This window comes from Ursus americanus, chromosome 36, assembly GCF_024610735.1.
Source record: "Ursus americanus isolate L20-20 chromosome 36, mUrsAme1.1.p, whole genome shotgun sequence".
In the NCBI taxonomy this organism is placed as follows: domain Eukaryota; kingdom Metazoa; phylum Chordata; class Mammalia; order Carnivora; family Ursidae; genus Ursus; species Ursus americanus.
The window spans coordinates 12,870,634-13,014,812 of record NC_142162.1 but is presented as its reverse complement, the minus strand read 5'-3'; the positions used below and the strand labels follow the sequence as shown (position 1 = coordinate 13,014,812).

Sequence of the window (144,179 nt, the reverse complement as noted above, 5' to 3'; positions counted from 1 at the left end):
AAGATGTTGGAGTCTTCATCCCAGTACTTGTTATGTGACCTTTTTGGAAATAGGATCTTTGCAGATGATCAAGTGAAGATGTGGTCGCTAGGGTAAGCCCTAATCCAAAATGCTTGTGTCTTTATAAAGGGGGACACTTAGACACACAGACACACGTGGAGGGATGATGATGTTTAGACTCAGGGCTAGGATAGTCACCTACAAGCAAAGGAACGCTGTATGTGTATCCACCTCTATATCCTACCTTGACTCTATTTCTTTGGCAGAACCCTGGCTGAGGCAAAATGATGATATGACGGCATTGAAGCCGGGGGGGGGGGGGACCAAAGGAGGTGACTTAAGTAAATCTGGAAAAAGCCATGAGGCTAAAGACAAGGGACATGCACAAAAACACTGTACTCCACTTGGCCAAGTTGTTTCTCACGGGGTATAGGCTAGCAGTTCTCAGACGGCTTTACCTGTAGACCAGGGTTGAACAAACAGGTAATGGATGGCCGATGCTGGGAGCCCGGTTTCTCATCGTCAGAGAGGGAAGTTACAGATAAGCAAGAAAGAAAAGCTGAAACAAACTCTGGGGTACTGGCTTAGAGTGGAAAGCCGTCAATATGAACTCATGTTTGGATAGATGGAGAGACAGACACAGAAACACTTGTTGAGGGGCGCCTGGGTAGCGCAGTCGTTAAAGCATCTGCCTTTGGCTCAGGGCGTGGTCCCGGCGTACCGGGATCGAGTCCCACATCGGGCTCCTCTGCTGTGAGCCTGCTTCTTCCTCTCCCACTCCCCCTGCTGTGTTCCCTCTCTCGCTGGCTGTCTCTCTCTGTCAAATAAATAAATAAAATCTTTAAAAAAAAAAAAAAAGAAACACTTGTTGAGATGTGTGTATACACGAGTTAGTGTACGCACGGATATGTCCCTCCTCTGATCACTGAGAGGACCCAGAAGCAATGACATGCTGGTAGCAGAGAGCACACCTAGCACCCAGGTCTTGGTTTCTACTATCTTTTTTCAATGAAAGAAACCAGGGCTCCTTGGGGAAATGACTAATTCTAGGGTTAGGGCAAGACATGTACAAGATGAGTTTGGCGTGTCTTGTAGCGCCAGAGAATAGGAAAGAGCTAAAGCAAAACACATGGGTGGAGGGTATGTCAAAGAGCCACAGGAGCCAACCTGAAAGAGTACACAGTGACCAACACGGGAGCAATTTAAACAACAAAATAATTAGCAGAGTATTGCCGCATAACCCCAACTATAACACAGAGATAAAAGAGTCCATATTGGTGTAAGTAAAGGATTGAATAAATAAATAAATGCGAGAGAAGAGACAACTTTCTTTACAGAAGAATTCCAAATAACATATGTAGACGAGGCTACTCCTCACTCTAGAATGTGGAGCTTAATCGCCTCCCCCTCCCCAGGGTGGGTCAGGCTTCTTGCTTCCAACAACAGAGTATAGAATGGGAAAAATGGTAACTTTATACAGTGGAGAAACCTGGCAAATACCCCCCTTCATCAAGTGAGGAAGGGTAGCATCCATGACAATGTCATGTTGATATCCTGTGCCCCCCGACATGACGTAATGAGAAGGACCTCTCTTCTTTGTGGTCTTCTTTCTAAAAACTCACACTCCAAGCCAATCACAAGAAACACATCAACCAAACCCAAATCGAGAGACATTTTACAAAATGCCTGCCTGGTAATTCTCGTAGATGTTAATGTCATAAAAACACAAGGAAAGACTGAGGAAACTGGGAAAGACTAGAGGAGACTAGGGAGACAGGACAGTTAGATGCAATGGGATGCCCTGGATTTGATCCTGGAACAGAAAGAGGACATCAGTGAGAACACTGGTGAACCCCAAATGAGCCTGGGGTTTCGTTAATAGTAATGTACTGATGATGGTTTCTCAGCTGTGCGGATGGACGGTGCTGAGAGGAGACATTAGCGACAGGGAGACTGGGTGACAGGTGTCGGGGAGTTCTCCGTGCTATCTTTGCAACGCTTCTGTAAATCAAACATTATTCCAAAATAAAACGTTTATTTTAGAAAGGCCATTTAGCGCCAACCCTTACCAACTGTGTGACCTCAGGTAACTCATTTAATCTTTCAGTGCCTCAATCTTGTCTCTTGTAGACTGGAGATTAACAACACAGCCTGCCCATAGGGTCGTTGTAAGGATTAAATGAGTTAATACAAACTGCCTAGAACAGCGCCCAGCACAAGGTAAGTCCTTGATAAATGTTGACTCTAATTATAATCCTTCTGTTTTCTTTTATAGACCATTTATTCTCCGTGACCCTATGCTCATTGTGTGATAATCTACCCTCGAAACCAGTTTTTGTTTGTTTGTTTGTTTTGATTTTTTAAAAAAAGTAGGCTCTTTGCCTGGCAGGGAACCCAACACGGGGCTCAAACTCATGACCCGAACCAATATCAAGAGTCCCATGCTCCACAGACTGAGCCGCCCAGGTGCCCCTAGACCAGAATCCTTTTAAGTGGGGTGTAACTGGGGTTATACAAGACTACCCATTGGAGAGTAAGAAGAAACAACAGAACTTCCATTTATATGCAGTATTTAGTTCATCCTTTTACGTTTCCTATTTTTTGTGTATGTGATATCACGTGTATCTTCATCCAGTCTATCAGAATATAATTTGTAGATACATATATGAGGGAGGGGGTACCCGCCACCTTTGTCACTGGTAGAGTGAGTGATCAGACAGGCCCGGGGAGCGAGCTGTGCTCCTGAGACCAAGCACGCTCTTGCGTTGAGGCCGTATGACCTTCTTTGGGCTCCAAGACACAGCCACTTAGGCTAATTTTGCATTAAGCCCTAATGCCTGAGCCATTTAAATCTGCATGAAAATGATATTTTAGTCCAGAAAGCTGAAAGTGTGGAGGCTGATTCAATATGTATTTACTACCTGGTGTTCTTTCAGCCTGGATTATTTCAATTTGTTCCATGACTGGACAAAAGCTCTCCACTTACTTTAAAGAATCTAAATTTTCCCCTGGCTTCTACCAGGCCTTATTCATGACTTTTCAAGAGTCTCTTCCAGTTATTTCAGGCACGGTAAGTTTATGAATCTAAAGCTTGTTTGGATCTGGGTAGTGATACTTGATAGAATGAGACTTTTTGAGGCGTGGAACAGCACAACTGACGTCATTGGAAGTTTTGTCTGCATTCACTTATTCCCAGTCATTGATTCACAGTTATTCCTTCAAACGTTGGTTTAGTTTAAAAAACAAACAAAGAAACAAAAATCCCCAGGTCTTAGAGACAGTCAGACTTAGATTTAAATCCTGCTGGATTTCAGGACCTGGGTTGATGCTGCCATGAACCAGTTGTGTGCCTTTGGACAATACGCTCCCTTTTCTTTTTGAACTCCTTCATGTCTACTTCCTCGTTGTAAGGACAGAATGTTTGCCTTACAGGGACATGTAAGGAATAACTATGTTTTTTGTGAAGCACTTGGCTCAGCCCCTGGAGCATGGTAGGCACTGAACACACAGATGGTTCTCCTATTGTTGTCATTTGATTGCTATTGTGCCAACTACAAGGGTAGACCTATGGTCCTTGCCTGTAAGGAACACACACACACACACACACACACCCCTAAACATATTATTGACAGATTGATACACCTGGTAAAAAAACAAAAGAGTGAAAGCGAGCTTACAACGCAAAGAACGCTCTCCTTATTGACGTGTCCCAAACCTAGTCCCATTCTCCTGTGACTTTTTCCATAATTCAAAACAATAAGCTTTGATCACCGTTTCCTAATTTGTCAGCTTTAGGACATTCTATTGACTGCTTGTTGAGAGAGTATAATGTGTGGGGCACCTGGGTGACTCAGCCGGCTAAGCGTCTGCCTTCAGCTCAGTTTCATGATCTCAGGGTCCTGGGATCGAGTCCCGCATCGGGCTCCTTGTTCAGCAGGGAGTTTGCTTCTCCCTCTCTCTCTCTCAAATAAATAAGTAAAATCTTGGGGAAAAAAAAAAAGTATGAGGCTGATTTAGGTCACATGACTCTGTACTTACCCTGCCTCTTCTTTTCCTGAGGCTTGATCGTTCTGTTATTTTCTAAAAACTCCTTATTGCTGATATTTTTAACTTTAAATACTATGCTTGAACCTCTATTTTCTGTTCTCTTCACCTTCAGTCAGTAATTTACTTCCCTGTATGAAAGACAAGGTCACTCTCTTTCACCTCTTATCTTCTGTAAGAAGCAGCCCAATTCTCTAAAATGCAGTTTGATGAATAACAAATCTGCCAAATTTACCAAATGTAGGATTTGGGCATTTCATGTTGATGCGATTGCTTTGGATTCCTCCTCAGTAATTTCATTTTTGTGGAGGATGCAAGCCAACCTGCCGAATTAATCTAGTGCCCCTTTGTCAGCCTCACCTTTGCTTTTATGTCAACATTCAGACGTTCTCCGTTCAGTCTGCAAATGTAATAAAGGCTTTCCCGCTTTCTCTATAGTTGATTGAAAGTTAGAACCCATAAGAAAATGCATACGTGTTATTACGGTCAGTTAATTATTGCCCACCACAGGCAGGGACAATACGCCGGGATCACGCTGTCCTCCCGGCACGTCCAGTGTCAGGACCTGTGGGCTACTTGAAAGGGAAGGAGGCACAATCATGTCAAGGTCAAATGGTTTTTTCTTTTCTTTCAATCTATCGGTTGCTTAAAATCAAGTCCCATTTTACTTGGCTTTGTATTTGGATGACTCCCTTGCAGAGACTCTGGTCTTCCTGACGGTTCGCGTCAAGACGATGTACTGAATCAGGTTTCATTTTGGAAATGCTTCCCCAGCGTCAACATTTCACATCAACATTTTAGAAAAGGGACAATTTGGGCTGAGAGCACCTGCAAGTCTCTGGAACTTGCACCCTAGCACCTGACTCTAAGCTGATCCTAAGTTCAGATATTCTCACAGATTGGGACATAGCCTCGTATTAGGAGCAAACAGCACCTGTGGATTTAGGGTCAACTTGAAAGGGAAGCACGTGAGTTTTCTCAGTGTGCACTTAACAGTCAGTTGAGGTCAGAGTTTCAACAGATTTCCCTTTGGGCCAAAGGAAGAGACTGAGGCTCCCAGTAGGAAATCCACTGTTGAAAGATTCATCCTTCTCTCGATTTCCTGCAGAGGTCTCCAGGGACCAAAAGAAGTCACCTGCCCACAGGGCACAGCTGGGGAGTAGCACTGTGGGCATTCAAACATCTACAGCACACCCCCACACGGAGACATAGTGTGTTCGGATGTGGCCATAGGGTCTGGGCAGTTGCGAGAAAGGGTAGTGCTAACATGGCAATGAGACCCTAGAGAGGTTTGAGGGAGATTCATGTCTCCCAAGGCCAGACCACATCTGGCCTGCAGCTTGTTTGTCAGGGATACAGAGCTGTCCTCGAGCGCCTCTCTTGCAGACGCTTTCTCTGTGAATGATTAGACCAGGCCTATCGATGTTTTCCTGAACCATATTGCGTCTCCAATCATTAACGTGGCCCTTTATCTCCTCTCTTGTCACCCAGCCTTCTCCCCTTTGAAACTAGTTGTGAAAGAGATAAAGTCCTAAGAATTAGAATTACATCTCAACCCTAGGTCTTTCCCAGAATGTGTTAGAGTTGATCTATTTAAAGGGTACCCACACTCCCACCCTCTCCAGGAGCTGGGCCTGCGCCCCACGGGTTCCCTGCACTAGGCCCACCTCCTACGTCTCGCCTGGTCACTTCCCTGCTCCAACCCTTTGGGGCTCCCAGCGGACTCCAGAACAAGGTCTGCTTTCTTGTTCTGGACAGCCTTCACCGGCATCCCCGGGATACCCTATCTGCCCTTCCAGAGGGAGACCCCTTACACCCCCCACAGCCAGTCAAAGGGAAAGCATCGAGGCTCCCTCCGCACGCTGTTTTCCTGCGCTGGGGCCTTGTTCTTGCTCTCACCTGGATACCCTGGCTCGCCGTCTCTGCATCTCTCAATTCTGCTCATTTTCAAGTCCCCAGCACGTCACCCAGCCTCCCTGGCCTCCCTGGTCTCCCAGCTATGGCTCTGACAATACTAAGGCTCATGGAGTCCTCTGAGAGCTTTACATGGGGGACCTTATATTTTGTTCTCTCAACCCGTGAGGCAGGGACTGGTCTCACGTGACAGAACTGAGGTGAACAGAGGTTAACTTGCCTAAGGAGCTTGAGCTATGGGCGCTGGAACCAGGATGGGAACCCAGGTGTGCCTGAACTCAGAGCCCTGGCTTTCCATTATTCCGGGATATTCCAAGATACTTAGTTATTTAAATTACTGGTGTTGGGGCACCTGGGTGGCTCAGTCGGTTAAGCATCTGCCTTCAGCTCAGGTCATGATCTCAGGGTCCTGGGATCAAGGCACACATCAGGCTCCCTGCTCAGCAAGGAGTCTGCTTCTCTCTCTGTGTGCTCTCCCTCTCTTTCTATCTCTCAAATAAATCAATAAAATCTTTAAAAAAATAAATTACTGGTGTCTCTCCCCCTGTAAGAGGCACTGATGTCCTGGTGAGTGGGAGAATGGCCAATTCACCTTTGTTTTCCCTGCCAATTTCAGTGTGGAGGAAAAGGCAGGATTCTTCTATGGGGAGGGGCAGTAGTGCTCATGACTGGGGCTCTCCTGTGGTCTGCCGGTGGTGGGATCTGTTCCCTCCCTTCCTCTCAGGTGCCCCCAGTGTTTCCTGTCCCTTGCCAGCCCATCCTGTTCACTCCTCCCTAGCCCTGCTTCCTGTCTGCCCAGCAGCCACAAAGGCAGAAGGTGGGTGCTCTGGGAGACTCTACAGCCCTCCTCCCACTTTCCTGCTTCCATCCAGGCTGGTTGGACCTCCTTCTCATCTCTGAGTCTTTCCCTTTCGAGGCTCTCCCCCGAGCTGCAATATGCATCTTGCCCTCTTGTGACACTATAACTTTGTCATACCCTGGCTGGACATAAAGCCCAGCCTTGGTGCCTAGACTGAGTACAGGCAGCTCCTCCGATCCTTGCTTCTCAGATACTTCCAGCACTCACAGTCAGTCCCGTGATCCGGCTCTGAATTACAGGCTGCCAGGAAATTGATCCATCCCTCCATTAACGCGTATTTATCAAGGTCTTATTATATGTGGGGTCCTGTGGAGGCTGCAGTGAACTAGGAGTAATTGTCCCTGTCTGCACGGGCCCTTACAGTCTGGCATAATGTACTATAATTGGTTTGTGGGTGTCATCTTGTCTCCTCACCTAGACTGTTAATTCCTTGCTGGCAGGAACCTTATTTTCTGGTCCTTTCGTGGCCTCTACACAGCTTAATGCAGTGCTGGGCGTGACATGGAAACAGTTGCAATGGATAATGTATAGTGAGTTATAAAACATCCACAGTTTAAGAAACATTTTTCATATACATGATCACGTTTTTTAATTGAATCCTTAAGAGTTTGACTAAAACTGAACAGTGTTGGGTCTGAGTCGTTTAGGAATCTTACAGTTCTTAGGCTCCATGTTCAGTAAATATTGCTCATCATTTATTAGACGAGGACAGGAGAAACTAGCTTTCCAGGGTTTCTGTTCAAAGTAAGGGAATTATAGGCACGGAACCTTCTACAACGTTAGAAACATTTATTTTTATAGAACATGCATTTATCTGAAAAGAGTAGTAAGGAGGGGCCTAGAATGAAAACGGCCCTGGCCCCACTCTTCCCTGCCCACTGTTCTCCTTTCCAGAGACGGTCAATTTTAATGTTCTATGTTTGTTTCTTCTGCACGTGAGAGAAATGTAATTAATTGTGGGCAGAGGGCAGACAGTAGCAGAGCGGCCCCAATTCCTCCTATCCTGTTAGGTTCGCCCCTTTGCAATGCGATTTTGCAGCCCCTTCCATTTCCCCACCCCTTGAGTCTGGGTTGGCCCTGGGACTTCCTTTGTCCAGTAGCATAAGGCAGAAGTGACATTTTGCAAAGCCTAAGGGTGAGCCTCAATGGGCCTTTCAGCTTCTGCTTTTGACCTTTTGGAATGCCAGCCTGAGACCATCATTTAAGGAGTTTGATCTAGCCTACAGAAGAGTGAGAAGTTATGTAGATGAGGACTGAAGTACCCCAGGGCACAGCTGGCATCCACAGCCAGATGTGCAAGGAGGGCCACCTCGTCCCGTCCAGCCCAGCCATGTCTCCAGGAGAATGTAGCCCATGGGGGAGCCTCAGCAAAATCAATGGCGGAACTGCAGCAAATCCACAGAATTATGAGAAATCACAAATCACTGCTGTTTTAAAATACTTAAGTGTCCTTAGGCGGTTTTGGCATTGCCCATCAATTCCATGATGGATGAGGATTTAGTTCATTATTTCATCCCCTTCTGCCACACACCGCCATTTTGTAATTTATCACCAGACTTGCTTTCTCTGTTCATCACCTTTGCAAAAGAGTTCAGCTCAAGTTACCTGTTCCATAAGTAATAATATCTATCGACTCCCCACATTTTTAGATGAAAACATTGCTCCCTCCCCTCCAGCCACCTGTATCAGCCCCTTTCACCTCCCAATTTCTTTAGGCTCTACCTTTTCTTTCCTTTTTAGATATCTTTTAATTGAAGTATAATTATACTTTAAAAAAGTGCAGAAATTGTAGTATAAAGTTTGATAGGTGAACATACCTCTGTAACTAGCACCTAGATCTAGAAATAAAACTTTATCGTATCCCAGAAGTCCCCTTGCGCCCCCTCCTCCTTCCTACTTTCTACCAAATTAGCTGAGATCTCGACTCCTAACATCCTAGAGAAGTTCAGCCTGCCTTTGAATTTTATATAACTATTCAGTCTGTCTTCTATTGTATCTGGCTTTTTTTGTTCAACAGTATGTTTGTGAGACTTCTCTCTGCTGTTGATGTACTAAAATTTCATTCCTTCTTGTTTCTGTAATGGTATTTTCTTGTATGAAAATATTGCACTTTATTTATCCAGTCTGATGTTGATGGGCACTTATGGTCTGTCTAATATTTGGATATACAGAACAGTAATGCAGTAAGCATAATTATGCATATTTTAAGTGAACTTATGCATGCATTTCTGTTGCATATATATCTGGAAGTTGGAGCACTAGCTTATAGTGCACATATATGTTCAGCTGTACCATATAGTGCCAAGCATTTGTCCAAAGTAGTTGTCCTAATTTGTGCTCCCCCCCACCAGAGTAGGAGAGTTACTCTTGACCCACGTCTTTGATAGCATTTTGTATCATCTGACTTTTTGTGATCGCTGTTCTGGTGGGTGGGTAGTGGTGTAATACTGTGGTTTCTTTTTCTTTCATTTCCCTGATCCCTGATTTTGAAATTTTTGATGCCATTATAATGGAGTTATTTACATTTTTTCATATTCTATTTGCTTATTCTGAGATATAAAAAGAGTAGTGTTTCATCTATGTTGACCATGTATCCAATGACCTTGCTAAAGTTACATAGTGTTATATGCAACTAATGAATCATGGAATTCTACATCAAAAACCAGGGATGTACTGTATGGTGCCTAACATAATATAATAAAAAATATTATTATTAAAAAATAAAGTTACATAATAATTCTAAAGTTACCTTTTGATGTTTTTAGGTTTTTATCTACATAACCATATCATCTGTGAATAAAGCAGTATTTCTTTCTTCCCAATCCCTGTGATTTCTTTTCTTGCCTTATTGCATTGGCTAGAACCAGTACAATGATGAATGAATGTGAAGATAGAAGGCATCCTTGTTTCATTTCAATGCTTTCAATATTGCATCTCAAAGTAAGATGTTTGCTATAGATTTCGTCTGGATACTCTTTGTCAGATTAAGGAGGTTTACCTCTCTTCCTAACTTGCTAAGAGTAAATTATCAAAAGCCTTTTCTATACCTGTTGAGATGACTGTATGTTCTGTCCCCCACCTTTTTTGTTGTTAGTGTGGTAAATTACACGAACTAATTCTCAAATATTAAACTACCCTTGAATTGTTAGAATAATCCCTTCATATAGCACTGGATTTGATTTGTTAGCATTTTGTTTAAAATTTATGCTTTTGTGTTCATGAAGGAGATTAGCTTGTGGGAATCCTGAGTGCCTAACTTTGGTTACTTTCATCCAGAGAGTCTGGACATTTTTTTTATGGTCCTGGTAGCACCCAAGACCTAGGGGTGCTACCAAGAATCCTTCAGCCTCCTTTAAGAGTCCTATATTAATGGATGAATCTCAGATTAAACTCACATACTTTTCCATGGGCCAAAGAATCAGTCTCCAGATTGCAGAGCTATTATCAACATATGCCTCTGGGGCAATCTTGCCTTTTGTATCATTATAGTCTTTTTGTTTTGTTTGAAATGGGTACATTTATATATTCAAGATGAATAATCAAGGAATAAAATCACCAAAGCTAGAAAATGTGTTGGCCTTTCCACAATTTTTCACATTTTGACTATGTTTGTGCTTCAGCCAAACATCAGATTAAAAAAAAAAGCCACGCTGCTGAACGTAGTGTCTCGTGGAAGGCTACTCAGCACGCGCACACACACACACCCTGCAATTTCTCTCTCTTTCCTCTATTTATTTATATAACTTGCAAGTATGTATTGCACTGCTCTCCAAAGCTTGTGTATTCTTTTTAATATAAATATTTAAAACAGCCATTCCAAACACAAGTAAACATTCTGGTTATACGAATCCAAGGAGTGAAGAGCAAGAACAAAAAAAGCCTTAAAAGTATTGAGGGGAAGCTTGGAATTATAATTAGAAAAAAAAACCCAAAAACGAGTGAACATGTGATATCCAAGAAATAAGGAGTCCAGGGGCGCCTGGGTGGCACAGTGGTTAAGCGTCTGCGTTCGGCTCAGGGCGTGATCCCGGCGTTCTGGGATCGAGCCCCACATCAGGCTCCTCTGCTATGAGCCTGCTTCTTCCTCTCCTACTCCCCCTGCTTGTGTTCTCTCTCTCGCTGGCTGTCTCTATCTCTGTCAAATAAATAAAATCTTAAAAAAAAAAAAAAGAAATAAGGAGTCCACATTGCATTTTATCAGAGACGGCACTGTGACAAAAATAAAGGGAGGAGAGTCGGACACATCCCAGTTATCATCTGTGCTAATTGGGAGTGGGAAGCATTCGTGGGGTTTGCAGCCGACAGTACAGGGCTCAGAGCAGCAGGACGGCACTCCGTGTCTGGCCACGCCGAGCTGCGCGTGCAGCTCCTTTATGAAAGAAGAAAACTGCGAAACAACAAAGGTAGGGTTTCTATTTTAAGCCAGAGCAAGAGAAAGAAAGGCAGACAATGAGCCGGAACCCTCCATCCTGGCTGTTGCAACATTTCAGCCTCGGAACGTTGTTCTTCCTTCTACCTCTTGTCCATGACTCGCAAGCGACCCTTCTTCACCACAGCAGGCAAACTGATCCGCCTTGTGCAGGATTATGATAAGATTTATTCTTTAGAAAACAAAAGCGGCAGTAGCATTTATGTATGTATTTACTTTTATTACCCTGTTGCAGTAAGTTTTTTATGTACAGTTTTGGAGTGTTTTCCCCAATCCTAGCTTCCCGGCGGTCCTGTTCCTTTTATCATGCAAAATTCCGTAGCTTGGTGGTTTCACAGGCACGTGTAGGGCAAGAAGGATGAGGTTATCTTACACCGGTCGCTGCTCACTTAATCATTTTTCTTTGCTTCTTTCTGTCCCTTTTTCTGTCCTTTCCCTCTACTCTTCTTCTTTTTTTTTTTTCTTTTGACTTTTTGGCTTTTAGAGACTTCCTTCACTTTCTTGTGATCTGAGCAATGCATTTGAAATCACATTTCTTGTCATTTATGTGGGACTTAGTTTCTAGCAGGAGGACCCTGCAGAATTTTCAACCCACTGTGCTCCCGGAGTGGGAGTCTATCCACTTTAGTCCTGCATATATGTGCTGAAATCTTACCTCCACCCACGGGCCCTTCTGATATTCTACAGTGTTCTTGACTTTGACCCTTTTTATTCCTTTCGTTTCATTTTCACGTCGTCTCTGGAGGAAGAGGAGATAAACGTGTGTGTGTGTGTTCGTGCATTATTCTGAACCACAAACCAGAACAGGTTTTTCAAACTTAAAATTTAAATATGCTGATTTATTCTTCAGTGGTTTTAACTGCATAGCAAAGAAGCGAGTGAAAACAAAATAGAAATGTCAAGATAAGCTCTAAGGCAAACAAAACTGCCATTTAGTTAATAAACTTTAAAATGATGAAAAAAATATTTAACCCTTTCAGAAAGTAATTTCCAAAGATTGTCAAAATGTTTTTGAAAAGTAGGTCTAGCTTCTTATATGGAGGGGGTCACTGTCTACATATTTATTTAAAATATTTTACTTATTTGAATAGATGATGTCCTAAGGGAACACTCTATGTTGGAATGATATTTATGTTTTTGGAATATTAATCACTCTATTCACTGAGGCAATGGGCTACTTACATGGCAATAGTTTTTAAAAATTTTTTTTAAAGATTTTATTCATTTGAGAGAAAGAGTGAGTGAGTAAGTGAGAGAGAAAGGGAGCGAGCACACAGGGAGCTGGATGTGGGGGGCTCAATCCCAGGACCCTGGGATCATGACCTACGTGGAAGGCAGACGCTTAACAACTGAGCCACCCAGGCGCCCCACATGGCAATAGTTTAAAAACCTTCTTAAAAATAAGTAGAAAAGTTGCTCCTTTCTAATATTCTTGTCCAACAAGTCCATGCTTTGAGCAATATCCTTTACAGTTGATAATAATACCTATGTATTCACTTGACAGGAACATTTAGAAAGGTGCTTTCAACATCTGCAGAAATGGGGTTCTCCACTAGCAGTATTTGTGTAATTCAATACTGCGGGGAAATGGTGGTGAGGGGAGTCACTAGGATACTGTTCCTTCTGCACTTGTCCCTCGGCAGCAGGCCATCATCATTGCTTTAGCCACCTGGCCCGCACGCCCCTTCTGTACAGTGGCACAAATTCCCTTCAGAGCAGCAGCTCTCTTCAGTCTGTGCGGGGAGAGGATACGTCAGCGCTGTGCTCTTCCTTTCAGATCTCAAGATTTGTGTGTCGGATTCAAGTCCAAATCCTTGTAGCAGATAAGAAGGCCTAAGGCTTATGCTTAGTTATTAAGCCTCTCTCCCTCTCTCTCTGTCTCTGTCTCCTGTCTGTCTCTCTCATAAACACACACACACACACACACACGCCTTTGAATTTGGACTGGCGTGTCACAAAGAAGAGATAAATGATTGGAGTCATGGACTCAATTGATGGTCTGCCAAGGCCTCTGAGTGGTGCCTGCCACTGACATCTTCGAAGATGTCTGTATCTGCTTCCTCTCCACTTGGTTTCCTCAGTCAGCTCGAGTTGTGGAAACTTCCTTCCCTGACAGTCTCTTCCTGCGGAGACCACCAAGTTATTTTCTGTTGTTTGCTAACAGACCACCCTAATGTGACTCCCCTTATGACACAATATGACTCAGGGTCCCAGGCCGTTGAGCAGCTTTACAGCAAGCGACGTCAGTGACATTGGTCGGACGTACTTACTCCGCCAGCTGGAACTGTAGTATCCAGTGGACAAGAAGACAGTCTTCATCCCCACCACTATTCAGAACCGTAGAAGTTATCTGACACAGCAGAACCGAACACTACTCCACCTTGATTTCTTTTGCGAACTTGGGAAGTGGAAAAAGATTCTGCATAAGAGACTTTTCACAAATAGATGGAATGGCATCTTACAGCCATTCATTCTTTGGCCAGTCTAAATGGAGCAGAGAAGTGACGCTTGTGTGGTATAACTGTTTCTAGTTTCCTATCTTTTCTGTTATCATTTTGAAATTTTAAAATAACTTCTGAGACATTTCCATATAAAGGAAATAATAAAATCCATGTACCAATGTATGACATAGGACTAGGTTCAGGAGCTTGTAACAGAAAAATGAAAAAGAGTGGCTTCGACATGTTTATTTTTCTACCACGACAAGAAGTTTGGAGGTAAGTCGAAGCTGATCAGGAATCTTAGAGATGCCTGCAAGAACCACCCTTCCCTCTTGCTTCTTCTCCACCGTCAGCTTCCAGCCTCATGATGTGAAGATGGCTGCTGCCACACCACCGTTTTTATTTCAGGCGGAAAAGAAGACAGAAGAGTGGCTTCTCCATACACAGAATGCTGTTGATTTTGTTTTACTTCATCAGGAAGTCCCTCCCTGGGACTTCTGCTACCTCTCTCTGGCCAGAACTATTGTCATATGGCCATTCCAGGCCACAGGGGGTTTTGGAAAAGGGGCATTGCCAACCTCATCAGAATTGGGGTTCAATTAATAAGAAAGAGAGAATGGATATTGGGCAAACAACCCACCAATGTCTGCCATCGCCTACTGCCAGGATTTAAGAGACGTCCATATTTTGCAAATTTGCTTCAGACCTTTTTCTTTCAAAGATATAAAATGTCACAAATAAAGCTCAAGTCCAACCTCCATCTCGTTTTCTTCCTTTCCACCCAGAGGGAACTATTATCCTTAAGTTGGTGTATGTAACTCCTACACAGATTTTTTATACTGTTACCACATATAGAGGTTTGGTTTCTGATAATGCTGGGCTAGATAATTCAGGCCCTCCTTGTGATAAATATACCTAAATTCTGTCTAAACTATGTATAGAGATTCTTTCTAGGCTAGATTTTAAAATCTAGTAAGAGTGTTACAGAACTGACAAAAAAAAAAAAAAAAACTATCAGGCCAGAATTTAAGGAAAAGAAGGAACCAAAGAGGCAAGTTGAGCACCACCTGCACTCAGCAGAGAGGCCACCTTTACTGTAGAGCCCTGGGGTTGGGTTAGGGACAGATAGACTCCTGGTTCGCCTTGCCCAGGGGGTGTGGTTTTCTGGGACCAGCTTGATATGGAATAGATTGCCAGTATCAGAACACACCCTGAGCAATTTCTTCTTTATTTTCTCACTACCCAAACTGAAGTCCAAGTTTGCCTTGATCAACAAAAGCCCTCAGGGCAAAAGCAGTTTCAATGCTCAGGTGTCCTACTTGCCCAAGTTGGCAAGAACAAACTAACTCTAGAAAAGCTATTAACGTTTACAATTTCTCAGGCATGTTTTTCCTAACCTTATGATTTCCTTCCATGTTCTTTGAATTTATTCTATTTTTTCTCACTTGTCTAATTTCTTAGTTCACTGACTTTTTTTTATTGATAAGCCTATTTGAAGTCATGAATTTCTTTTCTATAAATATTGCTTTATCTATATCTCCTAAATTTTGATATATAGTATTTTTATTTAGTGATTTATTTCTAAAATAGTTCTAATTTCTTTGACCTACAAATTATATGGAAGTATATATATTTTTATAAACATACATAAGAAATAGATGATACGTTCAGAAAAGTGTATAATCATGAAAGCGTAACTGTATAAAATGTTCCCGGCATAAACACCATACGAATCAGGAAGTAAACATTTCACAGTCTTTGTCCTTTAGTTGAATTGTTTAGTCCATTTACATTTAAAGTAATTTCTTCGAAGTTGCCAATTTTCTTTTAAGCATATGTAAGTAATCTTTTCAGATTGTTTTATTATCAAAAATTATAGTTCTAAGCACCATAATGATTATATTTGATAACACTTCCTCAAACAGGATTACATTTTTGTGAGTTTTAAAATTTTGGATTGTGAATTCGTATTCTTCATGCTTTATCTATCAGAATGCCATGCAAACTAGGCTGAGGAACTATTTCATCTGGATGCTTTTGTAACATCAATTTGAACCCTTAATAAGGCATAGGCCAGTGATTTTGATTTCTCCATTGTGGTAGTCTAGATCTAATCAGAAGACAGAAGTCACACCAAAATTTAAATTAAGATTTAGTTTACTATAAGGGGTTATTAAGCTATGATAAAAGTGTAACTAAAATATATATAAAGAGAATGCTAAAAGGAAGGAGGAATGTGGAATGGGGTCCTTCCCCAAGGCTGGGGTTCAGACCTTACCAACCTAGGTAAGCTCACAGGAAGGCAGAGAAGCTTACTCAACTGCCCAGACTTGTGGGTGCACACTTGCTTGGCAAGCAGGAAACAACTTTGGGGGTGCAGGTATGCCAAGGCTGTGATGTGGGTGCACACAGGGATTCGAGAGGCCATTGTGGGCATGATGTCTGGAGCACATGGTATCTGTATTAAGAGAGCCAGGAAAAGTGGTCAGCAGGCCTGGGCTGGGCCATTTTGGTCACCGAGGGTTTGTGCAATGCACTACTGGATGTCCCACGTATTCACAGTGCCCACCCAACATGCAGGGAGAGCTCGAAAAAGCCAAACCTAGCACACAGGAACCAGGAAGAGAAACCCCCTTCCTCCAGCAATGTCCCTCTAGCGCCCTCTACTGACAAAGAATAGTATCATACTTACTGCAAAGAGAAATGCTTAAGGCATCCAGTTATGACCATCGACCAGGTACTGAAAAGTGAATTTGTAACTGAGAGGCAATGAATTGATTAAAGCCCCATCAGAATTAACATTTTCCATACCCAGAACCTGAGTGGAGACATCTGTCCTTGATCTGTGTGCCAGTGGGCACATTATTGTTTGTCTACCTTTCTCTGAGCGTGCCTCGCTTTGAGAGTCCTGGCTTTATGGGTGTGTTGGGGGGGGTTCCTCCTCCCCACCCCCCACAGTCCACCTCTGGTGGACCCAAGGACTCCCTGATTCCACCTGGGCATTAAAACCGAAACTCCATGGGAAGCGGTATTAATGCCACCTCACCCAATTGAGTAGCTCCTTAGTCAGCTCCTGGCTTACTATTTTTCTTTAATGCTCCCTCTTTGTTACAATCGCTCAGGACTTCCCCTTTGTGGTTGTGGACTCAGTTATGCCTTGCAACCGAAGAGGCACTCCGTTGCCCCCAGCATCTCTAAGTGGTCTTAGAGGAAAGGTTTTCTGTCAGTATTACTTGGGCAGCTTACCAATGCCTGTTCTTGTTCTCTCTTCAGTTTCTGTTTTTTGCTTTTTGGATTTTTTTGCAACTTTCTAGACGAGGTAGCTTTCTTAAGAACCACGCTAGAAGGTTTTAAACATAAATAAAATAACCCTCACTACAAATTGCATGGTTTTGTTTGAGTATATCACAGACTGTGGTTGCTAATTCAGGCAATGAACTAGACGATCAGGCTTGGTGGGGTTGTTTCTACAGTGGTTGTCCCATGTGCCTTTCATGTGTGCATTTTGAAAAACACCCCAGAGATGAATTCATGGCAGCAAGGAGGGATTTTAATATTCACCTGAGGTCCCTGCATACTCTGGTGAGTGTGTAACCAATTTCCATTTCATTAGTTACGTAAGATGTCACTTACCTCATTCTTAATAACTGGAACCACATTTCTGATGTATTTCGTAGCATATTAACACAACATGTAGGTTGTGCTCTAAATTGGCCTTCTCCTAAGTCTAATTTTGGAGGTGGGTGTGTTATTTTACTGGAGAAATTAATGCTCTATAAAGTTAAGAAGTTCCTTCTCTGAACTCCTGGCACATTTTTGCATATACCTAGACTCAATCGCCCGTTGATTATATTACTATTTTCGTTTGCTTGTCTGATATTTCCTCCATATTAGGAGATCTTTGAAGGCGGGAATTTCTTATCTGCCCCAGGGCTTAGCACAACTCCAGAAAGGAGATGATAATTAAATATTTGTTGAATAAATACGTTTTCTCCTGGGTTCACGTAGTGAGAAATAACTCAGCATAACTTGTTTGGGGAACCACCACTGGACTTTGGAACAAAAGAGATATGATGGAATTGTAGCTGTGAAGGTGAGCAGAATCCAGATTTGTGAAATGTCTCATACCCTGTGTTTGGATTTCGGAATTTTCCTAAGGGCACGGGAACCATTCAGGAGTTTCTGTCTGAAGGGAGACATAATCAGACATGTGTTTAGGAACGATCACTGTTGGTTTTATGTAGATGATGTCATTATATAAATGGCTCTCATTAAATATTGGTGGAATGAGAATGGATGGAAGAATGGATTAGGGAGAGGCCCCACAGCAGCTTCGCACAAGCCAGCCTTCTTCTGGTTTTACTGTCTGAGACCAAATGCTTGCGGAGACGGTGTTCTGGGAAGAGCTGTGTCTCCTCATTTCCTATGTGGAAGCCCTAAATCTTTAGAATCTCAGAATGTGACTATATTTGGAGATAGGTTTTTTTCCAGGAGGTAATTAAGTCACAGCGAAAGCATTAGGGTGGTCCCTAATCCAATCTAACTCGTGTCCTTATAAGAAGAGGAGATTAGGACACAGAGAGAGAGAGAGGCCAGGGGCACACGTGCGTAGACCGGGTGAAGAGGCAGCCAGAAGGAGCCATCTGCCCATCCGCAAGCAAGGAGAGAGGCTTCCGAGGAAACCAACCCTCACAACACCTTGATCTTGAACCTCCAGCCTCCAGAGCTGCGAGCAAATAAATTGCCGTTGGTTAAGCGACCTGTGGAATTTTGTTACAGTGGCCCTAGCGGACTAACAGAGACGGCTTTGTGGGCTGGCCCAGTGGGGCCATCTCTACCTACTTCGGTATATATTAAGGTTGTTGAATGAGTGATGGTAAAGAGCTTTTCTCTTTCCACTGATAGGAAGACTCAAGAGAATTGGTAAAAGGCACGAGAAAGGATTTTACATTAGGCATAAAAACATTTCCCCATATGTAGGAGATGTAGTATTAAGATGTCTGCCTAAAGGCTTCTCAGATTGAAGGAAAGGATTGATCAGATTTCAGTAGACCCTGCCTGGAAGGAGGGGAATCCATTAAGTGGCACCATGAGATACTGCCCAGCTTTCTGGGTCGTCATTAATTACTTAAGTTATTTATTCAGCATTTATTAAACATGCAAATGTGCCAGACAATGTACTTTGCATGGAGGCAAATAACCAGACCCTGCCCTTTAGGTTAATTAGAGTAACCCAGTTAATTAAGTAACTAAGATTAATTAGACACAGACCTTACCCTCTGCAAGGTAACAGTCCACTGGAGAAGATAGACAGGAATACAGATAATTTAAAAATAACACAATCAGGGCTATACCAGGGATATCACCTGGGTGTTACGAGAACACTGTATACTTGGAGAATAGGGAAAGGCTTTGCACAGGTGATATTTAACAGGGTCTTGAAGGGTGTGTAGGAGCTCATCAGGCTGATAAAGTCACCAGGGGAGGAAAGGGCATCTTAGGTCATGGGGAAGGCTCAGAGGCATGAGGGACTGGTGCGCCTGGGGATCAGTGAGGACTACACTGGAACGGGGATTTGTGAAAGTGAGATCACAGGCATGGGGGATGAGACTGGAAAGGTGGGCTGCCCCCGGAGATTTAGTGGGTGGTGCAAGGTCATTGTAGCCACAGTGGACAGGACTGGCTCTTCATTGGATCATCTTTGCTAGCCTAGTGGCAGCTTCTAAAATGACCCCAACAAACATGGTTTGGCTTTCTGGTTGCATTCCCTGCTGCTTTGCCTCCCTGGTTTGTCTTTCCAATTTTTCTGTTAGTCCCAGAGAGCTACCCAATATCCTGCCAGTTGTCTCATTCAAGAGAGTGAGGTTTGGTCTCTGTCCTGGAAAAAAGAGCACAATTAGAGTAAAGATTACTGTAAACCTTTTTGTTAAAATAGCTCTCATATTTTTAAAATTCCAGCCTTACTGAGGTGCTGCCTTGGACAAAATTGTAAGGTATTTAAAGTTCACATCGTGGTGATTTGATGTATGCACACATTGTGAAAAGACACCCCATCTAGTTAATTAACACATCCATCACATTGCATATTTATTTTATTTTATCTTATATGATTTTACTTTATTTTTGGTGAGAACATTTAAGTTCTACTCTCTTAGCAAATTTTTTTAAAAAATATTTTATTTATTTATTTGACAGAGATAGAGACAGCCAGCGAGAGAGGGAACACAAGCAGGGAGAGTGGGAGAGGAAGAAGCAGGCTCATAGCGGAGGAGCCTGGTGTGGGGCTCGATCCCGTAACGCTGGGATCACGCCCTGAGCCGAAGGCAGACGCACAACCGCTGTGCCACCCAGGCACCCCTCTCTTAGCAAATTTTAATTATACAATGCAGTGTTGTCTTCTATCATTGTTATTTTTTACATTAGATCCTCTCCTATATTAATACCCGAGTGTTCAATAACAAATAGGATCTTTAAGTATCCTTGGGATATTAATCATTTCAGCTACATCATCAGGTCCATAACAACAATAAAAATGAAGAAATACTCTTGCAACTGAAGAGATTACAATCTTACAAATCCATAGAGATCCCATTCTAGTGTGTATCTACCTGTTAGCCTGGCCATCACCCATCACCCCATAGCGATTCACTTAAAGGTCTCGGACGCCAGGTACCTTCCCTCCCACACGTCCTGCCTATCAACTCGCCTCCCTCCCCAGCTTCCTGGCCTGGCGCTCCACTCCTCAGCAGCGATCCTCCCAGATGGTGCCCTCCATTAGCCCCTTTCTGATGGCATGCTATCCCTCACCTGGGTGTTCTGTACCACTTCTTTGTCTTTCTTGACCTCCCTCCCCATGCCGCTTAGAGCCCACAGCCCATTCCTGCAAATGCTTTCTTGCCAACGAAACTCAATGTCATTTGTCCTCGTCCCCTCTGCCCTACCCACACGATCAACCCTGTTGCTGGGCAAGGTCAATGGTGCTTCTCCCCTGACCTCGAGGCTCTGAGTACGGCTGAAAGGAAAGCAGTCACTCAGCCCAGCCACAGATCTTTGGTCCTGTTACATGAGCTCTCATCCTCACCCGTGTCTTCATCGCTCGCTGTTGATACAGACTTCTCCATTTCCTGGTCAGCTCTCTCCACGTCACCAGGGAAGGCTTCTCAAGCCTCATCTACACTCCTCAGTGGAAGACACCCTCACTCCCCTCCTCGCCTTTTATTCTCAGCAGAGGACTCCCCCTCGTACTTCAGCGGCCACTCATGTTTAGTGAGCCCCTACTCTCAAGCAGGCCCTCGTCTAGGCTCGGGATCCGCGATGACTCATAAGCTTTGTGTTCTAATGGAAGGAGATAGACAATAAACAAATAGACAAATAACCACAGGGAATGCCACTGGCTATGATAATGTAAAGGAAAATAAGGTAGCACACAGGGTGGGGGAAGAGTGACGGGATGCTATTTTATTTAGAGGGAGTTGAGAAGATAACACGGGCACAGGGATCAAGTTGTGTGTCTACCTGAGGAAGGAAAAGTCCGTAGAGCCTCCATGGTGAACACAAGCTAGGTAGGTGAGAAAAAGAGGGAGGAGGCCAGGGTGGCCTGGAGCAGAGGGAGGGAGAGGAGTAGGAGATGAGGTAGGCAGGTGGGAAGGAGGTGATGGCCTGGAGTCAGGGAACCACAGGGAAGATTTAGCTTTTCTTGGAGCGACAGGGGAGCCATTGGAGGGCTTTGGGCAAAGCAGTGACAAGATGTGTCTTAGGCTGCAGGGGATCACGCTGGCTGCTGGGAGGGGGAAGTGACTGTGGGATAGGAGTAGGAGCAGGAATGTCAGAGAGGCCAGAACTGTGCTTCCCCTCGGACGAGGGAGTATTTTTGGCGGTGCAAAGGAGAGTTGTGGAGGCTTTAGTGGAAGCACAGAGAGAGGGGTGGGAGCAGCGAGGGGATTTAAACAAGGCAAGAAGGGCACCTGTGGGTGCTGCGAAGCCTGTGGAAACCCAAGAGAAGAGACAGCTCTTGCTCGCTTTGCTACCCGCCATGGAATTCCCTCCCTACTTGGGAGAATCCTTCACCGTGTGGGGTTGTTGAAATGCAGAAGGGATTCCCTTTCATGGAAGTTCCTGGAAGCTAGAGAATGAGCTGGGGACCTAGGCTCAGCCAACTGGATGCCCACACCTGGAGCCTTCAGTTTTGATGGAGTGATTCATAGAAGACATCCCATCACCTGAGAAATGCTTGCGGATGGCAGGGGCAAGCTGAGAATCCTGCTGCTGGCTGTGGTACCAAAGGCAGTGTGTCAAGGAGAGTCGTCCCGTGGGGGGACAAGGGGTTCCTGGCTGGGCTTCTTCCTTCACATTTTGCCCTGTGCAGGCCTGGCTTTCCTGGCTTCCTGCGTCAGTTCGGTTGCTTGCCACCGAGAAACTTGCAGATGCGACGGCCGAAGATTGGTTTTTGGCCAAGAATTTTGCAGAGTACTACTTGCTAAAGAAAGTCTGTTCTAATTTGAGCCACCCTGACTCTAAACGTGGGTGAGAGGTGGTCACAGAAACTATTCAGTATGAAGTTGTATTTAGCGAGGAGGAAAGTGGGGTGAGAACAAAGACAGGAAGAAGCAAAGCTGAGATAAAACAAGTGAAAATGCTTTATGAGATCAATTTGAATATCTCCGTGTAGAATCAGCACATTTTTTGCAACTTTTTTGTTTTAAAATTATTTTAACAATTCTTTTGAAGAAAGCTGCTGATTAAATTTTAATTCTGTTCTTGAGAGTGCTTGGTTCGATGTTCTGATTATGTAGGGATTGTTTCCTGTGGAATAGGGAGAGCTGCACACTCTGTGTGTTTTTGCATTTCTTAAGCTCTTCAAAATTCAAGAAGCCTAATTTTGTTATCAGTTAGAAATTTCAATTCCAAATAATCAGCATGGGTGAAACAGTGGCCTGGGAGTCAGGAGTTTTAGCTGTGAAAACTCAGTTTCTCTCTGTTCAGGGAAGACCTGTGTGGGGGGGGGGGGGGGCGGGGGGATGATCTCAAAAGCTCCCTGCCGCCCTAAAAATTTGATTCCCACAAACTTATTAGGATATTTTAAACATGCAGAAAAGTGAAGAAAATTCAGTAATAGATATGAATATATGTGTCATGCAGCTTTAATAAATCTTAACATGTTGCAATATTTTAGGGTTTTTTTTAATTACCATGCAGTAAAAGTCAATAAAAAAAGGCTTTTTTTCATCTTCTTCTGGTATACAGTCCTATGAATTTTTTTCATTTAAAAAAACTGTAGTAAAATATTCATAACAAAAACTTGCCATCCTAACCATTTTGAAGCCTATGGTTCTGGGGCATTAAATACATTCCCATTGTTCTGCAACCATCACCACCATCCGTCCCCAGAACTTTCTTCGTCTTCCCAAACTGAAATTCCCTCCCCATTACACAGTGACTCCCGTTGTCTCCCCCCCGCCCCCCAGCCCCTGGAAACCATCATTCCACTATCTTTGTGAATTTCAGCCCTATGCATTTCGGGACATTGTCGGGTGACAGTACGGTCACCACAGTAAGGACACAGAATAGCCGCATCACCCCCCAAACCTCCCTTTATAACCACAGTGCCCCGTGGCCCCTGGAGACCCCTCATCTGTTCTCCACCACTCTTTTCTCCAGTGTCGTAAATGGATCATAAGAATGTGACCTCCTAACCCTGCTTTCTCATACGCAGTGCGACGCCTTTGGGGTCATCAGATTTGTGTCTGCTGCTCCCTGTGTGTCCCTCTGCAATTCCTCTCCAAAGGCAACCGCAGTCTTAAGTCAGTGTGTTTAATTCTTACGAATATTTTTATAGTTTTAGTGTATACGGATTTAGCCACAAAAATACATACTCCCTGTTTCCTATAATTTAAAATTAAAATAAATGATATCATAACGTATATGCCATGCTGCAAGTTGCTTTTATAACTCATGCGATGTTGGTGCCATGTTCATGCTGGGCAATTAAATTTCACCATTTTATCAGATTCTGTTCGAAGAATATATCACATATACCATGGATTCATCCATTTACCGATGAGTAGACATTTCTTTTTTAAATTTTTTTTTTTAAGATTTTATTTATTTATTCAACAGAGATAGAGACAGCCAGCGAGAGAGAGAACACAAGCAGGGGGAGTGGGAGAGGAAGAAGCAGGCTCATAGCGGAAGAGCCTGATGTGGGGCTCGATCCCGGATCGCCGGGATCACGCCCTGAGCCGAAGGCAGGCGCTTAACCGCTGTGCCACCCAGGCGCCCCCGATGAGTAGACATTTCTTTCCTGTCTGTCTGTCTGCCTCTTTACCCCACCCTGACCAGCCATCTGAGGCCTCCTGCCCAGGGCCTCCGGTCCCAAAGCAGGCCTCACAGATGGTTAGAAATGCCCACTCTGAGGTCATAATGGGGAAATCCCAAATCTCACCTCCAAGCTGGCTGCTTGCTCAGCTGAATGCCTGGACAGAGGTTGTGTCTGGATCCTTTGAACCCTACCTAAGCCCCAAGTTTCAATCTTCGATGTGGATTAGAAATTCCAAAGGAGGCTTTAAAAACAAAAGGAGAGAGAAGGAGAGAATTTTAAAATTAAATGAGAATTTCCAGGGCAAAGGTATTTTCTTTTTCAGTCCCCAGATGATTTTAAAATGTAGCCAGAGTAACAAACCCCTGATTTAAAAAGTGAAAATGGATAAACGCCTCCAGACAGACAGCTTTTTCTAGGCTTCTTTCACCAGCTGGGAGCGGGCCTCTTGTCCCCATGTCCAGCAGTGAGGTTCCTCTATCCTCCTCCCAACACCCCCCCCCATCTTTTTTAGTGTCCTGGAGCCTAGCTGGAGCCAAACTCGGTCACCTGTACCTGCTTCCAGAACCAGAGCCTGGGGACCCCGGCCTCAGTCCCCCTGATGGGGGGTTTCTCTTCTGTTTCTGGGGCACAGGGACATCGATCTGGATTCCGAGCCTCTCTGTGGCTTATACGTTTTGTTGACGTGTGTTTTATCACTTCTGTATCTTGTATATGTTGAGATGCTGCTTCAGAACATGAGCTTCTAGAAACGGTTTCTATCAGACTCTTGAAAGCACGCATCACCTGCTGATGGACTGCTATTGTGACTTCAAAGGAACATACGCTGCCGCCTTATAAATAGCTTCCTTTCGTGTTTTGCTGTTTTAAAGCAAAAAATTATTGCTTTTTCGCATTTCAAAAATAAATTATATTTGTAGGGTAAATGTTCAAATGCTGTGGAAATGTATGACTGAAAAGTAAAAGCTTCCCATTATCATTCCCCTGCAGATAGTTTTGAATACATTTTTCCATATTTTTATACATACACACACATACTAATTTTTAAAAAATAACAATAGGATTAAATGGGTGAACTGAAGGGCCATTGAGTCTTCCACTTACTTTCTGTACTTAGATACCTAAGTTATTATTAATGGACATAATGCATTGCAGTTCCTGTAGGGATGGCCATCTGCAATGTTTTGATCTTGGCCATCACAGACGCCGCCGAAATAAATGTTCTCACATGTCCATCACTGAGCATTTGTGCAAGGTCAAAATCTGCTTTCTTTCCTTGGGACCCACATTTCCCATTGAAGCCCTGAGTAAGTACGTTCCTGCCAGGAAGGAACACCGGCCCGGAGAGCGCGGTGCAGGACCGTGGCTGGAAGGCAGCGGAAGCCTGCCACTCCCTTGAGATACTCAGTCCTATTAGAATCAACTCCCTCAGCCTCGAAACTCTCAACGCTCTGCACACGGGAACGGACACGCTTTGCCCCACCTTCTCCTTAACCTGCCTGGGTACCAAACATCGGCCTCCGGAAGGTTAACCTGGAAAGGTTGAGGGCTGAGTTTTTCAAACTGCAGGGCTGGGACCTGTTAGTGGATTATGAAATCAAATGAAAGGATCACAAACGAGCAATTGAAACCAATCAAACAGAACAGTGGAGCAAGGGTCAGAGCAGGTCCCTGAAGTGTAAGAGCTGCAATTTTATATTATTTCAGGGGTGTGTGTATATAGGGGCGTGTATGTATGTGTGTGCCTGTGTGTGTGTGTGTGTGTTGGTATTGTCTTAACTCAGGTTCCTTGGAAGCAGAGCTCAAGAAGAGAAGGTGGGCATCCGTGATGTCTTTTCTGATGCTCTCAGAAAAGAAAGGGGGGAGGGAGCTGGACGGGCAGGGCAGGAGAGATTAGCAAGGGTGTGCTCACATGCCTAATAATCCCATGGTTTGAATTGTACCAGAGTTGGGGCTGCCTGAGACAAGCGGGGTGCCTCCTGAACCCCCATTTCAGCCAGTCATTGGCTGTGGGCCCCTCTGAGGAACAGAGGGGCATAATCTCTGGAAAGGCAGCCCCTGCTTGGCCGGGCCGAGTAATTCTCCAGGGAAGGAGGCAATGCTCTGGACGGCTGGGGAATGGGGGCACCAGCCTGCATGGGGTTACCTACATGTCCATTTCGTGAAGTTTTATAAAATGTATTTCTTGGTGCAAGTAATAGAAAGTAATAGAAAGTTTAGGAGAATTTTGTCCATCAACCCATGGGAAAGAAAATGAGGCCTCTATCACTCTTTTCCTCATTTCCTTAGACAAAGCCAAATCCCCACATGCAGTATTCGTTACAAATTCCCCGTCAGAGATAAAGGCACCACAGAAAGGCTACAAAATGTGGAGAATGTTCTGAATGTTTTAAGCGTAAGCCGTAGGGCCCCAGGAGCCACATAAGGAGGCTTAGAACTGTGTTCTCTGACTGGGGGCATACCCCCCTAGGGGTGGGGAGGGGTGAGCTGTCAGGGGGGGCCTAGAAAAAAGGAAATAAGCATGACACGTGATTGCAAAGCACTCATTTCCTCGGTTCAAGGTTTTACAACATTTTTTATGACCATGGATATAATGTGGAGCAAAATACAAAATTCACATGAGCTTTTAAGGTAAAGAATAAAATTACAGGGGCACCTGGGTGGCACAGCGGTTAAGCGTCTGCCTTCGGCTCAGGGCGTGATCCCGGCGTTATGGGATCGAGCCCCACATCAGGCTCCTCTGCTATGAGCCTGCTTCTTCCTCTCCCACTCCCCCTGCTTGTGTTCCCTCTCTCGCTGGCTGTCTCTCTGTCAAATAGATAAATAAATAAAATCTTTAAAAAAAGAAAAGAATAAAATTACAAAGAGCTGTCAGGTTAGAGATCACGGCTTTGGACTACGCTCTCGGACTCCCAGACATTCTTGCTGGTTTGCCTCTGCAGTTAGACACTCAAGGAGGAAACTGTGGAAAGCAGCAGTTATAATATCCTTCCCTTTTCAGGAGGGGTAGCTAATGCGGTCCCTCCGGATTCCGAGTAGTTTGCTGGGAGCGAGCATTCATCCACCCAACAGCCTTGCTTGCCAACCCTAAACTACCCAGAACCGTTCGGTTTGTCAACAGATGGTGAGCCAACCAGCCACTGGGGATGAAATGATGAACCAGACAGACCATCCTGGCCTTCTGGACCATTCTGGTCAGAGCATTCAGACAAAACCAAATAAATAATGCAGGAGTCATTAGAGCCGCTCGTCGAACCTCCGAGGCTTTCTGCCTTTGGGGCACACGCCCTGAGTGCAGGGGCAGGGCCCTTGTGGGGGGCTGGGGACGGTGACTGGTTCTGGCCAATGAGTCCTGAGCAGAAGTGATGTGTGTCCCTTCTGGGCTGAGCCGTTCATGGGATGCTCCCTGGGGCTCTCTGCCCTCTGACACGATGACCAGTGAAGTGTCCATATGGTGGCCGCCCCATTAGCTGCGCCCCTGAGCCGAGCCTCCCAGCTGCCTCCTAACATACGTGTGGGATGAGAAAGCAATAAACCTTTGCTGTTTTAGGCTCCCGAGATTTGGGGAGGGGGGGGTTATTACTTCACCTTAATCTAAACTATCCTGACTCGTACAAAACATAAAATAAAGCAATATTATAAATTATGATAACTGCTGTGAATGAAAGGAAGAAATTGCTAATCTAACATGATTGTGGCCTACAGGTCAGGGGGTGCTTCTGCGAAGCTATGGAATTTAAGCAGGCATCTATGAGATCAAGGTAATGCATGCTGCTGGAATTGTTTTGCTTTATTGCCGAGAGAAGCAAAGTCACCCTGGAGTCACAGAGCCAGAAGAGGCGGGAAAGTGGGGGTGCAGAGTTGCCCAAGGTCCCATGGCTCCTTGATGGCAGAGCTGGGGCTCTCGCTTTAGCCTGTGGGCTTGGCTCCACACCGTCTCTAGTTGGGCAGCTACGAAGGGAGGCAAGTGAGGGGCCCAGGGTAAAACGCTGAAGGGGGCCACGCTCTGGGGCTTCCCTGCCATTTGCACAATTCTGAGAACGCTGGCCTTGGAGAGGTGGTGCCCTAAGGGGCCCACTCTTCAGGAGACGCCCATTCTCAGGGTCTCTGCTCTCCCTAAATGTGACACCTAAGCTTCTCCTCCTCGGACCCAGCTCTGCTCTCCCACTCAGTAGGGAAGGCGTGCCAGCACTTAGCATGCAGGTACCTGTGGCTGTGTCCCTGGCGTTCTGGGGGTGTCTGCTGATGTAATCTGACACAGCACTGCGCCCCTGGGGATCACGTGCCAGAAAGCATAGCACGTGAGGACGGGAAAGCGCAGGGTTTTCAGGCTGCCAAAAACTGGCTTCTTCCAGGGTCCGTGGTGGATAACCAAGCAAGGAGACCAGGAGTGAGCTTTCTGGAGGTTAGGAAGGGCTGCAGGCTGGGCGGGCCATATTGCCCCTCAGTGCAGAAAAAGCCTTTCTTCCACTTTGAAATGGATAACTCCAAACACAGAAAAGGAATGAAGTGCATTGTCTGTGAGGTGTGAATGACTAATAGCACCTTCTTTTCCTGGAAGCAGGTTTGGGGATGGGGAAGACGAGGGAGAAGCTAACAGCTGATGGCTCCTCAGTGTGGGGCCCCCATTGCCCATTGGCATCACGAGCTTGGTTCCATGATCCCCTCTTTCCAGAGGAAGGAACCAGCTATCAGTCGAAGGTACTTGCCCATTTGAACACAAGTCTAACTCTTATCCATTTGAGGACAGGGGGTAACAGAAAGGGTAAAGTGTGGTGGCCGGAAGTGCTGATCTGGAAGAGAGGACAGATAACAGAAAAGAGACAAAGCCAACTACTTACAACGCTAGCTCTTAACCCAGACCACCTGATTTTGCGTAAAATTTCACAAATCCGCCACCTCCTGGATCATTGTTCTCAGGCGACTTCTGACTAGATTGTTGAGCAAGTGGGTGTGCATTCAACAAAAAATAAAGTTTATACAAACCTTCAGGGGCACAGAGAATCTCCATTTTGCCGCATCTAATTTTTTTGTTTTACCAAGGTGAAATTTACAAACCACGGAATTTGCTTGTAGTTAGAATATAGCTGATGATTGTTAGAAGATGTATACAATTTTGGAGCCATTATCACCTCCATCACCCCTAGATTTCTCATTGTGCCTACTTATGGTCACCCCCCATTTCTGGACCCCAGTGCCGGGCAGCCACTGTCTGTGTCCATAGTTTTGCCGTCGCTAGAGATTTCATACAAGGTGATCATACGACACGTGGCCTTTTGTGTTTGGTCCTCTCACACAACATAAAGTGTTTGAGAGTCAACCATATTATTGCTTGTATCCATATCCTTCTTCTATATTGCTGAGTTCTGTTCCATTGCATTTTGTTTTTCCATTCACTAACTGATGGACATTGGCTTGTTTCCAGCGTTGGGAGAGTGCTATGAACAGTCACATACACATCTCTGTGCTGACATATGTTTTCATTTCTTTGGCGTCCACGTAGGTGTGGAATTGCCGGGTTGTATGGTAGGTGTGCGGTAAGCTTTTTAAGAAACCACCAAACGTGTTTCCCAAAGCAGCTATGACCAGTTTGCATTCCTACGAGTATTGTCAGACTTCCTGGTTATAGCCATTTTCAGGGAGATATGTATGGTGATAGCTCGTTCACCAGTTATCGGCGATGTAAATTATCAGTTATATGAATTGTAGATATTTTCTTTCAGTCTTTGGCTTATATTTTAATTTTCTTGATAGTGTCTTTTAAAGAGCAGAAGTTTTTTGTTTTTTTTTTTAATTTTGAGGAAATCCAATCCCTAGCAACTGTTTTCTTTTATGGATCATGCTTTTGGTGTCAGATCCGAGAAATCTTTGTCTAATTCCAGGTCATCAAAGTTCTCTTCTTGGAGTTTTCTCATTTGCACTCTCATATCTAGTTCTATCGTGCATTTTGACTTAATTTTGTGCAGTCACAGCTTTTAGACACTTCTTTTGACAGACGAGAAGACAAAAGCAAAGGGGCTTGGCTCACGTTCTAAAGCGAACTCATGACGGAGCTAATATGGATCATCGGGGTCCCTTTCACCCAAGTGTTTGCTTTGACAGAGTTCATTAGAGTCCACTTCTTCCAGTTTTGAGACCGCATGATTTTTGCCTCTCACCTCTCTCGGTAAAGAGGCTTCTTCATGTCTGAGCCAGGGGTTTCTTATCCGCTCGGGCCCACTGCGTCTGTCCCTCAACTCAGTAAAAGCACAATTGTTTAGCATCATTATTTATACACTTGGAGCCAGCTGAGCCCATCCCACCCACATTTCTTCTAGCTGAATGGCTTTGGCTTCTTTTCCTCCCAGGGGCCGTTTCTGCCCCTCCCAGGCCTTGCATTGCATCGCCACACTAATGTCCTGTACGTGGCACTTGCCACTCGGTATTGAACATTACAGCTTGGAAAGCCAGGGCAGGCTGGCAACGTGGAGTTGGGTGGATTTCCCAGAGGGAAAGCAGCTGCCAACTTCCATTCCGACGTGTCGAGCAAGACAGCTGGAATTGTTAGGCCTTTCAATTTCCCGAGATCACTAGGGGAGAGGGAAGGCCAGGGCAGAAGGAGCTGTGAGGAAAGGTTGGGCCAAGGGAACTCAAGAATCATACGTGTCACTCAAACACAGAGTGGTTTAGCCTCTCGTAGTTGGGGTCCAACTACAAGATCTGTTCTTTTCACCTGGTTCTAGAAAGATCACATCAGCAATTATCTGCCTCTTGATAAAGCAAGTTTTTAAATTGTCATAGGGTGACAGCAGTGAGCTGGGAGCCACAGAGATGTCCATCTGTGCAAGAATGGGAAAGGGCTACCCGGGGGAGGCGTGCTACAGGCGTTCCGCGTCAGACGGACACGAAAGCCAGGCAGCGTGCACACAAAAGTGCAGAGAGACGTCCAATATATGGAGTTGAGGACAGAAGAGGAAAAAGAGTAAGATCTAGAACATAACATAAATAATGTTAGTCCAAACCACATACGCCCTTCAAAACGACAATCCACACTTTACAGGTATACAGGCTTGTATCAGGCCACATGGTCAGCACTTAAGAGCAGATGTCTGGTGTGGGGAGGGGAGTTGGAGGGGGGTCCGAGCTAGTGTCCTGAGGCTGCTGGAACCAATTCATACAAACTGGGTAGTGTGGAGCAACACCCCCGTATTCTCTCACTGTTCTGGAGACCAGATGTCCAAAATCAGTATCACCGTGCCGAAAGCAAGGTGCTGGCTCCTCTGGAGGCTCTAGGGGAGAATCCACTTAGCCTCTTCTGGCTTCTAGTGGCTGCTGGCACCCTTTGGCTTGTGGCCGCATCACGCCAGTCGCGAAGGCCAGCGTCTTCAAGCATCTCCGCTCCACCGTCACAGTACCTTCTCCTGTGTGTGTCTCATAGGGTTACGTGTGATTACATTTAGGGCCCAACCAGATGATCTGGGATATAATCTCCCCATTGTAAACTCCTTAATCGGGTCTGCGAAGACCACTCACCTCGTCCCCCTTTGCCATGTAAAGTGACGTTCACAGGTTTCAGGGATTCGGAGGTGGATATCTTCAGGGGAGCCATTTTTTCAGCCTCTGAGAGGGTCCTTTACTCTTTTTCTTTCACGCCTCTCACACAATTTCTAGAAAATCACGTTGACTCAACTTCCAGAGCATCTAGAATTAACCCACTTTCTGGGGTTTTAGTCAAGCCACCCACTTCGTGGTGCATCGTGGTGGCAGGCCTAGGAAAAGATACGGTAAACCGTTAGCCGACTTCTTTTTCCAGGTCATAAAATCACAGGCTGCATTAACTACATTTTACTCGGAGAGGCCATTTGCTCACTGTTAGCACTGTCTCTGCGATGCTCAGAATGTTTGCAGGCCATGTCTACAAAGGCAAAAGCAAGTGGAGATGGAAATTGCAGTGGTTCCCCCCCCCCCTTACTGCTGGGGATAGGTGCCAAGACCCCCAGTGGATCCCTGAAACTGCATATAGTACTGAACCCCATATATGTATGTTTTCCCCTATACATACCTACGATACGGTGTAACTTATAAATTAGGCACCGTAAGAAAGGAACAACAATAATAAAATTGAACAATTGTCAGAATATACTGCTATAAAAGTTATGTGAATGTGGTCTCTTTCTCTCAAAATATCTTATTGTGCTGTACATATCCTTCTTCCGGTGATGATGTGAGATGATAAAATGCCCGTGTGATGACGTGAAGTGAGGCGGATGACGTAGGCATTGTGACGTAGTGTTAGGCTGCTGCTGAGCTTCTGACAATATTTCAGAGGGAGGATCGTCTGCTTCCAGGCAAAGGTTGACCGAGGTTAACTAAACCCACGGAGAGTGAAACTAGAGGTAAGGGGGCTGGGGAGGGGGCACTGTGTTCCCTTGGTAATAAAACCTAACATTTACTGAGCCAAGCTCTGTGTGGTTAGTCATTATTTTATGTAATTCTCATACTATTTCTATGAGGGAGGTACTATAATAATCTCATTTTTATAGGCTTGGAAACTGTAGCAGAGAGAGTTAAAACAACAGAGAAAACATTCTTTTGGTGGGGGGGTGAGGAGCCGAGGGAGAGGGAGAGAGAATCTCAAGCAGGCTCCGTGCCCCGTGCCTGAGCTGAGCTCGATCTCACAACCCTGAGATCACAACCTGAGCTGAAACCAAGAGTTGGACGTGTCACCGACTGAGCCACCCAGGTGCCCCCAGAGAAAACATTCTAACCAAGGTCTTTCAAGACCCTAAGCAACTAGGCCTGAAGGTCCTGACTGGCAGTTGAAACTGATCACATCTTCTTTTTTTTTTTTTAATGATTTTTTATTATATTATGTTAGTCACCATACAGTACATCCCCGGTTTCCGATGTAAAGCTCAATGATTCATTAGTTGCATATAACACCCAGTGCACCATGCAATACGTGCCCTCCTTACTACCCATCACCAGCCTATCCCATTCCCCCACCCCCCTCCCCTCTGAAGCCCTCAGTTTGTTTCCCAGAGTCCATAGTCTCTCATGGTTCATTCCCCCTTGTTTACCCCCCTTTCTTTATCCCTTTCTTCCCCTACCGATCATCCTAGTTCTTATGTTCCATAGATGAGAGAAATCATATGATAATTGTCTTTCTCTGCTTGACTTATTTCACTAAGCATTATCTCCTCCAGTGCCGTCCATGTTGCAGCAAATGTTGAGAATTCGTTCTTTCTGATAGCTGAGTAATATTCCATCGTATATATGGACCACAACTTCTTAATCCAGTCATCTGTTGAAGGGCATCTCGGCTCCTTCCACGATTTAGCTATTGTGGACAATGCTGCTATGAACATTGGGGTGCATATGGCCCTTCTCTTCACTACGTCTGTATCTTTGGGGTAAACACCCAGTAGTGCAATGGCTGGGTCATAGGGTAGCTCAATTTTTAACTTTTTAAGGGACCTCCACACTGTTTTCCAGAGTGGCTATACCGACTTGCATTCCCACCAACAATGTAGGAGGGATCCCCTTTCTCCACATCCTCTCCAACAATTGTTGTTTCTTGCCTTGTCTATTTTTGCCATTCTAACTGGCGTAAGGTGGTATCTCAGTGTAGTTTTGATTTGAATTTCCCTGATGGCTAATGATTTTGAACATTTTTTCATGTGTCTGTTAGCCATTTGTATGTCATCATTGAAAAAGTGTCTGTTCATCTTTTCTGCCCATTTTTTGATTTGTTTATTTGTTTCTCGTGTATTGAGTTTGAGAAGTTCTTTGTAGATCTTGGATACCAGTCCTTTATCTGTAGTGTCATTTGCAAATATATTCTCCCATTCCGTGGGCTGCCTCTTAGTTTTTTTGACTGTTTCCTTGGCTGTGCAGAAACTTTTTATCTTGATGAAGTCCCATAAGTTCATTTTATCTTTTGTTTCTCTTGCCTTTGGAGATGTGTCATGAAAAAGGTTGCTGTGGCTGATGTCGTAGAGGGTGCTGCCTATGTTCTCCTCTAGAATTTTGATGGATTCCTGTCTCACATCGAGGTCTTCATCTATTTGGAGTTTATCTTTGTGTATGGTGTGAGAGATTGGTCAAGTTTCATTCTTTTGCATGTAGCTGTCCAATTTTCCCAGCACCATTTATTGAAAAGACTGTCTTTTTTCCACCGGATGTTTTTTCCTGCTTTATCAAAGATTAGTTGCCCAAAGAGCCGAGGGTCCATTTCTGGGTTCTCTATTCTGTTCCATTGGTCTATGTGTCTGTTTTTGTGCCAGTACCATGCTGTCTTTGTGATCACAGCTTTGTAGTACAGCTCAAAATCCGGCATTGTGATGCCCCCAGCTTTGTTTTTCCTTTTCAACAGTTCCTTGGAGATTTGGGGCCTTTTCTGTTTCCATACAAATTTAAGGACTATTTGTTCCAGTTCTTTGAAAAATGTCCTCGGTCTTTTGATCGGGATAGCATTGAAAGTGTAGATTGCTCTGGGTGGCATGGACATTTTAACTATGTTAATTCTTCCGATCCGTGAGCATGGAATATCTTTCCATCTCTTTATGTCTTCCTCAATGTCTTTCAAGAGTGATTTATAGTTTCTAGAATATAGGTCCTTTACGTCTCTGGTTATGTTAATTCCAAGGTAACATATGGTTTTTGGTGCTATGTGATAAACAACCTTCCAAATAACAAAACGCCAGGGCCTGATGGATTTCTCGGGGAATTCTACCAAACATTCAAAGAAGAAATAATACCTATTCTCCTAAAGCTATTTCAAAAAATAGAAACAGAAGGAAAGCTACCAAACTCATTCTATGAGGCCAATATTACCTTGATCCCCAACCCATCAAAAAGGAGAATTACAGACCGATTTCCCTAACGAATATGGATGCCAAAATCCTCAACAAGATCCTGGCTAATAGAATCCAACAGTACATTAAAAGGATTATCCATCATGACCAAGTGGGATTCATACCTGGGATGCAAGCGTGGTTCAATATTTGCAAATCGATCAGCGTGATACATCATATCAACAAGAAAAGACTCAGGAACCATATGATCCTCTCAATTGATGCTGAAAAAGCATTTGACAAAATACAGCATCCTTTCCTGATTAAAACCCTTCAGAGTGTAGGAATAGAGGGTACATTTCTCAATCTCATAAAAGCCATCTATGAAAAGTCTACAGCAAATATTATTCTCGATGGGGAAAAGCTGGAAGCCTTTCTCTTAAGATCAGGAACACGACAAGGATGCCCACTCTCGCCACTATTATTCAACATAGTACTAGAAGTCCTTGCAACAGGAATCAGACAACAAAAAGGGATAAAAGGTATCCAAATCGGCAAAGAGGAAGTCAAAATGTCTCTCTTCGCAGATGACATGATACTCTATATGGAAAACCCAAAAGAATCCACTCCCAAACCATTAGAAGTTATAGAGCAATTCAGTAATGTGGCGGGATACAAAATCAATGCTCACAAATCAGTTGCATTTCTATACACGAATAATGAGACTGAAGAAAGAGAAATTAGGGAATCCATCCCATTTACAATAGCACCAAACACCATACGTTACCTTGATCACATCTTCTAAGTAATTGTTGACGTTCTCCTCTCCATTGTCAAAAAGCTGGGAAGTTCAAGGGTTCCCACCTAAAAGTTGAAAAATGATTATGAGTTCAATAAATCTGGAATAAATGTAGAATATTCCTTCATATTCGTATCATACCCAAAGGCTTTCTCCTAAGAGAAGCTGCGAAAGAGTCGAGTCATTTAAAAAATGTTAGAAGCTGCTGCATAGATCTCCCTGACGCTCATTTGATTAAGAAAATATTATCTTTCCCCACAGTTAGGCTTTTATCAGAGATGGGAACGATAACTGAACTGCCAGGTCAGAGACTCGGAGAATTCATTATCAAGACAAATGGGAAGAAAGGGGAATTTGAAAGTCTCTTTCAGGACTTACTGGGGTTGGCAGGGCAATCATTCTTTTTTGGTGTCTTCACACATCCCGTTCTGTTCAGGAAATAAAGACAACTTTGCAGGCCTGATGCGTAGTAGGTCACCCAGTGGACGATTTTCACGGTACACACCGCGGTCATCTGCACTTGAGAGCACGTTGGTTTGAGCAAAGTGAAAGCCGAAGCTAGCGGGTTATCACTTCCATGCCAGGGTTACTGCTGCATTCCGGTTTGAGTGGAAGATAAGCTCACAGTTCTTTTATCTTCCACTATCGAGATTATGTCTGTTTTTGCTCCCAGGATCCCCCATTCTGGCGATAAGCCTCAGGGCTTACTCATTCTATCATAGTAATCTTGGTTACAATCTCTTTGTGGAAAGAAAACCAAAAATTCGGATCCTTCCATCTTGTCCTCTGCTTCCGCGGGCTGCTCTGGCACTGGCCTCGATCGCCTGGTTGGGGGAGGATGGGGAGCTCAGAGCTGGGGGCTGGGCCATGCCTCTCTATTGTTGATGTCACTGCCATGGTGATGTCATGTGTGGAGGTGAGCATGCTGTTGGGGGTGGGGGAACGTTCTGGGGTACTCCTTGCTCAGGCCTGTGTCCTCGATGCCTTCTCCCTCAGTTTCAGGTTTGCTCCCTAGGGCCTGGAAATTCTTCCTCCTCCGCTGCCAAGGCCTGCCCCTGGGCTGGCCTCCTGGGTTGACACTGGCCCTCTTCCCAGGGTATCGGTAGGTCAGCATAGTCCAAGGTATAGGATGTGTGCTGACATGAGGGCCATGGTAGAAAATAAAATGAGATGGGCAGGGCACAGGCAGACCATGGTGGATCTGGGGTGCTTGGCCAAGGGCTCCTGTGAGGGTTTGGACCTGGAAGGGAAATCCCACCTGAATCCTGCCTGTGTCTCAAAGATGTTGATTTTCCAGTCGCTTCCATGGGTCCCCAAGCCAGGAAAGCGGAGAGGTGAGCTGACGTGCCCATGATCCCTAACCCATCCTGGGGTGCCTTCCTTGGGGTCTCTTCCATTCAGCCACTTGTCGTCTCTGTTTGTGACCATGAGTGAGCTGCGGAGCGGGGACTTCTCCAGAGGGTGATGATGTCTGAGATGAGACTCGCTCTCATTTACGGAGTCGGCGGCTGGCTGCCGCTTCTCACCTGTCTTCTGTCCTTCCTTAGCCACCGTTCCAACCCAGCACATGGATCGTTAAAGAAGGAGTTTGCAAAGAGTGCTGCATAAGGACTTCCCTTCCTTTCAGGTTTCACGATGGCAGGGTGAGGAGCAAAGTGAGCGCCAGACGGGGAAGGGGGAGGGGGTCAGAACTCTGGCCCTGGAGCCGGAATCTGCCGCCCAAGGGGGGCCCCTGCCCTCACCGCAGCTCAGTTTGCTCCTCTGTGAAATAAAGGGGCTAATCAAGACCACCCCAGAGCTACGTGCAGCTCTACCATTGGATGGTTCTGGGTTCTGCAACCCTAACTTACTCCTTTTCTGTTATTTTCTGGAAACTCGACATCCTGGCTGCCTCTCCGTCTCCCCCCCATACACTGAGGGTACTGAATGGCGTTTTAGTCACCTTGGCGTTGAGAGATTTTAGAGCAAATTTTATCCCAGAGGATCTGCAGAGAAGCGCAAATCCAATGTAAGTTATAATTTTTAAGGTGGCTCTTCCCTCCTTCCCTCTTCCTTTGTCTCTGTCATTCACAAGGGTCTGTTTCCACCTGTCTCAAGCATATTTGCCTGCTTGAAGCTCCAAGGATTCAGAGACGCAGCCCGTCGGAGACTGCTGGATGCTTCTGGGGAGGGGCCGCTGCTCTGTTGGCTGCTTCAGGGGAGGGGGGGACGGGGAGGGGTCCCCGCCCAGGTCTTGACAACCTCTCTTCTCATTTCTTGAGTCTGAGATCTCTTGGGAGCTGGCTGTACCACAAACCAGCTGTGCCTCTGTTTCTTCATGTGTAAAATGGGGGATCATAACGGTATTTACCTCATAGGGTTGTTAGAAGCTTCCTATTTCAGAATCATCTGAAGTACTTGTCCAAAATCCAGATTCCTGGGTCCCTGCTCAAACCTACTGATTTAGCGTCTCTGGAGTTAGGGCCCAGAACCTGTCGTTTTAGCAGATCTCGCAAGCAAGCTCTGCATGTGACAGTGTGAGAACCTGTGCCTCTCATAGCTGAGGCTTCCCCGGCTCGCATGGTGTCCTGACCCGCATCCGCTCAAGTAAACACCACCGTGACTCCGAGGGGTAAACAGGGTGGCTTCCCTTCCTTTCCATACACAGGAAACTGCTGTCCAAAGTCACACAAGGGGTCCCCAGACCCCAACACCCAACATCCCTTTCCACGTTCTCTCCCGTTGCTGAGTCGTCTTGCAGGGAAGGATGCTAGCTAGCGTGCAGCCCGTCGCAGAATTTGGCTTGACTTCTTTTCATTTCTGTGTGTGTGCGGGGTGAGTTCCCTCGCTCCTATTTGGCAGATAGCCATCGTCTTCCTTTATAAATGCTTTTATCTGCGGCTGCTTTTATCTTATCAGACTCCCAGTATGTCTTCGTCTTTCTGCTCCTAAAGATAATTCCCTCTTTGCTATATGTCATAAGTGTCATCCTAGTCATGGCTCAAAATAACAAATAGGGTTGTTTCCGGCGAGGAAAGAAAGCTGGCAGGGCTCTGCTCCGAGAGAGTGAGGATTCTGAGCTTTCACCCGTCTGCTCCTGCCGTGCCCTTCAAAGCACTTGGCCGCACCCTTGGAGAGAGGCAGAGGACCTGTGTCCCCTGACATTTTAGGGGGGGATGATTTTGAGCACCTCAGTGAACTGAATAAATGAGATGAGTTGGGTGAAAGTGGGGTGCTCAATCTGAACGAGTTGGGGCCATATCTTGGGGACACAGATGTCCATGCTTACTGAGAGGTATGGAACATGCCAGGATCAGATTGGGGGGGTACGGTCACCCTATCTGCAAACTGAGTAGCTCAGAAAGAAAATGAATTGGCTCTTCTGAGAGGAGAAGCAATGACCCCCCACCCCGACTTCTGCCTTGACTAGCAAGAGACATCAGGTTTGCCCGCTGGAAACCAAGTGAGTGGAGTCCCGGGGGCTGGCATGGGAGGTGAGGGTCGTACAGGAGCCGTTCTGTGCCCATGACACTGCAAGACTGCCACCACAGGCAGTGAGAGTAGCAGGGCAGGGGTGTGGCGGGGACATAGGGGTGTGAAGCCAATGGACTTCAGTGCCTATCACTGCCTGGTACAAAATGTGTTGCTGTTTCTCTTCTCTTTTAATAAACCTTACTGTGGTACAAAGTGGCCAGCATCTGCTTGCATGCTGGGGCGGGGTTCCAGGCCCAGCTGCCCTCCAAAGTGGGGGGCTCCTGTGTGCCGGTTTGTGGCGCAGGGAAACCAGCACTTTATAGCATGGGCACCTCAGATATGAATTTCCCCAAAGGAGGATGGATGCCTGGAAGGTTTCTCCACCCCAGCACTATTGACCTTTTGGTCCAGATGGTTCTTTGTGGTGGGGGTATCCCTGCTCGTATCGGATGTCCAGCAGCTTCCCCGGCCTCCACCCACTGGTGTGGCAAACAAAATATCTCCAGGTGTTGTCGGATGTTCCCCGGGGGCCAAAACGACCCCGGGTTGAGAACCATTTTCACAGATGAGCAATACTAACGTATTTTTAGATGCTCTGGGATTCAGACTGGTTATGAAACCCACAAAATCTTTCTGCAAGGGTCTGTGGTCAAAGTTACCCTGATATTGCCAATTTAGCATGGGCCCCCTTCATACCTTGAGGCCTCAGTGCCTCGGATGGCCCCTGCCACCTAGAACCTTGACCCGTTCTCTCTCCCAGGCTTTACAGCCCCCTCCCAGGGCCTCCCTGGGCTGGCTCTAGCCTCTGGCTTCATTTCAAGTGTTGTCCCTCGTGTGGCCAGACACCCTGCCTCTGCTAGACTAGCTTCTAGAAAGGGTCTCTGCATGGATTACCCTTGGGCTCCCTTAGCAGCTGCTCCTTTGCCCTTTCTAGCTCCCCCAAGCCTGAGTCACCACCCAGCCTGCAGGCAGCCCTGTCAGACTCCTCCAGAGTGTGTCCCAGCGGGGAGCAAGCAGCTGGGACCAGCGTCCAGACCTCTGGGGCCACTGCGCACACCCTGGCGTTGACCTGTGTCGCCACTCCGTGGAGCTGAACCTTCCCTGGCCGTTAAATCATCTGGGACGCTTGTTAAAATCCAGATCCAGGCTTGTGTGCCGGAATGGCCTGGGGACTGGGAAGATGCTTCCTCACAGGTTCCCAGCTGACCTGGCACAGCTGAGGTCACGAGGGACTCAGGGCTGAGCTCTCCCCCGAGCAGCTCCGGCTCCGATTCTCTACCAGACTCTTCCCGCTCCCCCCCAACTGCACTTGTTGATCCAGTTTTTCATCTTTTGCTTCACTTTTCTTACCCTTACATTTATTTCTGAGTTGAGAAATCAAAAATCAACTCGCAGACATGGCTGTGAACGTTGGGGTTGGAGGCGTGGGTGGTGGCTCGAGGGTTCAGGGTTAGGATCCAGAACGCTGGTTCTCGTCCTGCTCCCACGTGGGTGGATCGCTCCCTTTCTATGGCCCTTGTTTCTGGATTGGTCCACTGGGGTTACCCAGAAAGCAGGTTTCAACATCTTTTTGAAGTGGTAGAATTCCATCTTGCCTTCAAATGAGAACTTATTTAGAATTCCTGTACAAAAAGTAGTGAGCGTTCTGTTTGAGGAGGGGACAGTCCTCCCTGTCCCACACTTTCAGGCTTCCCTGTGCCCTGTGGTGCCCTGAGGCTTCACAAGGGGCATCCAGGTCCCCGCAAGCACGTGCGAGGGCCACAGGGCCCGGTGCCCCCCTCGACATTTGTCACTGGCCTGCACGGTGCCCAGCCTCTGGGAGTGAGCAGCCGCAACTTCATTTTTCTTTCCCAACTTCACATAAATGATGTGGAAACACTCTCCCACCCTAGGTCAAAACTCCAGAAGGCCCATCGTTTCCCGCTCACTCTCACTTACATGGTCCCTGTACGTCACAAAACACGATCTCAGTTCAGTTATGTCCACTCTAAGCGATAAACCAAAACTCTGAACTTATTTTATGACAAATCTTTGCTCTTTCTCTGGCCCCCTCCCATTTCAGCTTGCTAGGCAAGTCGTGACCTCTCCAGGGTCAGAGAGGAGGGAGGAAGGAATGGTAAGCGAGGTGCTGACCAGGGCCGGACACTGACCTCACGCTTTCTGGGTCAGTAGGTATCAAACACTACTTCTCCAGTGGGATGGTTCCGGGGTGCCTCCAGGATCCCCATCACTGAGCTCTCCTGCAGGTCCCTTGGTCTGGGGGTGGGGGTGCATCTCCATTCCCGGCCGTTGCTGGTGATGCTTCCTCCTCAGGCGTCCTGAGTCCACTTCCTGCTTCTCGCTGGTGGGATTGCTCTCCTCCTCTCGCTAGTCCTGTTGGCCAGGACCCAGGACAGTCCCACTGCCCACTCTACCTACCCCCAAACTTTGCAAGTGAGAGGAACCCAGGGCAGCCATCTTGGCTCTCTGTTTGGTTCTTTTTTTCGGAGGCACAAGTTAGGTGGCAGCCCTCCATATCTACCTGCAGGGCGCACACATCAAAACACTTTTGGGGCCCATGGTGGCCACCATGAGACTTGAGGTACCGGGGTAGGTGGGGACACATGGCATGGTTGCATGTCTCAAGGAAATTTGTGTCGTATTGTGTTGTGTTATGTTGTGTTTATTTTATTTTATTTTTATTTTATTTTGGCTCTGTACCCAATGTGGGGCTTGAACTCAACACCCTGAGATCAAGAGTCACATGCTCTATGGATTGAGCCAGCCACTCACAGAAATTTCTTGACAATTCTCTTTCCTTCACACTTGACCACCCCCTTTCTTTTTTTTTTTAAATATTTTATTTATTTATTTGACAGAGATAGAGACAGCCAGCGAGAGAGGGAACACAAGCAGGGGGAGTGGGAGAGGAAGAAGCAGGCTCCCAGCGGAGGAGCCCGATGTGGGGCTCGATCTCGTTAATGCCAGGATCACGCCCTGAGCTGAAGGCAGACGCTTAACGACTGCGCTACCCAGGCGCCCCCACACTTGACCACCCCTTATCCTTGATCTGGCCTAAGAGTCCAGGAGTGCCTCAGTCGAGGTCTAATCAGGGAGGCAGAAACCTTAGGAGTGTTATGGAATAAGGAGTATATTCCAGCAAGGAGACCATGCAATTGTGGGAGGTGCTGGGGAAGTAAAGGTTAGAAAAGAAGAGGAAGGTTGGAGAAAGGTCCCGAAGCCGCACTAGCCCCGGTGACTGCTCAGAGCTCACGGGGACAAGCCGCTCTTCTGGCTGCTGGAGTAGGGCTGCGAAGGGGCAGGTACAGGTCTGTGCAAAGTCGTCTACTGATCACGGCTGTTCCCTTGGGGTTCACAGCAAAGCATCTGTGAGGGCCTGGGGCCACAGCTGGGAAGGAGAGTGGGATGCAGAGCAGGGAAAAGTGAAAGCAAACCAGAATCCCCGGCCCCTGCGCCTGCCTCCCACCTCCTTCAATCCACAGCAACCACCAGAGGGAAGGGCTGCTGCTTCACGTCCACCTCCCCAATCCCACACGACTTTCATTCCGTAAACTCCAATCTGGAACATTCTGGAAAGGTAGTTCTGGGAAACGAGATGATGCTAGACCAGTCCAGCGCAAGGAGTGAAGATGATGCTGGTGCTCTCTTCTTTTTTTAACTCTCTACTTTGTTTTTTCTGACATCTGGTATATCTTGGTGACTAGTAGAAACTTCCAGTCTTAACACCCTATTCCCCATTCTATGATTCCTCCCTTCCATGTGGCACGTTGAAGTGCATCTCTCAGAGAAGCAAAAACCACAAGCCCATGATGTGCCATTTGCAACTTGCTCTTGAGGGACCCAGCAAACAGCTGTCCTCTGGCCTCGGGCTACTCTTGAAAACGCAGTCACTGGTGGCTAAGGGTTGTGTGGGCGAGAAGCATATTTGTGACACACTCAAGCTGGTGACTGAGTCTTTAGTCATCGGTTTCAGATGCTGGAAAGCAAAAGTCATGGAAATAACTCTCGTTCGCAGGGGTTGTTGGTTGTATTCGCCATGTTACAAAATTTAAGACACACTTTAAAGATGCTGGCATGCGTCACTGGCCTCGCGTTAAGATGGGTAGCAGCTGTGAGCGGTGTTGCAGTCGATTAATTGTTGTGTTTGCCTGTTGTTTGGTGGAAAGCAGTGGAGGGGAAAAATGCTGGAAATTGCTTTTAAAAATGAGCCGGCTGGAGCAATGAGCTGACCGTCCCTGGTGCTTGGTCGGGAGTTTCTATGGGTGTGGTACACACACACACACACACACACACACACAGACACACACACACAGATACACACACACACACACACCACCAGAGGGCCGCTGATGCGGAGATTCATTTTAACTACCGCTCACCCGACAGTCTGGCAGTTTTTGACTCGGGGAGAGAGGGCTGGGCAAGACGGGGTGAGTCACCTCTCTGGAGAGCTGTCCGAAGAGAAGAGACAGAGGCTTCGAGAAGGAGAATGAGCTGCTGAGGAAGTCCCCAGGGCATAGAACTGTTCAGCCCAACGGGAGCAGGAACAGAGGAAACGACTTACCCTCTGCTGGGGATAGAAACGTCACTCTCTGGGCACTCGGTCCCCAGGAACGGTCACACACCAAATATACCTTCTGTCTGTTGTAAAGCCTGTGTCCTCCACACTCCCTCCGTCCTGCTAAGGAAGGTGATACTGCGTAAGAAAAATAACAACAATGTCCATAATCATAGCCACGCGCATCGAACACTTAACTGTGTGCCGAGCCTCCGCTAAGTACGTGGCTCGTGTGAGCTCCTGGACTGCTCCCAACGCCGTGCGCGCGGGGACCGTGCCTGTCCCATCACCAAGATGCAGAGGCGCGGCCCGGGGAGCTTGAGAGGCACGTGCAGGTGGCAGGGAAGGCGGCTTGGCTTAGGTCGCCAGTGAAAGCATTAACTTTGAGTTCAGCCCGTGAAACGCTCCATGTCTGGCTTTGGACAAGTCGCTTAACGTAAACGGGTCGTAGCTCTTCATCTATAAGGTGGGAATGATGAGGGTCCGCTAGCTCCGAGCTGTGGTGAGGGTCGAACATTACAGCGCTTCTGTGCCTGGTACACAAAACTGTATCGGTAAATGGTCTACTATAAGCATGACTTCCTAGGACCTCTTCAGTCTTTTTCGCTCCAGCTGCTCCCACCCAACCATCTTGCTCCCCGCATACCCATCCCGCTGCCATCTAAAGCCCGCGTGCGTGCACGTGTGCGCGCCTGTGTGCCTGCGTGAATACACGTGCACTCCCGGCCACCGGGGAAGAAGAAAGATGAAGAAGGGGGCAGCCACTCCGAACTCAGCCTAGCACTGGGACTTACGCAATTGGCTGTGGCATCCCTGGGGTGTCATCTGCCTGCCACTTTTTGTTTGCAGATTTATTTTGATCTGACACACCAGGGCAGATGGCTGCGGGGGAGGGGGTAGGTAAGAGTCAATATTTGGTGACATGTGAATAATGCACTTGTGGAATTAATCAGCCTTATCATTTTTGGCTAGTTGCCATGGTTATGGAAAGCCATGTGTCTTGTGTAAATCAGAGGAGAGGGATGGCAAGGTATCCCTGCTCTTTGTTTTTCTTGATCCAAGTCTCCTCACAGCGTCCCTGCCCTCCCGAAGTCTCCTCACAGCGTCCCTGCCCTCCCGGTCAAGGTCATGCTCTCAGGCACCTTAGGTACTCTGCGTGGTGAGAGGCCCATCCATGGCCCCGGCAGGTGGGCTGCGCTTACTGCCCTTCCGGGATCATGTGCATTTTGGGGCAATGGTTCAAAGACCAGAATCACCCATGTTTTATTTTGCCACGAAAGTGCATAAAAAAAAAAACCCACTACTAGTATTTATAAAAGGGTATTTTAATACCGAAAGGTAGGAAGAACATAATTTCAGGATACAGGATAGTTCTTCAAATAGAAGAAATTTAGTTTAATGAAAAACTCTCCATCATCTTAATTTCATTGTCGTCTAATGAAAACCCAGTATCAGATTGGCCATGTAAGTGTACTTTAGATATATGGAGGCAAGAAGACAGAACACTTGAAATAGAGCTTCGTTTGGGGTTCGAGCCAGTGTGATGACTGGAGACATGAGGCGGAGCAATAAGCTACTTAGTGCGTCAGTATTCCCAACTGCAAAATGGGTGTATCGGTTCCCCCCTCCTTCACTTCACGGGGTGATTCTGAGGATTAACTAGATAATTTAGGTGGAAGCCAACGGCAATCTCTCACCATATTTGAGAGGTCCTGGGCGGGGTGTGCAGTGACTGTGTGTCTTTCTTTGGCCTCTCCAGTGTCGGTTGCAAGAAAGTGCTCGATACAAGTCCACTGAATGAATAATATACAACAGGTCGAAGGAGTGACTGCAAGAGCAGGGAATCCCAACGAGACAGGAGGGGAGGGCACTCCCAAGACAAGGGGCTTAGCTGCTACTCCTTCCCCTTTCCAGGCTGGTCCCTGCATCTTCTACTCATTCATAAAGACTAGATTCAACACCCAACAAGAGTCTCAAATCTCCAGCAAACTCCAGCATGGCATCTAGTTGATGTTCTTTTCCTTGGAGAAGAGCTTTCACGTGGAGACTGTTCTTAGTATTTGTGACACGCTGGGTTAGGGTATTGACTGGGGAGCTGGACTGCCTGAGTTCGAACACTGCCTTCCCCACTTAGGAACTGTACGCCCTTTGGTCAATTACTTCACCTCTCCGTGCCTCAGGCTCGGCGTTTGTAAATGGCAATAATAGCAGAACCCTCCTCATAAGCTTTATAAGAGGATTAGATGAGTTAGTACAAGCCAAGTTCTTAGCATTATGGCTAGAACGGCACAGGTACCCAGGAAATGTGAGTCTGCTATTATTCGTGCTCAGCCAGACTCCCTCAAAGGACGGGAAGATAGATGATCTTTTGGGGGTCCAACTAGATCCCAGCAGCTTTGGTCGAAATTTGAGAGAGATGGCCTGGCTTCCGAGACTTTGAGATTTGATTAATTTGATTGACTATTTTAATGCATTTAAAGATAGACAGTGCCAATCAATCACAAGGGCATAGTCACCATGGAAACTAAGGAAAAGGAAAGACCCCAAGACAAAGGTAGGCAGCGTCCGTCAGAGCTCTGTCTTGATTGGCTAGGGTGCCCAGGAGGCGTTAATCCTCATCTTTTAAGGGTTCCCGACCTACTGGTAAGTCAGACCCTAAAATGGAAGTGATGGCCCAGGCAGCCTTAACTGTTGCCACCTTTCACCTGCCCAACCCCTCTCTGTCCCATCAGAGGCCACCCAACACCTTCCACAGCCAGGGGGCTTCCCTCCCAGATCTACCTCCAGGAAGGGAACGGCTTTATGGCCCCGTGACCATGCTCTGTTGCTTCTCCACGCAAGACCAAAGGTCAGACCATAGCCCACGGTCAGGATTAAGTGAGTAACTGGCACACCAGGAAGTCTCTTGGAAGACAGCTGTGAGCCCTTTTCTTCCTTCGAACCTCTGGAGGCAGAAGCCTTTCTCTGCCAGCTGACACAGAGGCAAGGGGCAGCTCCCAAGTCTGGGGAGGGCCAGCGTCCAATATGCTGCGTGCATTGTTGGCAAAGGACAAGCACTGAACACCCTGAGCAAGATCAGACCCACCTGGAACCCAAGTCCCCAGGTGGGTCTTCCTTCTAGCAACTAACTCTGCTGCTGGGCCGGCAGTTGCTGCCTGAGGCCCTAAGTGCTCCCATACACATTGATTTAGAAAGCGAATCGAGCCACATCAAGCTTCCATTCATCCTGGGACAAGAGTGACTAGGACCATGGCTTTGACCCCAGCTGTGTCACTGGATAAAAGATGACCGTAGTGACAGGAATGTGGGCTGGATTACCTTGGAGTGACTTTCAAAATGTCCTGGATCCTGCAGCCACGACCAGTTCTTAGCAGTGGAGAAGGAGCAGAAGGAGTCAGAGAACTTTCTTCTCCTCCCCACCCACTCCGGATCTCTCTTGCTCTAAGCTGTCACTTGTGCTGCCATTCCAGCGCAATGGAGTGGCCCAAGATGCCATCCTTCCCTGTCTCCGACAAGCACCCGTCCTCCAAAACTCAACTCGAATGACAGAGCTGACGGCGTTTAGAGGCCCTGGTTCAGTGGTTCTCAATACCTTCGCCACCAAAACTCCTTCCATCAGTTTACTCCATGGGCCCTGTGTGCTGAAAGATCTTTGGCTCCTGGATGAACAGCATTGACCAAGTCATGATGAAATAATGAACCGAAGGCGTATATAATTGTCAACCAAACTTGCGCTCAGTGAATAACCATGCTGAGTTCATCTAATTCCAGCCCAAAGCAAAGACTTTGGATGGTTTCACAGTTTGGGGCAGCCAGATCTCCAGTAAATGCAACTTGAGGTCGGCTTTCTGGCAGAAAACAGCCAGAGGAAATGCAATGACTATTTTCTAGGCTCCCTGGAGGTCTGAGGGCCCACGGGGAGCCATCAATCCAACCTCGAACTTAACTTTTCAAATAAATTCATTGATTTGTTGTGTTGGGACGAACGGACAGAGAGCTGACATGTGCTGCATTTCTAGTACGGGCAGGACCTTGGGCTCGGCCCAAGGTCACATACATGACCTCCCCGAGGATGCCCATCACCTTAAGGAGTAGCTAGTGCCATCCTGTCATCCCGTCGTCCAGATGAGGGAACCGAGGGCAGGGTAAGTCACTTTCTCAAGGGAATACAACTAGCCAGTGGCAAAATTAGGGCACCGACCCGGGGTTTTCTTTTCTCTCTTAAAAGCTTTATTCAGAGACAATTTATGCACAACGCACCCACTTCGTGTGCACAATCCAACAGTTTTTAGTAGATTTGCAGAGTTGTGTAACCATGAGCGCAATATATTTTAGAAAGTTTTCATCGCCCCATAAAGAAACCGTGTCCCAGCAGTCACTCCCCATTTCTCCCACCTCCTCCTCGCAGCCCGAGGCACACATCTACTTTCTGTCTCTGTGGATGGACGCGCCTGGTCTGGATGTGTCACGTCAACTGACCCAGGGTTTTAGACTCTAAAATCCACAGTCATCGAACTCTAGTCCAGGGATGAAGGCAGGTTCTAAATCCCTTTCCTAATTTTACAGACTGTTTCTCATTTAACTTTGAAAGTACACAGAAGGCACAAATGGTACATCCTTCTTGTTTGAAGCCTACAAAAATGCAAATATTATTCCATATCGGAATAAAGTATGGCATGCAATCATTTAGCTGTCATATAAATGAATTTCAACGGCCACACTTGTCATTCTGCCATAGCACTGCCAGGCAACCCTCCGGCGCTCTGAGAGACCAGACCTCTCCGTTCCTGCCCTCTGGAAGCCTTCCTGTCATTCGGTGTTGAGCTGGGTCACCATGGCTGCCTTCAGATGACCTGGTGTGTCTCCGTCTCTGGGGTGGGGGATGGGGGTCCTCACCCAGGGGCTGTGAGGCCCCCTTCTGCCTTAGAGACCTTTCTGTGTGTCCCAGCCCTCCTGTTCCTTTCTCCTTAACCTTCCCCCACCTGCAAATTGCTGTTGGCGACATGATTTATTCTCCTGTCGCAGACGGTGGGGATGTTTAACACCCATGTCTAATCGGTTTCCATATAGCAGTCCCCTCTTGTCAGCTGCTCGGTCCCTCGGGTTCAGGTTCCCTTTTCCCAGGTGATTAATTATTCCTGCTAGATGTGTCCTTTGCTATCTCTGGGGTCTGCTCTGAAAGTCTGTCTTGAGCGCACGTGTTTGGCTTGTCCCTTGGGCATCAGTGAAAACTGTTCCCATTCAGGTCATAACGGACTGGGACCAGCCTCCTTGAAAGTGGTATTGCACGAGGAGTCCCCACCTCTGTCTGTTCATTTCATTCATTCACTCACTCATTCATGTCTTCGTTGGCTTGTCGGGAGCACCAGCGGCTGACCAGGCTCTGGGGCCTGTGGGGCACAGCCCCTCCCCGGGCAGCACTCTCTCTAGCAGCCCTGCTTCTCATCCGAGGGACTTCGGTCTGAGCTGGGCTTCACGAAAGCTTTCAGATAATTATGGGGTCTCTCTGTAGAGTGTCAGATTTACTGAATATTTCAGGAGGGGATTTTTGTCTTAAGTCAAGGACAGATTCAGTATGGGGACAAAATAAAAATGAGCATGATGTTAGAAGATGAAATATGTGATTTGAAACGCATTTTTGGCCTTGTGGGGGACTCCTTTGACTCCACTCCCTTCCACCCCCCACCCCCACATATCAGACCCACACCTAGACCAGCTTCAGGTGGACATCCATGACCTCTTTGATGAGCATAAGGGCCTCTAGGGCTGGAGAGGTGAAGGAACCTTTTAATCCTGCTCCTCTTATTATGCAGTTTGGAAAATCTGTAGCAAGTCTGCAATACCGTTCTTTTTTTTTTTTTTTTAAGATTTTATTTATTTATTCGACAGAGATAGAGACAGCCAGCGAGAGAGGGAACACAAGCAGGGGGAGTGGGAGAGGAAGAAGCAGGCTCACAGCGGAGGAGCCTGATGTGGGGCTCGATCCCATAACGCCGGGATCACACCCTGAGCCGAAGGCAGACGCTTAACCACTGTGCCACCCAGGCGTCCCTGCAATACCGTTCTGAGCAGGGTCCTTTTCGCTGGGTCTCTCTGACAGGCGCCTGGCAGCAGTTTCCCACCCAGAGGCCCAGGTCACCCACGGAACCCTCGGAACCTCTGCTAAAAGCCAGAGAGGTAATCCTCTTCCCTGCGCCTGGAGCATAAAAGCTGTTTTATTACACAGTGCTGGGCCCTCTTTCCCAAATCAGAGAGCTGCAAGAAGATGTTAAGTCTCAGAGAAGCGGTTCTGCCACCGGTGTCCCTGGGATGATCCGCGGGTCGTGTGGCCCGCACAGGGTTATTGAATCAATCACGGCTCTTGCTCAACCGGTGTTTAAATATTTTGAAATTCGTATCTAACGTCAAATAGTCTTTATTTTTTATTATTATTTATGTATTTGAGAGAGAGCGAGAGAGAGCATGAGTGGGGAGGAGGGGCAGAGGGAGAGGGAGAAGCAGACTCCCCACTGAGCAGGGAGCCCAAAGCAGGACTCGATCCGAGGACCCTGAGATCATGACCTGAGCCGAAGGCAGACGCTTAACCGACTGAGCCACCCAGGCACCCCAAGTAGTGTTTATTTTTCACAATTCACCGTATTATATGATCTTAAATGCTTCCCTACTTCTCATGAATGTTTCTAGGCTCCCCCTCAGATGATCATGTCTAAATCCAGCCAGGGATGGGGTCACCTCTCCCGCCATTGTTGATGGACCAGCCAGCAGTCCCACAGTTCAGAACATGGACTCACTAGCTGGGAGACGTGGGCACGCGCCCTAACCTCACTCTGCCAATTTCCTCATCTGCAAACGTGGCGACTTCTAGATCATACGTCACGGGGCTTGTTATGAAGCGACCAAACTATGTCAGGCGCTGAGTGACATACCTGCATTAGGAAGTTTCAGTAAATAGTCCCTGTCAGTTCAAGAAGAGTATATTCAATATATATAAGGTGGAAAACTGGTCATCACCAAGAAATATCTTTATTATTTTGTCTTCATGTGCCCCAGTTTAGGGACCAAAGCCGTGACATAAGAATGAGTCCATTGATAAGGATAGAGTTATCGATCTCAAACAAATCAATTACTTTTAGCAAAGGCCAGAGAATCCTTAGTGATTTCCCTTTTTCCTTTAGGATTTTTAAGGTTCATTTCTGTTCCTTTTCTTATAGCATTCTGTTCTCTTCTCCTTCTCAGAATGTGTGTGTGAGTGCTACTTTGAGACATATAATATTTACTTAATTTCTTGTATTTTGAAAGACTTACAAATTATTAGTACTTCAAGGGACTGACCTCCATGGATCCCATTCTGCAGGAATACAATTGCAAGGGCCCATCAAGTCTAATCTCCTAAGTGACGTGAGGGCTCTGGAATCTCATATACCTAACAAGATTTTCTCCCTAACTCTAGAAGGTATGCTAAGCCTGTCATTTACATTTCCCCATTAGTAATTATAAATGCACACCATTATTTCTCTTCTGGTTCTAAGACCCACTTAGGTTCACAGTTGCGTGTCGTATACCTTCAGAGAAAGAAAAAAACTTCTGCCTGGAACAGTGAAATCCCTCTTTCCTCTAAGGGGAAATGTATGCATTGTTGAGGGCTCTTACTTTATTCCTTTGTCCTCTGGGCCCATCTTTCTTAATGGAATCCTCTGCCTTTGTTTCTAGCTAACCTCTGTCCTCCCCAAGGCGCTGGGGATTTAAAACCACACTCCCTCCTCTGCATTAAGGGGTCACTTAGGCATTACGATATGGATTTGAATACCTCTCTCATAAAAAGGCCATAAGAGAAATTTGATCAAGACTGTCTAGTTCCATGACTTTGGGACGCGCTGCTCTCCATTTAAGCTCACTTTTAGCTTGATTCGGATCTGGATCATTGATTCTGAGTTTCAGGTGTAGAGTTTCACCTTTCTTTCTTTCTTTCTTTCTTTCTTTCTTTCTTTCTTTCTTTCCTTTCTTCTTTCTTTCTTTCTTTTCTTTCTTCTTTCTTTTTTTTTTTTTTAAGATTTATTTATTTGAGACAGAAAGAGAGAACACAAGCGGGTTGGGGGGGTGGAGGAGGGAGAGGGGGAAGCAGACTCCCCGCTGAGCAGGGAGCAGATGTGAGGCTCCATCCCAGGACCCCGGGATCATGACCCGAGCTGAAGGCAAATGCTTAACCCGCTGAGCCACCCAGGCGCCCCTCACGTTTCTTTTTAAAGTGAATGGAATTCAATATGACTTTTCAGTGAATTATTTTCCTTAATCGTAGAACAGATGACATCACTTCTTTGTATCGTTTCCATACACCTCTGTCGGCTCAGCCTTACAACCAGGGTACAAACCATAGAATGTGGGAGGTGGAAGGAGATTGCAGACCATCTAGCCTCAATCCCTCACCTCACAGACAAGGAACCTGAGAAGTGAGGTGATTTGGTCAGAGTCACAAAATTACAACAGGTTATATTTCCTCGCAGGTTTCCCCTGCTATCCGGAAGTAGAGAGCTTTCCTATGAAATCTTTCATAAGCAGAAATGGCAAAAAGCAAAAACACAATTACCATTAATTTATGTGGAAAAGGGGAGAATTCCCAGGCCTTGAAAATTAAGCTCTTTTAGGCTTTTCTGATACATTAGGACACATTTTTCTAAGAGAAGCACAAAATAAATTGAGATAAAACACAGATGCTCACACATGCTGTTCAAAGCCGCCACCGCTTGACCCTGACACGCTAAGTGTAGTTCCCGAAGAAGGCGCTTGGTGGCGCCACTCTTGCTGCTCCACAGCGCGCCCCGCCTCTGGAACAGCTCACTGCGAAAACGAATGCGGAAGGCTGTTTTTGCTTTCCTCCCTTTTTGGTAGAAACAAAAACCCCTTTGGATTACGTTTGGCCGGCAAAACCTGGTATTAATGTTGATTTTTCTTAAAAGCAAAGTGGTGCAACATGAACTTTCAAAAAGCGGGGGATACCTGTCATTGGTTGATTAAAGCCACGCTTTGGAGCCACTTGGGTTACAAGTTGGCAGAAAACGTGGGGAGGAAGAGAAAGTTTGAGATATCAAAGTCAATGACAGAAAGCAAACTGATGGTGGATGAAGCTTTAATATCTCCACCTTTCCCTCCTCATCCTCTCCCCCAATTTTCTCAGACTTTTAGTTATATCAATAGTTAGTGTTTGCATCATTGTAACTGCAAATATTATGCACCACAGATTGCGTCTTCTTGTCCCATGCTCCATCTGCTCTCTACCCCACCACCCTCTCTATTGGTCCCCTGCTCTTCTGGACGCTCCTACATGAAGTCCTGTCTCCTCCTGCTTCACTGTGAAATGGACCTTCTGTAGTCCCACCACACAGTCATCAACCTGACATCTTCTTCTTCCTCTGTTTTTGTTTTTTAAGATTTTATTTATTTATTTATTTATTTATTTATTTATTTATTTAACAGAGAGAGAGAGAGAGAGAGAGACAGCATGCACAAGCAGGGGGAGCAGCAGGCAGAGGGAGAAGCAGACTCCCCGCTGAGCAAAGACCACAATGCAGGGCTGGATCGCAAGACCCTGGGATCATGACTTGAGCTGAAGGCAGACGCTTAACCCACTGAGCCACCCTGGCGCCCCAACCTGGCATCTTCTCTTAACGGCTTTTCTAGGTTGGATTTACTGTTTTCAGGATGCCGTGTCTTCCTCTTGCTTTCTTGGCTTACTTCTTGGTCTTGCTGGTGCGTATCCTCTGTCACTTTTTAAGAAAGAACATTCATTTTGCAGGGTCTGGTCCTCTTTTCATATTGACCCACAATTTGGAGGTAAAATCCAAGGTTGAACATTTTAAAAATTTAAAATTTGGAAGTTTTGCTCCATCGTTTCCTTGCTGTTCAGCATTGCTGCTAAGAAGACTGGGGCCGTTCTGATTCTCCTGCTGTTGTGCTTTGTTCCCCGGGAAGCTTTTAGGATCATCTTTTTGTTCTTGGTTTTCCAAATTTTCACACAGTGGGAAGCCGGTTTCATTGTTGGCCGATCACTGTGATGGTGAAGCGCCTGACACCAGGGTCAGTTGGCCCCGATTCAGAATCCGGCCCCCCCACTGGCCGGCTGTGGTGCTGATTGAGTTACCGATCCTCTCTGTGCTAGCATTTTTGTCTGCAAAATCATGAAGAGCCTGGTGGCAGTGCGTGAGGATGGAAATAACTAACGTAAACGCAGTATTCGGAACAGTCCTGGCACAGGGCGGCCGCTCAGCAGAAGTTTTTGCAGGATCGACGCAGTCATTGTCCGGACTCCACCTGCAGGGAAGAGTGCCGCATCCAATTGTGGGTCCCCCCCTCCGTTCGTGGGGCTGCCACTTACTGACGGCCTTGCGGGGGGATCCCTGGCATCAGCCAACGTTCTTCATGGCCTCAAAGTGAGGTGTGGATCCCTGTGGACTTCTGTCTCTGTCCACACCAAGCCCTCAGCGGCAGGTGCCCCCAGGCCTCCTGTCACCAACGGGCATGATTCAACAGGACTCTCCTCATGGCTCATGCCACCTGCCCTTAACCCCCTGCCCAAGGAATTCCTGGTTCCCACTGGAGCCCGGGACTCCGCGGGTCCACTCAGCGCCCGCGCGTGCTGCCAGCTCCCCAGTGGGGCCTGAGCCACGGCAGCAGCGGCCCCAGCATCTGGATGCGCCGCGGGCCCGCGCCCACCTGCCCGGCTGCAGGGCCATCTGGCTTCCTTCGCGGCCTCTGGAAGGCCCCGGTGGAGCCACCAAGAAGGGCCGCACGCGCGGCCAGTGGAGATGGGAGACGGTGATCACGTCTCCTACTTCCCCCTGCTTGGGCGGTTAAGCGGCTGAAAAGCAATCCGCTGTATTTGTTAAGCACCCGCGGCCAGCCTGGGCGAGCTCTCGTATTTGATCTCCCTCCTTTCCTGCCTTCCTTTCTCTCTTCCCGCATTCTTGCCCCTGTCTGCAATTGCACAACCGGCTGAAAAGGCACTGAGTAAACTTGGGTCTTTCGTGGGGAACCCAGATTAAGACACATTGAGCTCACGAGCTTGGGCTCCGCGTCTGAATCCTAGCATTGGGCCCTTAATTCACCTCTCTGTGCCTCCGTTTCTGTATCTGTAGGATGGGATGATACTAGTAGCTATCTCCTCGGGTTACTGGAAGGATTAAAGGAGGTAATACTTATAAAACACAGAGGAAGCACCTAATACAAGCTAGCTCTTATGATTCAGTTATGTGAATTTTGCAGTATCGTTTTTTGATAGTTTTTTTCTCGGTTCTCTGTTTTCTGGAGTCTCTCTCATGTGAATACCGGTCTTCCTGAATCGATTCTCTATGGCTTTTAGATTTTCTGTCGTATTACGCACGTTTTTGTCTTTTTGTTGTACTTTAGGAATAAAGTATATTTTATATTTTATGCCTTCTGTTGGGCTTTTATTTTGGAAACATGCTTAAAATTTCCAAGAGTATTTTGTTCAGCAGTTGTTTCACTTTAATTGTATTTTCTTCTTCGGGGGGGGGGGTGTTAAAAAACCAAGATTGAACCCGAGTACATTGGAAGATCTAATTGGCTTTCTTAAGCAATTCGCGGAGGCGGCAGCACCCCAGCCAGCCAGCCAGCAGAGAGATGCTCCCGGGAGCTGTACAGCAAGGGAGGACTTCGCAGCAAGGAGGGTGGGGCGAGAGGTTATTAGCCAAAGAAAAGAAAGGACTGTTTCAGGCCGAGTCACCTTTCCTTAGGGGAAAGGACCGGGGTCTCACTAGGTGGATGACCTCATCTTCCTTTGGGGGATGGAGAAGGCCCATGTGACAGATGACCTCATTGCTGCTGACCAGAAAATTCCTGACTGACCAGTTCAGACTGTGTTTCCGGGGGAGGCTGAAACTGTAATTAGGTTCAGTATTTAGCCCCAGTTGCTGCCAGGGCCTAGCATAAATGCTTGCGTTTGGGGGCTGCTTTTCTTTTTAACAGGACGCAGAGTAGGTAATGTTTTCTTGCATGTATTTAAGGATCTAATTAGAAGTTTCAGTGTGTTTTCCCCCTGGCTTGGACATTATTACCTGTACATATAGCTTATTTTTTTAAAAAAGATTTTATTTATTTGAGAGAGAAAGTTAGCGAGAGAGAGAGAGAAAGAGAGAGAAGGAGAGGGGTAGGGGCAGAGGGAGAGGGAGAAACAGACTCCCCGCTGAGCAGGGAGTCCCACATGGGGCTCTGGGCCTCCATCCAGGACCCTGAGATCATGACCCGAGCTGAAGGCAGACGCTTAACCAACTGAACCACCCAGGCGCCCCTCATATAGTTTTGTTTTTTTTTTTTCTTTTTTCCCTGTCTATTTTGGTCATTTTCAGGTAGGGAAGGGGGGCTTCCTGGGAAAGGTAGGAAATTTCCTCCAATGGTTGATGATCCTTGGTTGTCGGTTTATATTTGAGATTGTGGCATAAATAAACGGACTCGAAGTTCTGTGAGTTATGTTTGTGTATAAGGGGCAGGGGGGGGAGGCACGTGGAGGTCCTTCCTCTGAGGCCATTTCCTTTTTCTGGGGGAGAAGCTCCTCCCCTGGCTGGGGTTGGGGTGGGGCCTGCACTCAGCGTCCGTCCAGGGCAGAGGGTGATGCCTGGGTCCCAATCACTCCATCTGCAGGCTTTCAATCACTCATACTATTTTCAGCCCAGACGACTTGCTCCTGTCCTCAGCTAGACCTGCAGTTTCTAAGACTGACCCCTCTCCCTTTCAGTCTCGGCACAGATACCCTGGCCAGGGGCGCTCTGCCAGCTGCTGGTGCGGCCGGGGGCTGTAGGGTTTCTGCTCCTTGATGATAAAGCCCGTTTCCTCTCCTCTGGCATGCCTGGCCCTTCTGAATTTAGGCCCCCCGCTTACTTCTCCATCCTGCTCGCCACCTTCTAGAAATCAGCCACAGTCTCTTTCCATCATTCCCTCCTGCTCTTTCATTCTTCCCCACTCCCCATTACTTTCCTTCAAGTGGGTCTTTAATCAGAAGAACTTTGTCACCTCTTTTGAAAGGTCAGCCTCCCAGCATTTAAAAGGGAACATTATATGCCCCAACATGGCCAACAGAATAGTTTTCAATGCCTAATCATTCACTCCTGCAGAAACAAGGCGAGCTGGAAAATGTTGAAGCTTTTAGGAGGGGCTCTTGGGAGCTTCTGCGTGGAGTCCAGCATTTCTTCTGCACACTCCTGGGCTCTCGCATTGATGGAGGTTCTCCTCTTGGGCAAGCTGATGTTTGTCCGACTTTCTGCTCCTTTGTCTTAGTGACAACACTCCCCTCCGCATGTGGGAAACAAAGGCAGAAGAGAAATTATTAAATTTCCTTACTACCTACAGCCCATCGACGAGTCCTTGAAACACGGAGGGTGACATTTCTCTAGGGACTCAACTGCCTCAATGTTGACACTTTGCTAAGGGCAAAAGGCGACCCTAGCCTGGCCCCGCTGCCATCCTGGATCCTGCAAGTCTACTTTAACATGCAAAAATTCCTTTAGAAATTTCCTTTATCTCTACCCCCCAAGATACGTGTTGGCAATCATCCCCCAAGCATATGACCTTATACACACCCGAAGGGTCTCATGACTAAGGTTTCATTAGACAGTAATAAATGACCTTTTCCCAACAATAGCTAGCCCCCTCAAGGTCCTGGAAACCTTGCTTCCAAAATTCCTTAGAGACTTCCCCTACCCCTAACCCCCTCCCAACTTGAAAGTATGTAATGGGCCACTCCTCATGACCCCGGTGCAGCTCTTTCTGCCCATGGGTCCTATCCCTGTGCTTTAGTAAAATCACCTTTTTGCACCAAAGATGTCTCAAGAATTCTTTCTTGGCCATCGGCTTCGAACCCTAACCTCTCTCCTACCTCACTCCCATCTCACAGGTCTTTCCCTTTTGTTCCCAGGGTTGGGGTTACCAGATTCAGCCAATAAAAATCCAGTTAAATTTGACCTTCAGGTAAACAACAGATAGTACTTTTAGTATAAGTATGTCCTTTATGGTATTTGGGACATACTTATACCAAAACATTTTCATTGTTTATCTGATACTTAAAAGGAACTGGGCATCCTGTGTTTTATCTGGCAACTCTATCCAGGTGGCCTTTCTTTTATTCTCTGGAGATCAGGTAGGCCTCAGTCAGTGGTACAAAAGAGCTGTGTCTTCACACCATTTCTTTTCTTAAAGGGACCCACAGCTATTTACATAACATATGGCAGTCTCACACCCGTGCGATTGTAAATTAGAGCCTGCTTATTCATCGTCAAGTTAGGAACTCAACCATATTTCTCAGTTGTCTCAGTTCCCCAGCCTCAGATTTAATAAATAAATGTCGTTCTAACAGTGTTTGTGCCATTGTGTTGCCTTTGTTCGTTGTCTGTGCCCACTCGGGGCTGGGGCGGGATGGCCCTGTCATCCTGCTGTGACACTGCCTCCACGTCAGCCTCTCTGGGCTGGTCTTTGCAGGGTCTGAAGGTAATTCTTACCAAATCTCTGTGTTTAAGGACATTACCACATCCCGTTGGTTTCCTCATTAATAGACGCTGCCAGGTGCCAGGTGCCCGGAAAAGGATTTGTTAGTGCCAGGTGCCCAAGAATGCAAACCGGACAGAGAATTCTTGTCCTAAAGAAAAGCGAAGTTATGATTGAACCAGTTCCATGAAAGAGTGCAGGAAATGAATATAATGAACATAAACTGTGCAGGAAAGCAATTCACAAAATAACATTAACATTTTCATCAAATCCCCCTAGAGTCATCCTTGTCTAGGTCATTTCCTTGAAGATACTCTTCTTTTCCAGGTATAGACCTGTCTGTGTTCCTTCACTCCTGAGATCCAAGGGGGTCAGCTATTAATGGAGCTGAGCTAAATATAGCCTTTGCGGGAGCCTCCGGCTCCGCGCTGGTGTCCTCGGTCAGCTGGAGCGGATTTCCTTCCTGCTTCCCTTCCACCTGGCAGGGCAGCCTCCTCAGAGACTTCCTAAAGGCTCTATTTACATGACATGGTTGCCCCACCTGCTCGTCCTTGTCGCTTCACCACACACACATTTGGACACCTCTGAGTAACCCGTCCCTGTGTAAAATGTAAAGCATGTCCCTGACCTAGCAGCAAAGACTCATGCAAAAGGAGGGCTTTTATACATGGGATTTACAGGGTTCATCAAAGGGTGGGGGTACTTTGCCTTGTTTTCCCCAATGGAAAGAAATGAAGGTCTTCTAGCAGAGAGCCTGAAATGGAAAGTTATGTCTATTTTTTGGTTTTCTTGGGACGAAAGGGCTTTCCTGGGGCGGTTTAGGACACATCAGGACAGCTGGTCACTCTCCATCACCTTCCTCATCACCACCCTCCAAATGCCCTTCACCATTGGTTCTCACACTAAGTGAGAGGAGGAGACGCAGGGAGATAGGGCATAGCCTGAATCAGCACTTTGGAAGTTTTTGCCGAACAATCCAGAGATTTGGGGGGTTTTGCATGAAAGCAACATAAGAAGGAGCCAATAATTTTTTTGGAAAGTATGTGTGAGAAAAGGAACCTTAAGAGATTAAAGGGGAAAATGAAACTGTACTTCTCATTTGTAAAACCCCTCTAAAGAGCTATTTAAAATGTCAGTTAATAGTTTGTTTGCATTTCGCTATTTCAGCAAATGTTTCTACTAAATAAGAAATAGAAACATGTATGATTTTAAATTTCTAGGGCTTGAACCCAGAACCATAATCTGCGATTTTAGCAAATTCTCCAACTACCCTTGCAGATGCCACAACCCATGGCACTCTACCTACACCTGGTGGCGGTGTACGTAAATTCAGTCTTGACCACCCACCCTAACTTCCACTTTTTGTGTGTGCTGAGGGCCTTCCTTTTAGGAATTGAATCTTAAAAGCCAAATTATGAAGATACCGATTGGTTTGGAATGCAGGGTTAATGTGAAACAAAGACTAAGTTTTTATATTTGCTTTATACCTCATCCCGTGAAGTACTAAAAAACCCATGAAACCTTATAAAATAATTGATTACCTTCATCTCTTAGGGAATATAAGAATATTATAAGCAGACACCATGACGTGCGTAATTTGTGAAAATATCATTAAGTGTATAGATCTTAGATTATAATAATCAAATAAAATAAGAATTTATTCATCAGACATGGTTCATCATAACCTTTATCACACTGAGTTTGACAGTAATTAGTTCACGGTGGGGGGCTTAATTGCAATTGCTTTTATACAGGTAAATCTCTGCCCCCCTTGATGTTACGTTTTCTCTTTTCATTTTGTTAATTCTTCAGCTTGTGAAATAATTGCAAAAGTTCATCATCAACATACTTTGTGGGAGCAGAAGACTCAACCCTCACTTATGCATTTTGCTCGTTTGGGGGGAAGTCATTTCACCTCCCTAGGGCTGGGTTTCCGGGTCTGTAAGATTGAGATAATAATTACGTTTGTCATCAGCTTGGTGTAAGAGTCAAATACTCTGTGTGTGTGTGTGTGTGTGTGTGTGCGCGTGTGCTCTGTAGTCTCGGGAGCGTGATTATCAATTTTAAATTGAAGACAAAGTTTCCAGATATTACTTCCCAGCCCCCGGCTGCCAGGCCTGAGTTTCCCTGGAATTTCCCCAGAAATTCATCGTGCTGGCCCTCATCCCTGCCAGGCCCTCCCGTGACCCCCTCACCCTCTCTGCCCATGCCCCCAGCCTCTCCGTCCCCCACACCAGATGGAAGCCACCTGCACCAGAGAAGCCTAGACTGGTTGTGGGGTTCTGGGGGGTGGGGAGCCTCAGCGAGTGTGGGTGGGACCTGGGCTTGTTGCCGAGGAGGGAACAGCTAGAGCTAATTGGAAGTGGGAGGAGCAGGGGGAGTGGGGACAAGAAGAGGCGAGGTCCTCCTGCATCGCACCCTCCATCTAGGTCCTCTGAGCTGAGTGAAATAATGACAACTTCAGGTCTAGTTTTAGGAACAATCTGATTCCAGGGAGAGGAGAATCCTCTATCTCCCTGCCCCTCTTCCCCATCACAGAAAGGGAGGGGGCGCATAAACACTTCTCTTCTCTTCCACCCGCTCCTGTGACTGATGTCCCTTCAGTAAGAAGCAGGCAGCTGGCTTCACTGAATGAAAGGTGTGAGACGTGCTCTGGGAACCGGGGGAGGGGGTGGGTGGGAGTGGGGAGTGATTGAGTCGGGGTGGGGGATCCGGGGCTGCCCCAGGGAAAGCATGGGGGGCGGTCAGGTCTGCACCCACTCCTGTCGAAGTAGAGTTCAGCCTGTTGAAGAGGAGTATGAGAAAACACAGTCGGTCCTTTCCAAGAAAGGGGAAAGCCGTCTGCCCGTCCAGGCTCCTGCGGTTCCTTCTCCTGGTCGGGGTCCGGGCCCCTTCTCCACACCTCACCTACCCCACGTCCCTGCACAGACGCGCAGACAGCTGGCTTGCATGGCTGGGATCATGTGGCAAGCATTTCTGCAAAACCACTCTGATGACACACTTCATCTCACTAACCTGATTTTATTTTTGCCTTCATCTTGACTTCTTCCTAAAACGGAAAAAAAAAAAAAGAGAGAAAAAAACCACAACACCTGTCTCAAACCTGGGGTTTCCAGCATTTCGGTGGTTTTTAGAAGCAGTCCACCTCCCTGCGGTTCTCAGGCTCTCGGTGCCTCCCGCGGCCCTTCTCCGGGTCGTGCGACCACGTAGGGCTTCCCTCCGCGTCCCTGCCACTCCCGCCCGTGGTGACACAGTTTCTCACAAGCCTTCCCGTCGCGGGCAGGCTGCCGCCCAGGTCACAGAGGTTCTGTCACTGTACAGGAGTCGGAGCCGCTGCTGAACTCCTTCCAGAAAAAGAAAGACAAAAGAAGAGAAGAAGGCTTTCCATGCGCACACCCTGCTGCCGCCGAGGCCTTGCTGTCTGGGCAAGAGCGCACACTGCGTTTCTAACCTTCCAGAACAAAGGGGCCGTCTGCCCTGGCCTGTCTGCAGTCTGAGGCCGAAGCCCGCGGAGGACCCGCAGGCCCGCAGGTCCGGGTGTGCAGCTGGGTCCCCCCATGCGTGGGGGCGCAACGCCAACCCTGACCTTGCGGCTGCGCGGGGGGCCTGGGACGGGGGAGGCCGGTGGCACCGGAGTTGCCCAAGCTCCGGCCCGGGAGGCTGGGGGCAGCGCGGCCGGGGTACAGCGTGGCCCCAACGCGCTTCTCGCGGTTCATCCGCGTCAGGAGCCTTTCTGTGCTGGTGAACCGCCGGCGAGGCTGTCTACTAGCTCCTGTAACACCTTCCATGTGAAGCCCGAACGAAAATCTGCATGAGATTATTGCCAGAAAGCGTGTTGCCTCTATAGATAAAATTCTGGTGTGAAAAGGAAACTTAAAACCATATAATCCATCACATTTTCCTCCAAGTCCTGGGTGCCAGAAAGCTTAGAGTGGAAGCCATGGTCCAGGTGTCCTCACTTGCTCAACTCAGGTGCCTGAGACCTATTTTCCTTCCGCTATTTTTTGAATTAGATGATCTTTTTGTTTACCTTGCTGTCCATCGACATGTCTGTCCTTCCATCTTTTTTTTTTGACTGAAGTGCTCAAGAGCCTGGCAGAAGCAGACATGCAGGTGTAGACCCAACTTGAAACGATTTCCTCAGGATGCGGAAGAAATGGCCATTTCAAAGTCGTAGTAATCCCTTCACGTGGTTACAGTCAGACATTTTTCAAGCATTCTGTGGTGAAGCTAGGAGACCCAGACAGGGAGAATGGGACCTATTTCGGTCTTCATTTGTCCCACAGGAGAGTAGCCCTGGGTGACTGGGGTGGCATGGTGTTGAAGGCACAGCAGCAGGGGCACGTCTGGGGGACGAGGGTGCCGGCCACCGCATCTCAAGGGACTGGTTCCGTTTGGAAGACCTTGGTTGTCTTCCTGCTGCCATCGTTCCAGCCCATACGCTTGGGCTGGCTCTTCTGCTTCTGGCCAGTTCTGTGAGCTTTCTGGTGTCTTGTCTGCAGATTCCCCTGCTCTTCAAGTAAGTCCTATTGAGTCTCTGTTGCTTGCAGCCCAGAACTCTGATGCCTCTGTTCAGCAAATTAATTAGTTCAGTGACTCACTTAATTAGCACTCCCTGGGCAGAACACCCGTGTGAGGTGGGCGTTCGTTTCTTCGTCTTGTGGATGCAGAAATTGAAGCTCTTGGAATTTGTTTTGCAGATTAGTATTATAATTGAGGGTTTGGTGTTTGAAGTGGTGTTTTCCATTTCCTTATGATCTTCCTGCAGGCAGGAGTCAACATTTCACCTCAAATCCTGGAGAATTTTGAGGTCTCATCACTAGGAAAATACCCACGCTCAAGACCCCAGCAGTGACTTACCCAGTCAGAGTTATGCCCCTTGTCTAGGAAGAACCAGGGTGTGATGGCCAGAAGACCCTTCATCTGTAAGAACTACAAAGGCCCCAGTATGTGGAGGCTTTTGGTGGAATCTTTTTTGAACAGCACCGCTGGGTGACTCAATGGGGCAGGGGGGAGGGGGGGCAGGTGTGGGATGATTTTTCAAATCAATTCCACTGAAACAAAACTCTGCTTCCTCTGGTACTTAAGGCTAGGCTAAACCTTTGTCCCCCTTCTGGAAAAAGAAAGAAAGCAGAGAAAGACAATTATCATATGGTTTCACTCATTCATGGAACATAAGAAATAGGAAGATCGGTAGGAGAAGAAAGGGAAGAATGAAGGGGGGGTAAACAGGAGGGGGAATGAACATGAGAGACTATGGACTCTGGGAAACAAACTGAGGGCTTCAGAGGGGAGGGGCGTGGGGGAATGGGACAGGCTGGTGATGGGTATTAGGGTGGCACGTATTGCATGGTGCACTGGGTGTTATACGCAACTAATGAATCATCGAAATTTACATCAAAAACTAAGGATATACTGTATGGTGACTAACATAACATAATAAAAAATTATTATAAAAAAGTTACAAATTTATGAATTTTTGTATATTTGTAAAATTTTGGGATAAACTCAACTTTTTCATGAATATCACCTTTATGGCTTATTGCTGGATTTCATTTGCCAAAATAAAATATTTGGCTTTGTAAAAAAAAGAAAGAAAGAAAGAAAGAAAGAAAGAAAGAAAGAAAGAAAGAAAGAAAGAAGTATCTGTAGTTTATAAAAGAAGAAACCTCGGGGCGCCTGGGTGGCACAGCGGTTGGGCGTCTGCCTTCGGCTCAGGGCGTGATCCCGGCGTTAGGGGATCGAGCCCCACATCAGGCTCCTCTGCTATGAGCCTGCTTCTTCCTCTCCCACTCCCCCTGCTTGTGTTTCCTCTCTCTCTGGCTGTCTCTATCTCTGTCAAATAAATAAATAAAATCTTAAAAAAAAAAAAAAAGAAAGAAACCTCCACTTCCCACAGAGCTGGGGCAGGCAATGGGAGATTTGTGATTGTTTGATGAAATGGACTATGTCCACAACCAACTTAAGGTGGTTCTGTTCACTCAAAGGTCACTGTTGTGAAGGGCATAGACAATCGAAACCCTCCCAGCTCTCGAAGCCTTCTTGATAAGTAGTTCGCAAAGGAAGTAGGGTGGGGAGGTCAGATGGGGGAAACCGGCAAACTCCTTTCTGTGGGTAGCCCCTCGGGGGAGAAACCAGGGCTTTTTCTGGAATCCCCAATGTTGCTGGTGAGTAAAGGGCGGGGGTGGAGTGGGAAGGAGAAAGTGTTCTCCGGTTATAGTATGCATTTTAAACAACCCACCAATGAGCTATGGAGCACGGCAGAAACTCTTACTCAGACACCCCTTCTTTGCCTGCTGTCCCCGTGCCATGCTGTTTTCTAATTCAACATTCTTTTGGTACTACAAACATTGCCGGTTATCATCACCCCCACATTTTGGGGAGGTAGGTTTGTCCGCTGATGGTCATGTCATTTTTCAGTTCCCAGCGTGGAAAAGGTGGAGCCGGCCTATGATGCACAGAGACTCAAGCCCCATCAGGTCCCTCTCTTGATCGTTAGTGTTGGCTTTATGTTTTCCAAGCACAGATAAACTTTCTCCACTCAACAGGGGATCTGGCTAGCAGCAGCTTCAGGCTCCGATGCTCGACGCTCGGAGCTTTGCTACCAGAGAGGAAAAGGCTTCCCCTGCCCTAGTTCTAACTTTTACAGCCCCAGAAGTTACTCTTAGAGGTTGGATCAGGTCATATGTTCATCCCCGGGCTCATCCTTGCAGCTAAAATAGCCACATGTTAAAAGATAGCTACTCTGATTTGGGTCACATCATATAATGTAAAAAGAGATGCGGGGGAAGGTCATTTTCCCCCTCTAGCCTCAGTGCCCACAACCGTAAAGTGGGGAAATTGGTTCACTGGATCTCAAAGTCGGTTTCCAATTTTAAAATCTTCTATCATGGTGTCGGGTACTTTTTGGTTCTTGCTTCCCGATGTCTCGTTTCATAAATAGGCCTCTGAAAATACCTGGTGATACATGAAAAACAATGAGGAAGATCTTTATGAGTGGATCTGGGGTAACTTTGAGGATGTATTGTTGAGTGAAAGAAGCAAGGTACAAAGATGTATATAGTAGGATATCCTTTGTGCAGAAAGAAGGGAAAGTACGTGTGTGTGTTTTGCAAAAAGAAATACAGGAAGAACAAGACAGAAATTAAAACCTACAAGGGGGAGAGACGGGACTGAAGTGGAAGGAATAATATGGGAACATGTGAATGTCTCAGACACTGGAAAAAGTAAATTGAAGGGGACAGAAAGAAGCAAATCTAAATTGGAATACAATAAGAAACAAACGAATCTAGTTGTATATTGTATTGATAAAATAACCACACAGAGAAAAGAATTGATTCAAGTAAATTTTGATGTGAAGACCCTGGCTGACCATCCCTTAGTGGGATATATTCTAAGAACAAGAAGAATTCAGTGGTATCTAAAGCTTTAGTATGTTTATTGGGTATTAGGAATGTTAACATTATAATTTTGCAACTATATATAAATATTGTAGGAAAAAACAAAGAAGCAGATATAGTAATATTATGAGGAATCAAGACGTTAAAATAAATGAAAATAGAAAATAAAATAATTTTTTAAAAAACTTCTGGACTAAATTTGAATATATGAATTATTGAATATATATCTAATACGTGTATATCAGATACATACATTTTCTAGCTTTGCCCACTTGAAAAGGCTTATAAGTAATGACGCTTAATTGCAATGAGGGTGCTTACTGCCCAGCTCTTGACGTGAGTATTATTCTCCATTAAAGGGAAGCAGGACTCCTTGGAGAACGGTTGAATTCAGATCCAGGGAGGGCAATGTGAAGTGAATCAGAAATATTTAATATTGCGAGATAGCAAGGAGGAACTCAAAAACCAATGTGTTCTTATGAAAAGGATACAAGATCCATCTTAAAGGGGCCTCCCCCTGGCCAAGTTTGGAACCATTTGGACATCAAAAAGAATAAAGAGAGTAACTGATTACAAATTAAATATAAAGGAAATTCATGAGACCACAGTAATATGAAGGAGAGGAAGAAGAAAGGGGGGGGATTCCAGACAGAGACACATACGCAGAGTGGAAGAGAGAGAGAGAGGGAAAGAGATTGACAGAGGGAGAGACTGAGAGAGAAAGAGAGAGAGAGAGAGAAGAAAAAATAAAAGGGAAGTTCATCTTTACAGAAGAATGTTAGCTAAATATAGAAGGGGGGGTAAAATGAGGCGATCCCCACAAACCCAACATAACGCTGGATTAGGTAAGGATCTCGATGGTGCTAAAACAGTCAGGTGAGAGGTTTGTTCATATGACAGTGAAGTGTTATCCCAAGAAAATGCGCCTTTACGTTGGGGAGACCGTGCCGTCAGCACCTTAACCAAGGGATGAAACTTAACATCACGAGTACTGGGGAAGACCTGACATGAAGCGGCTTCTGGAGGGAATTAACATGGAGAACACGAAGCTGCCCAGAAGCATTCTCGCAGAGGTGTTGTCCTGCGTCGGACGAGTCACCAGACCTAACTTCCAGCGTACAGAAAATATAGGGATAAAGAACACGTGAGATTTTACGACAAGGAAACAGCTGTGTCCAGAATGTGTGACGTCTTCTTCAAAATAACTGGACTGTTTGGAAAGGGAATGTAAATAAATTTTTAAAAAAGAAAAAAAAAAAAAGAAAGAGAAGCACTGTTCAATATCTTAAAATGTTAAAGGCTAAAAACCTAATCGAGTGCAATAATTAGAAATATGAATACAAACTGAGGGCTTCAGAGGGGAGGGGGTGGGGGAATGGGATAGGCTGGTGATGGGTAGTAAGGAGGGCACGTATTGCATGGTGCACTGGGTGTTATATGCAACTAATGAATCATCGAACCTTGCATCAGAAACCAGGGATGTACTGTATGGTGACTCACATAATATAATAAAAAATTATTATAAAAAAAGAAATATGAATACAAGTTGGATATTAGAGTATATGGAATTATTGTCAATTTTCTTAGACGTGATTATGATATCGTGGTTATATGGATGGATAGATGATTGATCGATGGTAGGAGATAGATAGAAACAGACAATTAAAGCAAACGCAGCAAAATGTTCACAACTGATGAAACTAGATGAACAGTGTATGGATGTTAGTTCAGTTTTTTTTTTTTCTATAGACTTGACATTTTTCCCAACATGCTGGGGGGAAATGCCTGACTATCTGATATAAGACTGGGAAGAGTCCTTCGATTTTTATCTTCTCAATATTTCCTTTTGTGAATTGTAAAATTAAAACCCAAGAGGGCAAAGCAGCTTGCCGGAGGCCCCAGAGTCAGCAAGCAAAAGAGCTCGGCCCTCAGGGTCATTTCCACTCTCTTCGCTCACATTTTAATGTAAAATTCTTTTTAATCTCTTCTAGCATTGCACTGGTCTTCCCATATTAAAATGAGTGGGGGAGGGCAGGGCACTTTGTCTCTCTCCTTAGGGCCTTGGTTTCCCCTGCTCCCTAGACCTGTGGCTCCGGACCACAGGACGCCCAGGCACTCTCCTAGGTGGTCTCGCTCAGCCCCCAGTGCTTCACTGTCTCCTTGTTTCATTAACTTGGTGCCACTCCCACTGACCTGGCCGAGCACTGGTTCTTAATATACCTGGGCTGATTTTTAAACACCTTCTTCGCAGTACTGAAACAAATTCGAATAGAACCAAGTCAACATGAACACATTCCGCATGCTTAATTGGAAACCTCCGTTTTAAACAAAAGGTTATACTCAGGGCACTATCTTCCCACAATCTCCAGAAAGGTAGCTTGGAACACACCAACCTATAAATAAAACTACCAGGCTGAGTACATTTTGCAAGTCAGTGACACCATGAAAACGAAACTTCTCCCAATTAGCCTTTCTTCTCTCGGGGGAAGGGAGACAGTGGTGGAGATTCTTTCTGGAAATCGGGCACGGGGCCGAAGCCTGCTGGGGTGGAAGAGTGGGAACAGCTCAAGTATCTTTAATCAGTTTGGATCGAACCACTCTGCTAGTTGATACCTCCCCTTTTTTTCATTTTTATTTACCATTCCATTTTCTCTTTCCCATTCTGATGTGACTGTAGTTTATTTTGTTGTTTTTGACCGGAACAAAATGATTGTTATTCTTCGTGTGTACTGGAAGTTTGGTATACAAAATTCTAGATACACAACCCCTCTCCCCCACCTAGCTGTTGCTTACAATGAGTCTCTTTTCAATGAATATCTAATGAAGGTAGCTGTTAAATAAAAATGAATGTTATGTATAAAATTGTGAAATGTTATTTTCTACCTTGTAAAGAAAAAATATATCAGTGTGGAATGTATAATTTATAGTCAGGCTGGAAGACTGGCAACGCAAATGGCATCAGCCGTGGAGTGGGCAGAAAATCTGAAGTCACCAAGAAAAGCTGGAGGATATTCTAGAGATTGCAAAAGAATCCTCGGGGGTTCAGTGTGTTTGCTGAGTAAGGTCCTTGGAAAAACATTCCTGTGGGTTCATATTATTGGCACTCCAATGAGAGACATAATATCTTCTCCTGCATTTATTGGGCTGAGTTTCTCAATTCTAGTGTGTTGTGTGGCTGCTGCATATGGCGCTCTAAAATTAACTTTAAAATAATGAGCTGCCGGCCTGGATTTTATTTGGCCTGTACAATATTTTTGAAAATCAGAAATTTGCACATAAAAATCCAGATTTCCAATTTCTCCCAACATGTCGGAAGATCTACCAACAGTGGGCCTGAATTTTCCTCCCCGTAAAGGTTGTCTCCCACGGCCATGAGCTCTGTGGTTTGCCACGGTCCCTAGAAGTCCCTGTTGTTATGGACCCAGGCAACTTTATTTAAAGGGCTACTTCCTGGAAGCATCTGGCTTGGGGACCTACATCATCCATTTTCAATTCACTTGGATAAAATTATTTTGACAAAAATAGGTACTTATATCTATTAAGGCATCTCATGCATTCAAGGCATGAAATGCCTTGTGAGGCATTTTAATTATATTATTTCATTTGCTCCTCCCCAAAACCCTTTGAAATAAGTATAATTATTGTAGCCACTTAAAAAATATGATTCTGTCATCGAGCCTTACATCGGAAACCGGGGATGTACTGTATGGTGACTAACATAATATAATAAAAAATCATTTAAAAAAATATGACTCTGAATTCTGGAAAGGCTGTGTAACTTGCCCATGGTCACACAGTTAGTAAGGAGCCAAGTCAGGATTCAAACCCAAGACTATGCTATCAGTTAAGTTAGGCGAAAGAGAGCCTGAAGTTGCAATTATCTGCAGCTGATTTCCTTGGAGAGCAAGAAAGCAATATGGTAGCGTAAGAAGGACCATGCGTCAAAGACCCAGGAACCAGGACTGAGAGAATACAGGCTTGCTTTTCTGAGAATCTTACCACTTATTAGTTGGTAACCTTAGGAAGTCCCCTTTCCTCCACTGGCCTGTTTCACAGTCTATAAAATGAAGATGGAGAAGGTGAATAAAGATACTTTTATAAAAGCCCCTGATCTGTCTCGCTCTTTGGCACCTAATCTGAGAAAGGATTTGTTCCTTTTCTTTGGCTCCCTCTGCTGACACGGAGCAAGAGAGCACATTTGTTGCCCAAACCATTTCAGGTTTATTTCAATTATTAATCAAAGGTTTGCCCTTTCCAAGGTCATGGTGGGCACCTGGTTACCTGCTGGGAAAACTTAGACAAGTAATAATTATAAGTCACTTGCTGATTGGCACTCAGCAGAGCAAAAGAAGTGCAGGTCTAAGTAATTCAAATTTTTATTGTATACGTGGAAATCATCATCACCATCATGGAAATAACAAGAGCTAATATTTATTAAGCAGACAATAGGCTGCTCGTTATCTGAAGTACTTTATCTAGTTTCATTTCTACTTTATTCTTAAAGTAACCCAAAGTTACTGTTTATTATCCTCACTCTGCACTGGGAGGGAAGTTACAATCCAAACCCCTCCTTTTCCAGTTGAAGACATGGAGGCCCAGGGGCATTAAGTGAATTACGCAAAATTATACAGCAGCTGACTGCTGGTAGAGCTAACTCTAGAAGCTAGTCCAGAAATCATTAATTAATTAATTAATTTTGTGTCCAGCTTCTTCAATTTAAAATCTGGCTGAGGAGATAGAACTAATATCTCCTAATAATTAACAGGAGGAGGCGTGTAATTAGAAGAACAGATTTTGAGGTTGAAGGGGGCCTTGGAGTCTATCTAGTATGACTTCCTGCTTTGACAGAAGCTTCTCTCCATACCCCTGACAATTGGATACTTAGCAATTGAGTTGCAACCTGCCTCCAGTCCTAATCTTTTTTCCCTGGAGCTACACAGGATGTATTTAAGCCATCTTCTATACACAGTCCTCCCAAAATTTGTAAACAACCCTTGTGAACTTATAAAATGTCATGTCTGTGCTAAAATCCCCAAATGTATTTGTCTTTCACGTTACATATAAATTCATTATAAACCTCATTGTCCTCCTCCAGTGGGCTCCAAAGATGGCCTCCTGGTATTTATGTCCTTGTGTAGTCCCATCCTGAATTTTGGCTGCCCTTCGACCGACATTGGTGGGGCAGAAGTGACCGTGCCAGTCTTAAGAAAGACCGTGCTAAGCCTTAAGAAAACCTGACACCTAGCGTCTTTGTGCTCTTGGAAGCTAGCCAATGTGTAACAAGTCTGGCTGCCTTGCTGGGGAGGGTAAGATGCCGCACAGAGGACGGAGGCCTCAGCTCTGGGAGTGATGAGGCCATCTTGAATGTTCCTGCCCAAGGGCCTCCAGAGTACTTCAGCCCCAGCTGCCAACTGACCGCAGCTGCAGGAGAGTTTCCGAGCAGAATCAAGAGGAGAACCACACAGCTGAGACCGATCAACACACAGAATCATGAGAGATAAGGATAAAATTTACTAAGCTATTAAATTTGAGTGGTTTAACACCGATAACTGAAACAAACCACTCAAAAACTATTTCCAGAACCCAAATTGGTTGTCCAATGCCGAGGATGGAAGGAATAGCGTCTGTTCATCCTGACGTTATTAACGCTGTCCTGGACTTATTTTACATTTAACGATTGTGTCATCAGATTGAATGTGTAGCTCGCTATACAACTCCAGTGTTTGTCACAGGACGGCTGTTTGGCTACTTCTCTCCAGTGTCTTCCTAAAAGGTGTTAGGGACCCATATAAAAGATTTTTTTTTTAAGATTTTATTTATTTATTTGACAGAGAGCCAGACAGCAAGAGGGGGAACACAGCAGGGGGAGTGGGAGAGGAAGAAGCAGGCTCCCAGCGGAGGAGCCCGATGTGGGGCTCGATCCCGGAACGCCGGGATCATGCCCTGAGCCAAAGGCAGACGCTTAACGACTGCGCCACCCAGGAGCCCCCATATAAAAGATTTTATATCTTTTTCCTTGATAATTTTCATCTTCTCTGTCGTGACTCATCAGTCCCGTTCGAAGAGATTTATTTTATTTTATTTTTTTAAGATTTTATTTATTTGACAGAGATAGAGACAGCCAGCGAGAGAGGGAACACAAGCAGGGGGAGTGGGAGAGGAAGAAGCAGGCTCCTAGCGGAAGAGCCTGATGTGGGGCTCGATCCCAAAATCCCGGGATCATGCCCTGAGCCAAAGGCAGATGCTTAACGACTGCGCCACCCAGGCGCCCCCGAAGAGATTTTTAGAAAATCGCCCTGTTATCTAAGGTAATAATGATCTCTTGTGCCCTCTGCAATCACAACCATACAATACATATCTTATTCAGATCATTGTGATAAAACTATCGAGTGGGACCAGGCAAATTCAGAGTCCTTCAGCCGGGCACAGAAGACTTCCTGATGAGTAGGGGCTCTACTGATAGAGCGACACTTCTAGGAAGTGATCATTCCAGCTACGAGTGTGTTTCGTCTGCTGTTCACTAAGCTGCTTTTCTTCTCTTGTTCTTCATAATGACATCGCGGAGCATTTGCCTTCCCTGAACTTTGTGAGTATAACTTTCCAATAAAGTGGTGCCAATTTAGTGTCTGGCACGATTGGCTCTTAATCAACTCACGTAGGCTCCTAACAAACACCACTTTATTTTCTACACCGTCAGAAACAATTTGTTTTAGAATTTGAACGGCACAGGTTGGGTGTTAAACACACCTGCATTGAAAGCCTGGCTATTTTTAATTGTGAACTAAGCCAGATTGTTCAGCTTCTCTGAGCCTCAGTTTCAGCTGTAAAATGAGGATAATAATACTTTCTTTAGGGGTTTGATGTGATGATTAAAACGAGATATTGTACGGAAAACGTTTATCACCAAGCTCACCTTGTCATACCTCAATCCGTGTTTGGTTTCATTATTGTTCCTGTTTTATTATTGTAACAATAAGTTGTTACTCAAGCTGTAGTTTCTAAAATTGACCTCTTTTCTTTGCACGTCTCTGAAAATTTGAATAATATATGCCTATCCCTAGTTTTATGGCACCATGCTGAAGAATATAGCAAAAAATAAAAATAGTGCTTCTTTCTATCCGCCATCTGTTAACATTAACCATCTGCCCGAAGCTGTGGGCCTATCCCTTTTCTTCTTCCTGCTCGAAACACTGATTAAAGTGTGTCCCCCACCCCTGCGCCCAACTCATACCTTTTGAGTCCCTAGCATGTTTCACGTGGCTCAACTCATTTGGGGCTCCAACCTACGTCAGACAGAGACCTACGGGGGCCACTCTTGTTCCTGCCATATTTTGCATAGGTCTGTCATCCTGTTATAGGTCTGTCAACCCAGGAGTAGCTTGGGTCAGACCTAGAAGTTATTTAGGTCTGCCAGGATGGGATAGAAAGCCCGTCAACACTAAGAAGTCATGAGATGTAGGGTTAGGGAGCAGGGCTTGGAGAAGTAAGGGGAACTGGGGCACTGGAAAGGGAAATGAAATAGAATTATAGTAACAAGGATGTGGGTACCAAGTCATAGAACCGGGCACAAAGCTGACATAGTGAGATACTAGAAAGTACCACATCTAGGGTTCCATACATACCGCCCCTAAAACTGGTGGTATCAGATCTTAGGTCTGAGTTGAATCTGTAAGTAGTAATAGGTGGACCCCGGCGATGCTCGTGGTTACTGTGCTGCCCCGGCAGAGCCAAGTGATGTCCTAACCTAAGATGTCCTCCGAGAGAATTTCCAAGATTCCTGACACTTGCTTATCCCATCCCGTTCTTCCGGCTGGTTTTGAATGAAATCTTGGAGAGCCTTTCCTAACCAATTTCTGAGACTTGGAACATGGCCTTATTGTAAGACTAGATAGAAACCTATCAGATGCCTGCCTTTCAGGAGGATGATGACATTTGACTACAGCTGAGTGGGATCCAGGTCACCGGTGACTCTCTGAGTACTCAAAGTGTCAATTTTGTGTTAGAACAGATCTCATAAGAGTGGAGAGAGGCAGTGATGGGTTACACTTCACAGGGCAGTCATTTTCAATCCACTTTAACAAGCTAAGGGAATGGTACTGGCTATATCCCTTCGGCTGTCTATAGCCTCAAGGTGCCCTTAAACGTCACTCAGAAGGCATCTATGACTTTTACCATTTCTTAACCTTTTAAAGCAAAAAAAATACCCCCTCCCATTTTTTTAAGAGTTAGAGAAATAAACCCCACCACAAGCCCACCTCCAGACATAACATCTCTTAACATTTTGGAGTGTGAGCTAGCTTCTCTCTGCCCTCCTCTCCTCCCTCCATCCTTCCTTCTTGTCCTCCTCCTTCTCTTTCTCTCCTTAGACCTCAAGGTCAGAGAGTTGAGTTATTTATACTTCTCAGTCATGGCACACTATCAACAATTGCATGTCCTTGGCTTTGCTTCTGTTTTATTTTATTAGTTTCCCCCTTCATCCTGAATCTTTATTCCCAGTCCTCCCTCCTGACACTGGTAGTCATTCTAAGATGCTATCTTCTTGTATTTGTATGCGTCATTGAAGAAGATATTGTATTTATGTATTTTTTAATTTACATAAAAGGTACTTGCTATAGGTCTTGTTCTGTTTCTTTTTATGTTTTAACTAAGCACCATTTCTATGATCTCTTTAGAGTTCGAGATGTCCATCTGGCTCCCTGCTAACCGCTGCATGGTGGTTGGTAACGTGCATCCACCACATTCCATTTATCTATTTCCCGAGTCATGGACTTTTAGATTATTTCTAACATTCTGCTGTCAAAAACAACACAGTAAACATCCCCATGCGTATGTCCCTATGGATCTGATCACCAGAGGTATATGGACAGGAGTGAGCCTGCAGAGTCATAGGCATAGAAATATCTACTACAACTAAATGCTTCTAGGTTGTTCTATTTAAATGGTCATGACAGGGGTGCCTGGCTGGCTCAATCGGTAGAGCATGTAACTCTTGATCTTGGGGTTGTGAGTTCAAGCCTCATGTTGGGTGTAGAGCTTACTTTAAAAAAAAAAAACTAATCGAAATGATCATAACATTCTTTTTATTTGAGAAGCGACTTGCATACTGTAAAATTCTCTCTTTTAAGGTGTATAATTCAGTGGTGTTAGAGAGTTCACAGAGTTGTGCATCTAATTCCAGAACATTTTCAGCACCTCCAAAAGAAATCTGGTAACTATTAGCAGCCACTCTCCCCTTTATCTTCCTGTGGACCATGTTCATCTGCTTTGTTTCTTAAATTCCACATATGAGTGAAATCATATGATATTTGTCTTTCTCTGACTTATTTGGTTAATTTTCTCTATTGTTTTTCTATTTCTCATTTCATTAATTTTTACTCTAGTCCTTATTATTTCCTTCCTTTTGCTTGCTCTTAGTTTGTTTTTTTTTTTTTTTTTAATTCCAGTGGAGTTAATGTTGCTCTGAGGTTAGCTTGACCTTCTTTTTCAGTGTCTTAAGGTAGAAGATTAGGTTGTTGATTGGAGATCTTTCTCTTTTACACATTTATAGCTATAAATCTTCCTCTGTTCATTGTTTTCACTGCATCCCATAAATTTCCATATGTCGTGTTTTCATTTTCATTCATCTCAAAATATCTTCTAATTCCCTTCGTGATTTCTTCTTTGACCCATTGATTATGTAATAGTGTGTTGTTTAATTTACATGTGTTAGTGCATTTCCCAAATTTCCTAGTTACTGATTTTTAATTTCATTTCACTGTGGTCAGAGAACATATTTTGCGTGATTTCAATCCCTTCAAATTTATTGGCCTACCTATGGTCTGTCCTGGAGAATTTTTCATGTGCACTTTTTCATGTGCAATTTTTCATGTGCATTTCATGTGCAATAGATATTCTGCTGTTTTATGGGGTGAGTGCTCCTTAGATATCTGTTAGGTCTATTTGGTTTATGGTGTTGTTCAAGATTTTTATTTCCTCGTTGATCTTCTGTCTAGTTGTTCTTTCCATTATTGAAAGTGAGGTATTGGTATATTTAACTATAATTGTTGACTTGTCTATTTCTTTTTTTTTTTTTTAAGATTTTATTTATTTATTTGACAGATATAGAGACAGCCAGCGAGAGAGGGAACACAAGCAGGGGGAGTGGGAGAGGAAGAAGCAGGCTCATCGCGGAGGAGCCTGATGTGGGGCTTGATCCCAGAACGCCAGGATCACGCCCTGAGCCGAAGGCAGACGCTTAACCACTGTGCCACCCAGGCGCCCCATATTTATTTCTCTCTTTAATTCTGTAAGTTTTTGCTTCATGTATTTTGGAGTTCTATTTTTAAGTACATGTAGGCTTATACTTATGTCTTCTTGATAGATGGACTCTTTTATCATCTTTAAATGTTCTCCTTGTCTCTAGTAACACTTTTGCATTAAAACCCATTTTTCTGATTTTAGTTTATACACTTCTCTTTTAATTATTGTTCACATGGTGTATATCTTTTTCCATTGTTTTATTTTCAACATATCTTTGGCTTTCAATCTAAAGTGTGTCTTTTGTGGACAGTATATAATTGAATGATAGTTTTGAATTCATTCTTCCACTCTCCATCTTCCCACTTCAGTGTTTAATCTATTTACATTTAATGTAGTTACTGAAAAGGTAGAATTTACAACAGCTATTTTGTTATCTGTTTTCTATATGTCTGATGTCTTTTCTGTTCTTTTATTCCTCCATTCCTGCCTTCTTTTGCATTAAACATATTTTTTAGTTCACTGTTTTCTCTTGTTTCTTTAATATTTTTTTAGTTACTTTCTTAATGGTTACCTTGGAAATTACAATAAATTTATTAATTTGTAACAATCTAGTTCTGATGATTACCCATTTGATTTCAATATTGTAAAAAACTTAGCTCCAATATAGCTTCATTCTCTCCCCATTTTGTGCCATTGTTATACAAATTACATACGTATACATTATAAAGCCATCAACGGAGCCTAGTAATTATTGAATTACACAGTTCTGTTTTAAAATAGACTGTGGGAGGGGCAGCTGGGTGGCTCAGTCAGTTAAGTGGCCAACTCTGGATTTCAGCTCAGTTCATGATCTCAGGGTTGTGAGATCCAGCCCCACATCGGGCTCCCTGCTCAGCAAGGAGTCTGCTTGAGATTCTCTCCCTCTCCCTCTGTCCCTCTTCCTGCTTGTGTGCTCTTTCTCTCTCTAAGATAAATGGATAAATCTTTTTAAAAAATAAAATAAAATAGACCATGGGGAAAAAAAGTTACAAACAAAACACATGCATACTGCCTTTTACATTTACCTCCATAAAGTTACATTTACTAGTCTGTTTCTTCACGTGGATTTGGTTACTGTCTAATGTCCTCTAATTTCGCCCTGATAGATTTCCTTTAGCACTTCAAGTAGTGCAGATCTGTTAGTGGCAAACTCTCTCAGCTTTTGTTTATCTGGGTAAGTCTTAACTTTCCTTCACTTTAAAGGATAGTTTTTCTGGACATAGAATTCTTGGTTTATAGTTTTTTCTTTCATTACTTTGAATTTACTATCCCACTAACTTATGGCCTCTATAGTTTCTTTTTTTTTTTTTTAAGATTTTATTTATTTATTTAACAGAGAGAGAGACAGCCAGAGAGAGAGGGAACACAAGCAGGTGGAGTGGGAGAGGAAGAAGCAGGCTCATAGCGGAGGAGCCTGATGTGGGGCTCGATCCCCTAACGCCGGGATCACGCCCTGAGCCGAAGGCAGACGCTTAACCTCTGTGCCACCCAGGCACCCCGGCCTCTATAGTTTCTAATGAGAAATCAGCAGTTAATATTTTTAAGGAGTTCTTTTATTATTTTTATTTATACACAGTGAACTGCACAGATTTTTAAGTGTAAGGTTTGATAAGTTTTGACATATGTATACATCTATATAATCTCGACCCAATCAAAAACTGTAAAACTTCCACATATACAAGAAATTTCCTCCAGCCCTTTTATAACCAATACTGCTATCCCCCTCTGCAGCAGCTTCTACTCTGATTTTTTTTTTAAAAGATTTTATTTATTTATTCGACAGAGATAGAGACAGCCAGCGAGAGAGGGAACACAAGCAGGGGGAGTGGGAGAGGAAGAAGCAGGCTCCCAGCAGAGGAGCCTGATGTGGGGCTCGATCCCATAATGCTGGGATCACACCCTGAGCCGAAGGCAGACGCTTAACCACTGTGCCACCCAGGCGCCCCTCTACTCTGATTTCTTTTTCCTGTCCTTGAGCACTATAAAAATAGAATCATATATTATGTACTTTTTATGTTTGATTTTTTTTACACTGCATGTTTTAAGATTTATCCAAGGTGTGGCATGTATAATAACTTATTTTTATTGTTGACTAAGGTTTCATTGTAAAAATATACCACAAAGTATATATCCATTTTCCTGTTGATGGACATTTGGATTTTTTCCAGATAGGGCTATAATGAATAAAGATGCTATGAACATTCTTTTTTTTTACTTGAGAGAGAGAGTGAGTGAGAGAGAGAGAAGGAGAGGGAGAGAGTGTGCACATGAGTGGGGGGAGGGGCAGAGAGAGAAAGAAGCAGACTCCCTACTGAGCAAGGAGCCTGATGCGGGGCTCGATCCCAGCACCCTGAGATCATGACCTGAGCCGAAGGCAGACGTTTAAATGACTGAGCCCCCCCAGGCACCCCTGAACATTCTCATATAAGGTTTTTTGGTGGACATATTTCCTGTTTTACTTGGGTAAATACTTGAGAGTAAAATGCATGGTTACGGGATATATGTATGTTTAACTTTATAAAAAACACTTTTGTAAAGTAGTACCACTTTACACTTCCACTGATAATAGATGGGTTCAGCTACTGTTATTTGATGTTGTCCAGTCTATTTTGGAATTAGCCATTCTAGTGCCTGTAACATAATATATTGTTGTGATTTTAATTTGAACTTCACTGGGATTCTTATTGTCCATTCATATATATTCCTTAATAAAGTGTCCACGTAAGTCTTTAGCGCATTTTAAAAATTGAGCTATCTTTTTTATTGAGTTGAAAGAGTACTTTAGATATTCTGGGTACAAGTTCTTTGTTAGCTAATAGGCATTACAAATATTTTTTCCCTAGTCTGTGGTGTTTTTTTAAAGATTTTATTTATTTATTTGACAGCAAGAGAGAGAGAGAGCATGAGAGAGAGCACAAGTAGGGGGAGTGGCAGAGGGAGAGGGAGAAGGCTCTCAGCAGGGAGCCTGACACGGAGCTCAATCTCAGGACCCTGGGACCATGACCTGAACCAAAGGCAGACTTTTAACTGATTGAGCCACCCAGGCAACCCACACATTCATTTTCTTAATGGGTAGAGGTTTAAAATTTTGCAGAAGTACAATTAGTCTATTTTTTTATTGTTTTATATTCTTTTACAGGATCTTTTTCAATCCTAAAGTTGTAAATATATCCTTGCATGTTTTATTCTAGAAGCTTTGTAGTTTTAGCTTTTGTGTTTAAGTCTATGATCCATCTTGAATTAGTTTTGTATTATGTTACTATGAAGTAGAAGTCAAGGTTTCCTTTTTTCTAGTTTTCATTACTGGTTTTTGTTTGTTTGTTTTTTAAACCTGTGTCCTTTCTCTTTAGGATTGCATGGGCTCCTCTATTGAAAATCAACTTGCTGCAGAAATGTGGATCAAAGTCTGTATTCTCTATTTCGTGTCATTAATCTATTTGCCCCTCCCTATGGTAATAGCACATTGTCCATAGCTTTATAGAAAGTGTTGAAATTAGATAGTATAAGTCCTCCTGCTCTGTTCCTGTTTTCATTTCTTTTGGCTCTTCCAGTTTCTTTCCTTTGCGCACACATGTTAGACTATGAACTTCCCTTTTAGAACTGCTTTTGCTGCATCCCACAACTTTTGGTATAGTTCCATTTTCATGTGCCTCAAGATATTTTTTGATTTCTGTTTTGATTTCTGCTTTGACCCATTGGTTGTTAGTAGTATGTTGTTTAATCTCCACGAATGGTGAATTTTCCAGTTTTCTTCATGTAATTAATTTCTAGTTTCATATCATTGTGATCAGAAAGATGCCTGACATGACTTCAATCCTCTTAAATTTGTTAAGGCTTGTTTTGTGGCCTACTATGTGATCTATCCTGGAAAATTTTCCACGTGCCTTTGAGAAGAACGTATATTCTATTGCTTTTGGTTGGAATGGTTTGTGTCTATCTGTTAAGTCTCTCTGGTAATAACATGTTGTTTAAAGCCAGTGTTTAATTATTGATTTTCTGTCTGGATGATCTATCCCTTGGTGTAAGTGGGGGTATTACAATTCCCTCTCATTGTACTGGTGTCTATTTCTCCCTTAAATTCTGTTAATATTTGCTTTATATATTTAGGTGCTCCTATATTGGGTGCATAAATATTTACAAATATTATATCATTTTGTTGGGTTGACCTTTTTATTATTATGTAACACCCATCCTTGTCTATTATTAAAGTCTTTATTTTAATGTCTATTTTGTCTGACATAAATATGGCTACTCTAGCTTTCTCTTGGTTTCCACTTGCATGCAATGTCTTTTTCCATCCCTTCACTTTCCATCTGTGTGGGTTCTTACATCTAAAGTGAGTCACTTGTAGGCAGCATACAGATAGGTCTTGTTTTTTGTTTGTTTTTTAATCCATTCAGCCACTCTATATCTTTTGATTGGAGAATTTAATCCATTTATATTTAAAGTAATTATTGATAGGTATGTACTTGTTGCCATATTGTTAATTGTTCATTAGCATTTTTTTCATTCCTCTCTGTTCCTTTCTTCTTCTCTTCTTCCTTTGTGGTTTGACGGTTTTCTTTAGTGGTATACTTACATTCTTTTCTCTTTATCTTTTGTGTTTTTACTATAGGTTTTTGCTTTGTAGTGACAATGAGGCTTACATATAACAAATTATCTGGAACACTCTATTTTAAGTTGATAACAACTGACATTTGATTCCATTCTAAAGCTCCAGAAGATCTGTATAACCAAGAATTATTACATTATGGAGGGTAAGAGAAGAGCTCCTAACTAAATTCTGATTTCCTTATTCCATGTTTTCAAACTACAACATATTGTAATGACATTAATAAAAATGGCAGCTGCTATAGCAGCACCAGTTCATATTTATTGAATACATACCATGAGCATGGAATTGTTCTACAAGCTTCACATTGGTTATCTCTCTATTATTATACCTACTTAATAGATAAGTAAACTAAGGCTAAGTAACTTGACTACCGTACTAGTAACTAAAATTCTGAGGAGCCAGGATTTGAACCCAGGGAGTCTGATTCCATAATCCATTCTTTCGGTCATTCAACTAATATTTAGTGAGTAACTACCATGTTCCACGCATTAGGACAGTAGTGGTGAATAAAACAGCGGTGGTCACACTACTCAGACATGGGATTTGCATTCCACCTCTGCCACTCTTTCACTCTGGAACTTGGTGCAAATCATTTAGGCTTCTGAGCCTCAGTTTCCTCATCTCTAAATGGGGATGATAATCTACTTGTCCAGCTGTTCTGAGAGTCTTACAAAACACTAAATGTGAACATGCTTTGCAAACTGTAAGACACTACACAAGAATTATGTGTTAATAACATATTATAGCATCTCTGGAACTTATGGTGTCTAGGCCCTAGGACCTCCCTGCTTCTTTCTCAGGTCAGAAAGTCCATTTCCTGCTTAATGTTTGAGAAGGGGGGAGAAGGGCCAAGATGTGTACAATCCTCCTGGCTGTAGGTCTGGCCTCTGGAGTTTCCCTCGCAACCTTCTAGAACTCTCAAGGCTCTCCTTATTCCCCATCCCTACTCCTGGGCTCAGTCTGCCCTTCGACCTATTACCTTCAGACCCCAGGGGCAGAGAGTTGAGAAACACAAGGGAGAGGCTGCATTGTAACTGGGTTCTGGGACACCGGGCGGGTGGGGGGTGGGGAGCAGTCTAGAGGGAGGAGGTAAGAGGCAAGGCCTACTTATTCATTAAGCACGATGCCTAGAACCCAGGATACTTTTAGTAGTCCATGAAAATGTTTTAATGTTCTCTAACATCATATGAAAAAATATATATGTAATCTATAATCTAGCTTGCTACCAGTACAATCATAAAACATGATTTATTTTTAAAAAATCTGTAAGGGAAGGGGCCCACAAAGGCAAAAATGCCTGAAGTCCACAAATGACACATCTAGAGGGAGACAGAGTTAAACTGTGCTTGGGCACCATCTCTATCCACACACAGTTCCCTGGGTTCTCTCCGCTCATTCAGTTCTTTTATTTGTGTTCAGTTCATATGGAGGCCTTTCTTTCCTTAATATAGAGATAGTTTCTCTTAGATAAGAGCTAGTCCATTTCCAGCAACAAGTAAGAGGTTGGAGCTTGGTGGATCAGTCTATCTACCTACCTACCTACCTATCACCTATTTACCTACTTATTTTTATAGAGACTTAGAGAGTCAACCCAGTAACTAACCCAGAACTAACATTGCTTCTCTCCATTTGCTGTTATCAGTAAATATGTTATCTCAGAGAACTTAAATTCCCAGTTTGAGAACTGATATACATCTCTTTGTGAGTGATGTTTGGTGGGTTAAGTAGTTCTGTTTAACCTACCTAATTAATTTATTAAGAAGTCTCTGGAAAATTACTTGAGACTGAACTACCGTGACCTTTGGTAGGTTCTGTCCTTGAATCTCATCCTTTTACAAAAATGTTCATCAACAACTTGTCCCAAGTCCTCTATCAATGGCTTTCAAATTATGTTCTGAAGATCTCTTACACACATACACACATACAGTTTCTTCTCAGAGACCCCTCAGTACTGGGCTAGGGGGCAGATGGGGGGAGTATGACCATACACAGGCAGGACGAAGCTTCTATTCCTTACCCCACCCTCTTTCTATTTATAGTAGCTTTGGTTTACTAGTGGTTACCATATAAGATTTTATTTGAACATAGGTTCGAGTGGCTAAATAAAACTTGTAAACCATCTGTTTAACTGGAAATTGTAAATCTTTTTCCATGATGATATTTTTGAGTACTGATGTGTCTTTATATAAGATGTGTGTGTGTGTGTGTGTGTGTGTGTGTGTGTGTAAGGAATTTAAAAGAAACAATAATTTATATCTTAAGGATCAGATTTAAAATGTGGCATTTCTACTTTGCTTAGCCTGTTCAACAGCTGAGTATTAACTCTGGTTCCTACTGGTTAGAAAAGTCCTACAACATTTGACATCCTTTGAGATCTCAACAGATTGGGGAATCATGGAGAAATTTATTTTTGGCATTAAAATAAATGCTTCTACTAAGTTTTGTGATTGACAAGGAAGGGGGGATGTTAAAATTCCAGCTCCTATAGGATCAACATAAGAAATAGGTTATTTGGTTCTACTGGACTTTTTTTTTTTTTTTAAAGATTTTATCTGACAGAGAGACAGCCAGCGAGAGAGGGAACACAAGCAGGGGGAGTGGGAGAGGAAGAAGCAGGCTCATAGCGGAGGAGCCTGATGTGGGGCTTGATCCCAGAACGCCGGGATCACGCCCTGAGCCAAAGGCAGACGCTTAACCGCTGTGCCACCCAGGCGCCCCCTACTTGACTTCTGATACAGATCATTCAACCACAAAGACATTCTCTGACATAAGAACCCACCACAGGCAAACCCATTTGTGAACTGGGGGAGAGGGAGAATTTAAATGTGAGCACCTAGAACAAAAGGACTTATTTTTCCATTTGAAAAAGCCATCCTGGGGTTGATTTCCTAAGTGTGCATTTCCTCTTCACGGTCCTGGTCATTAATCACCAGTTAGTGTTTAATGAGCACCTGCATGGATCATAGATCCCACAAGCAACCTGAAAACTCAAAATTTCGGTTGCCTCTTCCTCTAATAATTATAATCCACCCCCAGGGATTGGTCCTCACTTGTTTGGCATTTTTGTTTTTGCAGAACTTGAATCAGTGCACAGGGCTTCAATGTCTTTTCTTATTCCTCCCCTGGCCTTTTCTCAAATCCAGAATCTCTCAACCCCTGCACGACTGCCATTTTGGGCTGAGTAATTCTCTCTTTAGGGAGGCAGCCAGCTGTACTGTCCCTTGTAGGAATTTTAGCAGCATCTTGACTTCTACCCACTAGATACTAGTAACTCTCCCGCCCCAGTTGTGACAACCAAAAATCTCCAGACATTGCCAAATATCCCCTCGCAGGGGTGGTGGGAGGGGGTAAAGCTGCCCCCTATTGCGAACCACGGCTCTCAAATTTATGAGGATCCCAAGCCTGAGAATCCTACCAGAAATCACCTGGCCACCACCAGACATGGTTCTCAAAGAAATCTTAGACACATGTAATTTAACCAAGTCGGTGCTCTCGACCCCCGTTGTACATTTGAATCACTGCAATATTTACAAATGATTAGCTGGGTATTAGTATTTTTTAAAAGCTCACCAGGAGATTTCAATTTGTAGACAGAAGAAACGTGTGCTTAACAGTCATAATACTTGTAAAAACTTAAAAAACAAAGCCACCAATTTTATTTCAAATAGGCAATATCCAGGTAGTTTCAGAGCAAGAAAAAAAATTCCATGTTGGTCGATTATAGAACAGGGACCACTGGAGACATTTCACATTTACTTTTTGTTCTGTTATCATAGCAAAGCAATTGGGAACGTGGATACGTCTGGGAATGCCGGGCTTTTTAACAGTTTGACTGAAGGTGCCTCATTTGACGTAGAGCAATTTCTCTGGTGCCTGTAACTCACAGAGACTTGTCACCGAAGTGCCATCAATTAGGGAACTTCACAGGGAAGAGGCTGACGAAGGGGAAATTCCCCAAATGTATTGTTTGTGATTGGCACGGAAGGAGGGGCGAGACTTGGGAAGGGAGGCCTTCTGATAATGTTTTTCGACACATGAAAAATATGACGAAATTACTACCTCTTTCCTTTGTTAGTGTTTCAGTAACAACAGGAATAGAACCACACGATGAAGGTCTTTATATTTTAGGATCCCAGGAACATTATATCCGGAAGGTGTACACATCTTGGCAGCTGCCAATCCCACATCTTCTGGCCAGCCAGGGAGGGCTGGCCGAGATTCGTGACTAGTTACTGATCTTCTGAAAGGTGTAGGATGCGTTAGGTGACGTTCAACTTTCCACGTGACCTTAGGCAACTCACTTAACTTCCCTGCGACTTTGTTTCCTTATTTGACAAAATGGGCAACATGGCATTTATCTCAGACGGTCACTCTGAGGATTAAATTAGACAATAAATGTGAAAGTGTTTTTATGAATTGTAAAGCCCAATAAGGTACCACTATCTTTCCAGGGACCTCCTGTCCCGAAGATTCCACTAGATCAGGATCCCGTGGCCTCCAGTTTTGGCTTCTAGGGCATGTGTAGAATAATGGGCTTGTCAAATGTCTGTCCTCAAGTGGACAATTAGGAAAATACATTTGAGTTAAAAATACAAGGTGATGTAATTTCCATGACTGAGGTTACAGCTGTATTTTAGGTTATTATATACCAAAGCCAAGAAAATTAATTGGTGCCCTCTAAAATGCAGAGAGCAAGAGATTAATCTGATAAATGGTTTCCATTAAAAAATTCCATTTGGTTTCCCAAATTTATCTTGTCTCCTGAGGTTTCTGAATGCCACAGCGTCCTTCCCCTGTGCTTTCCAGCTGTATTCTGCTGTTTCCTATATCCCTAGGCTTGAAGAATATCTGTATTTATGCAAATATAGTAGCACAACATAACTACAGAGTTAACCTATTAGCTCCCTAACTCATGGACATATTAATTGAAATCAGAATTAATTGAAATGTTTTGTCTTTCAATTTAGTTTCGGTTGATACTCAAAACATGATCTTGGTGGAAAAATAAGGCTTTCGTAATGCTGTTTCATACAGGTGGTGCAGCTGAGACCATCCAAATAAGTCCATGGTCAAGGTTCTACGTTATCAGTGCTCGCCTAGTAATAAGCATTCCCATGAAAGGATGAAGCAAACAGAGCAGGAGATAAGGCTATTTCAGGGGACAATCAGTGCTATCTTGGGGGAAACCGATGAAGCAGAGGTCAGCATTTGCAAACTTTCCCTTGAATGCTTTTACAATTAGGTGCCTCACATGGCTAGCAGAGAAAATTGGGTGGATTCCATCTGAGTCTTATGAGAACGCAGACACCCGGATGCCGTCTTTTCTGAAGAGAACGCTAGTGCAGCCAATTGTAAACCCCGAACCGAGCACACTATTACATTCTCACACTAAGTTCGTATTTGTCTAGTTTGTCCTCGGATTGTTCTGTCTCGAAGTCTGGCTCAGGATCTGGGTGGTGGATTTCAATGACAAGAACGTAGATGAGGCCTCCAATGGCAGCGCCAACCATAGGGCCCACTACAGGAATCCACCAGAAGTTATTTCCCGCTCTGAAATCAAACAAGAAGTTAGTGATGCGCTACTCAGATCTTCCCCCTGGTATTACTAGCTATTCAGTAACAAGCCAGCCTTTCTCATGCTCATGGTTCCCTTTTAACTGAGCAAGAGCTAAGTATAAGGACTTTCACTGTAGCTTTGTAAGCATCATCTTAGATTTTTCATATACCTGATTTCAGATGATCTAGTCCATTGTCCTATTAGTACCCGTGGAAGAATACGTCCCATTTATTTTCTTTTCAGGAAATAGAGTCCCTGAACCCACTGTCAAAATGGAAGGCATCTAGGGACAGTGCTGGTCGATTGAGGAACTGCCCTTCCCTCATCCTGAAATGATGAGTCCTGGGGATTAGGAATGGAAGGATGTGGAGAGGTCCTTGGATAGCATTGGTCTAGGAGGGCAATCACAAAATAAACAGTCAGGAAGTGTTTGTCAGTGAATGAACTAAAAAAATGAAAGGGGGATATAAGAATTACCTACTAAATAAATTTAATTTCATGCTTATTTTTTGAGGTCAGAGCTTAAAGCTACTCTCTGATAAGGCTTTCCTGCCGTGATTCTCTGTCTTCTGCAGAAGGCCTCAATGACAGCACATTACACTAGGAGCACAGATCCAGGAGAAAGCAGGTCCCTTCGTAAACGGTCACCATCTTTTTCGGAGACAGGAAATCCATTGAAATAACTCCATGCGAAGGAACACAATGCTCAGAAGCAAGCAAAATTACGCAATAATACTATAGCATTATTTAAGGATTTATCCGTTTCAGATAAAACTCTTCAAAGCGAGGGAATGATAAACACCAACACTGAGGATATGGGAGGAGGCAGGGGAAACAGCAGGAGCACACGCACGTACTTGAGGACTTCACAGTTGGGGAAAGGCTCATGGCTGTTCTTTTTATCATTATGCTTAATAACCACATACATGTTCCAGGTGGCCTGCTGTTTGTATCACATTTGGATCAGAAAGGATAATAAAGGAACTAAGCCCTGCGCTTGACCTTCATTCTTCCCTCTGCATGGTGATCCCTCCTACCTGGCCATCCCCAGAAGCCTTAGCCCGGGAATGCAGGCCCGGGGCAGAGCACTGAGGGTGAGCACAGCAGCCACCAGATGTCACCCTTACTGCGCAGGAGCTAGGACGCTGCACTTCGCTGCGCTCTCAGTGCCCCCAAATCCAGGAGGGGCGAGCCCCCATATCCAGGAGGGCTTTCCTATGAGAGGCACATGGGCTTTAAAGAGCTAGGAGCCTTCTCTTTGGTAAACACAAGAAGCAAGTATAAGCCACCTTATTTGTCTCTCGTTTCCCTTCTTTCGTCATGATTTAACCGCGAATCTCACTGTCCTTTAACAGATTCCAGTCCCAGGTCTCTGCCAGGACATATGTTCTCCTTTCACCCGTCGGACTCTTCCTTCTGTCGGGGCTGAACGTGTTGTGCCAGGGTCACAGGTAGGAAAATGGATGCCCTCGCACGTGGCTTCCTGCCTGGACTGATCTTACGTGTCCACAGTGTCATCTGCACATCGTAATTTGGGGGATGCCAGGACAGTGCCTGGGTTACTTGCTTAAGGGATTCATTCCTTTGGGTAAAGCATTTAGAATATTAACAATACGCCTGAGATCCTTCATCCATGAAGTCATTAACATCTTAATGTGAATTCGTGGAGACCGCTTAGATGGAACACATCGTAATATTTAAGGGAAGAGCCAGAGTCAGCCAGGGTCCGTTGACTTGCCCTTGTCAGACCCTCTGGTGCCCCCCTCCCCCGGTCATCCTCACTGCCTGCCAGACAGGGGCAAGTGGGGGCCCGAGAATTAGGCAGTCTTGGTTTTACCTGATACCAAGCTAGGATATCTACTGAGATGCTTACCAGGGATGAGGAACCCTGAAAGGGTAGGATGATCTAGGAACACTCTGGAGATCTGTTATCCCTCCAAGGTTTTCTTGGGAATTTTTGAAGATTACCAGCCAGCCAGCTCTTTCCTAACTGGCTTCTGCTCCTCTACTCTCTCTTTTATAGTCCATTTTATGTAGTGATGTCAGACTAAGCTAGCTAAATTGGGGTTCTAAACATGTCAAACTTCTGCTCTAAATCCTTTGCTGCTTCCCATAATCTACGGAAGAGGGGGCAACCCAAGCCCAAATTTTTCGTTCTGGGAGACTAGATCCTCTATGATCTGACACGAGTTGTCCTTTCCCTTTTCCCAGCCTTTTCCCAGGCTTCTCCCCTGCACCCTTCCAGCTAGACACGATTGCTTGTTACTCTCTGCCTGAAATCTCCTCTCTGTCTGCCATTTAAGCATGTCCAAATACTATAAAATATTTCCACCCCCATAATTCCTAAATTTGGAGTGGCAAACCTCTCAAGTGCTGGAGTTAACAAGTCAAATCTCTTTAAGGGCACTTGACAGCTTCAGCTTGGGTAAGCGCCTGTGCTGAGCCCTCTGACACAGAACACAAGGGAAGCAGGAGGGCAGCAGCTGGGTTCCATCACCTCCAGCCCAGGGCCTTGAGCAAGAGATCAGGGAGCTGCAGTGGTGAATATACGAATGCCTGAAGGGAAAAGACCCTGTCACAGAGGAACATGGAGCTTGTCTGGCAGTAGGGGAATTCTAGCATTTTGCCACAGACGTGATCTCCTACCATATACTTAACAAAGCCAAGAGAGGATAGGCAAGACCTCTATCTATCTTAGAACCACCATCACTCCTAGAGCTTTGGGTGAGTCACAACACAGGGCCCAAAGGGAGGCCTTCGAGGCCCCTTTGTTCCAGGCGTTTGTGTGAAGCTAACAGAGGTCACCTGATGGTGGGGGCAGCGGTCTCCTAGAGGGAGGCTCAGGGAGGTGGGATTAACGAAACTCAGGTTAATTCTGGGCTCTGGGAAGCTTTCTGACACAGGTTTTGCATTCTCCATTGGAAGGATACAAAAGAACCTTCCTAGTTGTTGACATTTTGTTCAACTTTTTCATGTTCTAGTGGTAATTATTCTGGAACAAGAGCTCCTCACCCGTGGTACTCTTCACATTTTTGGCCAAATAATTCTTCGCTGTGGGGATCTGTCCTGGCTACTGTAGGACGCTTGGCAGTATCCCTGGCCTCTACCCACTTGATGCCAGTAACAACTTTCACCTTCACCCTCCCAAGTTGTGACAACCAAAAATTTCTCCAGTCATTGCCAAATGTCTTCGGGTGGAAAAAGTCACCTTTAGTTGAGAAACACTGCTCCAGAAAACTCACTGCATTATTAGTTTCCTAAAGATAGGGGATGTTGCTTGATTTTCTTTGCATTCCTCATCTCCTAGGACATGTCTGGCACGAAGCATTTGCCCATGCTTTCATTCAGACTCTGCTTAAGTTCTCCTGAGACTCTGTATATGCCAGGCCCTGGTCTCTTCACTGTGGCTGCTGCACCGGTGACGAGGCTGCCGGGTCCCTGTCCTCAGGATGCTTACGTTCTAGCAGCTCTCAGCCCTGTCTGTGGTGGTGATCTGACTGGTGTCAGTTGTTTTAAAGTTACTTTTTCACACTGGTGAAGGCAACCCAAACTTTTACTTAAATAAGTCATCACATGTGTATGATTATATGTACAGGTCAGCATTTAGGGATATTCTAGTCTTTTCTCACAGCAAATATCAGACTAGAATTTCCTCACACGTGTCTTTCCTACTTCTCTTTCTCCATGTTAGAGTCCTGTTTCTTGATGAACCAAAGTGAGTTCCTTTCCCACAGAGAGATGTGCTAAAGTGGGTGGGGCCAGACCACTGTGATTGCATGGGGCAAAAGTGGGAAGGAATAAATGGGCACAGTGTGTCCTGGAAGGTTGGTACCAACAGTTGACGTATTTCCTCAGCACATTCTGAGGTAGAAAGTATGGTGTCTTGCCATTTCCTGTGCACGGGCTCTCCTTCACGTCTGTTCTGCCAGGAATTTCCTATTCATACCTCAAGACCCAACTCAGCCCTCACTTCTTCCGTGATGCCTTTCCCAACTTCTGAGGCGTGGCTAGTCACTCTCTTATCTACGTTCGCCCAGCACTTTGTTTTGGGGATTGCCAGAGCACTTATATTGCTCAAGGCTAGTGTTTTAGCTGATTTTGAAATCTCCTTATGTAGCACAGTGACCAGCACAGACAGTGTTCAGTAAAGATCTGCTGAATGAGTGAAGCATAGCATGGTTCACTAGCAAGGGCCCTGTAATAGTATCAGAAGATGGAAATTCTAGGCCCAACTTTATCAAAAAGTGAATCTGCAGACAAGTTATACAACCAAAATACTCACATAAAACCATCTACCAACTGAGGATTTATTATTATTATATAGGGCAGGCCTATCTCTTTTGAATTTACCTGGAGCCTCTCTCTGTCTCTCTCCCTCTCTCTTTCTCTTTATGTGTCCATGTGTGTCTCCCCCCACTCTCCTCCCTGCCCCCACACCCCATATCACAAATCACCAGTGAAACAATCCACACCGATGACCAGAACACGCACTTAATCTCCACGTTCCCAACTGAACTCTCCCGGACCTCCCTGGTCCAAGCACAGCCCTTCCCAGCAAGACGTAGCATGAATCTCTCTTCCCCCGACACCGCCGTTACTTACGTGAAGACCTCAAACCCCCATCCTGCCAAAGCTGTGAAAAGTCTGGGACTCAGGTCTCGTGCTGGGTTCATGGCACAGCCACTGTTCAGTCCCAAGGAAGAAGCAATGACAATAATCAGGAGGCCGATGGCAATGGGCTCTAAGCCTCTGGGGACTCCCAAGTTTCTGGAGTCAAAAATGGCAAAGACAACCATGAGGAGGAACATGGTGGCCACTACCTGCAGAGGGAGAAAATGCACAAGGGATTTAACTTGTACTCTGCTTCCTTGCCCGCCTCAGAATTCACCCCCTCTTGTTAAAAACAAACCTGGTAATAACTAACACGCACTCTTCTCATCAGAGCGACCCTAGATGCGGGGCTAGCATCACTTACACATTAGTGACACGCCAAGGGCACCTGCCCGGTCATGGCAGGCAGGTGTGAGCCCAGACAGTTCGGCTCCGGAGACTGTTACCCTTTGCTACAACTGTCCTGCGAAGCTGCTGTCCCGCTAAACAGAAAGGCAAGCTGCCAGCTGGCAAAACGGTTGAAGACGCTCAAACTGGCGAGAAAAACAACGTGAGGCATCAGTGGATAAACGGGTGAAGGAAATGAGCAAAAGATTCATAAGAGAAAAATAGAATGAAGAAACAAGTAAGTGGGAAGAACTATGCAAACAGTACTAAACGTTAGGGACATGATACCAGTCCTCTCGGGCTCTTCTAGCAGAACGAGACGTGCCACTTTCAAAAGAAATGAAGACACCGCCCTTTTCCATGCAAGCCAAGGTTTGAGAGAGAGAAAGTCAGCATTCTTTCTCTCTTACTTCGAATGGGAAGGACGTAAATTGACGTAAGAAATCTCTAAAGAGATAGCCCAGCCCCAATTGCTAGAAAAGTCTTCCTTTTATTGAATGCAACTTTATCTCACCATAATTTTATGGACTACATATTTTATAATTAGTATATAACTATTAGTGTATACATATTACATAAATAATACGTAAGAATATTAATAAATATTTATTGAGCACCTATTACATACTAACTTCCACCAAATCTCCGGGGAGCCTGTACAGACTGAGTCTAACTTGTTTTGCACTTGACATTCCCTCAACTCTTTGAAAGCTACTAGTCCATCCCATCCCCTCCATCCCCCCAGCTCTGGCACACACACCCGCTCTTGAGCAAACATCCCCATTCTCCACTCACTGCTGTGTGACATCATTAGCTTTTTGCTCCTCTCTCTTGGTAGTGGGCCGTCTTGAACTGTGACATTTGGAAATGAGTCTAATCCTCCCGGTATGGAGTAGAGTCTAAGACCCTAACCTACTTCATTTGAATACTATCCTTCTATTTTTTCAGCTTATGAGAATATTCCTGCTTCTGGCAGCTGGATCTCTCTGCATCTTTTCCACCAGAACTCTTCTCATCATCCCAGCTCATTTAGTCTCTCTGCTCCAAATGACTGATGTGACTCCTACAGTCCAGTCTCCCAGCTCATTGTCTTCACTCTTGCGTTGTTGCCTTTGTCTTTAGGGGGTCAGTTTTGTTCTACACTAGATCCAAAATTCCTGGGCAGGGACTGCTGACAATGCATTCTCCTCATATTATTCACTTCATCCTTACAAAGGAATCTGATAAGTGCTAACATTATGCCCACTCTACAAATGAAAACCTGACACCCCCAGAGGTCAGTAATTTAGCTAAAGTTGCTCAGGGAGTTGGTTGGGACAGAACTGTTATTTTAATTCAGGCACTCAGACTCCCAATCTCGGATCTTTACAATCACGTTTACTTGGCAGTCCCTCGAGCTCCAGACACAGGGCTGAGTAGACAGAGAGTGCTCAAGAAAGATGTGTTGCCTGTTTGGTTTATTGACCAAAGTGGAAAGGAAAAAGACTGAGGACATGAGGGCATGGTTTTTTTCATCTATCCATTAAATGGAGGTGGGCAGAGTTGGCAATCTGGAAGGCCCATTTTATACACATGCCCACTCTACCCTGTCCCATCGTGATCACAAGAGAATAACTGAGAGTTGCTGGAGATGTCCTCCCTCCATCCTTCCTTCCTTCCAGGCTGACCAGCAGCCTTTCTGGGATACAGTAAGGGAGGAGGAGGCTATCAGGTTGACAATGTTAATCCTGCCACAAATTGACCAGAAGAACTGTGCTATTGGCTGCAAGACCGATGTCTGGGTGTAGCTTGTTTAGATGTCAATGAGGCAGAGACACTTCTAGCTACCTTGAGAGGTTAGGTGAACCCATGCATATGAGGAGACACAGAGGATCAGTGATGCTCTGGGCTCAATTGCCACACTTCACAGTCCTTGAATTGACATAGAAATGTCTTTTCTCGTGGCTTCCATGTTCAGAGCACAGAAGAGACAGTGATCATAAAGCAAACCCTATTTGCCCCTTTAGGGGTTAAAATGTCCAGTCGTCCACTCTTTGCTGGACTTCAACCAATGCAAAACAAGTGTATGCGTATTTTTTTAAAGATTTATTTATTTTTAGAGAGAGAGAGAGAGTAGGGGGAGGGACAGAAGGGGTGGGAGAGAGAGAGAGAATCTCAAGCAGACTCCCTGCCCAGTGGGGAACCCGCTGTGGGGCTCAATCTTATGACCCTGAGATCATGACCTGAGCTGAAATCAAGAGTCGGATGCTCACCCGACTGAGCCACCCAGGTGCCCTCAAGTGTATCTACTAAAGAGAAAGCAGAAAACTTTTTTAGTGGTATCAACTTTGGTAAAGGGAAAAACTTGCCAAAAAAGCTCGGGTTATGCCTAGTGACCTCGGACTTTGGAAACACAGCCTTTCCTTTCTGATGAACTAGAATGCTCCTGTGCATTCCCCTTATTAGATCATATCTTTTCACCAAAGTTCGATCTTTGTTAAATGGACACTTACTTGGTCTGCAAATGCATTCGTCAGAGACAGATATGGAGCTGGGTATGTTGCAAAAATGTGTGCTGTTGCATTTTCTCCCACGATGAGCAATTTTCCACCAGCAAAGGCCATAAGCCCATCTATGGAAGACAGAAATCTGGCACATTAGTGTTCTCTGGGCAAAGCTGAGGGAGGCCTATGCCCGGTCTTGTGCTAAACAACCACAATCCAACACTCAGCTTCAGCTTGGCAGATCCATACCTCACTCCATAGCATGGCAGTTTTAGAAATGCCCAGAGAGATTCTAGGATGTCAGGTCAAAGACAGAAAGCCCTCACTGCCTCCCTGGTTCACTCCACACTTGAGCCAAATCCTTAGCTGGTGGGTCCGGGGAACTAATATTCTTTGGGGGGAATTTTTAAGGTCAACTAAATGTCAAGATGGAGCTTCGGTCTACTGTAGGCAGAATTCGTAATTCCCAGGGGGTTCTCAGTAACCCCTAATACCAGTCCAGAAATTGATGGTGTTGTGTACAGCGAAGATGCCTGTTGAGCAAGGGAGACCGCAGTCCTCGACACAGTCAGTGCCGACCCCAGGTCTCTCCTGCCACAGCAGCTGGCTCTCCGAGTTTCTGATCTGATCTCAACTTCTCCATCAGTCCTCTTAAGCTCTATTTCTCAGAAAGACACTCTGTGGGGAGATGTCTCCTTCCACAATGTGTTTCTCTAAGGCACGGTTCATAATTTCTAGCTCCTAGGGGCTTCAATTTGAGAGTCCTAATGTCCTGAGACTTACCTTCGGTTAGACAGAAGGAACTACTTCGACAGTTAATTTCATGCAATCTCAAGATTTTTTAGTTTGAAGGGTCTCATAGGCAAGTGTCTCATTTTCCAGAGGAGGAAACAGAGTCAGGTGACTTACGTAAGTCCCACAGCTGCTTACTGACACAGCACAGAGTTAGAGTCTGGGTCTTCAATCACCAGTACTGTTTCTCCCCCAGGACTGTTGCAGAACAGAGGTCCTGGTTGTTGGACTGAACGGGGAAGAGCTTCCCCACCTAGCCTATTCTCAACCACGCTCCTTCCTTCAAAGACTGTTCCAGATTCCTTCTCTGAATGCTTAATCATCATAACCTTTGTTATCAGTCAACACCCTCTCTCCCCGCCAAGTCAGAGAAAGCTTGTGGAGAAGCTCACACCGAGTAGTACTGATTGGACCTCGAGATAGACTTCTAGTTCCACCCTCCATTTACATGGTGACCATTTTCTTAAAAAAGCTTCATGAATTTGTCCTAATGATATGGTTGGCCCCGTTATCCAGAACTTCGAATTCTTAGAACTGCCGGCCAGTTGTGGAGCACTTCCTGTTCTTGCTTTATCCCATCTCTTCCTAGCAAGTAACTCCGACTTTCCAATTTTGGCCCGCTCTCCCTCACCTCTGGGCTCGGGGGCCCTACTCACCATAGTAAACGCCAAAGAGGGTTGCAGCTCCCACAAAGGCTCCCAAGAACTGGGCTCCCACATAAAAAGGGAATTTGAACCATTTCATTCGTCCGAAGAGACACATTGCAAAAGACACGGCTGGGTTGATGTGGCCACCTGCAAGAAAGAGAAGATGATGAGGGATGTTAGCAGCAGGCCAGGGAGAATTAGTACACAGAAAACCTCACCTAGAGACCTCAGGCAGAGCTCAGTCTTCTAGGTAGAGAACTGTGTGAAGAGACAGAGGCTTAGGGGTGTGTGTGTGTGTGTGTGTGTGTGTGTGCTTGAACGGGGAGGAACGGGAAACCAATAACTCCCATGCATCATTAGACACTGTCTAGGAAGGTTAGCTTTCTGGAAAGGAAGTCAGATGTGGGAAGAGGCTCGTACTCAAGAGGTTCATTTTCTATCTCTGTCATTCTGGGATGTTCATTTGAAGAGTATACTTTGTGTGGAGCGGGAATCAGAGTCACTGTCAATGTGCCCACGTGGAAATCTGGACCTTTGGGATGGGGACATAGTTGTGAACAGAAGGTAATGATGATGATGATAATGATGATGATGAAGATGAAGGAGGAGGAGGAGGAGGAGAGAAGAAGAAGAAATTTCACCATTTGACTCTCTCCAGAACCTATAGGCCGGCTTGTTTCTGGAAGGCCTCCCCCCGTGAAGAAAGCAATGTTCTTCCTGAGTCTCTAAGCCAAATTGGCCTCCACGGAGTGGTTCTCACTGCTGGCTAAGCCACAAGGGTCCTTTCTTCTCCTGCCCCTGCTCATATCAGGGGCTGATATGAGCAAGAAAATGCCAATAGGTCAAAGCATGGGTGATTTCCTGAAGCCTTACAAACACCTCAACTGGTTTGTTTTACATTTATTTATTTATTTATTTATTTATTTATTTATTTATTTATTTATTTATTTACTAAATCTAAGAGAGCCACAGTTCTGGAGACCAGCAGGAGCACCACTTACTAAGCAACTACTGGGAACAGGGGTTAGGAGAGAGGAGCACACAGGCAGTGGAAAGTTCCCGAAGCCAGCCCCGTTTCTCTTTTCCCAAAGGCTATTAGGCTGTTTGGAGAGGAGCCGCCACCCAGCCGGTGCAGAGGGATCCATTGTGAAAGGACAAGGGCCTATAAGAAATCAGCTCCAATCAAAACACCTCCCCTCAGAAGAGCCCGCCAGTGCGAGAGCTATGTGTTTGGCAAACTCCTCTTCCAAAATAAAACGTCCTGCAGGTAGCTTTCTGCTTTTCAGCCCCTCCGAAGCACTCTGAGGCGGTGCTCATTCTTCATCTCGGACTTCACACAAGGCAAGGCACGCAGTAGGTGTTCAAAACATGACAGTTGAGTCAGTAAATCGTCAGAGGCCCTTATTCGGGTAGCTCAGACTGCGGAGGCCCGCTGAGAGGGACAGTTGTTTGGGAAGCAGAGAGGGTGTGTCTGGGAAGTTGCCTTGCAAAGCAACAGGAAGATTTCTCCTTGCAAGGATGAGGGCTCGGCCTGGCTCGCTGCCGGCAAAGCAGAGAAGTGTGGCGGAAAGAACACGAGTGCTGGACTCGGGGAGTGCCACCCTCAAGTCTGGACTCCGTCCGGGTTGTTGTGACGATCCGATGATTCATAAGAGAACCCAGGGTGGAGCTGGAGCCCACCAGGCCCGAGATGAAAGTCAGCAGAATGAACGCTTTCACGGGGCAGCTCTAGGCAAGTCGCCTCCTTTCCCACACTCACAGACCATTCTGTGCTGGAGACAACCTTAATATTTTATTTGTCATGATGCAGAGCTCTTTTAAGAATTTATATGGCTTATAAAATGTTACATCAAAAACAGCCACGGTACAAGGAGGCAGCATAAACACTTAATGTTGGACGTTGCATCATGAATGGGGGTGTCGTGAGTTCTGATCAGCCACATTTGAGGGGCAGACCGCTGGCATGTTCACAGGGAAGAAGGGTGTGCCAACTTCCTTCCAGGAAGGTAATGCTTTATGTTGCAAAATCAGTGTCAGTTGACTTCACCAGTTTGTGACCGCAAAACGGGACCTTGTTTGTGTTTCGGCCCCCTGTACGCTGGTTACTTTGGGGATCCTCAAAGAGGGCCTCTTATGTGCTCGAAAACCAGCCTGTTAGCTGCAGCTGCAGGAGAAAGTCACCTCCCCACACAGTCTTCCTGTCCCATTCCTGTGGCTGCTGAAACCAATACTGATGTCTGCGTGGGTGTCAGCGGTGGGCTGGTGTATGGTGTCTGCATGTGCCCAAAGCCAGCAGTCCTCCAGGAGTCTGAACAGCGCTAGGTTCCAGAGATGGCAAGATAAGCTTCCCTTCCAGCCCAATGCTGCCTTGTGTCAGCCAGGCTCAGAAACTGCTCTACTTGTATTTTGGGGTCTCACAGACTCTCGTGAACAATTTGCTCGGCTCTTAACCCTCATCTGGAAAGAACCTTGAGTAGAAATACTCCCAACAGGCTCTAGCCCTCACCCCCTGAGCACAGGGGCTTACCCCCAGTCCAGGGCCCAGAAGGGAAGACTTCATGTCATCTCCACCCTCTCTTGCCCTTCCTGCTGGTCTCTGCCCTTTTTTCCCTATGTGGACTGCCCAAATCCCCGAGTGTATCAATAGATGCGAACAGACGTGGGCCACATTGGTGATGAAAGCTATTAGCTACACTGGTAGGGTCTGTGACAAATTTCTTCTAAATAACTGTGCGATGATGTTCAATTCAGGGTGTTACGCAGGTGAAAGATTCCAAAAGCATGTCTCTACCTAAAAAAATAAGCCCACATTTATATCCCCCAGTTTGTGGCCACCAGCCGGGGTGAACGTAGCGGGAGCACATAAGGGGCAGCAGCGGGGTGTCCTGCAAGCTGTGATCTGTGTCTGCTGCCGAGGCCTGCACTATAGTTAGGCCGGTCCCCTGCCTGCTCTGGTGTTTAGCAGGCACGACAGTGCGGGATCACAGCAAACACTTGACGATACTGTGAACATAAACACTGTCATGCCAAACAAATCACACGCAGAGGCATCTCTAACCGGGGCCGCCACAGAACCTGTCTCTGTGCTACGGAAAGGGTGGCAGCTGGCGGATGAGTGTTCAGGTGCCCGCGCTACGGGGCTCCCAGGGGGTCTGGGCAGCCATTCTTCAGTATTCCAACGGCAGCATCTGGCACCAGGCCAGCTGGCTTCATTGCAGGATCCTCCGCCAGGACCGTTCTGCCCAAAGGCCCTGCCTGTCATGTCACAGCCTTCCCATAACGGACCACTGCCAACACTGCGTAATGGTGGGGACAGGAGCTTTGCTGTCATGAAGACCTGGGTCAAGTCTTTGCTCTGCCTCTTTACCAGCTGTGGGACTCTCGCCATTTTCCTAATACTTCGGAGCTGCAGGTTTCTTGGTGGAATGGAGACAGGAGCACCTGCCACAGAGTGCTGTGGAGAAAGGGGGCAGAGCGTGCAGAGTGGCCCGCACAGGGCACCGCGCAGGCTTCCCCTTCTTCCCTCAGCCTCAGCACCCTTGCCTTAGCGTTCTGACCGGGCTGCTGAAAGATTCTGAGCGCCTTTGAGAACTGCATCGTTTCTACGGACCTCTCCCGAGTTCCCAGACTGCATTCATTTTGCTTCTCAGAACTTTGTGAACAGTTTCTCATCAGCCCACCCCTCAGGGCGGAATTCGACCAAGAGCACTGTTCAGTGAGAACCCGCACTTCCACGAAAGCACCAGCCGTTTTGCAAGTGGCCTAGGCTTCTCTGATTGCTGTGCGTAAAGGTCCAGGGACTTGCCTCTGTTGGAATGATCTTCCCTGGGCTTCGCACAGGGTCTCTAGGAATGGCTCCCAAGCACGGGGTAGAAACAGGCAAAAGATCATACTGACGGATGAAGAACAGAAAGCAGTGGCTCGATTTAGGAATCAGCCGGTTCAGGGGTGCGTGGGTGGCTCAGTTGGTTAAGTGTCTGCCTCCAGCTCAGGTCATGATCTCAGGGTCCTGGGATCGAGCCCCGAGTCGGGCTCCCTGCTCAGCAAGGAGTCTGCTCTCCCTCTCCCTCTGCCCTTCACTCCTCTCATGCTCTCTGTCGTGCACACAAATAAATAAATAAATAAACAAAATCTTAAAAAAAAAAAAGGAATCATCCAGTTCTGAGTCCTAATCCCCATCTCTTGTCTCTTGCTAAATGTCTTTTGCACATTTTGATTTTAACATCTATAAAAACAGAATTCAATACATATTCTTACAGGGTTGTTGGGATCCAAATGAACTGGGGTATGTAAAGCCCCAACGCTGTGCTAGCACATTGGAATGGCTGCATGAACGGCAGCTATTATTTCTATTACTTACCCGAGACACCTCCAGTCACATAAATGGCCATTACAACTGCCATGGCAAATCCAACATTGATGGTGACAATTCCTCCAAAGAGTCCTCGACTGAGGATAGCTTGGGCGACAGAGCCACATCCAAGGACCTGGAATGAGAGGAAGCTCAAGTAAGTGGAAAAATCCACTGCCAATGACAATGGAAAGTCGCATGAGCAAGAAATATGTTTCAAGCAAGCGCGTGGATTGGGCTGCCTCTGACTTCACGCAAATCAAATTATAACGATCCAGCTAGGCACAGACAGCAAAACGGTGATCCCAAAGCTGTATTGGGATTACAGATGAGTTTTGCTGGGCCGGCAGCGTTAACATTCTTCCCCCACCTGTCAATTGGGTAATTTCACACACTGATCCAGGATTCTGGCTCTTAGTTTAAATCAAACTTTTTATTTTGAGGCAGTGGTAGATTCCCCTGTGGTTGTAAGAAATAACACAGAAAGATCCCATGTACTTTTTACTTTCTGGTTCCTTTTAATCACTCATAAAATCTAGCAGCCTCAGGGAAGTAATTTCCTGGGGCAGAGTAGCGGTGGGCCACTCCCTTTAAACAGAGCCTGCATGCTCAGTCACTTCACTGCCCTCAACGTGGGTCTCCTTCCCAGTCCCTGGAGGGGAGCTGGCAAGCCCTGCTCCAGAAGTTTCCAGCACAAGCCGTCTCAGGCTCACAATCAGATGCACATCAGACGAGTGGAAGGACCACGGGTACCACGTACAAGGGCATGGGAAAGAGCGCTTGATGTGCAAGAAAACAAAGGCAAACTGGAAGGGGGAGAGACTTGGCAATCAAGCCCTCTTCAATCCCGTGTCTTTTTTCTCTGCGGGGAGCAGAGATGGCCAAACTCCCTGCGGCTCGTATTCCCTCCAGCACCGAGCACGGAGCCGTGCTCATAGGAAGCACTCTGCAAACAGCTGTACGGTGAAGAGCAAGTAAGACCGTGAGTCTCCCACAGTCCTGCGCTGTAGAGGATACTGTGGAGAATGGGATCAGTATTCAGAAATGTTTTGTACGTCCACTCAGCAGAGTGGTCTGACGCTATATCATAGAATGACGGAGGTCTGTGTGTCCAGAGGGAAAGATCCCCCATAGGTATTATTAATTTTTAAGAAAAGATGCAGAGCAGTGTTAAGGCACACTGCCAGTTGTATTCAAAACACATTAGATGTATTTCTTTCTATATGCATGAGCCGTCTTTATGAACACAAAAGAGCAAGAGATGGGATTGGGGTGTGGGGGGGTGCTAGATGGCCAGGGCAGATACTGGAAGAAAACTTTTCATTGCATATCTTTTTTTCTTTTTTTACCATGTGCTTTAGTCTGTTTGTACCTCTATAAAATACCACAGACTGGGTGGCTTGTTCACAACGGACATTTATTTCTCATAGTTCTGGAGGCTGGTGGTCCAAGATCAGGATGGCAGCGCGGTCAGGTGAGGTCCCTCTTCCAGGTTGTACACTTCTCTGTCGCATCCTCACAGAGCAGAACGGGCAAGCGAGCTCTCTTGGAAGTCTTTTATAAGGGCACTAATCCCATTCATGAGGGCTCTACCCTCACGTCCCAGTCACCTCGCAAAGGCCCCACCTCTAATACCATCACTGTGGGCATTAGGTTTTCAGCAAATGAATTTTGGGGGAGGGGGGACACAAACATTCTGACTTTAGCGCCATGTAGTTCCTAATGTTTAGAAAATGGATCCTATATACTCACTGAACAACCAATCCAAACCATTTAATCATGGTCCATGAAGGAAACATTTGTTGAGGGAGTATTATTGGGAAAGACAGAATGGTCACGTGCAATTCTGTAACAAGTAAGTAACAAGAAAGTAACAAGACAATGAATGGCCATCGGCCATCCTCATGCTGTGGTTTAAAGAGCGAGTGTGGTCCTGGAGGAGAAAGTTCTGGACTGTAGGATCATTAAGTCATAGTTCTTTTTATGTTGAATTGGCCAAATTTTTTCTAGAATACACAGCCCAGCTTGGGTTTCATGACAAAACAGCAACCGACATCAGGAAGGGCTTAGCATCAAGAAATGAATATTATTTAAGGGCATACGAAGAAAAGTTTCAGAAGCAAATATGTGTAAGGAAAAAGAGATTAAGAATGTGGATGCTTCTTATCAGGAAAATAATAACCAGCCATTGTGTGTCTCTTCACAAAAGGATGAGAAGGGAAGTCTGAGCCTGAAGTATGAGAGGTCGCATGTGAACAATTTCCTGACAGCGATGAATTAATTTTAAATAGCTCCCCCCCAGGGTGCCTTTGTGAGGTCTTTCATAGAAATATAATTTACAAACAATAATTTAATACATATAGAATGATTTTAGTTTATTCCTCCCTGAAGGCAGAGAAATTATCTTGATCCTTCAACAGCTTCTGTAATCCCCAAATTCTAAGACATATTGCCTCATCTCCATTCCACCTGCTACACAGTAGGGTTAAGTAGGTGGGCTTGACATCTTGAGGGGAGCCTTTGGGCTACATATCACACATGCACAGGCTGGGCTCCAGACCCTGCAGTGCATCCTAAAGAAGGTCGTAGTAGTAACATGTTCCCTTTCCCTTATTCAAAAACATCGCCTGGGTCCATTTCATAGCCTATCAATTCCACTTAGACGTGACCTAATTTTTTTCTAGAATCCCTATCTATTATAATAACTCTCTGAATTCAAACCACCACCACAATTGCTTTCTTTTTAATTTAAAGCCAATTAACTGCCCTGTATGCTTCTAAGCTAACTGCCCTATAACTTCTAAGCTAACTGGCATTTTGACAGCATCATCTGAAAAGAGGAATGAAATGTTACTGACAGCTGACATGACCTGATGATTTAGACAACTGAGGGTAAGAGGAGACACATCTAGACACGGCCAGTCCTGACATATTACTGCTTTCTGTAGAAGCGCCTTCCCTCTTTTGAGGTCTGATGCGTGTGTGTCTGTGCTAGTCTAGAGCGGGCAGAAAAGCTTTAAATGGCCTGGGCGGGTTCAGGGAGGCCTCTGCCCTGTCAAATTTCACCATGATTAATACTCCCCTCTTCCACCCTAGATCCTGAAATTGGTTTTTTGTTCTTTCCTCAGGAGGATAATCGATGCTGTGTGCTGCAGGAAAGGAAGGAGGAGAAATGAACAGTGTGGGGACTTCAGTGACCTTCGTCACAAATCACCACCCAGAAGAGTTCAGCCCAGATTTACATCATTGGTTTTTATTTTAATTTTTTTAAAGATTTTAATTAATTTATTTATTTGAGAGAGAGCCCGCGAGCATGAGCACACACGAACAGGGGGAGGGGCAGAGGAAGAGGGAGAAGCAGGCTCTCCGCTGAGCAGGGAGCCCTAGGCAAGGGGCTGGATCCCAGGACCCTGGGATCAGGACCTGAGCTGAAGGCAGACACTTAACTGACTGAGCCACTCAGATGCCCCTACATCATTGGTTTTTAATTTTAAAATATATTTATTACAGCTTGAAAGGCAATGAAGAAGTCAGGTAACTACCTTCTAGTATCATCCCTTGCCTGCCTCCTCCCACCTGCATCCACAGCACCAGGGAAGCCGACCTTGGATATCCTAAAGTACTGCGGCCAGATTGCTGGGGAATTGGTCACCTACTCTGGTTTCCTTTTTCTGTGTGCCCAGTATAATTTTTTCCCTTCCAAAATGGGAGAATTGTCCTTCATGGTATTAGTGAGAGAATTTCCAACATAATTCCCTGTCCTCACCTTTAAACAAACCACCCTACCATCCCCCTTCTTAGATACAGAAAGAGCTTATTATCATATCCAGCTTTCCTCAATTTTCTGGTCCCTCTACCTGGAAAGCTGTTTTGGACCCATCACCCATTCATACTCTGGCCACACCTAACCTGTGTTCTCTGAAATTCACTTATACTGTCCGCATTATACAATTAGTGCTTAGTTGTTTTCCAAGTGCCAGTTCTTGGTCTCCTTATCTAGAAAACAATCTCTAAGATTCCTTTCCATACCAATGGCAAACAATACGCTGGCCTGTTTTGTTTCATTCTGTTTCCTTAGGTGTTGTGTTTCCCAAGTCCACCACCCCCCTTCCTGTGCCGGTCACCAACACACCTTCAAGTTCTCTTCCACCTTCTCGTCAGGATCTGGCGTCTGCTCAAGCTAGCTTCCTTCTCCAGGAGAGTTAGAAAACTCACAGAACCATGTAGAGGAGGGAAGGTGTTACAAATCACGGATCTAGTCCTCCTTGTGCCCTTCACTGTGCCCCCAAAGCTCCTCATTTATCTCTCATTCATATTCGCCCAATAGCTTCACCAAGCTTTCTCTTCTCTCATCAGCCCAACCCACCAACCCCCTTTCTGCAAATAACACCACCTTCTCCTTGACCCAGCACCTGTAAGTTGCCCTGAAGATTGGTGGCAATTTAGAATATCATATAAACATTGTGTCCCAGTTACCTAGCACTACGTAACTACCCCCCAAACTTAGTGGCTTAAATGATAACATTTATTTTGCTTGCGAATCTGGAATTTGGACAAGGCTGGGCAGGGCATCTCATCTCTGCTCCATTTGGGGTCAAGTGTGATGGTTCAAAGTTGGAGGATTAGAATGATCGGAAGGCTAACACATTCACGTATTAGCGGTTGATATTGGCTGTCAGCTGATGCCTTGGCTGGAGTGTTGGCCAAAGAACCTACAAATGGCCTCTCCATGTGGCCGTTTACAACACAGTAGCTGAGTTCCAACGGTGAGCACCATGGAGCCTCCAGAGCCTGCGGTCTCAAACCCTGCATGATGTTCTCTCCTCAGCCTCAACACTACACTGGTTCTGAACCCAATGGCACACACACTGGACTTCACATAGACATTTTCCCTAGGACATCCTAAATAGGTGTTCATCTGGTCTGTGTTGGATCCCCGTGAGACATAGGGAGCTCATTACCACATCAGGCATCTAGTTCTATATGTTTTTTATTGTTCCAGTGGCTAGGGAGTCTTTCCTTAAAGGAAGCTGGAATCCTCTCTCCTGTAATTTCTGTCCATTAGCTCTATGCCCATTCTCGGGACCATAAAGCATAAGCCTCTTCCACATGCCAGGCCTTCCAGTAAATGGAGGGAGCGTAAGATCCTCTCTGAGTTCTCTTTCCTGGATGCCTGTCTCTTCATCTTTGATTCCTGGTGAGTCTCACCCAGTCGAGCTCTGGGTTGTCAGCATCCCTCTTGAAACACAGAGCCCAGAAATGGACACAATTCTCCCATATTTGTACAGGGTGTTACAACCGGGTAATTCACCCTTTACCTCCTGCTAGTTGCTTCTACTGCCACCTAGTGGGGCTCTCAGGCACAGGAGGTACTTTAACTGTTTACGTATCTGTGCCCGGTTTTCCCAATTTTATAAGGTACTCGAGATCCTGTATGAAACATCTTTGCCTCTGTAATAGCATCTACTATATTGGCGGTAACTAAATAACCGGATCCTGGGTGCCATTTCCAGGTATGACAGTCGGTGTCTGTGTAAATGACCCTTCTCAGTGTCAGTTTGATCATTAAAGCACAGTAATGATACCGGCCAGGCTCGTTTCGTAGGATAGTTTAGTGAAGGTTCAAATGGGATAACAATAACGAAAGCACTGTTTAAACAATAAAGGGCAATGGCCAGTGCAGGATATTGTTGCTTTTAGTATAAACTCAAAAGGAAAACCCCAATTTAGGGTGAATAAGTTAAGATGAAGGGACTCATGAACTTAACCGCTGACTCACTGACTGGCAATAAAAACAGGGAGAAAACCACATCTGTGACAGATATTAGAAATAGTTGCTGTTTCATTCCTAGTCATGGGATCAAAATTTGCAGAGGAGGGGAAATGGGAAGCTGGCAAGGGCTTCATGTTGTTTTGCCTATTTGTGATTGCTCTTCAAAGATGAGTCCCTTCATAGTTGACGAGATGTTAGCGCTTTTGGTGGGAAAGCCACACTAGAAAAGAGGAGCAGGTAACTACGGCTGCTCTTCTCAGGTGCCATGTGTGGCAGGAACTGGAAAAGGAACTTTGGTGGAAAAGCAGAAGGACCTTTGAAAGGCAGAATTCCTACGAAAGACTGACCGGCGACTAGTCATTCTCAATCATCCAGGGCAAACAAGCTGGAGTCATTTGGTATTTCCTCCTCTCCTCTTCCTTTGCCATCCATATCCAATCATTCTCGAATCTTCGGAGGCTTTTTCTGCAGCCCCCAACCAGCGTCTCCACCCCCAGTATCTCCCCACTCAGAGACCATGCCAGATGGAGCACGACTTAACCCACCGCTCCCCTGACCACTACTCAGGAAATGGCAGCACGAACCCTCCCCCTGGTACTCAGGGCTCTCAGGGTCTTGCCTCGTGACCCCATCCACTTCATGCCCAGTATTCTTCAGCATAAATCTGCATCAGCCAGGTTGGCATCCCTGTCGCTTTGAGGCCTTTGAGCTCATGACACTCATTCCCACCCAGCACGCCCTCATGCTCTACCTTCTAGCAGAATGTCCCTTGTCTGTCCCTTTCTGCAGCCAAACTCAATGTACTCCTGACACTGAGCTAAAATCCTACCCTTTCTGTGGGGCTTTCTTTTGACAACTTAAGCCCTCAGGGGCCTCTTCTGCTTCTTCTACTATGTCTTTGCAGTGGCATTTCATTACATCCCACCTTGCCTCGGGTCACGCCCACCAAGACTGTAGTGTCCGCCGCAGCAGGCCATGCCTCTTTATATTCCATCTCCAACAACAGCTGATGGAATATATGAAAATATCTAAACATAAGCGGGGGGGGGGAACCCTGTGTAAATGTCTTTTCAATAGAAACAGGGGATAGGATGTGAGAAGTGGGAGGTGTAATTTCTAAGAAATCTCAGCTGGGTTGCTGGGAAGTTCCCAGTTGAGCCATGACCCCTATGACAAGCTGATTACTGGACACAATAAAAAACCTAAAGGAAAGGAGAGGTAAAGAGATACAAGTGATTATCACAAACAAATGCTGGGATGGGGAGAATCATAAACCTACAGACTTTATTTCATTTGACCATTCTCAAATCTCTGGGTATCTGTTACCTCCTTTGGAGTGCAAGCTGAGATGTTCCCAACATGGTACACAGTGCATAATAGACACTGAACAAATATCTGTTCGGTCAGTATGTAAAACCTGAGCCCTTTCGGGAAAGCAGTAGTTAATAAAGGCCAGGGATTCTTTAGAAAATGTTTGCAAATGCATGCAACGTGAGGCCAGGGATCACGAGGGGACCTTGTGATTATTGCGAGGGGTCTGCGATTCTCTGCGCACATCAAACATTGTCCAAAGAAGGAAAAGATAACATGTCTTGTAGCTACCTTTTATAGTTCCGTGTTTTCAGAGCCCATACTGAAAGAACAGCTGAAAGGGTTGCTCGGCAAATATTGTCATGGACTTCGGAGCTAAGGCTGCGTGAAATGTTTGGTGTCTGTACTCATCTGTTTAGGGCAGTGTGGGTAAAGAAATACAAACACCACGTACGTTCTCTGTGCTCAGTCCCGGGCAAAGTGCCTTACCTGTATCACTTCGTCCCTACCAATGTCTGCTCAGCCTCGGAGAAGAGGACAGGATTACTAGCTCCACTTTACGGATGAGCAAATGGAGGCTGAGAGAGGCCAAACAAGTTCTCCAGCGTTACACAATAAAAACAAAGGAGACAAAACCTGGATTTGATCCCCGGTCTGTCTTATGCGGAGGGCTGTGCTTTTAACCATTACACACTGGATGGAGTGAGAGGTCCCCCAAGGCAACCAACACCCCCAAGAATTCATGGCAATATTCAGGGAGACCAGTGAGGTCCCACAGGATGTGGGGTCGGGGCCCCAGCTTTCCCATCTGCAAGCTGCAAGTGAAGGGCTGTCCAGGAGTGTTGAAGGACTTGGAGACCCAAACAGCTGTCTGTTACCCATCTACCCGGTATAAAAAGCCACATTGTCAGTCTGAGGAGAAATGACTGAGGATGAAGCTCATTTGCGAATCTTGTAATTCTCGTTTTTGTGCCAGGACAGGTGGCTTTCCTGGTGACAACACGTGGTCACTCTGGTTCAGAAAAATACCCAACACTTGTGCTTTTTCACCAAAGCTTCCAATGACCTAGGGAAACATCCTCTTCAGCCCCATTTGCCTCCTTTCTCAGAGGTCAGTGAGACAGGCTGGCGATTAAGCGCAGCTTTTCGGTTTACACAAAACCGAGTTCACTGAGTAATATTTGCTTCCTTTCTAGCTTCCGCTGCGTAGACAGCTTTCACTAGATGACTGAGCGCTCACCAGGAGAATACTAGACCAGAAAGCCCATCAAACCTTTTCCTCTTGTTCTTTTTGGCTTGCTCCTTTTCTCATCGTGTCTCCCAGCTTTGTGGTCAGCAACAGCAGGCACACTCATGCCCCCAGTGTTGACCAAACCTGCCCGGCACTGGAAGTGAGTGGGCTGACATAATGGTGGGTCAGGCCTTTCTGCACAGACGATCCACACCCACGAGCCGCACAGATTTCCTGTGGCACTAGCCAGCGTAGCCAGAGTCTGGGGACTTCATAGCACCCACATCTGTTCTCAACACCAAGACCCAGGAAGCCAAGCAATCCCCCACTCCCACTTGCCCCTTTAACCAGAGCCAAAGAAGTAACCCAAGTAGCCATTGCTAATAAAATGTCCCCATAGCGTCCAAGCTCACCTGGCTAGTGTTTACTTATTACCATTCCCTTGAAAACTTTTCTAGGAAGTGAGTGTCCTTTAATCTGGTGGTGCCAGTCTGGGGCATGGCTGCTCTGAGTCACGTGGGCAGCTACAATGGGACCCAAGAATGTGAGTCATGTATGGCTGTTGACCTTGTGCATTGCTGCTGGTCTTCTTGGAAATCGGTAAGCAATATACTTTAGATGAAAAATATCCTTCAGTAGAAAATTTGTCATTTGATGTAAATGTTCGCAAGACAGAAGTCAGCATTAAAAGAGTGTATCGGGGGCAACATTTGTATTTTAAATAAGCTGATTTGTTTTAAAATAATTTTGTGTTTAAATAAACTGATTTGTTTACACACACACACACACACACACACACACACACACAAATTACAAATACTCTCTTTTAGTCCCCATAATAACTTGACGGGGAGGAATACCTCGCTGTTTTCATCCAAAGAAACCTTGAGACAAAGAAATTAAGTAATTTGCCCGAGGACACACAGCTAGTGAAAAGATCTTTTGGAACCTAAAATTAACATTTGTGTCCAAAGGTTGTGTTTTTCCACTTAAACTAAACTGCCCTCAACTGTGCCTGAGCCAAAGAAGTAGTTTTTACAGATTTGTACTTTATAAGTCTGTCTTTCAAAAAGTGAAATTGGAGGAAACGAAGATCCTCAAATCTACAAGTAGCCCTAATTGGAATTTGGCCGTCACTCAGCCATTCCTTCTTCCCTTCATTTATTCCTCCGTATATAGGTACATTCGAAAATTCTCGGTGCCATGCGTGATGCCTGGTGGTAGCAGAGATGCAAAAATAATCATATACAGGTCCTCTGAGAACTCAGAGACTGGTAGGAAAGGTAAGATAGCTGAGAACTGGTAAGAAAAGTATAGATGAAGGGTGGTACTGTTATTTAATATTGAAGGCTTGTTATTAAAAAAAAATGCCTTAAGCATTTACGCCTAGGGAAAGTGTACATGAAGACGTGGTTTTGTAATTTTGCCTTACTAACTAGGTGATGGTTATTTTGACATTTAAGTCTCCAAATTCTTGAGTCATTTGATTACTATCCCAAATTACTGAAGCATCTGACATAATACTATTAAATCTGAGACATATAAATATATGCACATGACAGATTGTCCTCATGAGAAACTTGATTTAAATTATATGAGATCAAGATTTCTCTTCTGATACTGCCTGAAACAAAAATGGTTTTCACATGGTGCACCTGGGTGGCTTGGTCAGTTAAGCACTTGCCTTTGGCTCAGGTCGTGATCCCAGGGTCCTGGGATGGAGCTCTGTGTTGGGCTCAGTGGGGAGTCTGCCTCTCCCTCTGCCCCTCTCCTTGCTCCTGCTCCCTCTCTCTCTCTCCAATAAATAAATAAAATCTTTTAAAAAATGTTTTTCACACTATTGCCCCAATCAGTTTTGCCAGATGTTAGGACGGAAAAAGAAAAGGACAACAATCTTGCATGTAGGAATTAGATTTTCCATAGCCAGGCCTCTTAAAACAGATGATATTGAACAGAAGGCTCAGACCCTCACAATCTCTCCATTTGCCCTTTTCTGGTGAGCATAGTTTGTCTTTGTAGAACATGGTTAAGGACACCTTTACAGCAGAGTCACAAACTGGTGGTCCATGGCTGGAGACAGCCTATGAGTGGGATTGACTCAGAGATATGTTTGTTTGGCCTACATGGTGCTTTTTTTTTTTTTAATTTTAGAAATTGTTGCCAGTATTTAAAAAGGAAAAATTGCATAGAACTTTTAACTTCTGACCATTTTTGAAAAACTTGAAAATCTGATAAAAACCCACCCCGTTCCTACTCGGCCACAGTGGAGACAGCCTGGGTGGCAGACATGTCCTAAGACGGGACATACACTCCTCAATCCCACCACATCCACTTCTCTCATACATGTGACCTGCCTCATCTCAGTAAGCTGTGGGGCTGCTCACTCCCGTCTGAAGGCCTGGGAGGAGAAACCCATTTAGCTTCTGGTGCCAGTGACTTGTTGGCCCCACAGATGGCGTGGTGATAACATCTCTGGGATGAGGTAGCCAGCCTCTCAGTTTCCGGAGGGGGACTCTGTGGCAACCTTCAAATAAAGGACTGACTACGGGCATGACTTTGGCTAAGGTGGCAGTGATAGGGAGACCAAAAACCCAGTCCCCACTTTTGAGATGGGAGTCACTTTGGGGCTTTCAGGGGTTCCCCCCTCCTATAAACATTTTGCTTTTTGTGACTGGAGAGGAAGGAGAACAAATGCCAGTCTGCCAGTACATTCTCTGCAAACCTTGGCCCTCCAGCCCGTGCTGTAGGTATATGTTACCAGAAGTCCTACATCTCACCTATCATACGTCTACTCAGTTTATGTGATTACATCCACTGGAACACATAATGATAATAGTAACAACAACAACTCCATGTTTATTGAGTGCTTTTTATGAGCTAAGCACTTTCCATACATTAGCCCATTGGTCCTCAGCCCTGGGAGTCAGCCCTGGGAGTCAGGTCTTCTTACTTCCTCCATTTCACAAATAAGGGAATGAGGTTTTTAGAGGGGTTAAGAAAACTTCTCACACTCACATGGGCAGTCAACGATGGGGCCCAGGTCTGACTACACATAATTCTGACCACTGGACAGGTGAATAAACAAACATTTATAGCATGTATACCACACTGTCATGCCTATTACCTGCCAACATCTAATCTGCATTTCAAAAGTGGAAGACTGGAAAGAGACAACCAAGAAACAGACTCTTAACTCTACAGAACAAAAGGATGGTTACCAGAGGGGAGGTGGGTGGGGGGATGGGTAACAAAGGTGATGGGTATGAAGGAGGGCACGTGTTGTGATGAGCCCCGGGTGATGTATGGAAGTGCTGAATCACTGTATTGTGCACCTGAAACTTACGTTGCACTGCGTGTTAACTAACTGGAATTAAAATAAAGACTTAAAAAGTAAAAGGCTGGACAATTTGACAAAATTCATATTGCTAATTAGTGGCAGAATCTGAACCTGGAGCCAGATTTTTGGATTCTTACTTCTGTGTTCCTCTTCTGACAACTGCTACTGTTTCTGTGGGTCTGCTTGTTCCCTTTCTTAGGGCAGAATGCATATTTATGTATGGCTTTCCAGTCAGTTAGTTTTCCAATTGGAAAATAAAATTTTCTCAGTCATAACCAAATAGTCACAAAAAAAACCCCAAGACTGAAACCTGGACATTCTGGTTAAAAATAAAGTATTTGGTGGCACACAGCCTGAGAGAATATCAGGATAAGATCAATCACCACTCAAGAACCAGCTGTACTTGAAAAGAGATGATATTAGAGCAGGCTCATAAAAACAGAGGAATCTGAGATTTGAGAACCAGGTGAATGGGCAGATGGCCAACCTCAGAGATCTCTGAGTAGAAAAGAGTACCAAGAACAAAATTGGGCCTCAGAAATATAAGGTAATTAAACACCATTATTTCTCACAAGCTAAAAAGGAAAATGCTCTCTTTTTCTGACCTATATCATAGGCATTCACATCCCTCAACTCATCCAAATTAATGCTAGCTTGGTAAGAACTTGGTCATGATCCCAGGGCCAGAATAAGGAACTAATTAAGCATTTATTTATTAAGGTGTGAGTGTTCATGTTAGGATAACCATGGTCTGATTATGCTGAATGTGGATGGAGGGCCGCTCAAGACAGCTCTCCCTTTATTCAGAGTGGTCTAACAATGTTAAGCACACCTTGCGTCACTTTCAGTCCGGAAGATCCCTGAAGACAGAGGAATTCTGGGGCTGATTAGTTTCTTAGATTCATTCCAGGCCCAACAATTCCCAAAGTATGTTCCACAGATCACCTGTTCCATGAGATGCTCCTCCAAAAAAGGGATTTGTGCAGCGGCTGGTCTAATCTGCTCTGTGTCATTCCAATTTTTCTCCAAAAAGACACACAGATGGACAACAGACACATGAAAACATGCTCAGCATCACTCATCATCAGGGAAATAAAAATCAACACTGCAATGAGATATCACCTTACACCTTTCAGAATGGCTACAATCAAAAACACAAGAAAAAACAAGTATTGGTGGGGATGTGGAGAAATAGGAACACTTGTGCGCTTTTGGTGGGAATGCAAGCTAGTGCAGCCACTGTGGAAAACAATGTGGATATTCCTCAAAAAATTAAAGATAGAATTACCATATAATCCAGTAATCGCTCTACCAGGTATTTACTCGAAGAATATGAAAACACTAATTCAAGAGGATATATGCATCCTTATGTTTATTGCAACATCACTTACAACAGCCAAATTACGGAAGCAGCCCAGTGTCGAATGACAGATGAATGGATAAAGAAGATGTGGTGTACAATGGAATATTATTCATCCATAAAAAGGAATGAATCTTGCCATTTGCAGCAACATGGATGGATCTAGAGAGTATAATGCTAAGCAAAATAAGTCAGAGAAAGACAAATACCATATGATTTCACTCATGTGTAGAATTTAAGAAACAAAACAAAGGGACAAAGGAAAAATAGAGACAAACCAAGAAACAGACTCTTAGCTCTAGAGAACAGACTGGTGGTTACCTGTGGGGAGGTGGGTGGGGGGATGGGTGAAACAGGTGAAGGGGATTAAGAGCACACTCATCTCGATGAGCACTGAGCATTGTAGAGAATTGTTCAATCACTATATTGTACAGCTGAAATCAATATAACACGGTATGTTAACTTGACTGGAATTAAAATTTAAGAAAGGGATTTGTGGTCAAGTGAGTCTGGGGACATATATATATTTTATTCCCCTCTTAGAGTTAATAGTGAACATTACAACTCTGCTAAGTCCTATAGTTGAAAAAACGGCTTAACTTGGTTAACCCAGTGTTTTCCAAACATATCTGGGAAGGTCAGTGTATTTTCTTTCACAAATTTTTATTTGCATCTCCCGGAACTAGTGTTCTTTAGAACACATTTTGAGCAACTCCCTAAAACACTTGGAAGGGAGAAATTCTGCTGAGCGAGCTCTTTTAGGGGGAGTAGGGGAGTGAAGAAAATGCACATAAATATGTAAGATGTTTTCAGTTACAAAAGATGTACCATAAAATATAAGGAATTTGTTCCTTTTCTAGCCCAGATTTTATATTTTATTCTTTACAGGAACTACTATCAATACTTTCTGGTAGATTCTGTCAAAAATTGTGTATGTGTGTTTATACAAGTAGGAGTATTTTATATATACCATTTTCTGCCTGCTTTTTTAATAGCTTAATTAATCTTCTCATATCAGCATATAAAAATTGGCCTCATTGTCTTTAGTGGTTATGTAGGTATCCATAAGGACAACGTAAGGATGTACCTTATTTCTTTAACCACTTACCTGGTGATAGAGGCATAGGTTTTTCGGGAGGTTTCCTCCTAAGAAAATCTAAACTTCAAAAGAGAGGCTAATGCATGTGGGCTGATTCTAGGCTGAGAAGGACTAGGCCCTCGGGTCTTTTTTGGTCTTGGGTGACCAAACCAGGACTGTGTGTCTTAGCATGATCAGTCCATCTATCAAGAGGGGGGCACATTTTGTTGGCATATTTTCTTTAAAGCATTTGCTTTGCTTTGTGGGTTCAGTGGGCTTAGCAATCAGACATGAAATAAGGTGTCCACTAGATGTACAGAGTAGCCTTCATTGTTGGGCTGTTTAGCATTTTGATAAGTTGTCTCACTTTTACGAGGATTCTCTTCCTCCTGGTCCCTCACTTTATGTGGTATCTTCATCACAAGGCTGATGAGTAAAGAGGAGCCAACTTCTGCTCTCATTTCTATGTTCTCCTTTCTTGTCAAGTAATGGGAACATGTTGCAATGGGCTTTGTCACTAAAGGAAAACCAACCAAACCCATTCTGGAAAGTAGAAAACATAAGTACTTCCTCTTTGAAAGTTAATGAAAGCGGCAAGTTTTCTGAGTCAAAATTCAAGCTCAGGGATCGAAAGCAAAGTTCTGTTTGGCAGAATTGTTTGGCTTTAGATATCTGTAGCCTTTAGATCAGTGACCCAGAATGGACTTTTCTCCCCAAGTCCTTTGGAACTCTGAAATTTTCCGGGCTAGTCTGGCCCTTCATGTTCACTGCTGATAAGGGGAAGTCTGTAGGAAAGTCCTCCTTCACCTGGTCCTGACTCAGGCTCTAAGGACTTGAGAACCAGCTTCATTTGGAGAAAACATGGGATTTCCTAATCATTCATGGTCACACATCCCATGTGCGGTAAAGGGAGTGGAGAGCCATTCTTTTGGGAGAGTGCTCTTCCCAAGGGCGTGCACATTCATCAGTCTTCCTTTTCCAGTTCTCCACTTCACAATAATCATTTCTGACTGGTGATATACCTGGGCAACCTAGCAGAAGCAAATGCAAACCTGCTGTAGAAGAATGACTCCGCGGCCCAGGCCATATAGAATTCCCACAGAGAAAAACAAACTTTCCTGAAGAGTTTACAATACAAATTTACAAAACGCTAAAGGAAATGATCCTTTGTCAATGAGAGTTAGTAGGTAAAATAAACAGGATTATTGGCTCCCCTAAAACTTGAGATGACAGAATAATCATAAAATACCATAAATATATTACTTTGGTGAGTTAAAGAGACACAAGAAGTGAACACATAAGAAAAGAAAAGCAATTTTTAAAAAGAACCAAAGAGAACTTCTAGAAATGAAAACATATGAATGAAACTAAAACCTTAATGAGTGTGTTAAACAAAAGATTAGATACAACTGAGTGAAGAATTAGTGAACTGGAAGACAGGTTTGAGACAACTACATAAAATTTATCATGGAGAGATTAAGAGATACAGATATGAGAGAATGGTTAGAGACATAAAGAAAAAAAGAAAGAGTCAAGCATATATGCACACATAATACGACTTCTAAAAGGAGAAAACAGAAAGACTGGGCGAAAGGCAAAGTAATAAAGTTGAGAATTTTCCAGAATTGGTAAAAATTGTGAATCTTTAAATTCTGATAAACAATGCATCCTGAGCACTACGAATAAAATAAAATAACACTAGTCGTATTGCAGTGAAATTTCAGGGGAAAAGAAAGAGAAACTCTTGTTGTTGTTTTTATAATTTTTAAAATTTCAGTATAGTTGACATGCAATGTTACATTAGTTTCAGGTGTATGACATAGTGATTCAACTTCTCTATAGGTTATGCTATGCTCACCACAAGTGTGGCTACCATGTGTCACCATACAATGCTATTACAATACCATTGACTAGATTCCCTCTGCTGTGCCTTTTATTCCCATGACTTATTCATTCCATAACTGGAAGCCAGTACCTCCCTCTCCCCTTCACCCATTGTGTCCATCCCTTCCCCTTCCCTCTGGCAACCATCAGTTTGTCCTCTGTGTTCACAGGTCTGACTCTGCTTTTTATTTATTCATTCATTTGTTATGCTTTTTTAGATTCTACATTTGTGTGAAATTATATGGTATTTGTCTTTCTCAGTCGGACTTATTTCACTTAGCATAATAACTTCTTGGTCTGTCCATGTTGTTAAAAAAGGCAAGATCTCATCCTATTTTTATGGCTGAGAATTTCTGTATGTGTGTGTGTGTGCTACATAAAGAGAGAAACTCTTAATAGTAATCAGAGAAATTCAGATTAAGAACAAAAATTAGATGAACAACAGACTTGTCAACAGCAACAAGAGACATTGGGATGACACCTGCAAAATGCCAAGCAAAACCAATCATCAACCTAAAATTTATCAGCTAAACATTGAAACTTGAGAGTGAAATAAAGACAAACTCAGGCAAAGACTGAGAAAGTTTATCTCTCACACACACTTCCTGAAAAATTTCCCCAAAGAAAGCTTTTTTACTGCACAAAGAAGGAAACTGCACCTAAAAGAGATGCATGTATGTAGGAATAATTAGCAAATAAACTGATAAATGATAGTGAGTTTAAGTAAGTGATCACTATTAAAAACACCAATAATAAAAATGAGGGTAGAATTTAAATATCAGGCGATAATGACATGTAAGATGGAGTGGTTGATTACAATCAGGATTTTAAAAAGTTTTCCTGTTGATCAGAAGGAAAGAGAAGTTGACTCACTTTAAACTTTGTTAACTCAAGAATACAATTTTTTAAATGTAAATGTAAGTACTTAGAAAGAACAAGCACAGGAGAAAAGGGAGAAATAAAGAAAGCTGATCAACTCGATGAAACAATATAAGAAAGGTAAAAGCAGAAACTACTGAGTGAAAAACAAAGAAACCACATTAAAAATTAGAAAGAGAACATCACCACAGATACAGTAGAGATATTAAAAGCCTTTGCAAATAGTATGAAAAATTATTTCCGAATTATTGCTTTCATTGTTTTGATTTTGAAAATATTAGCGATTTTGAAAAACTACATTTGAAAACACAAGTAAAGTACAGTTTCCTAGGAAAAAATGTAAATTGCTAAAATGTAATTAAGAATAGAGAATCTATAGTCAAGAGTCTCTGATGATTTGTCTCCCTCTCTGATTTCTTCCCATTCAGTTTTCCCTCCCTTTGCCTATGATCCTCTGCACTGTTTCTTATATTCCACATACAAGTGAAACCATATGATAATTGTCTTTCTCTGATTGACTTATTTCGCTCAGCATAATACCCTCGAGTTCTATCCACCTCGATGTAAATGGTGAGATTTCATCCTTTTTGATGGCTGAGTTATATTCCATTGTGTGTGAGTGTGTGTGAGTGTGTGTGTGTGTGTGTGTGTGTATCACATCTTCTTTATCCATTCATCTGTCAATGGACATCTCGGCTCTTTCCACAGTTTGGCTATTGTGGACATTGCTGCTACAAACATTGCGGTGCAGGTGTCCCTTAGGATCAGTACATTTGTATCTTTGGGCTAACTGGGTGTTGGGCATTAAGAAGGGCATGTGATGTGATGAGCACTGGGTGTTACACGCAACTGATGAATTACTGAACTCTACATCTGATAGTAATGATGTACTATATGTCGGCTAATTGAATTTAAATTAAGAAAAAGAATAGAGAATCTAAATTAGACATAAAGTGTAGGGAAATCTTCTTGCACACACCTCTCTCTCTCTCTCTCCCTCTCCCCTTCCTCTCCGCCTCTTTTTTCCAGCGCATATGCTAAGTAACCTTCAAGTAACAGGTAATCTTTACTTTATGCAAAGTGTTTCAGAAAAAATAAAAAGAGGGAAAGAACTTCATTTCATGACGTTAATATAATCTCAGTGATAAAACTGGACAAAGGACAACATAATAAAAAGAAATTATAGTCCAAATCCTTAATAAAACATTGCAAACTAAATGCTGCATGATTAGTGCTGCATTCATCTCAGGAATGTAAGGATGATTTAATGCTAAAAATATTTGTCAATGTAACTTTCTTCATGAACAGATAAAAGAGAAACCCAATGCTTAACTCAATAAATAGAGAAGAGATATTTTAAAAAAATTCAACAATCATCCCTAATGAAAGTTTTAGTAAATTAGGAGTAGACGAGAACTTCCTTACTCAAATCAAGAATGTCTACCGAAAGCATACAGGAGCTATCGTACTTAATGATAAAACATGAGAAGCAGATTTTTTAAAGTTGGGAATAAAACTAGAATGCTACAATTATAGCTTCTAAGTAACCTTGCACTAGAGAGGTTTTAACCATGGTAATAAGAAGAAATTAAAAATTTAAGGTCAAGAAAGAAAGAAAAGAAAGTTCTCATATTCTCAGAAAAAAACACATTGTCTATACCAGTCCAATAGAACATTTTACAGTGAGGAGCAAGTTCCATATCCACGCTGTCCAGTGTGGCCAGAAGTCATACATGTGGATCTTAAGCACTCAAACTGGGACTAGTAAGAATGAAAAAAATTTATTTTATTTAAGTTTAATTTTAATTTAAGTAGCCATATATGGCTAGTGGCTATCATATTTGCCAGTGCTGATCTATAGAGAATATCCAAGGTAACCTATAAATTTACTTACATTAGTAAGAGTGTTACCTAGTTTGCTGAATACAAGATCAACACACACAAGTCCGTGCTGCTCCTAAACCTAGTAATCGCCAATTAGAAAATATAATTTGTTTTAGAAAATAGAATTTTAAAATGTACCGTTCACAAGAGTGATAACCACAAGGTACCTAGAAATATGTTAAACAAAAGATATATATGACTAATATCAAGTAAATTAGGAAACTTAAAAATAAGTTTAAAAAGCAACCTATGAAGAAAGAGCTACACCATGTTCATGGATAGAAGATTCAATATCTTAAAGGTGCCAGTTCTATCCGGAGTACTATATAAATTTAATGCAATTCCAGTCAAAATGTCTACAGGGTACTTATGGAACTTGATAAACTCATCCTAAAATTCATGTGGAAGAATAGAGGGCTAAAAATAGCCAAGACAATATCGGAAAAATCAGGAAGAAAAATACCAGATAACAAAACTAATTTAGAAAGTAATCATAACAAAAACATATGGCATTGGTGCTGGTTTGGACAGAGAAATCAACAGAACTAAATCAAGCCTAGGCCTACAACCGCATTTATATATGAACTGCTATATGATGTCTATCTAATTGGTCTATGATGGCATCACAAGCATCAGAAGTAGAACACACTGTCAAAAACGCTACTGGAACAATGGGCTATCCTACCAGATAAAGAGCATCATACGCCAAAATAAATTCTAATGATTTAAAGACCGAAATATCAAAAGTAAGGCATTAAACTATATAATAAGAAAACACAAAATATCTCTAATGTCTAGATTAAAAAAAATACCAATATCCTATTACAACCAATACGAAAAAATTAAAGCGCAGAGGATATGGGCAGGCAATTAACAGAAGAGGAAATCTAAAGCTTCAGTAAATGTGAAAAGATGGTCAAGTGCATGAGGAATTCATGAAAATTACTAGTGAAATTCTATTTCTTATATGTCAAACGGGCAAAAATCTAGAAGTTGGATAATATCAAGGGTCAGGGAGTATACGCAATATGGAAACTCACAGGTTGCTGATGGTACTGCAAATTTAAAACCGCTTCAGAGAGCAATTTTGCAATATACATAAAGTTGAAGAGGCACACGCCCTCAGGGCACCCACTTCGGAGTGTATACTCAGAAGAAACTCTGAAACACACAGACGAAGAGACATGTACAAAGATGCTCATTGCCACAGTGCTGGTCATCGTGACGAACATAGCGACAAACCACCTAACAGTTCACGAGGGGGGGTGGAGACATAAAGCCGCTGCATTACAAAACTCAAATGAATTACCCACATCTCCGTGGTTCTCGGGAAGTGTATTTGGGGGGAAATCTCAAATTGTAGAAGTTACACAGACTAGGAGGCCACGTATGTATATTTGTAAAGCACACAGAACAGTAACATATATTGTTTCAGCCAAGGGTACATGAGAGTAATTCCAGCACGGAGAAAGAAAAGCAAGGATTTGACTCTAATCCCAGCTCCGCCGCACACTCACCTGTGGGCAAGGTGCTTGGTCAAACTAAGCCTTCATTTCCTCATCCGTGAAATAAGAACAATTCCCTTACCTCGTGAGATGTTTCTCGAATTAAAGAGTGTCTGGGTATAGTGTATGCTCGATAAATGTTAGCTCCTCTTGTCTTCTGTCTTCATCACACCACCAGATTTGGAGCGAAAGGACCTCCTGCTTCGGGCCCTCTCGCACCCCCACGCCCGCCCGCTGAAGGCACAGGGCAAGAGCCCACACAGATCCCTCCATGTTTATTTAGCTCTTTCCCATGTTCATATTTAGAAGCTGGCACTTTCTTAAAGTAACAGACTCCCCCCCCCCCAGTACAGAAGTGCAAATCCGTGAGAAGCTGAGAACCAAACATAAATCACAAGTACATAATCGAATCAGGTGGGACTGACTGTGCAAGTTCTCGCTGATGTCCTACTGTGGTGGAAAAAGCATTTGACAGAATTCTGTGAGAGTGTGGGTCTCTGCTTCCTCATCTGAAAGACACAGGGGTGGGACAACACAGGCCCCTTCATTCCAAAGCTGGTGCATGAGAGCCCAAGGACAGAGATTCTCCCACCGCTCCGGCAGACATGCCCTGTGTGGCTAGAATCTGCCAGGCACCACTGACAGCAGAGGCTTCTGTCCTATCATCTGTGGGCAGACTGACAGCTCTAGCTCAATGGGACCCTCATCTTGGACATCCGGGCTTAGAGTGGGGCAGGTGTTTGCAAAGCAGTAAGCCAGACCAAGCAGGGAGGAATCAGAGAAAGGGCAAGTGACTTTTGAGTCAGAAAGCAAGAGAGAGGAGTTACGGTGTCTCTTTATGACCACTTGCCTGTCCATCCTTTGCTCTGAGCCACAGGGTGGTCTCAAGGAGAACCCAGGAAATAGAAGCACTGGAAGAAACGCAGTGCAATGCATGGTCAATGTGTTCATTAGGGACATGAAGATATGACTGAACCACGTCAGAACCCTCGTGTTACAAGAGGTTTGGGTGTGTTCGTAGGTACTGAAGTGGTCCATAAACTCTACGCTAATAGATCTTCTATACTTTCCCTGCCATGATCATATCTGGTCTACATAATTATCTTCTGACACCTTTACTGTCTAATGCATTTTACGTTATAAAATTAGTAAGGTTCTCTTGGGCTTTCCTAGGAAAGGAGTTAATTCTCATCAAATAACGGTACATTAGGAATAACTGAAGTCAAATATCAAGCCCAGCTCTTGCATTCATAGGCTGGGTGACCTTGGGTGAACCTCTTAATTATGTTACACCTGTTTCTCCATCTGGCGAAATGGAGTTGATCTCTCTCTCTCTTTCTTTCCCTCTCTCTCTCTCCCCGCCCCTCTCTTCCAGGAAAGATATAAATGTAAAAATAAACAAGAACCTATATGAGATTGGCAACAACGTGGATGGATCTAGAAAGTATAATGCTAAGCAAAATAAGTCAGAGAAAGACAAACACTACATGATTTCACTCATATGTGGAATTTAAGAAACAAAACAAACAAAGAAAAAAGAGACAAACCAAAAAAACAGACTCCTAACTCTGGAGAACAGACTGGTGGTTACCAGAGGGTTGGAGGGTAGAGGGATGGGTGAAATAGGTGAAGGGGATTAAGAGCACACCTGTCATGATGAGCACTGAGTAATGTATAGAATAGCTGAATCGTTATACAGTACACTTGAAACTAATATAACACTGTACGTTAATGATACTGGAATTTTAAAAAAAGAATCCATCTGAGAAAGCATTCTATGCTTCTTGGGGGGAAAGCACAGTGGAAACCAAGGGCAAGTGTACGCTTAAGGCAGGGCACCTGGGCTCCACACTGATTCAAAGGACACACGATTGCATCAGCCCATACCTCAGCTTCCCCATCAATAAGAAGGGTCACCAGCATCTATCTCAGAGCTGTCCTGCTAGTACCTGGGAATTCTAAATATGGAACAGTCCAGAGTGTCTTGAATTATGCCCTGCAAAGCACTTGTTTTAAGAACTAGCTTATTTTAAAATTTTTCCTATTTTACTCTAAACGTTAATCATATATTCTTTTGTTTCAAAAACTCTCCAGTCTGGAATAGACCCACTCCAAGATCTGAGCACACTTTGTAACAATAATTTTAAAGCCCCAGAATTTCTATAGTCAGCATATCTGAGATCTCTTCAAGACAGAATGTCAAACTCAGTGACTCTGGCAAGGTGGGAGGTTTGTTCATGAAGTCTTGGAGGAAGGCAAGAGCAGACATGGGGTCTGACATTTCTCATGTACCATCCATCCCACTTCCTCCCTCCCTCCCTCCTGCACTGCCCATTCCCTTACGCCGTCCATAGCCTGTGTCCCAGGTCTCTGCTCATTCTACTTCCCTTCAGGGCACGGCTCAAGCCTATAGCAAGTATTTACATGTTTTCATTCTTAGAGATGCCAAAAGGTAGATCTCTAATGTGGAAGCTTGACAGAGTGAGACAAGAATTTAGAGTCTTTCTCAACACACAAGTAGATGATTACCCACTCATAAATCCAGCCCTGGAAGGGTGCCCTTGTATCAAAGGATCACTCCTCTATATCACTCCGCTGTAGAACAGGGAGGGGTGAACATAGCTACTACGAGAAATGACCGGAGATTCTGGGAAGTACAGCCCCTGAAAGACATTTTAATTGAACACACCTTTATGGGGTCCCGGTTATGTACATGCAGGGTTCTGTGGCAGATGTTGGGGAAGGAGGCTGCGAGATGTCCAGAAGGAGACAAAGCAGCTGTTTTCAAACACTACAAAGACTCTCAAGTGGAAGAGGGGAAGGGGCAAGGACTGGGAAAGGGAGTCGGCATTTAATGAGTGTTTCGTACGTCAGGAACTTTCTATGCAGTTGGGTATGTAATGTGTAGCTTGAAATCCCCAGCCATGAGCCACGAGCAGGGGGCTGAGCAGTCCCCTGTGCTCTACCTTCCCCCCATAACTGTCGGCTCGCGCTGAGCCATCTTTTCTGCTTCAGAGAGCTTTGGGGTACAACTCATGGTCTGGTCTCATCAGGTGCCCATGAGCTAAACTCACATGCCCACAGGCAAAGGAGAGCTCACTCACGGTTCCAAGTTATGGAGATGTTAAAGTAGAGGGAGTCTGATTTACTGTCTATCAAGGACAATGGGTAAGGAATTCCAGCACCAGATGGGAAGTGTAGGCTCTAGAATGAGAAAGAATCCCAGTTCAGTGCTTTCCTGGTTTGGGCCAGTTACTTCATGTCTATGAGCCCTCATTTCTCCCGCTGTTTATGAGTGTTAATAAAGCCTTCCCAGTGCAGCTATTGTAGGATTAAACAGATGTATATAAAGAAGTTAACATACGGTAGGTACTTAATACATGCTTTCTCCCTACCTTCACAGCTCATGGCTTCAAGACCTCTTCTACACATTAGGGAAGATGCATTACAAAACCTCTCCCGGGCACTAGCAAAGGCGAAAGGCCTACTTATCCCAGGACTACAAGCCCGAATTAGAGCTAGTTCATCGGCTTATAACGTAATCATTGCTGTTTTAGTTGTAGTTTACAGAGAATTTTTCAAGGACTTTAATGCTGATGATAAGTGGGCCTCATCAGTCATTTACACCATGGCGTAAATGAGTTTAAGATGCTTCTCCTAAGAGCAGGTTTGGAGAGGAGGAGGGAAAATGGCACCAGACTCCCAACATCTGGGGAAAAACCAGATTTGAAGGACTGACGAATCCTGTATATCCTCTTTTTTTTTTTTTTCCATCTTCCCTTTTGCCCATGGCTTATCAACATGCAAAGCTTTTTACTATACAAAGGAACACAGAACGCATGCTTTCTAACTAAGCAGAAACAATTACTTTGGCTAATAGTTGAGCAAAACCATGAAGATCAATTGGTTAAAAAAATACTGTGCTTGTGCAAATATATCCTGTTTATATACCCCCCAAACCTCAATAAAAAGATTATAATCACAATCATGAATTTCATCAGAGGTTCCTTTAAAAGTAAATGTACAACGTAGATGGAAATGAAACATTAAGGCAATTATTGGCTTTCACCAGAAGATATAAAGTTTTATTTTCAACATATAATATGAAGATATTTCTTTAGCTCCCACCTTGAATACTAGAGGAAGGCATGCTATTAGCTGTATGAGTAGAATGGTGAACGGCTGGAAACAACTGTTATTTACTCAACACAGAGGGCATGGAATTATGAAACAGCTTCTCGGAGATCATGACCTGAGCTGAAGGCAGATGCTTAACCATCTGAGCCACCCAGGCACCCAGAAACAACTTCTCATTAAGAAACAAAGGAGGTTTTAGCTTTTTCAATTGCAAAATGGATGTTTAGTTCACTTCCTCCTCTGTGTTTTCTGCAGGGCACTAAGCATTGTAACTGAATTTGCTTTACTTCACCATAGAGCTGAATTGAGTCTGTGGTGACATCCACTCTCCTCACTGGGACCAAATTGTCAAGTAGCATGACCCCAGAGTTCTTGTCTCGCTGAGGGTGATTTTCCAGTAAGCACTGAGTAAGATCAGAAGAATTATGGGCTTTTATTTTCTCTCTTTTCCTTCAAACTACCCACCCCATCCATATTCCTAGCTCAAGTGAGTGAGGACAGTCAAGAAGGAGTTGTCCATATGCCTTGAAAGTACTTCAGTGAATCCAGCAGAAAGAGGCTCTCAGAGACCAGAAAACTTATGACTCTCTCTTAATTTACACTAGTTCAAATTTTTGAGTTCACATTTGTTTCTTGATCTTGGCTTATTCCCCTAAATTATTATGTATTTATACAAAGCAAAGAACTGTTTTTGGGATATAGCTGATATATAACATTATAATAGCTTCAGGTATACAACATAATGATTCAATATTTGCATCTATTGCAAAATGGTCACCACAGTAAGTCTAGTTAACATTTATCACCGCATAGTTACACATTTATTTCTCCTGATAACAAACTTTAAAGATCTATTCTCTTAGGAACTTTCAAATGTGCAATAGACTGTTACTAACTGTAGTCACCATGCTGTGCATTACCAGAGAATTTTTAAAGTACAAAATTTATGGGCAACTCTCTATAACTTTGAGAAGATGAGATTATTAATACCTGAAGTAGGGAATCTTTGAGCAGGTTTATTTATTTTTTTTAAAGCAAGTTAAAGTCAGTAGTCGTTGCATGTGAGAATAATTGAACATTTCATTTTCTGCTCACACATGTGAGCAGATTCCAGCTGGCTCCAGCTAAAAACTCAGCATCCGAAGAATACTATAACATGCAATAGGATGAAAGCCTAGAGCCCATGCCACTTAAGTAAACTGTCCAGTCTTTCATTAATAGCTGCGCAATTCCCTGGGCAAGATCCTTAAATGGTTCTTAGAATCAATCCTTCCTTTATATATAGAAGGTTCTTGTAACTGTCTCATTAAAGACCTTTAGAGATGATCTTAAGGAAAATAGAGGGGGGAAATCACACAAAACCAAAGCTGGATGATTGCAGAATACATATTTCGACCTAGGGAAATTTTCAACTTACTAAAAGTCAAGTGATCTGACAACATAATCCTTGCCAAGCATTTGTACTACTGAGTTGTTTCTTGCCACTCATATTTATTGACTGCCAGTCCTTGTTTCAGGGGACTGAGTTACCCCAATGTTTGTGGGAAACAAACAAGGTATACATCATTTAATCAGTGAGCAAAATTTCTAACGGCTGACTTTAATCAAAGCCAGCTCAGGGTCTGACTAAATCTCTGAAATGAAGAAAGTAGTTTACTCCCCTTCTCCCACCCCCATCAACTCTTGTGAATAAATGAAATGAGTAAATGGAAACCCGTGGCCAGTAAATTAGCCAAACAGCCTGGAAGTAACATGCTCTTTCCTGGAAGAGATGAATCTAGTGTCAAACTTAAAGAAAACAAAACAAAAGTATCCGCCACCAGCTATGTAGAAAGAGAGCCATAACTGGGTCAGAATTCAGGAAATACTTACAATCATTACGAAGGTGCCCAAGAACTCAGAGATTGTCTCTTTAGCTAAACTGCTCTTCAAGACCAGTCTCTGCTTGAAGCTTTTCCCCTTTCGCCCCTTCCCAGGCTGCATCGTGGGTTTCTCCAAGGACCACTCTCTTCACCAGTACCTGCTGCTTCTGGTCCCTCCTTCACTCGCACGTGAAAATGGAAGTTTTGGCAACTGCTCACAGATTCCTGGAGATGTCTGGTGAGATTCTCTGACTGTACAAACGCTGTCCCAATTAGAGCCCGTGACTTAATCCTCTTCTGGTGAAATTGTCATCCCCTGTTCACTGTTGTTTATCGGACTTGGCCAGTTAGAATCTGAAATCCCCCAAACGATCCTTTTTGTGCCTGATAGATTAATCATTACCTTTATTCTCAAGGTATTTTTTTTTCTCTGTTGGTTTTTGTTTTGTTTTGTTTTGTTTTTTTTTCAAGAGATGAGAAAAGAGATGTTGTGCTGGTTGTATTGCCAAACCACAGCAATGGGCTCTGGTCCAGAAGAGATTTGCATGTTACACAATTGCAGGCTTCTGATTTTTTTCTTCCCCTATTCAGAAGTGGGTGGTTGGGGTGTAGTTTGGGTTTATCAAATCAGGTATACATACATCCCGTGTAAACATTCTCTTCTGAAGGAACTTTTCATGCACATTGGAGAATATGGAGAAAATACAGATGTGTTGTTCTGCAAAATTAATCACTCTTGTTTTCTTCCAATATCATTTTGGTGGTTTAATGACACCTCCCTAAGGGTGGTAAAAACAACTGCGTCCATTCTAGAGATGGAGAAATTAACATACAAATAGACCACTGCAAGTTTCACATTGCAAGACTTTAGGACAGGATGGATCGCCTCTTTGGTTGCTAGAGCTGGGCTTCGTCTACTGAGGACAGACTGGGATCCACAGAATGATGGAGAAAGCAGCTTGTTGACTTTCTCCTGAAGAAGGATTCCAGTTTGAAAACCAAGTTTCTCCCCCTCATTTACCATGAAATATTTAAGCAAAATACACAGAAAATAAACAATAGTGGCTTGAAAGTCTATACTGTTTGAAGATCGCTGAGCCAGAAAGAGACATTCCAGTCAAACAAGAAAGGGATTAAGCACACTGAAACAAGCCTTCCATGTTATACCATTTAAGTTTGATGAGTTAACATCCTTGCAGGTAACAGGCTGTTTAAGACCAGGATTCTGTCATGTCAAGTACTCAAGCCTTGCTTCTCAAAACTAGTTTGTCTGAAAAAATAGAATCCAGCAGTTGTTTCTGATACCAAAGCAGTTCCATGGAATTAGTACCCACGCTCTGTGCTTCCTCCCAGTCCTCCCACAGATAAGCCAGTTCTGTTTCAGGCCTTCCCCTCCCTTTGCAGGAAGGCTACAGTCATTTCCAGCTGAGGAAGCAGGCAGGCAGGCAGGGAGGAGAGATCTGGAGAAAACAGCTGTTGAGAACCTAAGTACAGAAGAAGATACCTAATCTATAGGTGAAATACAGAGATTAGGCCTAAAGCAATTAGAACTTGCCAGAGGGCACACCATCGCAGAGCCAGGACAGGAATGCAGCATTTTGGCTTTAACTCTTGGTTAAGTTATCATGGATACCATTGTCTAGAAGGATTACTTATGACTACACTATTCCCAAGTCCTAGTGGATGGACCAGAGAAACAGGACTTTATTGCTGTGACTACAACTAACACCACACAAGGGTGTTCTTTGGTCTCTTCATTCACTCATCTTACAAATATTTATGGCATACTCATTATGTGCCAAGCACTGCACTTAGCAAAGCACACACAGTTCTTGCCCTTTACAGAGCTTAGAGCCTAGTGAGGGAGATAAGCATAGTGAAATAATCATACACACAGAAATATGAAATCGCAACTGAGATGTATGCTATAAGGATGGAAGACATATTTCTATGAGCAAATAAAAGAGGGGGATTTCACCTCAACAGAAAGATCTCTGATGGCTTCTCCAGGGAAATCACGTCCGAGATGAGATCAGTAGAAAGTGTAGGGTTTAACTGCATGAAGTGGGGAAGGAAGTGCATGTACAATGGCCTTGGGGAGTAGAGGTGGGAACAGTATGATGCCTGTCCAAGAACAAAAGAAACCTACTACCTGACTCCCAGAGACAGTGAAGGAACACAGTGCAAAATGAACCCTGAGCCATGGGTGGGAGTCAGACCACACATACTGAGCCTATAAATCACATTCAGGGCTAAAAGCAATGATAAATTGCACAGGTGGTTTAAGCAAGAACACGAAACTACCAAATTTGAATTAAAAAAAAATCATCCCTGCTGTGAGGTGGAAAGGGGATTGGAGGGGGCCTAAAGAGGGCATATGTAGACCCACTGGGGGATATTACAGAATTCCAGGACTGGGTGGCTTTGACAATGGAGAGAAATGGAAGGATTCAAGAGTTCTTTATATCTTAAAATTAGAAGAACTTGGAAACTTGACTATGGAAGGTGAGAAGAGGGACTCAGCAAGTTGATTGCTGGGGAAGGAGGTGCTAAGTACTGGGAGAGAAAACCCCGAAGAGGACCAGGACTGCTGTGGCAGATCTGATGTATTCATGTGCAGATTAAGCCTCGGGGCTCTCTGGTGCTTCAGAGAGAAGATGGTGAGTAGGAAGGGATCTGGTTCTGAAGTCAGAGGAGAGGTCTGTGTGCTCACAGACATGATAATTGAAGCCAATAATAAAAGTGAGCTTGCCCAGGGGGAGAATTTGAAGAAAGCAGAGGTTGAGTTTGCAGTATCGGGCATTCCATGCTCATGTGGAGAATGAAATCTTTGTCATCTCTTTTATTTTGCTTTCAGATGACAGTCACACTCTCATCTTCATCACCATGAACAACTTCTCATCAAACGTAACTCACACTCTCCTTTGCACCCTTACACTAAAGTTCCTATTGGAAAAATGAAGTTTCATTCATTTATTCATTCATTCATCCATCCATTCATTCCTTCATTCAGAAAAAGCTTTTACTGAGTATATACCATGTGTCAGACATGGGGGATTCAAAAATTAGGAAAACAGATGTCTAGTGCTAAGGCATTATATTGTCTAAGAGACAAAGACCTCCAAATAAATACATCATATAGGAAAATAGAAGCATATGCAAAGCACTGAGCTGAAATTCCAGCTATCATCATATAGACATCTGAGAGGTCGCTGTACATTGTCAACATATCCATTCATCCTGTCACCAAGAGTTCTAGAACCATGCTCCTCTACATGCAGTGAAATGCTGACTCTCCAGCGCCAGCCTACCCAGCTCTTATAGTTCTCCGCGACTCTGTCACTCCCTGACCCCAATGTTCTCTTCTTCTCTATCTGGTTGTTCCTTGAGTAACCATCTTTGCCTCCATTCATGGGATTCAACAAGTCTGGTGTTCATAAGGAGAACTATCTCACACTCTGACCTCACTTCCTCAACCTCTTCTACTTGGCCAACTCTATCTCCACCCAAGTTCAGAAGCCCCTTTGATTCCATTGTTGGAATGTGTCACCATCTCCGCTTTGAGAACCTTTCACAACAAGGCACATCTCACTGACTAAAACTTCCACTTCTCACATTTCACCCACTCTCTTTCACAAATGTGCTGCACATCCTCATAAATTTCAGTCCCTCAGTTCCTTCCTCCCTACTCGGCTCTTAACCTCATGATCACCCAAGTTAACAAGGCACTTACTAGTATCTCAGGTTCCACTGACACACTGACTTCCTTCTACATCCACATTGCCAACGCCCAACTCTGAGTATACCTAGCCACCTATTTCTCTCAAATATTCTCTTCCCAGGACGTTAAATGATGCTGGAGAAAATCATATTAATATATTGATTGATCCTATTCAAGATCATTGTGATCTAGCATCAGCAGGGGGCGCGTATTCTTAGTTAACCTTTTATGTCAGAGGTTCCAGATTCTAGTGTACATTAGGGTCACCCGCCTTCAGAGATGATGATTTAGTAAGGCTGGGATGGAGTTCAGGGATCTCATAAGCACTACCTGATGATGAGATACCATGCCTCATTTCATCTTATGCAGCGGCAATACACTTTCTTTACCCCTCCAGAGAGCTGTCCCAAACCACCCGCTCAGCTGATGCACTTTTCTCTGAATCCATTGGGGAAAAACACAGGTTCATTAGCTATAATACCTTTTATGCCTCTCCTTCTCAAAAAATTGCCCTAATTTTATCTGTGTTGTTCTTTTCTTTCCTTCTTTCTAAACCTACCCCTGATGCTGCTGTACTATTCTAGCCCCTCTAAGACCTCAGCTAATGAATAATGTCCTCACACTTTCAATCTCTTTCCTCCATTGATTTCTTTCCCAGGGCCTACAAACAACTTCAGGTCTTACCTATCCTGAAAAACATTCCTTCAGATTTGTTCCACCTCAAATTCCTTGTTTTAGTCAGTTTGGGCCACTACAACAAGACTGAAATTAGGGTGCCAGTATGGTTGGGTTTGGGTGAGGGCACACTTCCTGGTTTGTAGATAGCCATCTTCTTGCTGTATCCTCACATGGCTGAGAGAGACCTCCTATCTCTTCATCCCCCATTAAGGACACCAATCCCATGATGGGGGCTGCACTCTCAGGAATTCATTCAAAATCAATTTTCTCCCAAGGGCCCCGCCTCTGAATACTAGCACATTGGGGATTAGGGCCTTAATGTATGAATTTTGGGGGAAATATAAACAAGCAGTTCATAGCAACCATTTCACTGGTTTTCTCCACATTCTTCCTTTTCTATTTGGGGAAAAAATAACCAGTTCCCCTTGAGCATAAAATCATATTACATTGAAAAAAAAAACTAATTCAGAAGTATTTAAATTAAAACATAAAAACCTCCCATAATCCCGGCCCTCAGACATAACCACTGTTAACAGGTTAGAATATATATCTCCAGAATTCTTTTTCAGTAGATCTATATAAATGTTTCTTTTCCCTCCTGATATTAGGTTAGTAGGTTTTTTTCCATTTAAAATATTCTGTTCATCTTTCTATGCCAATGTATAACTCCCAATAAGAGGCTTGAACTCAAGACCCTGAGATCAAGACTTGCGCTGAGATCAAGATTCAGATGCTTAACCAACTGAGCCACTCAGGCTCCCCTGTATAACTCATCTTTTTAATGACTACATAACATTCTATTGTACAAATACGCCATAATTGAACTAGCTCCTTTTGATGGACAGTTGTTTCTAATTTTCCACCATTAAATGAACATTCTTATGTATATACTTACTTACCTCTTAGCACAACTTCCTTGAAATTGAATTATTTACTGACCACAGAATAGGCATATATCAAGTGCTTTAAAAGTACCTATTGCTCCCATTCTTTTCAAAATTGGTTAATGTAAATCCTTTCAATCTTTTCCCAATATAACAGCTAAAAATTAATATTGTTTTAATATGCATTTCTTAGGTTAATGGTAAGGTCAAACATCTTTCATGTGTTAGCTATTTGTATTTATTCTTTTATGAATTTCATATTTTTTGTCCTCTACCCAATTTTTAATGTAATGTTTAATTTTTTATCAATTTTTGTCACTCTTACAATATAGGATGTAAATCTTTTATCTGTTATATGTGGCAAATCATTTTCCAGTTAATCATTTATCTTTAACTTATGATGATATTTGGTTGCCACATAGAAGTTTAGAAAATTTATGTACTCAAGTCTATAAACCTTTTTCTAGATGGTTTCCAACTTTGTTATTTATTCTAAAAACGACCTGATATACACCAAAATTACAAAAATATTAAACTTTGTCCTATATTTTTTCTAGTATTTTTTCTAGTATTTTCTAGTATTCTAGTATGATTTTACTTTTCACACTTAAATTTTGCAGTTTTCTAGAGTATGATGTATAGCATAAGGTAGGACTCTAATATATTTCCCAACTATTTTGACAAGTTTTCCAACACTATTTGATTTGAAATTTCATCTATCCTATATAAAAAAAATCCCCAACATAAATTGTGATTTTTAATTACTTTAGTCCTGCTATACTTTTTGATGTCTTTCTGCTTTTTGATGAGGTACCCCCCTCATTATTATTTTCAAATATTTATTAGCTAGGTGAACTTTAGAATCATTTTTTAAGTCCCAAGTCTTCCCAACTATAATTAATGAGAAAGCATTAACTTTATAAATAAAGTTATAATATGAATTTTCCCATTCAGAAATATAATTCCCATCTCACCATGTATTCAAGTCTTTTTTATGTTCTCAAACAAAATTACATTGTACCCATTCTCCATTTGGGTCTTGCGAATTCTTAAATTTATTTGATATTTAGTTGTATTTATTTTTGGAGTTCGGATGGAATCCCTTATTTTATTCTCTTTTCTAACTGACCGCTGCAAACAAAACTCTATTTCTATGTATATATTAACTGTCCATCCTAATGAACTTTCTTATGGTTTCACATAGGTTTCTCGTTGATATTGTAGTGAAAATTGTTAGTTGCCTACTTGGCATCTATTAAATCCTCTTTTTAATACTACCAGATTTTCATTTGGATATCTACCCTTTATTCTAGTAATTATAGGCTTTGGGTGAAAGATCGATTATACCCAGGTTTAAGGATAAACACTGATTAGTCTAAGACTATCAGAATCATTTTCCCACCCTCAAAAATATGTTTGGTTCAGGTTTAATAATGTGATTGAAGTTGGGCCAATAAATTCGAGAAGAAACTTTCTAGGGTTTTGGAAAGGAATTCCTCAATTCTTTTGAAAGCTATAAGAATCCAGGTCTCTATCATCTCTTGGACGTGTACAGGGAAGCTTATAGCCTCAATTATTACATATAGCCATCCTATAACCTTGGAGGGAAATAGGCTTCTAATTAAGCTAATAGAATATACTATGAACTATAAATAACCATCATTTACTCTTTTCCTTTTTAATATTCCTATTTATTTTAATATTCCTATTTGTTCCTATTATTTTTTTCTTGCCTTGGGCAAGAAATCATTACATGGGCAGAAATCATTACAAAATACAAAAACATTGAATCATAATAATGAAAATAGGCATCTTTGTACTGTTTCCGAATTTGAAGACCATGTTTTTATTATGTCATTCATTAAGTTTCATGTTTCCTATTTATCATACTAAGACTTAAAAAATTTACTAAGAAATGTTATTAAAAAACAGGAATGGATATTGGGTTTTATCAAATGTCTTTTGAATATTTAATGAGGATATTGCATTTAAAAAATTACTCTGTTAACCATATGTCATTAATTAATTATACTGTATTTTAAATGTTCTACTGTTAAAATACCTTGCATTCCTGAAAAGACCCTACTTGGTCATGATACACATACACATATACTGCTGGATATAATTTTCTAATAAGTTTTTTTACTTTTTTGGCTTGGATATTCACCATTAAAATTATAAATAGGTGATCTGTATTTTATTTATCAGACTTCGATATCATACTAATACTACCCATGAACAAATGAGCTGGAAAGATTTCCATATTTCTCTATTTTATGGAACTATTTAAATAATCCAAGAAATATCTGTTCCTTAAAAAATTATAGTCTCCATTTATATACAAATCTGAGCCAAGCTCGTTTTGGGATAGTAGATCTTTGAGAATGTTTTAACATCTATCACAGTCACTGTTGTTTATATGTCTTAAGTGAATTTCGGTTAGCTACACTTTCCTATAAATTCTTTTTTTAATGCAGATTCTCAAAATAATTAATGCAGATACATCATACAATTTTAAAACATCTTTTTTCATTTCATGCATTATTTACTTATACTTTCCTCTCTTTTCTCCCTGATCTCAGTTGCTAGAAGTGTATCACTTTTATTGTTATATTTGAAGAAGCATGCCTTGAATTTATTTGTCAATTATGGTTTTGTTTTATTTAAGGTCAACTAGTTTCTCATTTTTCTTCATATATTTCTTCTGATTTATATTAATTTCTTTTACTGTTCTTATTTCTTTAAGTTTACTGATTAATTAATTAATTTTCATTTTTATACAAAATTGTTTAATATATTTTTAGGGACCAAACTTAGATACTAGATCTATGAAGAAATGCAAAAGGATGATAAACAAAAAGCTCAAGATAGGGGTTAGTTATCAGGTCGTGGGAGAAGGGAGAGATTTGAGGAACCAAACAGGAGACTGTCAGATAATGGTCCTACTGCTCATCAGAAATTGGGAAATGGGTTCATAGATGTTCACTGTATCATGAATTTTTATACTTTATATTTGTTTTATTAATAAAGAGAAAAAAATAAAACAACATTGAAAATAACAGAAAAAAAAAATGAACTCCCTGCTTCCCTCTCCTCACTGATTCACCATATACACCCTCGAGAGAGAAATCTTTTCAAAACTTGATTTAATTACAACATTCCCTCCCCTAAAACTCATTGACTCCCCATTCTCTGAAGGGTCAAGTCCAAACTCCCTTGACTGACATTCAAGGTCTTCCACAAATATCACTCTTCCTCATATGCCCAAATATACATATCGATATCCCCCAACAAGATGCACTCCATTTTATCTAGAAGGGCCCGTACAGTTCTCACTAAATGCCTTGCTCATTTCTGCCTATAAGTCCTTGCTTGTGCTCTACCTTTCATCTGGAATGCCCTTCCTCTGCCTCTCTTCCTGTCCAAACCCTATTCACTTCTTCTTTTGAAGGCCAAGCCCACTTTCTAACTCATTTATGAACTCTCACAATTCCACTGAACAGTGAAATATCCCATAATCAAATGCTTAAATTCCCACAGTCAAATGCCTATACCACTCATGGTGTAAATTACTCACTTCACTCTTAATCATATACAGTTTCTTAACCCTTCTTGTGTGTGTGTTTGTGTGTGTGTGTGTGTGTGTGTGTGTGTATGCATGTGTGTGGTTTTTTCCTCCCCATTTGGTGATAAACTCTTCAAAAGTAAGAGCTGTTTTATATTTCTTGATATGACCTAAAAGGCTTAGCACAGTAAACATTTGTCATACAAATAAATAAGCTTTCTCCATTTTTTTCATGGCATGGGATGCTTTGAAAATGACTCAAATCAAACTTAGAAACAGTTTTCAAAATTAATTCTAACGTTAATGTATTGGAATGTGTCTAGCTTATAATTATGTGCTGTGATATTCAAATTTGCCAGTGGTCTTTCCTTTCAGAAATGTTTTCACTTATGTGACATTCCAATGTAGGCATTTTTAATCAGGCACCATGGTACAGGGACATTTTTACATGACCCAAGAAACAAACTTATAAATATTCAGCTTAAACAAAATTGACTAGTAATGTGCACAACAGACTTCCCCATCCTAATCTGCCCCCTGTGTTCTGAGACTCACCCTATCTACACGACCCCTGGTCAGTGGGCTTAAGTCACTCACTTCAGAGTTCGGTAAGGAGTGGTGTGTCTTAGAGGTTGATGGGAGGTGGATGAGGCTTTGGGAAAGAATTAGAGCAGAGAGCCCGTCAGAGACCACACGTGGTCCTGTCAAATATTCTGCTTTGGAAACATCTTCTTATTTTAAGGTACTTCAATTTCATGAATTAAGAAAGCCTGTAAATCTGTCTTTACCAAACACACAAATCCTCTCACAATAAAATGGTCATCATAGAAGTACAATTTAATAAATATTTATGGAGAATAAAGTATGGGCAGAATGATGGACCTTTTTAAATAGCTTTTCACAGTTTATCTAGCATTGCATAAATCATTTATTTTTATCTCAAAACAATTATGTAAAGAAAAAGAGGCAGATATAAATTACAACTTTTTGCTACTTGGCTGGTGTCTCATGCCACACTGATGCTTTCTAGAAGGTTAGAAACTATGTTGACTGTGTTGGACACCCATGTGCCCATGGCATGTAAGCTTTGAATAAACACACGTGGAGTTAGGGAGTGAAGAGAATCTTCACTTTCAGTTGAAGAAACTGAAGCCCAGGAAAGAGCAGTGACCTATCCAAAACCATGCAGTTGGTGGGACAGTGAGGATTCAAATTGGAACCTTTGGACTCTGGATCCAACGTACCTTCTACCATTGCTCAAACACAATAGAGAAGTCTGATTTTGTCACAAACTGAAAGATCTTGGCTTATGGGTAGATTTTTATTCGACCTTTCCTAGTTTCTTTATAAGTCTGCTATTTCATAGAATGAACACACTGTAATTGGGAAAACATTTCTCAGGTAGAATTGCAGCTCTGTGGAGAATGAGGCTAAGGTCAAGGCCTTGGCAAGTGCCGCTTGGTCTGGATGGACTCGACGGCCCCAGCCATGTGCATCTCTCAATTACACAAAGCTGATCACACAGGACGGGAGTGATCTACAAATCCATCTGCAGAACTGTAAAAACAAAAGCAGGTGCCCTCCTGACAGTGCATTTGCAACGACAGCTGGGCATAGCTCAGTTATTATTATAGCTGAGACTTTAGGATTTCAGGACCCGAAAATATTCGTTAGGTTGGGGATCAGGGTGAGGAGTCACACGTCCCGCAAGGGCGCCCATTGCCCTGGAAGTCCATGCATCACCCCACTAGCAAGGATGCTGGACGCGATATCCTGAGAAAGACACTGAAGGGCCCCTCCAAATCTCTCAGCAATTGGGACAGAAATGCATTGCTTGTTTTTCAAACTCTGCCAGTGGAAAGCCCCAAATGCCAACTGTGCTGTATAATAGCCCAGTGTGCTCTCCAGGACCTGGAGTTCCTTCTTGTTCTAGCAAGTAGCTAGCACTCGTTCTGTTGGTTACATTGTCAGTCATATCTATGAGAGTGCTAGATCAGAAGGCCTTCCTTTTAGAAGCTACTCCACAAATTTTAATTCTAACTGCTCCATTAGAGCACAGAGCACCAATATCGGTTTTTAGAGCTCTTTTCGGAGGTAACTTTATATTTATTATAGCACAATGGGGAGAGACAGCCATGATCACTCGTCCACTCCCCAGTAAAGACATTAAATAAAGGGTTTAAGTAGAAGGTGACATTTACCTGATCCTCAGAGAACACGTGGCATCCTAAGCTAAAGAACATCCTGGAGCTCTCTCTCCAAGACTTACTTGTAGGAGACTCCCATGAGACACCGAGGCACACATGGGAGGTAGTTTCTTTCATCTCCTGAATCCACTGAGGGCTTAATTATTATGATTCTTAAAAATTAACTTCTTAGCTGATGAAAAGTACAATGATCACTAGAGATTGTAAAACAGAATCATATTTTCAAATAGACCATTATCTAGGAACTCACTGCAAAACACACCGTTGGCAGCAAAACTTTTGTCCTTGGTAGTAAGTGAAGAGTGTGTTTTGAAATGCTGTGTTTCCCAATGGAAGTACACTCTCAAAATCCTCTAAACGTCTTCTAGTTTAATACAAAGCATTTAGAGACTATGATAGTGGCCCCCCATGTAGACCTTTTGCAGATTAATCTCTGAATGATTGATCAAATCTCCACATAGCTGAGGTACTTAAGCAGTTGAATTAATAAAAGTAACCAATCAATTAATAACCACGTAGGCACTACAGAAAAAAACCTAAAGTCAACTCCATTTTGATTGAATCATCTGACTTGACCAGAGACATAACTAATGTGTGCTTAGTGAAGGGATCTTTGACTCCATTATTTTCATGACCTCTACTATCTGAGTTCATTGATCTTCTGGGTACAAAGACAAAGAGTATCTGTTTACCCAAACGTTTGCTCACAGAGTTTAAGGGAAAGTGCGTTGACTAAAGCAAGGTCACTTTTATTTTTGTTTGTTCTATGACATCAAAGGGTTTAACTGTTAAAATTTGGTATGCTAGCAGAACATGAGGAACATGTGCTCATGAAAGAACGTGAAGGAAAACATTACAATCAGTTTGAACAGAATGGCAGTCACATTTTTCAAATGAACATTCAATCTATCATTTAAAAATATCTTTTATATTTGGTACACAGAGAGAGGTAAAATGATATCTTTATCCACTCCCTGAAACATATTGGGTATATTACCCGTATTGTCTATAGGCTGGTACATTGTTCTTATCCACAGTTGTTCAGTTCAACAAACAGTTTTTGAGTATACACGTGCCTGCCACTGTGCGAGGTGCTGGGCACATGAAGATCAATGAGAACAGCCTGGGCCTTTAAGATTATCTCAATCCAATGAAGAAACCACATAGATTGTTGTTGATAAATCTGACAAATGCATGAATGATCAAACTGGGTGAACTCTAAGTTCATAGAATTCCTGAACTTCTTGTCCCTAAAAAGGTATTAAGGAAAAAGGCTGAATAACTCTCTTATGAAAGGAGATTGTCCTTCAAATGGGATCACCTGAGACCCAGGATGTTGTCTTCAGCTCCTTAGGTCTGAAACAATTTTACTATGTTTCCTACATGTGACTAAGCCCTGGAAGCCTGACTCAAGTTACCAAATTCACTTGGTGCTGACTAATAAATGACTGGCCTGCTTACTAGTTTGTAATGTGAAAAACCAGCATGTCACTCCACTGATCCACGCACACCTCTTCAGTAGTACTGTCTTCATAGAAGCCGACTTGGAAAACATGGGTTAGCACAGGAGGCACTGGCTGCCTTAATAGTTGCTCTTTCCATACACAGGCTGGCTCCCTTCCAAAAAGGAGCTGCTTCCCATTCCGCACTCAGGGATTCTCTCTCCAGGATCCAAATTCAGCTGAATTTGATGACTGCATCTTGTTGGCTTCTTTTCATACTTCCTTTCCCTCAACCAGGTTTTCACCTTTCAGTTCAACTAGTCTGGGATTGATATTTCCTTAGATGGTCCCTGGTTTTCCACCTGACTCTCACCCCTGGGTTCTGTCCTTCAGATAACTCTTGGCACTGAATCTACTTATTTCCAGCAACCAGAATCCTTCTTCAATCAATAGTCTAGCACCCTCCTCCTTATCACTTTGCCCTGGAGAGGATTCAGAAAGTAACCTGATTCGTGTACCTGTTTCTACTGTGGGGATGTATCCGTGGAAGGAATTAGAACATGTGTCCATTGGTTAGGACTCCATCAGCAGTTCAGGAGACTATTCCTTCTTCTGAGAGAGAGTAGAGTATGGGGTTGAATGTGTAGGCCCCGGAGTTAAGAGAGCCTGAGTGTCTATTTTCCTGTCACCATTCAATAGGTGTGGTACTTTAGGCAAGTTATTAACAGCTTTGCACTTCAGCTTCTTCTTTTCTAGAAAGGGGATTATAATAGCTCATACCTCAGAGGACTGTTTTGAGGAGTAAATGAATTCTTTTATATAACACAATCCATAAGGCACACAGGAAGCACACAATATTTGTTCATGCTCTTGGTCTATACGTTTTCTGGATTCCAAGCAGCCCCTTTCCTCTAGGACAGCACAATGACCTGAGATGTTTCACAATACAATTGAGTGGGTTATAGTTTCAGAGTAACACCCTCTTCATTTGACGCAGGACTAGATTAGATTAGACCACACATTCACATTTGCATACCATTTCCAGGGTACACAACTTAGTAGATGCCTAATTGCAGTGACAACAGCCACCACTTATCGAGCACTTTTTATGCGCCAGGCACCACGCAAATTGCTTTATGAATATTACCACACATAACGTTGACAACATCCTTGTAAAGGAAGGTATTGTTTTTGCAGTTCTTAAAGATGAGGAAACTAGGCTTCCTGGCCTTAGGACATTTGCCTGGGATGGGTAGAAACTGGAGGAGCCCTGATTTGAATCAAGATCTTCCTAGTTTCAGAACCCATGCTTTTCTCCAGAATGCTCTATTGTCTCCTTCATAAAATGCAGAGTGACCCTTTCCTTAAGTTGTCTGCATATTGGAGAGATACCTTCTTATAGACTCCCCAAAGAATGACACAGATCTCATTGTCCATAATCAATTCAGGCCAGATGCCCAGAACTTCTTGGGACAACCTTGGTTGCACCTTTTGGCACTAGGCACTCTCTGCATTTTATTTATTTGTTTTGTTTCTATTGTTGCTGTTGTTATTTTGGTACCAATTCAGGATTCCTTACCTTAATGGGAACCAATGAACTGAACTTTTCTGTCTGACTATCCTTCTGACTGAAAACCAATTTACTAATCATAGAGTTAATCAATTCTTAACCTAGAGTTCTAAATTCCTCTCCTGCTGTGGACAGGATTGGATCTGGGGTAGACTCCCTGGGAGGAGTGAGCATATCTATTAGAGGAATAGATACATATTGAGGGCATCCTCCTCACGGCCATGAGGCGTCCATGGTATCTTCCATGGTGATCATCCCATCCCTTCTTGGCTCTACTCAATTCCTGGCTAAGAAAGCAGTCCCCAAAACTCTGTCCTGGGGTGCTCTTTCCAGCCTGAGTCTGCCTTCTGGGTGTTTCACACACACAAATGCTCCCCTTGGAGATCCTAAATTCTGAGATAAACTAGGAACTTGGATTTTGGTCCCATAAGGCAGGCTTGTAACTGGGGCCCGTGGGTGCCAGAGTGCTTGGATCCATGGGTCCCACACAGACTGGGCGTGGCCACTGGCCACTGACAAAATCCCGAGGTAGAGAGATGAGCAGTGGCAAAACCAGAAAGGACTTTATTTCAGCGAGACCAGCACCAGGAAGACAGTGGACTAGTGTCTCGAAGACCTTCTCCAAAGTTCCAAAAACACTTCCAGGTTTACGTAAGGAGAATGTGGGACAGAGGTTGGTGGCTATGTGCAGGTGAGCAGTACAGGTCAGGTCCATCCTCGACTTGGCATCAGTTTTGCAGGGTCTTGCTGGCTCAGGGCAGTGGTTATTGCTTGAGGGGGTAGTTTCGGTTCCCCTCGGGGGATGCTTTGCCCGCAGGGTCTTTCGTCTGGGTTAAGAGATAAGCTGGAAAGAAGAACTAACTTAATCAGTTAGAAAGTACAGACTGAGGTCAGAATCGAGGTAGTTGAAGTCCTCTTTCAGGCTCTGTATCATGGGCGTTCCCCCATAACTTTTCCCGGCAAACTTACTTGTCTTTCCACCTTCTCCATTTCTTGTTAACGTGTCTTCATTCTCTTAGTCTCTCAGATTTACAGTCTTGGAGTCACCTTCGATGTATGTCTGTCCTTAGACTGCATGCCTAGCCTTCTACCATAGTTGCTCGTGAATTTACATCATATTTTCCTATCTTGCTGTTATAGCCCTAAGCCTTTTCATTATGTGTATGAAGTAGTAACATAACCTGTGAGCTCCAGAGTTTTCAACCTAAGAACGAAACACCCCCTAGAAAGTCAATATATAAGCTCTAATGGATCTGTAAAACCCCTGAAATTATTTTTAAAAATACTGATGAGCTGGTGTGCACACACACACATTTTTCTTTTTCTTTTTTTCCAAGTTTTTATTTAAATTCCACTTAGTCAACATACAGTGTAATATTAGTATCAAGTTTAGAATTTAGTGATTCATCACTTACATACAACAGCTGGTGCTCATCACAAGTGCCCTTTCTAATACCCATCATCCATCTAGCCCATCCTCCACCCACCTCCCTCCATCAACCCTGAGTTTCCTCTCTATAGTTAAGAGTCTGTTCCTTGGTTTGCCTCTCTCTCTCCCCTCCTTTGTTCATTTATTTTGTTTCTTAAATTCCACATGAGTTAAATCATATAGTATTCATCTTTCTCTGACTCACTTATTTCACTTAGCATTATACTCTCTAGCTCCATCCATGTCATTGCAATTGGGAAGATTTCAGTCTTCTTGATAGCTGAGTAATATTTCAGTGTGTGTGTGTGTGTGTGTGTGTGTACCACATCTTCTTTATCCATTCAGTAGTCTATGGACATCTGAGCTCTTTCCATAATTTAGCTATTGTTGATAATGATTCTGTAAACATTGGGGTGCATGTATCCCTTCAAATCAGCACTTCTGTATCCTTTGGGTAAATACCTAGTAGTGCAATTGCTGGATCATAGGGTAGTTCTATTTTTAACTTTTTGAGGAACCTCCATACTGTTTCCCAGAGTGGCTGCACCAGTTTGTATTCCCACCAACAGTGTAAGAGGGTTCCCCATTCTCCATATCCTTGACAACACCTGTTGTTTCCTGTGTTTATAATATTAGCCATTCTGACTGGTGTGAGGTGATATCTCATTGTAGTTTTGATTTCTATTTTCCTGATGCCAAGTGATACTGAAGATCTTTTCATGTGTCTGTTGGCCATCTGGTTGTCTTCTTTGGAAAAATGTCTATTCATGTCTTCTGATCATTTTTAAACTGGATTATTTGTTTTTTGGTTATTGAGTTGTATCAGTTCTTTATATATTTTGGATACTAACCTTTTACCAGATACGTCATTTGCAAATATCTTTTACCATTCCATAGGTTGCCTTCTAGTTTTGTTGATTGTTTCCTTCACTGTGCAGAAGCTTTTTATTTGATGAAGTCCCAATAGTTTATTTTTGCTTTTGTTTCCTTTGCCTCAGGAGATGTATCTAGGAAGAAGTTGCTATGACCAAGGTCAGAGAGGTTGCTGCCTGTGTTCTCCTCTAGGATTTCGATGGTTTCCTGTCTCAGATTTAGGTCTTTCATCCATTTTGAGTTTATTTTTGTGTATGGTGTAAGAAAGTCGTCCAGTTTCATTCTTTCGCATGTTGCTGTCTAGTTTTCCCAACACCATTTGTTGAGGAGACTTTTTTCCATTGGATATCCTTTCCTACTTTGTCGAAGATTAATTGACCATAAAGTGTGGGTTAACTTCTGGGTTTTCTGTTCTGCTCTATTGATCTATGTGTCTGTTTTTGTGCCAGTATCATACAGTATTGATCACTACAGCTTTGTTAAATAATTTAAGTCCAGAATTGTGATACTTCCAGCTTTGCTTTTCATTTTCAAGATTGCTTTGGCTATTCAGGGTCTTTTGTGGTTCCATACAAATTTTAGCAATGTTTGTTCTAGCTCTGTGAAAAATGCTGGTGGTATTTTGATAGGGATTATACAAATATATAGATTGCTTTGGGTATTATAGACATTTTATCAATATTTGTTCTTCCGGCCCATGAGCATGGAATGCTTTTCCATTTTTTTTTTTTGTGCTCTTCAATTTCTTCCATCAGTGTTTTATAGTTTTCAGAGTACAGATCTTTTATCTCTTTGGTTAGGTTTATGCCCAGGTATCTTATGGTTTTTGGTGCAATTGCAATGGGATCGATTACTTGAATTCTTTTTTTGCTGCTTCATTATTGGTGTATAGAAATGCAACAAATTTTTTTATGTTGATTTTGTTATCCTGAGACTTTACTGAATTTGTGTATCAGTTCTAGCAATTTTTTGGTGTAATCTTTTGGGTTTTCTATATAGACTAGCATGCCATCTTCAAATAGTTAAAGTTTTACGTCTTCCTTACAAATTTGGATGCCTTTTATTTCTTTCTGTTGTCTGATCGCTGAGGCTAGGACTTCCAGTACTATATTAAATAACAGTCCTGAGAACGGACATCCTTGTCTTGTTCCTGACCATAGAGAAAAAGCTCTCAGTTGTTCCCCACTGAGGATGATATTAGCTGTGGGTTTTTCATCTATGACCTTTATGATGTTGAGATATGTTCCCCTCTAACCCCACCTGGTTGAGGGTTTTTATCATGAATGGATATTATACTTTGTCAAATGCTTTTTCCTTCTCTACTGTAAGATTCATATGGTTCTTATCCTTTCTTTTATTGATATGGTGTATCATGTTGATTGATTTGTAAATACTGAACCACCCTTGCAGCCCAGGAATAAATCCCACTTGATCATGGCAAATGGTTCTTTTGATGTACGGTTGGATTCTATTTGCTAGTTATTATTGAGTATTTTTGCATCCATGTTCATCAGGGATATAGGCCCGTAGTTCTCCTTTTTAGTGGAGTTTTTGTCTGGTTTTGGAATTAGGGTAATGCTGGCCTCATAGATTGAATTGGAAGTTTTCTTCCATTTCTATTTTTTGGAATAGTTTGAGAATAGCTATTAATTCTTCTTTAAATGTTTGGTAGAATTCCCCTGTGAAGCTATCTGGCCCTGGACTTTTGTTTGTTGGGAGATTTTTGATTACTGATTTAATTTCTTTGCTGGTTATTGGTCTGTTCAAGTTTTTTATTTCTTTCTGTTTCAGTTTTGGTAGTTTATATGTTTCTAGGAATTTATCCATTTCTTCCAGGTTGTCCAGTTTGTTGGTGTGTGATTTTTTTCATAATATTCTCTTATAATTGTTTGTATTTCTGTGGTGTTGGTTGTTATTTCTCCTCTTTCATTTGTGGTTTTATTTATTTGGGTCCTTTCTCTTTTCTTTTTAATAAGTCTGGCTAAGGGTTTATCGATTTTATTAATGTTTTCAAAGAACCAGCACCTGGTTTCATTCATCTGTTCTATTGTGTTTTTTTTAGTTTCTGTATCATTTATTTCTGCTTTACTCTTTATTATTTCCCTTCTTCCACTGGCTTTAGGCTTCATTTGTTGTTCTTTTTCTAGATCCTTTAGGTGTTAGGTTATTTGAGGTTTTTTTGCATTTTGAGGTAGCTCTGTATTGCTATATACTTCCCTCTTATGACTGCTTTTACTGCATCCCAAATGTTTTGAGCTGTCATGTTTTCATTTTCATTTGTTTCCATGTATTTTTACAATTTTTTCTTTGATTTCCTGGTCGACCTGTTCATTCTTTAGAAGTATGCCATTTAACCTCCATGTATTTGTGATCT

General features: G+C 43.8%; 1 protein-coding gene across 3 annotated transcripts; it reads right to left on the bottom strand.

Moving 5' to 3' along the window:
* Positions 1-55,451: 55,451 nt before the first annotated feature.
* Positions 55,452-125,961, bottom strand: AQP9 (aquaporin 9). 3 transcript variants are annotated; one of them, XR_006777662.2, is made up of 7 exons: positions 125,447-125,961; positions 99,205-99,331; positions 94,854-94,991; positions 93,415-93,533; positions 90,527-90,744; positions 61,178-61,418; positions 55,452-58,225 (listed from the first exon to the last, which is right to left on the bottom strand). XR_006777662.2 is itself a non-coding variant. In XM_045787443.2 (6 exons), the coding sequence occupies exons 1-6, from the start codon at positions 125,555-125,557 to the stop codon at positions 61,385-61,387; spliced, it is 747 nt and encodes a 248-aa protein (XP_045643399.1). In that variant the 5' UTR covers positions 125,558-125,961; the 3' UTR covers positions 60,818-61,384. The 3 variants fall into 3 exon arrangements, 2 of the variants coding, with proteins under 2 accessions (XP_045643399.1, XP_045643272.1); XM_045787443.2 differs by lacking the exon at positions 55,452-58,225 and having other exon boundaries at positions 60,818-61,418; XM_045787316.2 differs by lacking the exons at positions 55,452-58,225; positions 61,178-61,418 and adding an exon at positions 84,001-85,917 and having other exon boundaries at positions 125,447-125,955.
* Positions 125,962-144,179: the final 18,218 nt, after the last annotated feature.

What these genes read in the sequence shown, in the direction of transcription:
- AQP9 (XM_045787316.2), bottom strand. Translation starts at nt 125,557, where the DNA reads ATGCAGCCTGGGAAGGGGCGAAAGGGGAAAAGCTTCAAGCAGAGACTG. An exon ending in TGTGACTGGAGGTGTCTCGG is followed by an intron (nt 94,992 to 99,204) that starts GTAAGTAATAGA and finishes TCTTTCTTGCAG; the next exon opens with GTGGCCACATCAACCCAGCC. An exon ending in CGAATGCATTTGCAGACCAA is followed by an intron (nt 90,745 to 93,414) that starts GTAAGTGTCCAT and finishes CTCCCTCTGCAG; the next exon opens with GTAGTGGCCACCATGTTCCT.